The following is a 140,859-nucleotide window of genomic DNA, read 5'->3' on the forward strand; positions in this document are numbered from 1 at the left end:
TACGATCACACAGTACGATGCGCATGTAGTTCACAGTTCCCTACGTACAAAATCAAAGACCCAAAGCACAGTCCCCAAAATTCCGGGACTCGTCGGTCAATGTGAAAAGACGGAAAAAGATTCTCTCATGATATCTTTCGTTAAGATCATCGGATTAAGTAATTTGAATTTTTTAAATTTCATCTAATAAATCATCTATTTTGACCTCTTAAAAAGTATAATAATTTTTTATCCTTAAATGAAATTTAAAAAGCTCAAATGGGATCTTGATTATTCGGAGAGGCTCTTTTTCCTGAAAAGACCAATTTAGTGTTCAATTTGATTGGCTCATTTAATCATGCCCGCCGTAAAACACGGTCCGCGATCCACGTTGGCACAAACCAAGTCAAAATTTCGAACATGCCCTCGTTCTTGTGCATTCACCATGCAATGGTTTTTGTCGGATCCGGCTTCTCTGCCCTTCCAGTTCTTATACATTTCTCTCTCCTTTTATTTTGTGCGGTTGCGGTTCAACATTTTATATTAATTTCTTATAAAGATAATAAGACAAAAAATAATAGTAATATAAAATATTGATGTTGCTTAATCGTGATTGTACAAATAAAAGAAGATGAGAGTATATGAGAACTGGGAGGGCAGAGAAGCCAGGTCCATCATTGTCATTATCCCTTTCATTCTTTGTATGTCTTTTCTACTATTCATGATAGTTGAAACTTATACCGATAACTATAAAATTTCCATGCCATATAGGACTACTCAAACACACAATTTACTTACCATATTTAAGTTTGTTGAATGTGGAATGGTACGGATCCTCTCAATCGGATCTTTGCACTCTGCCTTCTTGCATCTCTCTCATTCTGCAATGTTGCAAGATAATCGGACACATGTATACTTTCTACCTCATCCTCTAGAGACCAACTTTGAAAAAAAATCAACTAAATAAAATATCGTTTAACTATTTAATTAACGTTGTCGAAATTTCAACATTTAACTGAAAAACATGGTTCATTTATTTATTGGATAACAATTAGATGACAAAACAAGTATGAATTACTTTGATTTTTGGCGAAGTTAGACTTTAAAAGGTGACACAGAAATAGATAATTCAGATTATTGTACAACATTAAGATAAGAAAAAAAAAAAAAGAAATTTCGATAACTGGCAACACCAGGCTTTACGGAGGTAGTGCCAATCTCCAACTGCAAGTGCAAGTCCAATAAGGGAGGATCATTTCGAAACTTGACATTAATAATCCCCTTTAGTGTTTTGCCATATTTCTTTCTTTGTTCGTCAAGAAAGGAAAGGAAAGAAATTTCGTTAAGTACAATAACAAACTCTTATTTGCAAGTTTCATATGCTACTCTGCTAAGAGCTACTGATGGATTATCTGAGGCTAATTTTTGATTGGTGCTGGAAGTTTTGGGGTTGTGTACAAGGGAGTTGTCGATGTTGATGATAGAGCTCAATTGGTTGCCGCCGTAAAGGTGTTTAACTTGTTACGCCATTGAGCAGCAAAGTGTTTTATATCTGGATGTGAGGTTTTGAGAAATATCAAGCATCGAAATCTCGTCAAGATTATAACTGTATATTCAAGTGTTGATTCTCTTGGTAATGATTTCAAGGCTTTGGTTTATGAGTACATGGAAAAGGAAGCTTAGAGAAGTGGCTGCATCCACCGACTGATATTGAAAGAAGCAAGAGAGGCACCCAAGAGTTTAAATCTTTTGCAAAGGCTCAGCATTGCCATTGATGTTGCTTGTGCTCTTGATTAGTCGATTATCTTCATAATCACTGTGAAACATCAATAGTTCATTGTGATCTGAAGCCAAGTACTGTTCTATTGGACAACATGTCGACTAGACATGTTTCTGACTTTGATTAGCAAGGTTTCTCTCACAACTGACCAGTATAAAAGCTTCAACAAATCAAACAAGTTCTGCTAGACTAACAGAACGCTTGGTTATGTGGTTTTAGGTAAATATTCACATCCTCTCCACAATATCCTTTTTTTTTTTTTAATATATATATATATATATAAATTTTGCATAATTCAACTATTTTGTTCTCAGTTTGCTAACAACATTTTCTGATGTTTGAATGGCAGAGTGTGGTATGGGGAGTGAGGTGCTTATAACTGGATATGTCTACAATTTTGAAATCCTCTTGCTAGAGATATTTACATAGAAGAGATCCATTAACAACGTGTTTAATGGGGACTTAAACCTTCATGTTACAACTTTCAATCAATGCTCTTGAGTCTTGAGCCCCCATGAAGTTTAAAAATTAAGAAGACTTGATCTCACTAGTAATAGTCATAATTTTTAGAACGGTTGCATCCACAACAAGCTTTCTTGCAATGATACTTTAGGGGAACTATGAGAAAATCATCAATCTCACCGTCCAACCCTCAGAAAACGTACAAACTTCAAAATTTCCATTCATAGGTAGGGTTGCCCTTCTACCATTGTGACGTATAATGTGACCTAAATATAGGGTTCCATGTATTTGTTTTTTCATTTTGGATGGTTGCCAAATGTTTCCAGTCAGCTTCTAGAATCAAGGTGCTTTAATGGTCTTGGTGCTTGGCGCACCGAAAGTGCTAGACAATAGGTCCCAATAGCGGAAGTAAGCTAGTGAAGTCGTCTAAAAAAAGCCAAAGTTATTATCATTTACTTGGACTTATTCCTTCACATATTTTAATTTCCAAGAATCAGAAACTACGATATAGGAAGTGAGGCGTTAATAATTGGATATATCTACGGTTTTGGAATTCTCTTGCTAGAGATGTTTACAGAGAAAAGACCCACTGACAACGTGTTTAATGGAGACTTAAACCTTCATGTTACAATTTTCAATCAATGCTCGAGTCTTGAGCCCCCATGAAGTTTAAAAATTAAGAAAACTTGATCTCACTAGTAATTGTTACAATTTTAAAAGGAAAACTAATGAAAATGATTTGAAAACTTTAAATGTTTACAAAAAATTATATAATAATTTTATTTAATGATTACGACAAAACTCAACATAAAACCAATCCAATCAAAATGGTCCAAACAATGAATTTTCAATTTTGCCCCTTACGGCATGCCCTTCTCCGTTTAATGTCTCTCTCTCTCTCTCCCTTTCTCGATCCTCCATCTTTTCTCTGATAGTGCTTTTATTTCCAATTCAATTTCACTTCCTCCATTTTTGCAATTCACGGTTTCTTTATTTTGTTATTGAATTTCTCCAATCGAATTAATGATGAAGGTGAAGACTCCGGCAGCCGGAAGCTGGAGCTGCTAGGCTTGGAGGGCAAATGACAAACGAGGAGGTCAAGAGCTTGAACAGACGGTCAGAGCTGTTTCTTCACGCTTTTGCTTTTCAATTTGTTTGGTGCTTCATTTGGAACCTCCTTTTTAATATGAGGGATGAGTTTTTATTATCTAATTATCTCTTAAAATCTCTTTTAATTACTTTTCCAGTACATATACATCTTAAATAGTGTATCGCAATCATCCAATTTCCATATGGTTTGACCTCTTTTCATTGTTAACAAATATGTTTATTCTTTTTAGTTCAAAGCTTTCAACCCCTTCAGACTTTGGTCTTGGATCAGCAGAAATTTGATCACAAATCTATTTGCCTTACGGTCACAGTGATAAGTTAGAAAAGTTATTTATCTTCTGGTTACTTGTTATCAGCTTTACATTGCCAACTTAGAATATATCTTTTCTTAGCACTACAATAATTTTGTGTCCTATAATATTTAGTGTTTTATTAAGAAATTTTTGTACATGCATTTTTTGAAATGTTTAAGACTCACAAAAATTGACAATAAAGTTATGGTATCTTATCTAGCATTTCAGGATTTTTAATTGTAATATATGTTAACAGGAAGTAAATTTAATTAGAACAAACAATTGTGCTTCATTGGGCCGAGCCACTAGACATAGCATCTTAGTTTCGTTACGTTCTTTATACTTTCAATTTTTATCACGTTCTTTATACTTTCAATTTTCGTCACTTTCTTTATACTAATGCTAGTTTAGCTCATAAAAGTTGGAAAACTTTGTTCAGTTTTAAAAATAGCGATAATAACATTGTTCAATTTAAGAAATAGTCAGTGTTCAGTTTAAAAAAGCAGATATTGGTATTTTCGTAACTTGTGTTACTAATGCTCCAAGAAGTGCATCTGACATTGTTCTCATTGAACCAAACTTGAAAAAACAGATATTGGTTTTGTCACAGCTTATGCTACTAATGCCCCCAAGAAGTGCTTCGGATATGTTCTCACTGAAACTACAGCAAAATAATCCACATTATTTCTGAAATTGAACCCAAATAACCCACACTATTTTTGAAACAGTTCCAAACTAACTCATACTATTTCTAGAACCACAACAAAATAACCCACACTATTTCTGGAAATGAACAAAATAAACAATGTTTTTGAAACATACTATTTCTGAAACTGAATCGAAATAACCCAATTTCTGAAATTACAGCAAGATGACACATACTATTTTTGAAAACTAAACCAAAATAACACACTATTTCTGGAAAGAAAAAAAACACTATTTTTAAACTACAACAAAATAACTTACACTATTTATGAAACTGAATGAAACAAACTCACACTATTTATGAAAATGAACAAAATAAACACTATTTCTAAAACTACAACAAAATAACGAACATTTTTCTTGAAACTAAACCAAGTAACTCATAATATTTCTAGAATTATAGCAAAATTACCCACACTATTTTTTGAAGTGAACAAAATAAACACTATTTCTGGAACTACAACAAAATAACCCACTATTTATGAAACTAAACCAAAAGAACTCACACTATTTCTAAAACTTCAGTAAAATTACACATTATTTCTGAAACTGAACCAAAATGACTCACTCTATTTCTGAAACGAAACCAAAATAATTCACACTATTTATGAAACTACACCAAAATAACCCACATTATTTATGAAACAGAACCAAAATAAGTCACTATTTCTGAAACTACAACAAAATTACACACTATTTCTGAAATTAAACAAAAGGGTCATTTTCCATAGAAGGTAACCAAATTCAAGGGAGTATTCCATCCGATATTGGCAAAAGTTTTCCTAATCTCGAAATCTTCAACTTCGGCATCAACCAACTTACTGGGTCCATACCTCCCTCAATATTCAATTTCACAAGTGTTTGGCTCTTTGACGTTGGGAGTAACAACCTAATCGGACAGGTACCGAATCTCCAAAAGCTTCACAACCTCCTGCGTTTCAACATTCAATATAATAATATTGGAAGCGGTAAAGATGGTGACTTAAGTTTTCTCTCGGACTTGACCAATGCCACCGAGTTACAATGGCTGATTATTGACGACAACAATTTTGGAGGGACATTGCCCATGTCAATATCCAATCTCTCAACCAAACTTGAAATGTTTTGGGTTGGCAGTAACCAAATATATGGAAGCATCCCATCTGGGATAGGGAATCTGGTGAGCTTGAAAACGTTGTATTTGGAGAATAATAGCTTCACAGGTAACATCCCTTCTGACATGGGTAAGCTTTCAAACCTTGGAATATTAGATATTTCCAATAACAAATTATCAGGAAATATTCCGTCTTCCCTAAGAAATTTAACCAAGTTATTCCATCTTGGGTTGGATATAAATCATCTTGAGGGCAGCATTCCTTCAAGCCTAGGGGAATGCCATGGGTTGCAATCGTTGTATCTTTCTTACAACCTTCTTAATGGCACAATACCCAAACAAGTTTTTAGACTCTCCTCCCTATCTATTTCTTTGGCCTTGTCTCATAACCTCTTCACAGGTTCCCTTCCCCCGGAGGTTGGGAATTTCCATAGTCTAAGTGAACTGGATCTTTCTGATAACATGTTATCTGGAGAACTCCCCAGTAGCCTTGGTGGTTGTGAGAGTTTAGAAGCCCTGCATTTGCAAGGGAACTTCTTCAATGGGTCCATTCCTTTGTCTATGAGTTCAGTGAGAGGGATTCAAGATCTAGACCTTTCTCGCAATACTTTTTCTGGTGAAATTCCACATTTTTTAGAAGGCTTTAGAATCCTGAATAATCTGAACTTATCGTTCAATCAATTTTGGGGAGTGGTACCAACTGGAGGTGTTTTCAAAAATACGAGTGCTATTTCAGTTGTTGGCAACACTAATCTGTGCAGCCCTGTTGCTAATTTAAAGCTTCCCAAGTGCAAGTCTAAAGAGACCAAGAAACAAAGATTGTCTCGTCGCTTGAAACTAATACTCCCTTTAGTGTTTGGCCTTACTCTTCTAGGAATATCCATGGTGTTCTCCTATTTCTTTCTTTGTTCGTCAGGGAAGAAAAGGAAAGAAATTTCATTGAGCACTTTGGGGAACACTATTTTGCAAGTGTCATATGCTACTCTACTCAAAGTCACGATAATGTGACTTATAGTTGTGTCACTCGCCTTTTAACTTATTGCCCTATCTTTTACGCACTCCGATTAATATCGTCCACTAATTGTTAGTATTTAATGAATCTCATCAAAAATTGTCACCCAAAATATTAATTATCAAAGCAAATAAACTTGATTGAGTTACAAATTTGTCATGGTTAGGAGAAAAAACAATTTTGTTCATAATTTTCATGTCTTCCAAGTGAACATGGGGCTATAAGTGAAGTTCCAAAGGATACGGTGGTGTAATTTGGTCCATGTATTGTCTCCTCCAATTTGCATGCATGCTGTAGGTGACTGACTACCAAATAATTCTCGTTACCAAGCAAATTAAATACCATTAAGAGCGTAAAAACCCTCTAATTATTACCTCTCTATTTTGCTTTTGCAATTAGGAAATTTTTCCCTTTTGCGTACAATATCATAGGAATATTCTTGTTCTCCACACTCAAATGATGGTGATGTTCATTACTTTATTTATCACCGTTATATGAGTTTAATACTTTAGATAAATACAAATCTCAAAATTTAAACTCACCCAATGGTAATAAATAAAATGGCAAACATTAACACTCTGTGGTGGTTGGTCTGTAGCAAGCTTTTTATAGAAAAGAAGAATCTGGGTACTTTGGCCGTTTTGCAGAAGAAAAAGAAAGAGGCATTTGATGTTCGGACAGACAGCGATGGTGCTAGCTCCACCTGCTTCTTGGTGTATTTTAGATGAAGAAAAGGAAAAAAAAGAAAAAAAAGAAAATGAAAAAGAAAAGAAAAAAAGAGAGGGCTAATTTGCACCCCTTGGATATTATGATGCCAATTTGCTTGATTGAGAAACTTGTGGCTTTTCTAATGGAGATTGCGTAAAGGTGCAAACAATTTGTTAGTGGTTGTGCAAAATAGGTTTCACTAGGAAGTGATGCCAACGCATTGCTGTGGGATGTGAACGTACATAGATATTAACAACTAAAAAATTATTAAAATAGATTGAGCATAATTTATACATATAAAACTTTGGAGCAACGTAACATTGTGTAACACAAACAAATGTATTGAGAAATAAAGAGTAAGTGAAATTGGAGACATACCTGGGGTTCAGAATTTGGATAATGTATTTTGATCGTCTTAGTTTGATCAATACCAGAAAAGCTAAGTTTGTTGTAATTTAATACAACAAAGATGGAAATTGGTGTCTCATCGAATAAAATGTATTTAGTGATAGCGTTATATAAGAGTGAGAAAAGTTATGCAAATCATATTATCGTGAAATAGCAGCGAATTTGCTAACAATATAATTTTAAGACGGATCAGATTTATCAAGATTGGTAATCTCAATTTTCATTATCGGAGAAAAAATCATCATTTCCGTCTTCGCTTCGGATGAATTAGTTGTTACCAATTTACACACTTTCTTCTTCTAATATATTCTGAATGCATGGCCAAGTATCTGTTTGTTCATTGATACGTTGAAGACAAATGTTCGAAAGTATAAATAGGCATGCTTTCACTAAAGATATACTCTCCGTATTTTCTATATCTGTGAAAAAATATATTAGATTAAAATATGTGAAGCGGGTATATCTCTAGTGGAAACGTCTAGTATTATACTCTTGGATGTTCGATCTAACCTTTCAGTGTGCAAGCAAATAATCTGTCATGTATTTAGATCATGTGAAAAGAAGATAGTTTGGATATATATTAGTGATAGCTAATTCCTTCGAAGAGAGAGCTTAGTAAAAATTGTAATTAAATGTAAAACATGAGTAAAATAAAGTTAATAAAGCGTTAATTAATTTTACATGCCTTTCAATGTTTGTACCTTCATTTCTTTAAAACGTATTTGTTGAAGGTGTAACTTTGGTGCTGAATTAGCTATTTTTGTTTCATTTCCTAAAATTGCAAAACAAAGAAGTAATGAAGATTATAAAAAAAAAATTCAGGAAAACTAATTTTGAAAGAAGTTGTAAAATTGCATAAAAATATAAGTATAGGATGGATTAAGTTGGGAATAGACATAAAATTGAGCGATATGTGAGGCAATCCATTCCAAGGACTCCATTTTATTGTGTTTGACAAACATATCCATTACCACGCATCATTATCTATTTGGCCAAACACAAAAGAGAAAGCATATTAGCATGAGTGAGCCTAGTCTTCTTGGTATGGGTACTATAAAGCCCAAACAAATGAAAAATTAAGATTAATAGCGGCTTGGATAAAAAGAATTGAGAATTAATAGGAATTGAACCCTATTTTTTCTTGCACTTTAGCACTATTTATTGTGCATGTAATGAAAAATTATTTTGTTGCCAACTTCGAATTTGAGCAATGATTGGTTTAATAAATTTCAGCCGATTGTTTCCCTACGGCATGCAAATCTTTCTTATGGAAAAAAATACAATTTAATCAAATCATAAATGTACAATGATTTATATTAGTGTTGTCAAGAGTATTATTTCTATACCTGCTAGTTAAGAGAATTGGTTTGGCGTTCATCTACGACAATAAAGATGTTGTATGCTAGCTTAGCACCGCAGCAATTTTCTCTGCAATAAGAAGACAATAGCATTGAGAATAGCATTAAGGAGGCTTGGATAATGGTTATATGACTGAATAATTATGTTTCCAACTGTCACTTTTTGCTTGTGCTATGGACACTGAGTGTAAACTGCAAAGATCAACGTCACCCACAATTTTCTTCTGAATGAAAGAATCTAACCAAGCTTGCGAGCTCCATATTTAAAAGCACTGCATATTCGATAGAAGTTACCTGTGGAAAACCCATCAATCATACAATGATAAAACTCCACAACAGCATGCGACCGAGAGAGAGAGAATGCATACTTCTGCTGACACTTCGCCCAAGGTTGTTGTCCTGCTTTAGTGGCTATTAAATTAAGATGCTTCAGGGAAAAAGCTCGCAAGTTTGTCTCATTCCCCTTTGCTGGAACAGAGAACATTTCCACACAATTTCTAATAAATTCTTCACTCAGCAGTAGATCATCTCTCTCGTTTTTGGGTGCCTTAGCTGCAGTTTAAGTGAGTGAGTCAGAGAGAGAGAGAGAGAGAGAGAGAGAGAGAGGCAAGAAAACACAAAAAAGCCATCCAACATCAAAAGCACACAATAATATCTCTTACCCACTATATCAGGCAAGGATGATTTGCATACTGGTCCGTTTAAACTTATACAATAGTTCTCCAAAAATCTATGAAGGACCTATAGAAATGAAAAGTAATTAAGTTCTTAAACTTATATATGAGCAATGATTGGTGTAATAAATTTCAGCCAATTGTTTCCCTACGGCATGCAAATCTTTCTTATGGAAAAAAATACAATTTAATCAAATCATAAACGAAATCAAACGAAAGAACCAGATGTAAAACACGAAGAAATAGAAAAAAACGCTGAGCAAAATAGGTGAAGAGCCGAACTTTACAACAATCAATTAAAAAAATTTCTTCCTAACCAAACAGAAAATAAAGCAACGCATGAACAAACACACCTGAAACAGAGCGATTCGTTCGTGGAAAACAGCGAGAAAAACATGCCAAACACCCTTCCACACAATCCGATTGGAATCAAAACCGAAAGACAAACGGAGAAATAGAGGGAAACGGAAAGACAGAGAGAAGAAAAGAAAGAGGAAAGTGAAAAATGAAAGATGCTGGAAGCATCTTCCCACACAAAACGCACGCACGGGAACAAAAATGAGAGAGGGGCAAAGTGGCCAATTCATCATACAAACCCACTAAAGCCTAAAACACATGAAGAGAATAAGGGGTAAAACCGGATGGGCACTGTTAATGAACACTACCCATCCGCTGAGTTTTAGTAGATGTAAATATTTAAGAAAAGGGAAAATTTTTGAAATGTCGAATAAATTTGTACATATTTTTCATTTTGTCATATAAATTAAAATTTTAAGCAATTTGCTATACCAACTTTTTGAAATCATTAATTTGTCATCTCATCCTAACTCCGTTAAGTTTTTCAGCCAAGGTAAGTCATGTGCGAGGCACATGACTTGTTTATAGGGTTATTTCTGTCATTTTAACACCCCACTTCCTTCTATTAAGTTGCATTCGATCAAAATAATTATAAGGTTTCTAAAGCCACAAAAAGGGACTGATATACGATACGTGATCTGAGAGTTTTCGTTCAAAAAGGAGAACAATGATGCTTGTGTGTGTTTCGAATTGAAGACGGCTCAATAATATAGTCACTGGGAGCCCTCCAATCTATGGTAAAGTTGGATGAAATTATTTATTATGGCTATCTATGACAATGAGAAATTTGATTCTTCTAGTTGTAGCTAGTCCCATTTTCTATGTTTGTTTGCTTTCTTATTTGATGGAATGGCGTTTCACTTTCAGATTGAATGGTTTTTAATTTGGTTCTTTGTTTAGTTTGAACTAGAAAAATTGCCCACGCGTCGCTTAAGGTTTTGAAACCGTAACACAGGACATACTATGAATATTTTCGACATAAAGACGCAAATTATTTAGATTTAGTTCACTTCACATCAACATACTGTGCATAATGAAGAGAGTGTATATTTGAAAGTTTGAATTAATGAAACATGCAACAACGAACTATACTGTTTTTATCCCCCAGTCCTATAAAACAGAAGCATAAATGGAAAGGATGGTTCCCAAACTTTGTTTCAATTTAAGTTTTATGTCTTTTCACTTCCGCTATACAATCTAATTTCAGCTGTCCTACTATGTCCTACATCACATAACAAAAAGAAGGTTACCTAAGCATTCATGCATTCATCTTCTAAACATGCAACAGAAAAGCATTCATGCACAAAAAAAGGGTACATTGGAAATAAATAGATCAACTTAAGTGCTAACAGCCAATCAACAAATTGAACATAATTTGAAGCTTTAGTAAAATGAGTTAAGAAAAAGGAAGCTTGGTTTCCGCATGAAAGAAAAGATCCGCTTGAAATGGTAGTCTTTCAAGATGTTTTCTGGTATTTATGCGAATTCTGAAATGATATAAATGTAAAAGTTACCTCGAGCTTTTTCAACGTTGGTTTCTGTAATCACTCCTACTGCAGCATTTGCAGCCAATATCATGAGAATAACCTGTGCCCCATTAATTTCAAACAATAAATCTTTATTAAGTGTCTAAGACCGAGTTGTATCCCACATGCTTAATCAACAACAAACATAGAAAACAGTTATCATATATCATAAAATTCCTAGTCTTAACTTGTAAAGTTTCAAGTGCTCAACAAATTTCGAACAATGTATGTTTCAATACTTAGAAAAAAGACATGCATCAAAGACTTTTAGGTGGAAAAAATATGCATTGGCTGAAATAGAGATAATTAGGATTTAAAATGTTAAAAATTTTCTTTTTGGCTCACTAATTAGATGCAAAAGTGAGATTGTATGAACAATTTTACACTTGGAAGCATGAACTACACAGAATCACAACTGATCTAACAATGAGAAAGTATATAAGACAAAACACTAACAGAAGGCTAAAACACTCTCTTAATTGACCTAACAATAGGCTAATAGGATTAACTAAACCATAAGAGACTGCAACAATGAGAAAATTTAAAGATCAAAGTTCTTGTTGAATATCCTCGAAAAACATTTTCAGTAAATCTGTTCAGGAAAATATAGAAACTTATGATGCTATGCAATTCCATCATCCGGGATAGCACATATTTACCTGGAATCCAACCTTAAGCCAACATTTTTCTATCTATAGCATCCATCATACCTAACATTTCTCAGTAGGGGCACATGAACAATCATAATTGAGATTTCATAAGTTTATTTTTTGTTAACTATAATGAAATCTACAAAACAATTTTAGCAAAACTCGAGTCTAGATACTTTTGTTCCATTTTAAAAAATATTGACTTGTGTTCTAAGCAACATAATGCATTCACATTTCGATTGTCAAAAGACATCACAATAATCCCCGACTGAAGATATTAAAAATCAGAACTTCTTCTCCAAGTTTTCATTCAGTTTATTTCACTTGTCCATCGGAATTTTATTCAAAGAATGATCAAATAAAGGCAATAGCATGCCAAAGATTAAAAACCCTCATTTCAAACTTTGCTAATGCATAGCTTTGTTTGGTTTTCTTCCCCAGATACCAAACTGAGAGAGGACTCAAGTTCTCTAGTGCACCATCAATCTCCCGTTCGAGAAACCATCACCACCTCACTCGCCACTCCCTCGAGGCACCACCTTGCCACCACCCTCATGTCTCACTCCCTCTTTACCACTCTCCCGATTTCCCTCACCTCTCTCTCTCTCTCTCTCTCTTGATACTGTGCTCGCTGCACAGAACGAGCAAGGCAACCACCATCGCCATTTTTGACGGAGAACTACGCCACCACGAAACCACCACCATTAATTTGTCTTGTTGTACTGCAATTGTATGCGCAATTGGCATGAGTTCGTAATGGTTTCGTACATCAAATAATATTTTTTCTGCCATCATTACTACTGCCGTCCTATTTTTTCTAAATTCTTTCTTTCCACTAAATTACTCAACCATCCACTATAGGACATTTTCCCATTAATTTCTTAGTTTAGAGATGTAAACTGCCATCAAATTAAAATTGCATAGCAGCAATATCCCATGAAATTATGATTTACATCAACGAATTAGTTGTCTTAGATTGCAGCTTTTCAAGTCGCCTTGTTACATACTAGCAACAACCTGAAAACAAATGAACCAAAAATGCATCAAAATCATACTAAAAATTTGATACTTCGCAATTCTTCAAGTAAAAAGAAAAATGAAGCGTTAATGAAAAAGGCTTGAACTAACATTAATTTAAATAAAAACCACCTTAAACAAGGCTTGACAACCACTTGAATTTGCTTAATTAGGTCCCTTCTGTTCTGCTTTCATCTCTTTTGTCATCACATTGAAATGCAATTTGTGTCAAAGATTCCAACATAGCTATTGCATCAACGGTTGTTCTACCACACCAAGCTCTTCATATCTAATTTATTCACATATAGATATTGTGGGAAAAATCAGAATAAACTTACTCAACAAAGAGTTAGCCTGATTAGGGTTGGCATGAATGCTTACACATTTCTACTTGTGGCTACACTGCCATGTGCCAAGCCAATGGCATGCTCTCACCCTATTATTTTTTCAAATCACATGAAATTAATTGATATATTATCGCACTAAATTAATTATATGAGCAACATAAAGTACAAACACATGTCTCTCTTTTTCTACTACAATCCACATAACTTGGGATTTCATGTTGAAGAAGATCAATTGCATAAAGAAATAAAAAAGAAATTATGTTACTTTTGTTTTTCGTCCATCAAGAAGAGGAGAGGAAATATTATTTTATTTTTTTTGATTATTTGAAGGAGAACTGATGTAGGAAGAAACGTTTTAACGAAAATGGCTTGAACCAAGAGTATTTTAATAAAAAAACCACCCTTACATTTACAAGGACATAAACCTGGTGTATAATTATAACAAATAGTAAACACAATCATGTATGAATTATAGTTTTCACCATTCACCATATCCTTTTTTCTGTCTTCTACTATAGATAATGAGGGAGGAGCTCGAGTTTCTAAGAGTAAATGTGAATGCTTTCAACTAATTGAGTTACAAGTCTTTGTTATTTTAGCCATATTTAAAAGGACGAATCAGTTAAATCCGGGATATATGCATACTACTAGGATGTCTAGATGCTTATGTTGTCAAATTGTCAAATGGTACCATTATTGATCGTATATATTTTTTTTTATCAGGGTATGTCATTCTAATCCTCCTTCTAATAAGGAGGCACTATTTATGAAATTGGACCAATAAGTAGACACTATTTATGAAACTAGACCCAAAAAGAGACATTATTTATGAAACTATACCAATTGCTTTACACTATTTATGAAACTGGACCAAGAACTAGCCACTATTTAAGAAACTGGATCAAGAACTAGCCACTATTTATGAAAGTGGACCAAAAACTAAGCACTATTTATGAACTGGACCAAGAACCAGGGCACTATTTATGAAAGTGAACCAAGAATTAGGCACTATTTATGAAACTGGACCAATAAGGAGGCACTATTTATGAAACCAAATCAAGGACGAGACACTATTTCTAAAACTAAACCAATAAGTGGAAACTCTTTATGAAACTAGACCAAGAAATAAACGTTATTTATGGAACTAGATCAAGAAAGAGACTATTTATGAAACTGTACCAATTATTATACACTATTTATGAAACTTGACAAAGAACTAGGCATTATTTATGAAACTGGACCAAGAACTAGGCCACTATTTATGAAAGTGGAACAAGAACTAGGCCACTATTTATGAAAGGGGACTAAGAACTAGGCTACTATTTTACAGTGTGGTTATTTTACAGTAGTTACAAAAATAGTGTAGATTATTTTGGTTCAGATTCATAAATAGTGTGGTTATTTTGTTGTAGTTCCAGAAACAATGTTTTTTTGTTCTATTCCAGAAATATTGTGAGTTATTTTGGTTCAGTTTTTTGAAATAGTGTGTAATTTTGTTGTAGTTTTAAAAATAGTGTGGGTTATTTTAGCTCAGTTTCACAATTTTGGTTCAATTTTCATATCAATGCCCCCTTGGTTGACATGATTTCGTGTACTAGATTAAAGATCCATTATGTGCATAAATGTACGCAGAAGCACAGGAAATTCAAGAATCAGAATAATTTCAATATTTATTTTATGTGGATGAAGAGAAAATACTTTTTGGTAGGTTACTACATGGGGGGTTTGTACTAGTGCCCATGTTTAGAATTAGAAAATAGACAACGGATTTTGTCTATTTCTTGATTCACCTTTGCAAACTAAACTAGGGGTCGCTCACAGGCTCAAAAATCAAGTACAAGAAAACTTCAGGAACTAGACATAAATTTCTCCAAAATTTTCCACCAATAACAAATTGACGCCATCGTAATTTTCAAGTAGAATGCACAATGGTTTAGTGAACCTTTCAAACACCTAACGATATAAGAACAAGCTCATCAATGTATCAATACACATGCTATATAGGAAAAAGGAAGATATAAGAGAGTTTCCATATTCAAGATGAAATATGAACAAAGACAAAGAACTTGACATTAAAAAAAAAAAAAAAAAAAAAAAAAAAAACTGATTAACTTTCAATGTCTACCGATATTTTGTTCCCTATTAATATGAGGCGGTGTAAAAGATCTTCAACCTAATCAAAATTTCATACCCACATGAATGGTTGGTGACTCTTTAGTCAACCAACATGTTCTACAAAAATGTATAAAACGGGGTTTCACATTTCGACTCCAAGAGATCGATTTCTCTCTTAAACCTAATGAATTGCCTAAATGGCTCAATGATATACACAACTGTGCACCTGAACATGAAACTCCACACGATGCAATTTGCAAACAAACAATGTCAACACGAAAACATTGAGAATTAAATTAACAATCGGCTTGACCACCAATAATCAATTTACTTACAGGCACACTCCGAAACGCTTCGTCAATCTCTTCTTTTGTGAGAGGCTTCTTCTCGAGAAAAGACCGTCTGTAAACAACAAGAGAGAGCCCCTAACTTTCGGGTGTGAAAGGAATTTCACAGCATTTTGCACTTGTTCCTCCCTCATTGGTTCGGAATTCACAAACACTGGCAGTGTACAACTTTCCTTAGCGGGCTCTGCCCGATCATCTTGCTGACCCACAATTATGAGTTGAGCAAGCCCTGCTGCTCAAGTTAACAACCACTATTATTATTTTCACATAAATTAGACTGCAGTTAATTTTGCAGAAATTGTGATTTCTTTGATAGGCCATCAATTCATTCAATCAATTCCACCAGTAACTAAATTTCCCTAAGCAAATTTTGAGTAAATTAACAAAAAGAAAACAATAATTTACATAACTAAAAGAATATTCAAATTGTTCATTAAATTTGCAATTGCATACTTCCTCGGCAACTATATGGACAATAAATAATAAAATTAAAATAAGAAATGAAGCAAAATTTAAGGAAATAAAAGAGAGAAAGAGAAACAGAGAGAGAGAGAGATGGCACCTGGGTTCTGCTCTTTGTCCTTCATGATGTTCCTATGTCCAACTGAATCACTCAGCAGAGAGAAAAAAATACAAGAAAAAGTGAAAAAAATGAAAAAATAATCAACAAAAATCGAATAAAAGCTTCTAATTTAAGGAAATTAGCCATCAGCAGGATCTCGGCCGGCCTCCTATTAATCTCAAATAAGAACACAGACCTTCATACAAATCTCGGTTAATTTGATTCTATAGCAAAATCCAGATAAGAGTTGCACATAAAAGAAAAAATTTATCGAATCCAAATCAGCAACGCACAAATCCAAGATCATAAAAAACTCAATTCTAAATAATATAAGAGATTTGATGGAAAAACCCCAGTTTTTTGTCCATCTTCTGGTACCTCTTGCAGTCGATCTTCAAGCCATCTCTAATGATGGTCAGAACCATCTGCAACTCTGGTTATCGGTGGAAGACTGGTCAGGATCGACCCGAGCTTTTCGAATTCTTCCTCGTCCTTCACTTCCTTGTGGTCACGAGGGTGGCGCCCTCGCCGTCGTTCACGATCATACCGGGCTTATAAAATGAGAAAATAGCAAAATAGAAAAGGATAATGGTCCAAGCAAACGGGAAACTCACTGCTTCGCCTAGTTTTATTGGGGCTGGTTTGGTTTCGATTTTGTTCTAATCATTAAATAAAGTTAGTAAATAATTTTTTTATTAAAATTTAAAGTTTTTAAATCCATTTTATTAATTTTCCTTTGCACAACGGCTTTTTGGAAAGCCCAAATCCAGGCCAATTGCTTGCTGCCACTGTATAGATGCCAACAATGATGGCATGTATCAAGTAGCACGTGCAATTGTTGAAATTGAAGATAGAAGAACTTGAACTTGGTTTCTCGAGCTGTGAAGCACCTTATTCCAACTGCTGAACACATAATCTAAGCGTGATATCTTGTTAAATAATCTATGTGAATCTTTTAATAGTGCAATATTGGGGTCAAGAGGTTGATTTAGCAATACACACATGTACATGTAGAAGGTGGGGTCTCACTGGAATTCCTTGTGCTCATGGAATTGCTGCAATCTATAGAAAGGAGGACGATCCATACAAGAATGTTCATTCTTGTTACAAGAAAGCAGCATACGTGAGAGCCTACAGTACTCCTTATATCCATGCCATGCCTAGTCAAGAATTTTGGCCACCTACAAATCACCAACCCGTTGCACCTCCAAAACGTATAGATGCAGTTTGTAGATGCATATGCGTTACTTGAACACAACTATCCACATGAATATTCTCTAACACAAAATTTAAGGATTTTACTAAAGAAAAGTAAAAACTTGTTAAAAGATCTTAAAATGACAGAAATAACCCTAAACACAAGCCATGTATCTGTCACGTTTTTATATTTAAGTTTAAATTATTCTCTCGTAAGTTATATAGCTTATAATATCGTCTTAACAAAACTAAATATACTTATTTTTAGTGGGATATATTTTGCTTAAGTATGCATGTTTGCAAGATTAAATGAAAACCTCCAAAACGTATGGGGTTAAATTGAATTCTAACCACCACCACCCTCATATAATTAGGGCAAAACGCGATTGATCATAAACATAACAAAAATTAGAACTAGAATAAAGATTTTACGAAACATATATAAATCGTTTTATTTAAAGCAATGGAAAAGATAATAACACTAGATCTAAAATATTAATGATAGAATAAAATATGGGAAATGTTATTGGCACTTCAAAAATCTCATTCTACATTTCTTATAAGTGTATTTTTCTTTCCAAATATAAAAAGTTTGAAGGTGTAGAATGAGATTTTTAGAATGCTAATAACAATACCCAATATAATAATAAAAAAAAAGAGAAAACAAATGATGAGAGGTGGAGGAGGATCGGGAAGAAACGAAAAGAAGGGAAAGGGGTAGAAGGGGGGAAAGAAACTTTTCTTCTTCTTCCTCCTTCACTCACGGGATCCCTTTGAAACTATTTTCATCATAATTTCCTCATACGATAACGAAATCACATGAGGTCGGAAGCTATAGTTTCGTAGCGAGGCCGTCTTCAATGTTACCATACCCACCCTTTGAAAACCATTGTATAAAGAAAACGAGGTCCAAACATATTGACGTGTTCCGGCGACTTTTCTCTGATTTCGGGCAATCCCGCTGGAATCTGGCTCGACCCAAGTGAAAATAATGATTCTCCCCTCGTGGGGTCTCCTCTAGCGTAAGTATTTTCCCAAGGTTTTAACTTTTAGTTTTGGGGTCAATTCATGGTTTCGAATTTTAATTCGATATTTTGTATGCATATTTGAGATGATGCTTGTTGTATTGTTTAGGAGTTGAATCGGAACCGGGTAGTCATGATTGGTTGCTATAGGGAAGAACATTGAAATCCTAACCTCAATTCTGTTCTCTTTAGAAATTTAAGGGTTGGGTTTGCGTTATAAACATTAATGTTATTCCATAATCGAGGCCAGATACGTTGGAATATTTTGTGTGCCATATTTGTCCTACCCTTTATGCACTGAAAAGAACATTGCTGAAATTGTATGTGTTGCAGCCTAGGTTTGTGCAGTTAATTAGAGTTCTAAAACTACTGAATGGTTCTATATTCTTCCCATGGCATTGCCAGATGCTGATGCAGAATATTTGATTGGACAATGCTATTATTAGAGTATTATATGACTCTTGTTTGGGCTGTGGATTTATTGGTGGTTCTTTATTTCATTATTTCAGCGGATGAAGAGCTTAAGACTGCTAGGAATTTACATTTTTATTTTCAGGCACTTGAATAAACAGTTTGGTTTTTCTATAATAATAGTTAAGGATCGTTGATATGGTTGGGCTAGTGTACTAGTTACGAATAATTATATGAATGTTATAGTTTAGGGATTTCATGTTATTCTATGGCCTGAGAACTAGTTCCTTGGTTAAGATTAATGGATTATCAAACATTATACATATTCTCTAATTGAATACATTACTATGTTTATGAGTTCAAGATCAATTTATTATGGCTGGTATAGATATCAATAGTTGACAGATCCAATTTGGTGTGGTTACTTTTCGATTAAGTATTTCACGTTTATACGTATCATGTTGTTTGCTTAAATTATACAATGGATGTCAGTGTAAATGTCTATATGCATGTCTATATATATATATATATATATATGTCTCATATGCCTAGACAAGCTATACAAAGAAAGTATACCGTTTCTATTAGTTATTCTGATTGCATGTATGTAGTAATGACTTGCAGTGGTGATAGGAGTTTATTGAAATGGTAAACTACGAATGGCTTGATCCCTTTACGGTACGTAGGCAGTCTAACGAGGAGGTTAGATGCAGCCATAAAGTATACTAAAATTACTACGCAATTCAAATCTTGATTTATGCTTTGTACATATCCCGAAGGCGGGGTATGTTAGATATACTTATACTTGGTGACGTCACGTGTTAATCCTGGACGTATGTCCGGATCGAGGTGTGACAACTCCTTTCAATCATTTTGTACCCCTGCATATTATTGTGATTCAATGAAGCTCCCCGTTAAATGAACTGCACCAAATAGGGGAGGACTTCGCCAAAAACCCCACCCACAACAAAAGTACAACTATAAGTAAAGCTTTATGAGGGGTCGCTCTAAAATTGATCTTAAAATTAACTAGTCCGTCGTTGGTTTGACAATGTTGCATTTCATATTATCTGACAATTAACATTATTTCGAATAAAACTTTTGTATAAATTATAAGTTCAAACAAAAGACACTATACAGCTTCTTGACTATTTTAGGTGTATATATACTCCATTGCTGAAAATTCTACTATGCTCATCATAATTCTTGCCAATCCACCAGGCAATTGGGTTAAATTGCCCTTGACCAAAAAAATGATGGTCCGTTGGTGCCAAATTGGGCAGGCAATTGGTGGGCTCCAAGAAGCTCGTTGAACTTCCTTTGTAGCCCGTTGGCAATAAGTAACGACGGGCCTGACGTCAAGTAACAGAAGGCTGACCTTAACCCCATGCACCAAAGTGAACCAAAATGCTCCAATTTGGGCGCCCCACAGCTGTTGGATTTGCAACAGTTTGTTGATCCGGACCATTACATTTCAAACGATAAAAGAAATTTAAAAGATGATGTTGTGCCACGTGGCATTTTGTGGCGTATTTGATATTAAAATTTTGAAAAATTCAACGGTCAGGATTAATCCCATGGTAAAAAATCCAAAAAAAATTTACAACAAAAAATATCTAAAAAACTTACAAAGTTCACACTTAAACAAAAATCTGAGCTGATATTACTAATAGATAATGACACGTGGTGTGATGAAAGTGGTTGAAAATGGAAAAGTATCCTCTCCGGCTCCCTTTCACTTAATTCACCAAGTTCAAAGATCCGGGTTGTTGAAATTTGATCCAACGACTACAACCAGGATCCACTATAAAAACTATAATAGATTGGATCAAATTTCAAGTGCCGGATCCGAACTTGTGAATTTGGTGGAAGGGATCCGGAGTCCTTTCCGTTGAAAATCTCATCGCCTCTCCTTTCAGCTCTTCAAGGAAAACCCACTTCTTGGGCCGTTTTCAACCACATAAAGCTTCACTCTTTTGTTAGTTTCTATGTTTAAAATTGTTGGGGTTTGCAGTTTTGGATTGAAATTTGTGTTTTGGGATTTGTTGGGTGCTCGCATGTGGAAATTTGGAAAATTTTAGTTGTGGATTGTGGGGAACTGACGCAGTGGCGGTCCCATTTCATGTAAGTTTCTTTTGTTTGTGTGTTTTTGGTGAAATAATGACGAGGAGGGTTGGATAGTTTGACTGGTTTTATTTTTTTTTTTGTGAAATTAGAGTGGGATCAATCAAGGTTGAGACTTTTTAGGTACGAGTAATTGTGAAAGTTATGTTTTTACAAATTTTTTGACAAATTTTGAGACTTGGTGGATTTGGAATTTTGGTTATATTAGATATGTGTAAAGAAAATAGTTGAACTGCATGAAGCTTGAGGGGTAATGAGGGTTTTAGGTATTTAGTGACATTCAGGCCATGCTTGATGTCTATTTGATGTCGGCGTATCAGAAATGCTTGAGCAAAGAAGAAAGGTTCTCGAAGAGGTGCAGTAGTTAACTACTTGGTTTGATTAAATTGCTATGTTAATAAAAATGTCCCCTGTAGTATGTTATAGGGTTAAAGTTTTACATTAGTGTTCTTTAGCGACTTGGTTTCAAAATTTTCGTTTTCGTTTGACTTTCCTTGGTCTGTGAGGCCAATGGTAGAATGATCATGGAAATTGTTTTGTCTTAATATCTCTGGTAAGAGGGGGTGTGCATTCTTAAAGGACTTGTTTGTCACTCTTTTAAGCTGTTTAATGTGCTCATTTCAGTATGCATCATCCAAAGTCTATAACTGCTAAAAGTAGCACTACAAGGGCGAGGGAGCTGTCATCTGTTTGGAAATAAGAGCTATAGACATGCCCCATAAGGGTCAATAGGTCTCAGTTGCATATCTAACTTGTTTCTCATGTGTTTTCATCCTGAAGGTTAGAAAAGGTGGGTTCTCTAGACGCGCAGAGAGTGGTTCATCAACACCAAGGATGGCGGCTGATCTCATGTATGTGGTTACATGCTGGAGTTTTCCATGTGCTTGCCAATATGCTGAGTCTTGTATTCATTGGAATTTGGCCTGAGCAAGAATTTGGATTTGGTATGCATCTGGATTTTTAGCTTCATGTATGTTATCATGCATGTATGGCTACATCCATAAATGTTTGTAGTAAAAGATAAAGCACACGATATAAGTTGTAGAATAATAAATTAGTTACCAAGTGCAAAACTTTTTTCATAAATCTAGAAGAGAAACACTTTCCGGATGGCTTTAGCTACCTTGCGATTAATCTACAGAGGATTTCTATGCATTTGTTTATTGAATTGTAATCCTAGTGGTCATGTAGTGCTGGTTGCATTATAACTTACACCAGTATGTTGTTTGGTTTGATGGAAACAAGAGGACATTTTATTCAGCGGTGAGCAAAGAAAAGAGTTTATACACTGAAAATGGGGGTTCAAACTTTAGTTTTAGACATAGTATTCCATTTTACAGAATAAAATTGCTTGAAATAGAAGCTGAGAGATTATTTCAGTTTCCATCACATCTGTGGGAACAACAGTTGTTTTAGATATCCTGTACATATAGACGTGGCGCCTCATTTTGAAATGTTTCAAGATGCCGTCTATTTGAAAAGATTGAAAAAATAATAGTTTGATGCGGATCTACATCATGTACAGTTGTTTTGATGAACTGTTTTAACTAATTGGTTTGAAATTCTAATGTTTTTCGAATTTGTTCTTCGGCAGTTTGAATTGGTTTCCTATATCTCATGTCTGGTTTTGGTGGGAGTTTGCTTTCAGCTCTTTTTATTCAATATGGTATTTCTGTTGGTGCTGCTGGTGCACTTTTTGGTTTACTAGGAAGCATGCTTTCAGAGCTCACATCAAATTGGACAATGTATGTAAATAAGGTAAATAAAATTCTGTATACTCAATGATGCACCTCTTTATAGTATGTGCACGACCCTTTGATCTTACAGTTTCAGATTTCGATCTGCAGTTAGCAGCATTGCTTACTCTCCTTTTCATCATCATAATAACTTAGCAGTGGGAATTCTACCACATGTGGACAACTTTGCTCATATTGGAGGATTTGTCTCCGGATTTCTTCTTGGATTTTTGTTTTTGATCCACCCCCAGTTTAAATGGCTTACCCAACACAATGCTCCCCCTGGACGTGTTACTACTCCAGTTGAATCTAAATGCAAGACGTATCAATATGTATTGTGGGTCCTCTGTTTGATACTATTGATTGTTGGGTAAGCTCCTCTTCGATGTCTGATTCAACTGTTTGACTTCATGAACCTAATTGACTCCCTGCATGAAAATCTGGTAGCCACAGTTGATGTGTGATGCTCTGTATCTGCTTGTTTCTCATCAGAATGGTTTGGAGAAGGCATTGTGTTATCGCTATTCTCTTTGTAATACTAATTGATCACTTTGTTGATAGCGGCTTCTACTTTGCTGTTTTGGATTGCATGTGTTGGCAATACTTTGTTGTTTTGTTATTGGAAATAAAGGTTCATTTTCCTCGTATTTGTGTAGTATCAGTATATGCAGGCATTTTCTGACAGAAGTCATGTTTTTGACAGGTATACTCTTGGCTTGGTAACTCTTTTTCGAGGGGTCAATCTAAACAACCACTGTTCCTAGTGTCATTACTTGAGCTGTGTCCCTACATCAAAATGGAATTGTAAGTCACAAAATATTTATTGTCTGATAATGTGCTGTACTTTTCTGCGCATATTAACTTCCACCTTAATATTTGATTGACAGAAGTGCTTGCTTATTAATATGATCATGGTTGCATTCAGTCGTTCTAGTTTGGCATGCTGTTTAGTCTAATGCCTTAAAGAAATGTAATTTAAGAAATGACTCGCGAAATTCTGTGTCAGGAAATTGCTTCTGCAACGTATTTTGTTAGTACTATAAATTGGTTTTGTACTGACATATTGTTCTTTATATGCATATATGCACCAATCTTGCAGTCGAGCCAGATAGGGAATCAGCTGAACTTAACGTGCGTAAGCAATGGTAGAAATGGAACATATTCATTGTCGGATCCCAGCCCCTCGTGGACTCAGCAGCTATATGCTGAGCTTTGCAGTTGACCATACATGTACAGATTTCAGATTTGATAGAATGTTGATTGATATGCTTCATTCTTGTAGTAAGTATTCTTTCTCTTTCTTTTGTTTTTTGATGGGTGAAATAGTCTTGTGCATTCACCAAGCAATGGTTCTCATTGTCATTATTCTTTTCATTCTTTTACTGCCTTTGTACCTCTTTTCTACTATTCATAACAGTTGAAACCCATATTACTTGCCATGTAAAACTACTCAAACACGCAATTTACTCACCATACCTAAGTTTGTTGAATGTGGGATGTTATGGATCCTCTCAATCGGACCTTTGTGCTCTACCTTTTCGGTTCTCTCTCATTCTGCGATGTTGCAAGATGATCGGACATGTATACTTTCTAGTTCATCCTCTGGAGACCAACTTTGAAAAAAAATCAACTAAATAAAAAATCGTTTAACCATTAAATTACCATTGTCAAAATTTCAGTATGTAACTGAAAAACATAGTTCATTTATTTATTGGATAACAAGTAGACGACAAAACAATTATGAATTACTTTGGTTTCTGGACTGTAAAGTGAGGCGTTAATAACTGGATATGTCTACAGTGGTGGAATTCTCTTGCTAGAGACTTGAGCCCCCATGAAGTTAAAAATTAAGAAAGCTTGATCTCACTAGTAAATGATACAATTTTTAGAAAGGTTGCATCCACAACAAGCTTTCTTGCAATGGTACCTTAGGGGAACTATGAGAAAATCAGCAATCTCACAGTCCAGCCCCTCAAAAAAAGTAGAGACTTCAAAATTTTCATTCATAGCTAGGGTCGTCTAGCAAGGTAACTTTCATATTAAGTGACACCAGCATGATGTTTGATGTGACCAAAATAGAGGGTTCCATGTATTTGTTTTTTCATTTTGGATGGTTGCCAAATGTTTCCAGTCAGCTTCTGGAATCAAGGTGCTTTAATGGTCTTCGTCCTTGGCGTACCGAAAGTGCCAGACAATAGGTGTTTGCCAAATGTTTCCAGTTAGCTTCTGCAATCACGGGGCTTTAATGGTCTTAGTCCTTGGCGTTCACCGAAAGTGCCAAACAACAGTTCCCAGTAGTGGAAGTAAGCTGTGGGGTAAAGTTCCCAGTAGTGAAGTCGTCTAAAAAAACAAGCCAAAGTGGTTGTCATTTACTTGGACTTATTCCTACTCATATTTGAATCTTCAAGAAGCAGAAACTGTGGTGTGAGTTCCTCCTATGATCCTATCCTTCTATAAATTTCCTTATCATGTAACAATTGGAACTCACCAAATTCGCAACTCAACACCCATCTCTCTATTTCTTTCTGCTTCTCTCTCTACTTATATAGTTAACCAGATCAGGAATGGGGGTTTTGGTTGTGAAATTGATCTTAATATACTTGCTTTTCAGTGCAGTGTTCGATTGCTGTTGGAGCTCCCTGCAATCAGGACTCGGAGGGAATGCGACGGATAGGCTGGCGCTGCTTGCCATCAAAGCTCAAATAAAGCAAGATCTCCATAATTACAACGTGATGAGCTCCTGGAACGATTCCACGCACTTTTGCATGTGGCATGGTGTGACGTGCAGTCGGCGACATCGCCAAAGGGTCACTAACCTGGACCTGCAATCTCAAAATCTGGTAGGCAAATTATCCCCAAACATTGGAAATCTAAGTTTTCTAAGGGAGCTGTGGCTGCGAAATAACAGCTTCAGTCATGAAATTCCTTCACAAATTGGGAATTTGCGTAGGTTGCAGGTATTGCGATTAGATGTTAACTCGTTTAGTGGCAGTATTCCACACAATATATCATATTGCTTCAACCTTATCTTTGTGAATTTCACTTACAACAAGTTGGTGGGTAAAATTCCTTCAGAAATTGGATTGCTCTCGAAACTGCAAAAATTTCCATTAGAATATAATAATGTAACGGGACATATCCCTCCTTCCTTAGGGAACCTTTCGTCTCTCCAGGTGCTAGGTCTTGCTGGTAATAACTTGATGGGAAACATCCCCAGTTCTCTTGGCCAATTGAAAAAATTAACCGTCTTGGTATTGGGGTTAAATCAGTTGTCTGGTAGCATCCCGTCCTCCATTTATAACCTCTCTTCTCTTGTTACATTTTTCATGGCACTTAACCAAATTCAAGGGAGTATTCCATCAGAAATTGGCAAAAATCTTCCTAATCTCAGATTCTTCAGCGTCGCCTCAAACCAACTTACTGGGTCCATACCTGCCTCAATATCCAATGTCACAAGTGTGTGGAAACTTGACGTTGGGAGTAACAACCTAATCGGACCGGTACCGAATCTCCAAAAGCTTCACAACCTCCGGCATCTCAACGTTCAATTTAATAATATTGGAAGCGGTAAAGATGGTGACTTAAGTTTTCTCTCGGACTTGACCAATGCCACCCAGTTACAAAGTTTGATCATTAACACCAACAATTTTGGAGGGACATTGCCCATGTCAATATCCAATCTCTCTGCCAAACTTGAGTTGTTTTGGGTTGACGATAACCATCTATATGGAAGCATCCCATCTGGGATAGGGAATCTGGTGAGCTTGGAATCGTTGCGTTGGGGGAATAATAGCTTCACAGGTAACATCCCCTCTGACATGGGTAAGCTTTCAAACCTTGGAATATTATATATTTCCAATAACAAATTATCAGGAAATATCCCGTTTTCCTTAAGAAATTTAACCAAGTTATTCCATCTTGCGTTGGATGGAAATTATCTTGAGGGCAACATTCCTTCAGGTCTGGGGGAATGCCATGGGTTGCAATCGTTAAATCTTTCTTATAACCTTCTTAATGGCACAATACCCAAACAAGTTTTTAGACTACCCTCCTTATCGATTTATTTGGACTTGTCTAATAACCTCTTCACAGGTTCCCTTCCCTCGGAGGTTGGGAATTTTTTCAGTCTAAGTGAACTGGACGTTTCTGATAACATGTTATCTGGAGAACTCCCCAGTAGCCTTGGTGGTTGTGAGAGTTTAGAAGTCCTGCATTTGCAAGGAAACTTCTTCAACGGGTCCATTCCTTTGTCTATGAGTTCAGTGAGAGGGATTCAAGATCTAGACCTTTCTCGCAATAATTTATCAGGTGAAATTCCAAAATTTTTAGAAGGCTTTAGAATCCTGAACAATCTGAACTTATCATTCAATCAATTTTGGGGAGTGGTACCAACTGGAGGTGTTTTCAAAAATGCGAGAGCTATCTCAGTTGTTGGCAACACTAATCTGTGCAGCCCTGTTGCTAATTTAAAGCTTCCCAAGTGCAAGTCTAAAGAGACCAAGAAACGAAGATTGTCTCGTAGCTTGAAACAAATACTCCCTTTAGTATTTGGACTTACTCTTCTAGGAATAGCCATGCTGTTCTCCTATTTCTTTCTTTGTTTGTCGAGGAAGAAAAGGAAAGAAATTTCATTGAGCACTTTGGGGAACACTATTTTGCAAGTGTCATATGCTACTCTACTCAAAGCTACTGACGGGTTCTCAGAGGCTAATTTAATTGGTGCTGGTAGTTTTGGGTCTGTGTACAAGGGAGTTCTTGATGATGATGATAAAGCTCAACTTGTTGCCGTGAAGGTGTTTAACTTGTTACGCCTTGGAGCTTCGAGGAGTTTCATAGCCGAATGTGAAGCTTTGAGAAATATGAGGCATCGAAATCTCGTCAAGATTATAACTGTGTGTTCAAGTGTTGATTTTCATGGTAATGATTTCAAGGCTCTAGTTTATGAGTTCATGGACAACGGGAGCTTAGAGGAGTGGCTGCATCCACCTACTGGATCTGAAGAGTTAAGAGATCATGTACCCAAGAATTTAAGTCTTCTTCAGAGGCTAGAAATTGCCATTGGTTTTTCTTGTGCACTGGATTATCTTCATAATCATTGTGAAACGCCAATAGTTCATTGTGATCTCAAGCCAAGCAACATTCTCTTGGACAATGAATTGACTGGCCATGTTTCTGACTTTGGATTAGCAAGGTTTCTCTCACAAGTAACGAGTAATGTTTCAACAATTCAAAGTCAGACAAGTTTCGTTGGAATAAGAGGAACGGTTGGTTATGTAGCTCCAGGTATATATATATGTTAGATATATACTTCATTACATTTCCTTTTTTATTTTGGAGTATTTAATTTACAAAATTCAAACTGAACTATTTATACACAAATTTGATGTTCGAATTGTAGAGTATGGCATGGGGGGTGAGGTGTCAACGAATGGTGATGTCTACAGCTTTGGCATTCTCTTGTTGGAGATGTTTACAGGGAAGAGACCCACAGACAACATGTTTGGTGATAGCTTGAACCTTCATAATTTTGTCAAGATGGCTCTCCCCGGGCGAGTTATTGAGATTGCAGACGCACCACTTCTTCAAGGAGGCACGAACGAGAATCCCAATCAATGCAGTGCGAGAATTCATAAAGTTGAGGTGTGCTTGAGTTCAATATTTAGAATTGGAATTGCTTGTTCTGCTGAATCCGCAACAGATCGACTAAAGAATATCAATGATGCTGCATCTGAACTTCATTCCATTAGGAATACTTTTCTTGGATAGAAACTCTTTTTTATGTGCTTTTGTGATAGAGAAATTTCGTGTACTGCCTGTGAAGTCTAGCTTTTATGTTACCACAGTAGATGTGGAAGTTTGCAATGTAAATAATCACCAATGAGGTTCATTGTGTGAAGAGTGTATTACTACTTCTTGTACTTGGTATTTTTGTGTAATATTCACATCGATTAAAATCTAGTTCGTGCCACGAAATTGTTGAATATTCACATTGATAGATTCCAAATTTTTAAAGATTCATAACCTCAAGACCTTCAACATTCAACAAAATCATCTTGGAAGCTGTAAAGATGGTGAGTTGAGTTTCCTATCAGACATGGCCTATGCATTTAATGGGGAGACGTCAACTTGTCTTTGGACCTGGTGCTGGGCTTCAGGCGAGTCCTCCTTTAGTTGGCATTTTTGGGCTTTCTTCACACTTGTAGCCCAATGTTCAAATATTAACCCAAACAAATGGTTCTTAGAGGAGGATGACGATCGCAAACTCTCCGTCAGCAAAGACGACCCGAGTGACGAGACCCAATCGCCTCTTTGGGTCAACTTGCTTCTGGCCTTGGCTTGCACTAGAATCTTGAAATAGGCTTTCCAAAATATGGGTTTTGGGGTCATGTCGTTTCTTGGATTTGGTCTTCTCGGGCACGAACCCGGGTAGAAAAGCTGTCACGGACTCCGAGAAGGAATCGTCGATGCTATGAATGGGGATAAGGGTTTCGGTAGATCATATGAGGTTAGATAGGGTTGACAATTAAAGGGAGAGAGCTTTTTTTTCATTAGTTTTAATTTTGTTCAGACCACAACAAAAATCCTTAATTTATTATTTAATTAATTTCTTAATTAATGTGGCAAATTTTGTGGAGCAACACTACATCGTCACTTAATTTAACTTTTGATAGAAAAATTAACAGAAGTATGAAAGTAAGAGAAAAATTAAAGTTAGGTACGAAAATGACACAAAATGTAAGTAAAGTCGGGATTTTGAAAAACTTAAGGATTGGGCGCATTCATATGCAATGCAATATGCAGCTAGTGGGGCTTGGATTGTATTTGCATAACCCCATGAAATCTTTTGTCTGGTCCCCTTAAAGAATGTCCTCGAATCACAGCCGCTGATCACGCCTCAACTTCATAATGACTCAAAGTAGCTCATCCATCGAGTCCAGATCTAAACAAACCCCTATTACTTTTCTTGTGAACCCAATTAAGGATTCAAAGGTTCTATTTTCCCCAAATTGCCCTTTGGCCCAATTATCCCCACGTCTTCATTTGTGATCTCACATTACCTCACAAATGAGGTATACTTGCTTACCAGTTACCACACCAATTTTTTTTTTTAACAAACAATATCATCTACGCTAAGGGGAGGAGGTAGGCTTAGCCTCACAATGAATTAGCAATAATTTGATTCAAACTTGTCTTTGGTGATAATTGAACCTCAGACATCTCAATGAAGAGAAATATCATTATATTGTAGCACTAAGTGACTCTTAAGTCTTTGTTACGTTAGATGATTCAAAGATGATAATCACCCACCATTGGGTAGCCTAGTGGCTATGGCGAACTTGTGCTTGTGTTCCCAAAGGTCGTAGGTTTGACTCCTCCTGATATGAAATCAAGTTTTTAACAGGGAGTCTGTTGCTGCCATAGTAAACGTCAAGCAGCAGTGTTCCTAGTAGAGTCGTATACGCAAAACTTTCTCATCAAACTGGGATCTGAAAAAATAAAAAAATGACAGCTTTCAAAGAAAGAATCAAACCGTGTTTATATGAGTATTTTCTATTTGGTGGTATATTTACTTCCTTTTGTGTTTAAATGAGTATTTTCTCATCAAACTGGGATCATGTGCACTGGTGAGAATGTGCCAAAGCAAAATGAGTTTTAGGTGTGGAAGAAAGAAAATCGAACAACCCTAAAAAAATTTCGGAAAAACAAAAGAGAAAATTTAAATTATAAATTAATGCTTTTTACATTCATTTTTATTTTTCACGCACTTTTTTAATTTTTGTTCGTCAATATAGAAAGAATTGAGTGTAATACTAAACCTCCCACCAATTAGGAAATGGGAGAATAATATAGGAAGGTTCCACACTTATCTGTGCAAACCAACCAGATTGGCGGGTGACATGCATGCGCTAAAGATTGAGAATGGGAACTGAATTGAATACTTAATTTTTAGTTCACACAGGAGGACAATTTTTCCATGGATAATGAGTTAATTAGCAAATTCCAAAATATGCCCCCTAATGACTTCTCAAATTGGATATGCACAAGGCTGATGATAGGGTTGAGTGGGATTTCTTATTGGCTGTGACGGAGAAAATGGGGTTCGATAGTAGGTGGAGAAGCTTGATCTTTGGTTGCATATCTTCAGTGAATTTTGCTATCCTCCTAAATGGACAACCTGGACCCAAATTTGCTCCTTCACGTGGGTTTAGGCAGAGAGACCCTTTATCCCCTTATCTTTTCCTTTTGGTTAGTGAAGTTCTGTCACTTCTTATTCAGAAGGAATGTGAGTGGAACTGGATCAAAGGAGTACAAATGAGCCCCTCGGACCCGACTATATCCCACATACTTTTTGCAGATGATACACTTAGCTTCCTAAAGGCAGAGAAGGAGAATTGCCGGCACTTAATTAAGGTGATTGATGACTATTGTTTGGCTTTGGGGCAACAAGTCAATAAGTCGAAGTCAAGTGTCTTCTTCAGTGCCAATGTGCCTGAGACATTATCTCAATAGTTGGCAGATATTCTCGGTATGGTAAGAGTCAGGGATCCGGGCTTATACTTGGGAGTACCTGCTATCTGGGGCCGATCGAAGAAATGTGGGCTTGCCTATGTTAAAGGAATGTTATTGGGAAAGCTTCAGGGTTGGAAGAAATCAACTCTCTCATAAGCGGGGCATGAGGTCCTCATAAAGGCAGTGGTGCAACCAATTCCTGCATACCCAATGAACCTTTTTAAGTTTCCCACGTCACTATGCAATGAATTGGATGCCATGATTTCGAAATTCTTGTGGGGACAGAAGGATGGGGAGCATCGAATTCATTGGGTATCACGAGAGAAATTGGGTCGGTCAAAGAAGGAAGAAGGCTAAGGATTAAGGAGCTTTGAGATGTTCAACGATGCCCTTCTGGCAAAGCAGTGTTGGCATATGATAATGGAGCCGAATTCCTTGTGGGCGTTGGTGCTTAATGCCTGGTACTTTCCTAATTGCTATTTCTTCGATGCAAAGAGGGGTGGGAGAGTTTCTTGGGCTTGGTCATGCCTTTTAGTTGGAAGAAATATTCTAAGTGGGGGTGCACACTGGTAGATTATGAATGGTAATAATGTGAGGGTCTAGATTGATAGATGGCTCTCAGCTATTCCCTTGGGCAAACCCTCCCCCTTGGGCACGGTGCAGGTTTCAAAGAACCTAATGGTTAGCTCGTTAATTTGCCTGTTGAACGGGGAATGGGATATTGATTTTTTGAAACCATTTATGGTGGAGGAGGAGTTCGATGCAATCTTGGAGACTCACATCGGAGAACCGACTTTAAGGGATATGCTAGTGTGGCCTTTTGAAAAGAAAGGGATGCTTTCGGTTAAATCTGGATATCATTGGGCTCATACATGAATCCAATCACAATGGAGCCTCAACCTTCACATGTCAGCTACCATTCCAGGAACACTGTGGAAGCGTGTTTGGCAGTTGGAGGTTCCACCAAAGCTCAGATGCTTCATGTGGAAGACCCTTCATATTACGCTTGCAACAATGGCTAATTTATACCAAAGACGTTCGTCCTTATCTCCTTTGTGCCCTATCTGTGAGTCTCAGAAAGAGTCAATCGAACACCTTTTCCTTGAATGCCCGTGGGTGGAAGCGGTTTGGTTTGGGGGAAGGTTAAATTTAAGGATGAATGGGATGGAGATTTCAAGCTGGGCAAACTGGCTGCTACAAATGCATGAGTCAGCCAATGGTTCGAATGAGGTGAGGAATAATATGCTTTCATATATTGCCTTTACATGCTTGCATATATGGAAATCAAGGTGTAATTTTCAGTTAAACCAACAACAAATATACCCAACACAGGTTATTGCTGCTATCTCCCATTTTGCTTTAACCTTCAAGGAGGCCAAATCATTTTCGCCCACTACACTTGTACCCAGTTATTAGGAAACAAATATTGGTGTTAGATGGTCTCCACCGAGTATGGGATTCATAAAGATAAATGTGGATGCTAACTGGGTTGCAAGGGATGGGTTGGGGTTTACGAGAGTGGTGGCACGGGATGATGAGGGCAAGTTCTTGGCAGCATGCGGGTATAGCGTGAAGGCAACTAGCGTTGGAATGGTAGGGGCGATGGCTATTATGCATGGATGTAAATTGGGGATTAGTAGGGGTTGGAATTCAATAATGGTTGAGTCTGACTCCTTGGAATCAATTTCTTGTCTAAAGGATTTGGCAAGGAAGGGCAGTTGGGAAGCTTTTCTTATTATTGTGAAATGCAACAATTTCGGGAGGGGGGTTTCAAGATTGCAGCTGGTTTTGGGTTCCAAGATCGACCAACTCGGCAGTAGACCTTTTGGCTTCGCGGTGTTGTAGAGAAGTATGTGATCATATTTGGGTCGATAGACCCCCATCTTCTCTTGTTCATGTTTTGTGTAATGATGGCCTTCCTTGCCCCCACGAATTGTATTTTGTAGTGTGAGGAGGGACGCTTTACCATTAGGTGCAGTGTCTTGGTCTCCTGTAACCTCCTTGCACTACCTTTTTCTAGTATATGTAGTTGGTTGTTTGCCTCTGTGTAGGCCTTCTTGTAAACTTTGGCATTTTTGCCCGGATAATGCTATATCCTGATCTCCAAAAAAAACTCCATAAGTAATCCACCACCCCTCCTTCTAACTCCTCACCCTATCAGTACGTCACTGACTGACACACACACACACACACACACACACACACACACACACACACACACACACACTCTCTCTCTCTCTCTCTCTCTCTCTCTCTCTATTTTCTGTTTGTTTCTGGGAAAATTTAGAAGAAGAAGAAAATGGGTGTGGTGAGCGTTTCTACTTGCATTGCTTCTCTAATCATCTCACTTATGTGGGTGGCTGAAGCAAGAATCCCAGGAGTTTACACTGGTGGTGCATGGCAAGGCGCTCATGCCACCTTCTACGGTGACTCCGACACCTTCGGAACCATAGGTACGTCATCAAAACCCTACATTTCCCCTTCAAACTCTTCACCATTTGCCCCAACTTTTCATTTTTCTTAATGTACACAATAATGCCACATTCCTTTAAAGCAGAGAAACTTTCATGCACTAAGAATGTCATTTTGTCAGTATCATAATCATGTGCTGCATGCATTATGATTTTTGCATGTAAGTTGCATGATTGGGTTGAGATACTGTAGCAAAATCCAACAAAACCCATCAAAGATCTAAAACCAAGAACTTAATTAAGCTTAATTATCAATTAATTAACTAAAACACTTGAATTTTTCAGGTGGGGCTTGTGGATACGGAAATCTATACAGCCAAGGGTACGAAGTTAACACGGCGGCACGGAGTTCAACAATGGCCCCAGCTGCGGAGCCTGCTTTGAGCTCAAGTGTACAGACGACCCCAGATGGTGCCACTATGGAAGTCGATCTATTTTCATCATTGCCACTAACTTTTGCCCTCCCAATTTTGCCCAACCAAGCGACAATGGCGGATGATGCAACCCTCCTAGGCCCCACTTCGACCTCGCCATGCCAATGTTCCTCAAGATTGCCGAGTGCAGAGCTGGGATCGTCCCTGTTTCCTACCGTAGGTTAGTAAAGGCCACATCTCTGTTTTTCTTGCTCTGTTTTTTTTCGCTGTTTTCCTTGCTCTATTTTTAGGTTGGGTTATTTAGTTTAACAATTTGAAAGTAATAATCTTGGATTTGGAAGTATTGGAACTTTTTTTTTTTTTTACAAAACGAGTTACTATTTTTTTGTATCTATGTAAAGTGAGATTCGACCGTGAGTTCAGAAAACTAACTGATCTAACTCACGTCAATTACCTGTTATTCTTAAAAAACAATAGTTATAACTTTTTAGCCCAATGAAATGTGGTTTCCAAAATTTCTACTTGGACAACTTATCTCTCCAATATAATTGTACTGGAATTTGGTTGTGTGAGTGTTTCTTTTTTCCTTTCTTTTTCCCTTCTGATTTAATTTCTTTTCATATGAAATAAGTTAGATTACTTTTCTTTTTTCTTTAAAGCTTTTTGTGACCTTTCTCAATCTTGCGAGTCACACCTGTGGTACAAGTGAGTTGGATTCTGGACTGAGTTTTAATTGCTTTCGCAGAATGTATATGGTTTCTATTAACCAAAATTCTGTGGTATTTCGGACTTCTTAAATATTAAAAGTTAAAAAATTTGAAGTATCACATGTTTGGTATAGAAAATCCAAACAATCTATTTACTGACAATGTGGAAAGAGCTCACTTAAAATTGACTTATTGCCCCAAATTCTTGATATTTTCTTATGGTAGTTAATGGGTTAGGTTAGTTAATGAAAGTGTATTTAAGTTTGGCTATTTCCTAGCAAATGTAAAGAGTCTGTAAGTTGATTATTCCTAGTCTTAGGATTTTTGTGTAACTTGCAAAGGTTGGAGTCTGCGTTAAATGAGGAGCCTGATTGACCAAGATTGCACGGCATAGCTTTTCTCTAGTAAGAATCATTTGCATTCATTTAGGATTTGTTTTCCCTATTAAAGATTGATTGGGTGTGGGACTCTAGGGTTCTATTCAAATCAGAAAAGAGTCTTAAATAAGGAAGAGGTTTAAATAGGGCCAATCTATTTGTTTATTAGGGTTAATTGTAACCTAGTATATAAAGGGTTGCGCTGGTGGAAAGGAAGACCTTTTTTGCACGCTAATCAAATTGGGAGATTGTTTTATAAGGTCAAGGGGGAGAAACTAAAGGTCGTTAGGTTCTTAGTTTTATCTAGGTGATAATCTGAGAGCATAACATATCATTCATTCATTCATCATGGAACTTTGTGTAAGCTTCACTTGTGAGGAAGATCATCAACCTACGTGAATCGGTGTTCATCCAAGAGAAGGTGAAGAGGACGTGTTCGACAAGACAAGAGTACTTGATCAAGCTTATGTTATGGTGTAAGAAAGTATCAATTGAGTCTTGTATAAGTCCTTGCGTTTTTCTTAGTGAAATTGGCTGTGTGCCTTGAGGTTTTTCTCTCCTGTGTGGAGGGTTTTTTTCCTCGTGCGAGATTTCGTACAAATACTCCGTCTTTGTTTATTTTCTCATTTTGGTGTGATTTAATTTTTTGGTGTGAAGAACCAGGATTGAATTATATTTCAATCCTGCATATTGCTGTTTAACATTGATCCATCTAGGTTTGCAATTACAATTGGCACCAGAGCAGTTCTCTAAAATTATTTAGAGTGATCCTAGGGACTACTGTGATGGATCGAGCAGCTGGATCAATCTCACATCCACCATACTTTGATGGTGAGAACTATGACGCTTGGAAAGCAAAGATGAAGGCGTTTCTTTGGTCACTAAATGCTTGTGTCTGGAACACGGTAGTTTTTGGTTACTCTCCTCCAACCAAAACTATAATACACAAATCAAAGAAAATCTCTGAAGAAGGTAAGGCAGATAGTGATGTTGTCGCTGAGGAAATTGTTCTTAAACCTCATGAAGAATGGACATTGGCTGATCAAACTCACTCCATGAATAATCAGAAGGGGTTAAATGCTCTATTTACTGCCCTATCTCCTGATCAGTTTTCTAATATTTCAAATTGTGAGACCTCCAAAGAGGCTTGGGATATCTTGCAGGTCACATATGAAGGAACAAATGCTGTTAAAGAGTCAAAGCTTCAAAGGTATGTCACTCAATTTGAGATTATTAGAATGGAAGAAGATGAAACCTTTTCTGATTTCTATGCTAAGTTAAATAGTATTGTCAATGCTTGTGCTAATCTTGGGGATAAAATTCCTGAATCTAGAGTTGTCAAAAAGGTTCTTAGATCACTACCTTCTAGGTTTCAACCCAAGAAAACTGCAATTGAAGAAGTTAGAGACTTAAACACAATGAAAATTGCAGAATTAGTTGGGTCCTTGAAAACCTATGAAATGGAGCTACCCACTGTGAAAAGGAGTAAAAACATTGCTCTAAAAGCTGTAAAAGAAGAATGTGAAGAAAGTGAGGAAATTGGTGATGAGGAATTTGCTCTAATCACTAGACAGTTTCAAAAATTTCTCAAGAGTAAAAGTTTTAAGGGAAAAGGAACAAGTTCAGGATCTAAACCCTTTAAGTCAAACAATTTTAATTTTGAAAAAGGTTCCAGACTTATTAAACAAATTGAGGGTCGAAAATGCTATGAATGTCAGGGTTTTGGACATGAAGCAAAAGAATGTGCTAACACCTTGAAGAAATTAAAATCTGAAAAAAAAAACAAAGCCATGAAGAGTACTTGGAGTGACAGTGAATCTGATTCAGATTCGGAAAGTGAGATAGTTGCATTTGTGGGATTTGCAAATATCGATGATCTCGAGGAATCTGATAGCCAGGAGCTTGATGCTGATGAAATACTTCAAAAATATAATGAACTTTATCATGTCTCTGTCAAAATTAGAAAGCATAGTTCTGATATGAAAGAAAAATTGAAAAATCTGGAAACTGAGAAAAATAGGATTGAAACTGTGTTTCAATCTCGGTTGGCTGAACTTGAGAAAGAAAACAAGTCATTGACTTCACAACTTGAGGCTTCTAAAGAAAAAATCATAAGGTTAACCATTGGTGCGGAAAAGATTGACAAAATGCTCAGTATTGGAAAATCCAGTGGAGATAAAACTGGGTTGGGTTTTGATGGTTCCACTGATAGTTCTTCGGGAACAAAATTTGTGAAAGCTTCAGGTATGTGTGCTACACCTAAGACTTGTGTTCTTACTTGTCATGCTTGCGGTGAGGTAGGTCATATTCGACCTTTTTGTGACAAAAAATACTTGAATCATTCTGATAAGTTTTCTGTTGGTGCAGCACGTACTCATCTCTCAAATCTCTTGAGAGAAGTGAATAGGTTGTCTAAACTCGTTCATATTCCAAATTCATATTTGCCTAAGATGAAACTTGTGTGGAGAGAAAAGAAAAGGACTAAATAAGTGAATGAATCACAGTGCTGCTTATTGGCTCATTCTTCAATTGAGTCTAATAATTTCAAATGTTTTGTTGCCTTTACTGCCTTGGATTCTTTCAATTCTAACAAGTGGTACTTTGACAGTGGTTGTTCGAGGCATATGACTGGTGATAAACGTTGGTTTCATTCATATTCAGATAAAAAGGTAAGAGGCACGGTGACCTTTGGTGATGGTAAGAAAGCCAAGGTCTCAGGTGAAGGTACAGTTAAAGCTCCTGGTTTACCTGCTTTGCATAATGTTTTACTTGTTGAAAACCTTACTGCAAACCTTATGAGTATTAGTCAACTATGTGATGATTTTGGTAAGGTTATATTTGATGAAATTGAATGCATAGTGAGTACAAAAACTGGTGAAAAAGTCATTTGTGGACCAAGGTCTGATGATAATTTCTATTGTGCTATGGCTAATGGTTTGAATGTTTGCTACAGGGTTGAAAACAATATCACTAATCTATGGCATCGAAGATTAGGACACATGAATTTTAGAGATCTAATCAAAATTTCGAAGAAAGAATATGTAAGGGGCCTGCCCACATTAAGTGGAAAACAGGAAGGAGTCTGTGGTGATTGTCAAATAGGAAAGCAGACCAAAAGCTCACACAGTCCCACCAACTTCTTATCCACATCAAAACCATTGGAACTTATGCATATGGACTTGGTTGGTCCAATGCAAACTCTAAGTTTGGGAGGTAAAAAGTATATACTAGTTCGTATGGATGATTTCACTCGCTTTACTTGGGTTACTTTCTTGCATGATAAATCTGAAGCATTTAAATCTTTCTCTGTTTTGTGCATGAAAATTCAGAATGAAAAACATGATAACATCATTAGACTAAGGACGGATCATGGGACAGAATTTGAGAATCACTTCTTTTCTGAATTTTGTGATGAACATGGCATTACACATGAATTTTCTGCTCCTATTACACCTCAACAAAATGGGGTGGTTGAAAGGAAAAATAGAGTCTTGCTTGACATGAGTAGAGTGATGCTTAATTCTGCAAATTTGGCAAATGATTTTTGGGCTGAGGCAATATGTTCTGCTTGCTATACTGCTAACAGAGTGTATTTAAGACCAAAGTCAAAAGCAACTCCTTATGAACTTTGGAAAGGGAAAAAGCCTAATGTGAGTCATTTGAGAGTCTTTGGGAGTACATGTTACATATACAAAGATAGGGAACATCTAGCTAAATTTGACTCACGGAGTGACATTGGTATTTTTCTTGGTTACTTTCTAACTAGCAAGGCTTATAGGGTCTATAACACTCGAACTAAGGCTGTAATGGAGTCCATAAATGTTGTGATTAATGATTCTAATTTGGAGCAGGTCAAGCAGATAAAGGATGATGATGATCTTACTGAAATGCAAACAGAAAGTAGAAGTGATCAAGCTACTGCAGTGAATGATGCTTCAAGTATCCCAAACTCAGAAGACATTCATGACACATCATCTCAAACACTTAAAATTGGAGCTAAGCAAGTAAAAAGAGATCACAAGCCTGAAAACATCATTGGGAAGCTCAATGATAAAATGAGAACTCGAAGTCAAGATGTTGAAGAAATAAGCTACTTGTGTTATGTCTCTCAAATTGAGCCAAAAAATCTCAAAGAAGCCATAGTTGACAATGATTGGATCTTAGCCATTCAAGAAGAGTTAAACCAGTTCGAAAGGAATGATGTTTGGTACTTGGTTCCACGGCCCAAGGATGCAAATGTTATCGGTACCAAGTGGATTTTTAGAAACAAGACAGATGAGAAAGGGAATGTAATTCGCAATAAAGCTAGATTGGTTGCTCAAGGATACACTCAAGTGGAAGGTCTTGACTTTGATGAAACTTTTGCTCCCGTAGCAAGATTGGAATCAGTAAGATTACTGCAAGCAATAGCATGCCATCTCAGGATCAAGTTGTACCAGATGGATGTCAAAAGTGCGTTTCTGAATGGGGTGTTGCAGGAAGAAGTTTATGTGGAACAGCCAGCTGGATTCAAAGATCATTTTCATCCTAATCATGTTTACCGACTGAAAAAAGCATTGTATGGTTTGAAACAGGCACCCCGGACTTGGTATGAGAGGTTGTCATCGTATCTGCTTCAAAATGGTTACACTAGAGGAACAATTGACAAAACTCTGTTTGTCAAACAGGTTAAAAGTGATTTAGTTGTTGCTCAAGTTTATGTGGATGATATTGTGTTTGGTTCTACCTCCAATTTTCTAGTTTCTGAATTTACTAATATTATGAGTAATGAATTTGAAATGAGTATGTGTGGAGAGTTGAATTACTTTCTTGGTTTGCAGGTCCAACAACTTAAAGATGGCATGTTTCTCTCCCAAACAAAATATGCAAAGGATCTTGTTGCTAAGTTTGGTTTGGAAAGTGCCAAACCAGTAAGAAATCCTATGAGCACCACAGAGAAGCTTCACAAAGATCCTACTGGAGAACCAATTGATCAAACGTTGTATAGAAGCATGACAGGGAGTCTACTATACCTTACTGCTAATAGTCCCAACATCTCCTTTAGTGTTGGTGTTTGTGCTCGATTTCAATCATGTCCTAAACAATCACATTTGACTGTTGTTAAAAGAATCATACGATATGTAAGTGGCACTTTAAGCTTTGGAATTCATTACTCATTTGACTCAAATGTGGAAATTGCAGGATTTTCGGATGCAGATTGGGCTGGTAATATAGATGATAGAAAAAGCACTTCCGGCAGTTGTTTTTATCTGGGAAACAACTTAGTCGCGTGGCATAGTAAGAAACAAAATTGTGTCTCACTCTCCACCGCCGAGGCTGAATACATAGCTGCTGGAAGCTGCTGCACACAACTGTTATGGATGAAGTAGATGTTGTGTGACTATGGTATAGTGCAAGGTAAGTTGATAATTTTTTGCGATAACCAAAGTGCCATTAATATCTCAAAGAATCCTGTTGAGCACTCTCGCACAAAACACATTGATATAAGGCATCATTTTATTCGTGATCTTGTAGAAGATGATCTTCTTGCATTGGGATATATTCCCACTGATAAACAACTTGCTGATATCTTCACAAAACCACTGGATAATAATCAATATGAACATCTCAGACAATCCATTGGTGTGTGCGCCATTGCCTAACTGTGTAGTTTTCAAATTGCCAGTAATGCATGTCTTTCGTCTGCATATGTGTCTTTCTATATATATATATATTTTTTTTAATCCCTCTGTGCTGCTACGATTCTTTTGATCTCAGATTGGATTACTATTATGGTTTCACTGCTCCATTAGATATAAGGTGGTATTTTGTCTATCGAGAACCTGACATTGCTCTTTCCTATTTTGTTTGTTTCAATTTCTCACTATCTCAAGTGTTTGTGGGGGTCCGAATTCATGTTCAATCATACCTTTCTGATTAGTGGGGCACTTACGCAAGTTTTTTTGTCCCCACTTTGGTTGACTATAAGCACTGGAAAAAAAAAAATGAAGTGAGTGCATGCAGTAGCAAGTTCAAAGTTGCCAGGCACACAACGAAGATATGTAAACGTCTCACCGTTGTGACAACCACTAGAAATAATGTGTCTCAAATAAATTATGCAAGGCACACAACGAAGATATGTAAACGTCTCACCGTTGTGACAACCGCTAGCAATAACGTGTCTCAAATAAACGATGCAAGGCACACAACGAGGATATGCAAACGTCTAAACGTTGTGACAACTGATAGCATCTGTGTCAATTCTTAGTTTGGTACTCTCATTTCATTGCTTAAAGAGAAATTTACAATATGCTTAGAGTTTGGACAAAACAGTTGGTTTGTATGGGCTCTTTTGGTTTGTAAGGGGTGTTGACTATGGTTCCTTAATCCCACACTCTTGAGACACACTTACACTTCCTCACACAAGTTGTTTTAAATTCCCATACTCTGTCCTTGGTTTTCTAGTTCTTAAATTTCATCTTATCTCCTATGGTTTTAGTTAAACTAAATGGATTATCCTGTATGCTGTGCCTAAGAGGAACTAGTACTGCACTTTGGGATTGGCATTCTATTTTTTTATCTCATGCATATCTCTCTCTTTATCTACTTACTGGCAATTTGAACTACTATTTCTTGGCATGGCATACCTTCGCTATGTGATTTCTGATCCGCTGCATTTGATCTCTCTTGCTTGGTTATTTTCGTCTATATTTGGATTTCCCTTGACAAAAAGGGGGAGTAGTTATTGGTTGTTAGATTCAGGGGGAGAATACTATCTTTTGTGCTTCTCCGGTAATTCATGCATGTGCAGATAAATGAAGTTCTCTGGCACGGTTGTTATTTTTTATTGGGGATTTTGTCTAGGAAATGCCAAAGGGGGAGATTGAAAGTGTATTTAAGTTTGGCTATTTCCTAGCAAATGTAAAGAGTCTGTAAGTTGATTATTCCTAGTCTTAGGATTTTTGTGTAACTTGCAAAGGTTGGAGTCTGCGTTAAATGAGGAGCCTGATTGACCAAGATTGCACGGCAAAGCTTTTCTGTAGTAAGAATCATTTGCATTCATTTAGGATTTGTTTTCCCTATTAAAGATTGATTAGGTGTGGGACTCTAGGTTCTATTCAAATCAGAAAAGAGTCTTAAATAAGGAAGAGGTTTAAATAGGGCCAATCTATTTGTTTATTAGGGTTAATTGTAACCTAGTATATAAAGGGTTGCGCTGGTGGAAAGGAAGACCTTTTTTGCACGCTAATCAAATTGGGAGATTGTTTTATAAGGTCAAGGGGGAGAAACTAAAGGTCGTTAGGTTCTTAGTTTTATCTAGGTGATAATCTGAGAGCATAACATATCATTCATTCATTCATCATGGAACTTTGTGTAAGCTTCACTTGTGAGGAAGATCATCAACCTGCGTGAATCAGTGTTCATCCAAGAGAAGGTGAAGAGGACGTGTTCGACAAGACAAGAGTACTTGATCAAGCTTATGTTATGGTGTAAGAAAGTATCAATTGAGTCTTGTATAAGTCCTTGCGTTTTTCTTAGTGAAATTGGCTGTGTGCCTTGAGGTTTTTCTCTCCTGTGTGGAGGGTTTTTTTCCTCGTGCGAGATTTCGTACAAATACTCTGTCTTTGTTTATTTTCTCATTTTGGTGTGATTTAATTTTTTGGTGTGAAGAACCAGGATTGAATCATATTTCAATCCTGCATATTGCTGTTTAACATTGATCCATCCAGGTTTGCAATTACAGTTACTTTCGGTTCTTTCAGAAGTTTGGATTTTGCCCAATTGGTCCAAAATGCTGAAAGCAAAATAAGGTCCAAAATGCTGAAAGCAAAATAAGAATGGGCGGTAGGGAATATTTAACTCCCCAAAAACCCTAGTTTTAACATATGCCACTTTGTCATCCTTTCGCCTTACTCTTGGCCTTTTGTTATCCACTAGATGACCATGCGCGTTCTAGGCGTGCAGTGCATCACTACATAAGGATAAAACTAAGTTCCAAATTTAGTGAACAAGTGTAAACTGTGATGCAAATGTCGGTTAGGTCTGTAAGTGTGTTTGACTCCTTATTCAAGCTTGGGTCGAGTTTGATCCTCTTTTCATAGACTCATAGCTTAGAATACCTTGTTAAAAGAACAAAAAAGAGGGAAAATGATGAGGAAACTCTCTTAAATTGCAACTTTAGGGTTAATTTTTATGCCAACCTGGACAATCTATTATTTTACAGTTTAACATTAATTTTCTTGTCAACATTATAAAATATTGTGAAAATAAATATGAAATAATAAAGAGTCCACGAAAAATTTCATTTTTGAGAAAATCTCCTCATCATTTCTTGAGAATGGAGTTGCTAAATTTGACTTATAGTTCACTAAACTTGCATTTAGCTACCAAACTTGGCTTTTTTCCTTGGATTTTGCCCTTTGGTCTACGGCAAGATCTGCACCGTACGTACTTTTTGACCGGTAAATCATACGATCACATAGTACGATGCGCATGTAGTTCACAGCTCCCTACGTACAAAATCAAAGACCATTCCAAAGCAATCCCCAAAATTCCGAGACTCGTTGATCAATGTGAAAAGACCAATTTAGTGTTCAATTTGATTGGCTCGTTTAATCGGAAAGGATTTTTTTTGGATTCCTTCCATCAAGTCCATTAAGTTCACAAATTTGGATAATTAAAATTTAATTTAACGATTAAAGTTATTATAACTTTTAAAGACATTTCATGTTTGTAACCGTTAAATCAAATTTCAATAATCTGAATGAATGAATTTGATGGAAGGGATTCGGAAATGATCTTTTTCCCATTTATTCATGCATGCTGTAAAACACGGTCGGCGATCCACGTTGGCACAAACCAAATCAAAATTCCGAACATGCCCTCATTCTTCTAGGGAGTATTCGGTCTCTTTCTTTTATTTTTTGTTGGGTAAAATAGTCTTGTTCACGAAGCAATGGTTCCCATTGTCATTGTCCTTTTCATTCTTTTACTGCCTTTGTACCTCTTTTCTACTATTCATAACAGTTGAAACCCATACCGATAACTATGAAATTTACTCGCATAGAACTACTCAAACACGCAATTTACCGACCATACCTAAGTTTGTTGAATGTGGAATGTTACAGATCCTCTCAATTGGACTTTTGCGCTCTACCTTGTCGGCTGTCTCTCATCATTTTGCAATGTTGCAAAATGATCGGACACAAGTATACCTTCTAGTTCATCCTCCAGAGACCAACTTTGAAAAAAAAAAAAAAATCAACTAAATAAAAAATCGTTTAACCATTTAATTAATGCTGTCAAAATTTCAGTATTTAACTTTAAAACATGATTAATTTATTTATTGGATAACAATTAGATGACAAAACAAGTATGAATTACTTTGGTTTTTGGCAAAGTTGGACTTTAAAGGGTGACACAAAAATAGACAATTCGGATTATTGTACAACATTAAGATAAGAAAAGGAAAGAAATTTTGATAACCGGCAACACCAGGCTTTACGGAGGTAGTGCCAATCTCCAACTGCAAGTGCAAGTCCAATAAGGGAGGATCATTTCGAAACTTGACAGTAAATAATCCCCTTTAGTGTTTTGTCATATTTCTTTCTTTGTTCGTCAAGAAAGGAAAGGAAAGAAATTTCGTTAAGTACAATAACAAACTCTTATTTGCAAGTTTCATATGCTACTCTGCTAAGAGCTACTGATGGGTTATATCTGAGGCTAATTTGATTGGTGCTGGAAGTTTTGGGGTTGTGTACAAGGGTGTTCTCGATTTTGATGATAGAGCTCAATTGGTTGCCGCCGTAAAGGTGTTTAACTTGTTACGCCATGAAGCAGCAAAGAGTTTTATATCTGAATGTGAGGCTTTGAGAAATATCAAGCATCGAAATGTCAAGATTATAATTGCATGTTCAAGTGTTGATTCTCTTGGTAATGATGTTGCAAAGGCTCAGCATTTCCATTGATGTTGCTTGTGGTCTTGATTAGTCGATTGTCTTTATAATCATTGTGAAACACCGAAAGTTTACTGTGATCTGAAGCCAAGCACTATTCTTTTGTACAACAAGTCGAGTACTGGACATGTTTCTGACTTTGATTAGCAATATTTCTCTCACAACTTACCAGTATAAAAGCTTCAACAAATTAAACAAGTTCCACCGGAATAACAGGAACGATTGGTTATGTGGTTTTAGGTAAATATTCACATCCTCTCCACAATATCTTTTTTTTTTCTTTTAAACTTTTGCATAATTCAACTATTTAGTTCTCGGTTTGCTAACAATATTTTCTGATGTTTGAATGGCAGAGTATGGTATGGGAAGTGAGACATTAATAACTGGATATGTCTACAGTTTTGAAATTCTCTTGCTAGAGATGTTTACAGGGAAGAGACCCACTGACAACATGTTTAATGGGAACTTAAACCTTCATGTTACATTTTTCAATCTATGCTCTTGAGTCTTGAGCCCCCATGAAGTTTAAAAATTAAGAAGACTTGATCTCACTAGTAATTGTCACAATTTTTTGAACGTTTGCATCCACAACAAGCTTTCTTGCAATGATAGCTTAGGGGAACTATGAGAAAATCAGCAATCTCATAGTCCGGCCCCTCGGACAACGTACAAACTTCAAAATTTTCATTCATAGGTAGGGTTGCTCTGTTACTAGCATGACATCTGATGTGATCTAAATATAGGGTTTCATGTATTTGTTTTTTCATTTTGGATGGTTGCCAAATGTTTCCAGTCGGCTTCTAGAATCAAGGTGCTTTAATGGTTAACCAAAAACTATATAATAATTTTATTTAATAGTTAGGACAAAGCTCAACACTAAATCAGTCTAATCAAAATGGCCGAAACAATAAAATTTCAATTTTGCCCCTTACGGCAAGCCGTTCCCCGTTTAATGTCTCTCTCTCGCCCTTTCTCGATCCTCATCTTTTCTCTGCTATTGCTTTTATTTCCAATTCAATTTCACTTCCTCCATTTTTGCAATCTCTCTCTCTCTCTCTCTCTACCCAATCTGTTTTTTCATCTTCAATTCGAATTCCACTGGTTCACAAATCAATTGAATCATCGAATCTGACAAGCCCGGGCAAGCGGCTCAGTATCGAGCCTCTGGAGCTCAGTTTCTCCTGTCACATGGTACGCTCTCTTCTCGTTTCGGTTTCTTGTTTAAAGATTTGCATATTTCTGATTTCGTTCCTAATTTCAATTCACGGTTTCTTTATTTTGTTATTGAATTTCTCCAATCGAATTAATGATGAAGGTGAAGACTCCGGCAGCCGGAAGCTGGAGCTGCTAGGCTTGGAGGGCAAATGACAAACGAGGAGGTCAAGAGCTTGAACAAACGGTCAGCGCTGTTTCTTCATGCTTTTGCTTTTCAATTTGTTTGGTGCTTCATTTGGAACCTCCTTTTTAATATGAGGGATGAGTTTTTATTATCTAATTATCTCTTAAAATTTTCTTTTAATTACTTTTCCAGTACATATACATCTTAAATAGTTTATCGCAATCATCCAATTTCCATATGGTTTGACCTCTTTTCATTGTTGACGTGGGATTCTATCTTTGTGAATGTTGATCTATCCCGAATGAGTTTTTAACTCGATTAAATTATAATACTATTTTTGATGTGTTCTGGATGGATTGAGTGGGTTGGGGCTTTTGGTTTTCAAATTTCAATCCATGAGTCGGAGGACGAGTAAATGGTTTTCGAATTTCATTACAGGAAGTTGTATTTGGGAATAGGATTGCATTGTTGTTATCAATTCTAATATTGATTCTGAACAAACGAGCAAACAAAATCGTCAAATGTTTTTACATTTTTAGGATTGTTGGCAAATTGCTTAGCTGAGCAGGTTGCACCAGCCTTTTCATGGGCGACTCGCATTGCCTCACCTACATTTAGGTGCCTGATCATAGTTTTCTGAGACATTGGTTGACGTGTAATTGTAGACCTTTGATACAGAGAGATTTTTCAATGTGACCAGTATACGGGGTGGTACACCACGTGTCACTATACAAATGGTGGGATATGTGTGCTAAAAAATGGTGGGATATGTGTGCTAAAATGTTAATAACTTAGAAAATAAAATTTCTCACCACTCCTATTAAAACACGTGATGTATCACTTGTGTTCTCGTCACAACTAAAATTTTCTCTTTGATACAAAGCTTTCCGTGTTTGAACGGTGTAACTAAGACCCTTCTTTTTCCGTTTTGTTGTGGTTTGGATTGGGGAATGGTGTTTGTCTAAGCATTTAAAAGGTAATTGACATCCGATGGTTGACATGATAAGTGAAATTATTTTGGAGCTCAAATGGTAAGCTTGTGGATGAATGGTTGATATAATGGACAATTTAAAAAGTTCGATCCTTATCCTACCTCAACAAATCTGTTCATTCTTTTTAGTTCAAACCAATCAACCCCTTCAGACTTTGGTCTTGGATCAGGAGGAATTTTGATCACAAATCTATTTGCCTTATGGTCACAGTGATTAAGTTAGAAAAGTTATTTATCTTCGGGTTACTTGTTATCAGCTTTACATTGCCAACTTAGTATAGCTTTTCTTAGCATTACAATAATTTTGCGTCCTATAATATTTAGAGTTTTATTAAGAAATTTTTGTGCATGCATTTTTTGAAATGTTTAAGACTCACAAAAATTGACAATAAAGTTATGGTATCTTATCTAGCATTTCAGGATTTTTAATTGTAATACATGTTAACAGGAAGTAAATTTAATTAGAACAAACAATTGTGCTTCATTAGGCCGAGCCACTAGACATAGCATCTTAGTTTCGTTATGTTCTTTATACTTTCAATTTTTATCACATTCTTTATACTTTCAATTTTCGTCACTTTCTTTATACTAATGCTAGTTTTAGCTCATAAAAGTTGGAAAACTTTGTTCAGTTTTAAAAATAGCGATAATAACATTGTTCAATTTAAGAAATAGTCAGTGTTCAGTTTAAAAAAGCAGATATTGGTATTTTCGTAACTTGTGTTACTAATGCTCCAAGAAGTGCATCTGACATTGTTCTCATTGAACCAAACTTGAAAAAACAGATATTGGTTTTGTCACAGCTTATGCTACTAATGCCCCAAGAAGTGCTTCGGATATGTTCTCACTGAAACTACAGCAAAATAATCCACATTATTTCTGAAATTGAACCCAAATAACCCACACTATTTTTGAAACAGTTCCAAACTAACTCATACTATTTCTAGAACCACAACAAAATAACCCACACTATTTCTGGAAATGAACAAAATAAACAATGTTTTTGAAACATACTATTTCTGAAACTAAACCGAAATAACCCAATTTCTGAAATTACAGCAAGATGACACATACTATTTTTGAAAACTAAACCAAAATAACACACTATTTATGAAACTGAATGAAACAAACTCACACTATTTATGAAAATGAACAAAATAAACACTATTTCTAAAACTACAACAAAATAACGAACATTTTTCTTGAAACTAAACCAAGTAACTCATAATATTTCTAGAATTATAGCAAAATTACCCACACTATTTTTGGAAGTGAACAAAATAAACACTATTTCTGGAACTACAACAAAATAACCCACTATTTATGAAACTAAACCAAAAGAACTCACACTATTTCTAGAACTACAGTAAAATTACACATTATTTCTGAAACTGAACCAAAATGACTCACTCTATTTCTCGTTAAATCTTTCTTATAACCTTCTTAATGGCACAATACCCAAACAAGTTTTTAGACTCTCCTCCTTATCTATTTCTTTGGCCTTGTCTCATAACCTCTTCACAGGTTCCCTTCCCCCGGAGGTTGGGAATTTCCATAGTCTAAGTGAACTGGATCTTTCTGATAACATGTTATCTGGAGAACTCCCCAGTAGCCTTGGTGGTTGTGAGAGTTTAGAAGTCCTGCATTTGCAAGGGAACTTCTTCAATGGGTCCATTCCTTTGTCTATGAGTTCAGTGAGAGGGATTCAAGATCTAGACCTTTCTCACAATAATTTTTCTAGTGAAATTCCACATTTTTTAGAAGGCTTTAGAATCCTGAATAATCTGAACTTATCGTTCAATCAATTTTGGGGAGTGGTACCAACTGGAGGTGTTTTCAAAAATGCGAGTGCTATTTCAGTTGTTGGCAACACTAATCTGTGCAACCCTGTTGCTAATTTAAAGCTTCCCAAGTGCAAGTCTAAAGAGACCAAGAAACAAAGATTGTCTCGTCGCTTGAAACTAATACTCCCTTTAGTGTTTGGACTCACTCTTCTAGGAATAGCCATGGTGTTCTCCTATTTCTTTCTTTGTTCGTCAGGGAAGAAAAGGAAAGAAATTTCATTGAGCACTTTGGGGAACACTATTTTGCAAGTGTCATATGCTACTCTACTCAAAGCTACTCTACTCAAAGTCACGATAATGTGACTTATAGTTGTGTCACTCGCCTTTTAAATTATTGCCCTATCTTTTACGCACTCCGATTAATATCGTCCACTAATTGTTAGTATTTAATGAATCTCATCAAAAATTGTCACCCAAAATATTAATTATCAAAGCAAATAAACTTGATTGAGTTATAAATTTGTCATGGTTAGGAGAAAAAACAATTTTGTTCATAATTTTCATGTCTTCCAAGTGAACATGGGGCTATAAGTGAAGTTCCAAAGGATACGGTGGTGTAATTTGGTCCATGAATTGTCTCCTCCAATTTGCATGCATGCTGTAGGTGACTGACTACCAAATAATTCTCGTTACCAAGCAAATTAAATACCATTAAGAGCGTAAAAACTCTCTAATTATTAACTCTCTATTTTGCTTTTGCAATTAGGAAATTTTCCCCTTTTGCGTACAATATCATAGGAATATTCTTGTTCTCCACACTCAAATGATGGTGATGTTCATTACTTTATTTATCACCGTTATATGAGTTTAATACTTTAGATAGATACAAATCTCAAAATTTAAACTCACCCAATGGTAATAAATAAAATGGCAAACATTAACACTCTGGTGGTTGGTCTGTAGCAAGCTTTTTATAGAAAAGAAGAATCTGGGTACTTTGGCCGTTTTGCAGAAGAAAACGAAAGAGGCATTTGATGTTCGGACAGACAGCGATGGTGCTAGCTCCACCTGCTTCTTGGTGTATTTTAGAAGAAGAAAAGGACAAAAAAGAAAAAAAGGAAAAAAAAAAAGAAAAAAAGAGAGGGCTAATTTGCACCCCTTGGATATTATGATGCCAATTTGCTTGATTGAGAAACTTGTGGCTTTTCTAATGGAGATTGCGTAAAGGTGCAAACAATTTGTTAGTGGTTGTGCAAAATAGGTTTCACTAGGAAGTGATGCCAACGCATTGCTGTGGGATGTGAACGTACATAGATATTAACAACTAAAAAATTATTAAAATAGATTGAGCATAATTTATACATATAAAACTTTGGAGCAACGTAACATTGTGTAACACAAACAAATGTATTGAGAAATAAAGAGTAAGTGAAATTGGAGACATACCTGGGGTTCAGAATTTGGATAATGTATTTTGATCGTCTTAGTTTGATCAATACCAGAAAAGCTAAGTTTGTTGTAATTTAATACAACAAAGATGGAAATTGGTGTCTCATCGAATAAAATGTATTTAGTGATAGCGTTATATAAGAGTGAGAAAAGTTATGCAAATCATATTATCGTGAAATAGCAGCGAATTTGCTAACAATATAATTTTAAGACGGATCAGATTTATCAAGATTGGTAATCTCAATTTTCATTATCGGAGAAAAAATCATCATTTCCGTCTTCGCTTCGGATGAATTAGTTGTTACCAATTTACACACTTTCTTCTTCTAATATATTCTGAATGCATGGCCAAGTATCTGTTTGTTCATTGATACGTTGAAGACAAATGTTCGAAAGTATAAATAGGCATGCTTTCACTAAAGATATACTCTCCGTATTTTCTATATCTGTGAAAAAATATATTAGATTAAAATATGTGAAGCGGGTATATCTCTAGTGGAAACGTCTAGTATTATACTCTTGGATGTTCGATCTAACCTTTCAGTGTGCAAGCAAATAATCTGTCATGTATTTAGATCATGTGAAAAGAAGATAGTTTGGATATATATTAGTGATAGCTAATTCCTTCGAAGAGAGAGCTTAGTAAAAATTGTAATTAAATGTAAAACATGAGTAAAATAAAGTTAATAAAGCGTTAATTAATTTTACATGCCTTTCAATGTTTGTACCTTCATTTCTTTAAAACGTATTTGTTGAAGGTGTAACTTTGGTGCTGAATTAGCTATTTTTGTTTCATTTCCTAAAATTGCAAAACAAAGAAGTAATGAAGATTATAAAAAAAAAATTCAGGAAAACTAATTTTGAAAGAAGTTGTAAAATTGCATAAAAATATAAGTATAGGATGGATTAAGTTGGGAATAGACATAAAATTGAGCGATATGTGAGGCAATCCATTCCAAGGACTCCATTTTATTGTGTTTGACAAACATATCCATTACCACGCATCATTATCTATTTGGCCAAACACAAAAGAGAAAGCATATTAGCATGAGTGAGCCTAGTCTTCTTGGTATGGGTACTATAAAGCCCAAACAAATGAAAAATTAAGATTAATAGCGGCTTGGATAAAAAGAATTGAGAATTAATAGGAATTGAACCCTATTTTTTCTTGCACTTTAGCACTATTTATTGTGCATGTAATGAAAAATTATTTTGTTGCCAACTTCGAATTTGAGCAATGATTGGTTTAATAAATTTCAGCCGATTGTTTCCCTACGGCATGCAAATCTTTCTTATGGAAAAAAATACAATTTAATCAAATCATAAATGTACAATGATTTATATTAGTGTTGTCAAGAGTATTATTTCTATACCTGCTAGTTAAGAGAATTGGTTTGGCGTTCATCTACGACAATAAAGATGTTGTATGCTAGCTTAGCACCGCAGCAATTTTCTCTGCAATAAGAAGACAATAGCATTGAGAATAGCATTAAGGAGGCTTGGATAATGGTTATATGACTGAATAATTATGTTTCCAACTGTCACTTTTTGCTTGTGCTATGGACACTGAGTGTAAACTGCAAAGATCAACGTCACCCACAATTTTCTTCTGAATGAAAGAATCTAACCAAGCTTGCGAGCTCCATATTTAAAAGCACTGCATATTCGATAGAAGTTACCTGTGGAAAACCCATCAATCATACAATGATAAAACTCCACAACAGCATGCGACCGAGAGAGAGAGAATGCATACTTCTGCTGACACTTCGCCCAAGGTTGTTGTCCTGCTTTAGTGGCTATTAAATTAAGATGCTTCAGGGAAAAAGCTCGCAAGTTTGTCTCATTCCCCTTTGCTGGAACAGAGAACATTTCCACACAATTTCTAATAAATTCTTCACTCAGCAGTAGATCATCTCTCTCGTTTTTGGGTGCCTTAGCTGCAGTTTAAGTGAGTGAGTCAGAGAGAGAGAGAGAGAGAGAGAGAGAGAGAGGCAAGAAAACACAAAAAAGCCATCCAACATCAAAAGCACACAATAATATCTCTTACCCACTATATCAGGCAAGGATGATTTGCATACTGGTCCGTTTAAACTTATACAATAGTTCTCCAAAAATCTATGAAGGACCTATAGAAATGAAAAGTAATTAAGTTCTTAAACTTATATATGAGCAATGATTGGTGTAATAAATTTCAGCCAATTGTTTCCCTACGGCATGCAAATCTTTCTTATGGAAAAAAATACAATTTAATCAAATCATAAACGAAATCAAACGAAAGAACCAGATGTAAAACACGAAGAAATAGAAAAAAACGCTGAGCAAAATAGGTGAAGAGCCGAACTTTACAACAATCAATTAAAAAAATTTCTTCCTAACCAAACAGAAAATAAAGCAACGCATGAACAAACACACCTGAAACAGAGCGATTCGTTCGTGGAAAACAGCGAGAAAAACATGCCAAACACCCTTCCACACAATCCGATTGGAATCAAAACCGAAAGACAAACGGAGAAATAGAGGGAAACGGAAAGACAGAGAGAAGAAAAGAAAGAGGAAAGTGAAAAATGAAAGATGCTGGAAGCATCTTCCCACACAAAACGCACGCACGGGAACAAAAATGAGAGAGGGGCAAAGTGGCCAATTCATCATACAAACCCACTAAAGCCTAAAACACATGAAGAGAATAAGGGGTAAAACCGGATGGGCACTGTTAATGAACACTACCCATCCGCTGAGTTTTAGTAGATGTAAATATTTAAGAAAAGGGAAAATTTTTGAAATGTCGAATAAATTTGTACATATTTTTCATTTTGTCATATAAATTAAAATTTTAAGCAATTTGCTATACCAACTTTTTGAAATCATTAATTTGTCATCTCATCCTAACTCCGTTAAGTTTTTCAGCCAAGGTAAGTCATGTGCGAGGCACATGACTTGTTTATAGGGTTATTTCTGTCATTTTAACACCCCACTTCCTTCTATTAAGTTGCATTCGATCAAAATAATTATAAGGTTTCTAAAGCCACAAAAAGGGACTGATATACGATACGTGATCTGAGAGTTTTCGTTCAAAAAGGAGAACAATGATGCTTGTGTGTGTTTCGAATTGAAGACGGCTCAATAATATAGTCACTGGGAGCCCTCCAATCTATGGTAAAGTTGGATGAAATTATTTATTATGGCTATCTATGACAATGAGAAATTTGATTCTTCTAGTTGTAGCTAGTCCCATTTTCTATGTTTGTTTGCTTTCTTATTTGATGGAATGGCGTTTCACTTTCAGATTGAATGGTTTTTAATTTGGTTCTTTGTTTAGTTTGAACTAGAAAAATTGCCCACGCGTCGCTTAAGGTTTTGAAACCGTAACACAGGACATACTATGAATATTTTCGACATAAAGACGCAAATTATTTAGATTTAGTTCACTTCACATCAACATACTGTGCATAATGAAGAGAGTGTATATTTGAAAGTTTGAATTAATGAAACATGCAACAACGAACTATACTGTTTTTATCCCCCAGTCCTATAAAACAGAAGCATAAATGGAAAGGATGGTTCCCAAACTTTGTTTCAATTTAAGTTTTATGTCTTTTCACTTCCGCTATACAATCTAATTTCAGCTGTCCTACTATGTCCTACATCACATAACAAAAAGAAGGTTACCTAAGCATTCATGCATTCATCTTCTAAACATGCAACAGAAAAGCATTCATGCACAAAAAAAGGGTACATTGGAAATAAATAGATCAACTTAAGTGCTAACAGCCAATCAACAAATTGAACATAATTTGAAGCTTTAGTAAAATGAGTTAAGAAAAAGGAAGCTTGGTTTCCGCATGAAAGAAAAGATCCGCTTGAAATGGTAGTCTTTCAAGATGTTTTCTGGTATTTATGCGAATTCTGAAATGATATAAATGTAAAAGTTACCTCGAGCTTTTTCAACGTTGGTTTCTGTAATCACTCCTACTGCAGCATTTGCAGCCAATATCATGAGAATAACCTGTGCCCCATTAATTTCAAACAATAAATCTTTATTAAGTGTCTAAGACCGAGTTGTATCCCACATGCTTAATCAACAACAAACATAGAAAACAGTTATCATATATCATAAAATTCCTAGTCTTAACTTGTAAAGTTTCAAGTGCTCAACAAATTTCGAACAATGTATGTTTCAATACTTAGAAAAAAGACATGCATCAAAGACTTTTAGGTGGAAAAAATATGCATTGGCTGAAATAGAGATAATTAGGATTTAAAATGTTAAAAATTTTCTTTTTGGCCCACTAATTAGATGCAAAAGTGAGATTGTATGAACAATTTTATACCCGGAAACATGAACTACACAGAATCACAAGTAATCTAACAATGAGAAAGTATATAAGACAAAACACTAACAGAAGGCTAAAACACTCTTTTAATTGATCTAACAATAGGTTAATAGGATTAACTAAACCATTTGAGACTGCAACAATGAGAAAGTCTAGAGATTAAAGTTCTTGTTGAATATCCTTGAAAAACATTTTCAGTAAATATGTTCAGGAAAATATAGAAACTTATGATGCTATCCAATTCCATCATCCGGGATAGCACATATTTACCTGGAATCCAACCTTAAGCCAACATTTTTCTATCTATAGCATCCATCATACCTAACATTTCTCAGTAGGGGCACATGAACAATCATAATTGAGATTTCATAAGTTTATTTTTTTGTTAACTATAATGAAATCTACAAAACAATTTTAGCAAACCTCGAGTCTAGATACTTTTGTTCCATTTTAAAAAATATTGACTTGTGTTCTAAGCAACATAATGCATTCACATTTCGATTGTCAAAAGGCATCACAATAATCCCCGACTGAAGATATTAAAAATCAGAACTTCTTCTCCAAGTTTTCATTCAGTTTATTTCACTTGTCCATCGGAATTTTATTCAAAGAATGATCAAATAAAGACAATAGCATGCCAAAGATTAAAACCCCTCATTTCAAACTTTGCTAATGCATAGCTTTGTTTGGTTTTCTTCCCCAGATACCAAACTGAGAGAGGACTCAAGTTCTCTAGTGCACCATCAATCTCCCGTTCGAGAAACCATCACCACCTCACTCGCCACTCCCTCGAGGCACCACCTTGCCACCACCCTCATGTCTCACTCCCTCTTTACCACTCTCCCGATTTCCCTCACCTCTCTCTCTCTCTCTCTCTCTCTCTCTCTCTCTCGATACTGCGCTCGCTGCACAGAACGAGCAAGGCAACCACCATCGCCATTTTTGACGGAGAACTACGCCACCACGAAACCACCACCATTAATTTGTCTTGTTGTACTGCAATTGTATGCGCAATTGGCATGAGTTCGTAATGGTTTCGTACATCAAATAATATTTTTTCTGCCATCATTACTACTGCCGTCCTACTTTTTCTAAATTCTTTCTTTCCACTAAATTACTTAACCATCCACTATAGGACATTTTCCCATTAATTTCTTAGTTTAGAGATGTAAACTGCCATCAAATTAAAATTGCATGGCAGCAATATCCCATCAAATTATGATTTAAATCAACGAATTAGTTGTCTTAGATTGCAGCTTTTCAAGTCGCCTTGTTACATACTAGCAACAACCTGAAAACAAATGAACCAAAAATGCATCAAAATCATACTAAAAATTTGATACTTCGCAATTCTTCAAGTAAAAAGAAAAATGAAGCGTTAATGAAAAAGGCTTGAACTAACATTAATTTAAATAAAAACCACCTTAAACAAGGCTTGACAACCACTTGAATTTGCTTAATTAGGTCCCTTCTGTTCTGCTTTCATCTCTTTTGTCATCACATTGAAATGCAATTTGTGTCAAAGATTCCAACATAGCTATTGCATCAACGGTTGTTCTACCACACCAAGCTCTTCATATCTAATTTATTCACATATAGATATTGTGGGAAAAATCAGAATAAACTTACTCAACAAAGAGTTAGCCCGATTAGGGTTGGCATGAATGCTTACACATTTCTACTTGTGGCTACACTGCCATGTGCCACGCCAATGGCATGCTCTCACCCTATTATTTTTTCAAATCACATGAAATTAATTGATGTATTATCGCACTAAATTAATTATATGAGCAACATAAAGTACAAACACATGTCTCTCTTTTCTACTACAATCCACATAACTTGGGATTTCAAAGATTAATTGCATAAAGAAATAAAAAAGAAATTATGTTACTTTTGTTTTTCGTCCATCAAGAAGAGGAGAGGAAATATTATTTTATTTTTTTTGATTATTTGAAGGAGAACTGATGTAGGAAGAAACGTTTTAACGAAAATGGCTTGAACCAAGAGTATTTTAATAAAAAAACCACCCTTACATTTACAAGGACATAAACCTGGTGTATAATTATAACAAATAGTAAACACAATCATGTATGAATTATAGTTTTCACCATTCACCATATCCTTTTTTCTGTCTTCTACTATAGATAATGAGGGAGGAGCTCGAGTTTCTAAGAGTAAATGTGAATGCTTTCAACTAATTGAGTTACAAGTCTTTGTTATTTTAGCCATATTTAAAAGGACGAATTAGTTAAATCCGGGATATATGCATACTACTAGGATGTCTAGATGCTTTCAACTAATAGTGCTTAGTTTTTGGTCCACTTTCATAAATAGTGGCTAGTTCTTGATCCAGTTTCTTAAATAGTGTCTAGTTCTTGGTCCAGTTTCATAAATAGTGTCTCTTTTTGGGTCTAGTTTCATAAATAGTGTCTACTTATTGTCCCAAAAAGAGACACTATTTATGAAACTGGACCAAGAACTAGACACTATTTAAGAAACTGGATCAAGAACTAGCCACTATTTATGAAAGTGGACCAAAAACTAAGCACTATTTATGAACTGGACCAAGAACCAGGGCACTATTTATGAAAGTGAACCAAGAATTAGGCACTATTTATGAAACTGGACCAATAAGGAGGCACTATTTATGAAACCAAATCAAGGACGAGACACTATTTCTAAAACTAAACCAATAAGTGGAAACTCTTTATGAAACTAGACCAAGAAATAAACGTTATTTATGGAACTAGACCAAGAAAGAGACTATTTATGAAACTGTACCAATTATTATACACTATTTATGAAACTTGACAAAGAACTAGGCATTATTTATGAAACTGGACCAAGAACTAGGCCACTATTCATGAAAGTGGAACAAGAACTAGGCCACTATTTATGAAAGTGGACTAAGAACTAGGCTACTATTTTACAGTGTGGTTATTTTACAGTAGTTACAAAAATAGTGTAGATTATTTTGGTTCAGATTCATAAATAGTGTGGTTATTTTGTTGTAGTTCCAGAAACAATGTTTTTTTGTTCTATTCCAGAAATATTGTGAGTTATTTTGGTTCAGTTTTTTGAAATAGTGTGTAATTTTGTTGTAGTTCTAAAAATAGTGTGGGTTATTTTAGCTCAGTTTCACAATTTTGGTTCAATTTTCATATCAATGCCCCCTTGGTTGACATGATTTCGTGTACTAGATTAAAGATCCATTATGTGCATAAATGTACGCAGAAGCACAGGAAATTCAAGAATCAGAATAATTTCAATATTTATTTTATGTGGATGAAGAGAAAATACTTTTTGGTAGGTTACTACATGGGGGGTTTGTACTAGTGCCCATGTTTAGAATTAGAAAATAGACAACGGATTTTGTCTATTTCTTGATTCACCTTTGCAAACTAAACTAGGGGTCGCTCACAGGCTCAAAAATCAAGTACAAGAAAACTTCAGGAACTAGACATAAATTTCTCCAAAATTTTCCACCAATAACAAATTTACGCCATCGTAATTTTCAAGTAGAATGCACAATGGTTTAGTGAACCTTTCAAACACCTAACGATATAAGAACAAGCTCATCAATGTATCAATACACATGCTATATAGGAAAAAGGAAGATATAAGAGAGTTTGCATATTCAAGATGAAATATGAACAAAGACAAAGAACTTGACATTAAAAAAAAAAAACTGATTAACTTTCAATGTCTACCGATATTTTGTTCCCTATTAATATGAGGCGGTGTAAAAGATCTTCAACCTAATCAAAATTTCATACCCACATGAATGGTTGGTGACTCTTTAGTCAACCAACATGTTCTACAAAAATGTATAAAATGGGTTTTCACATTTCGACTCCAAGAGATCGATTTCTCTCTTAAACCTAATGAATTGCCTAAATGGCTCAATGATATACACAACTGTGCACCTGAACATGAAACTCCACACGATGCAATTTGCAAACAAACAATGTCAACACGAAAACATTGACAATTAAATTAACAATCGGCTTGACCACCAATAATCAATTTACTTACAGGCACACTCTGAAACGCTTCATCAATCTCTTCTTTTGTGAGAGGCTTCTTCTCGAGAAAAGACCGTCTGTAAACAACAAGAGAGAGCCCCTAACTTTCGGTTCGGAATTCACAAACACCGGCAGTGTAGAACTTTCCTTAGCGGGCTCTGCCCGATCACCTTGCTGACCCACAATTATGAGTTGAGCAAGCCCTGCTGCTCAAGTTAACAACCACTATTATTATTTTCACATAAATTAGACTGCAGTTAATTTATTTCTTTCATAGGCCATCAATTCATTCAATCAATTCCACCAGCAACTAAATTTCCCTAAGCAAATTTTCAGTAAATTAACAAAAAGAAAACAATAATTTACATAACTAAAAGAATATTCAAATTGTTCATTAAATTTGCAATTGCATACTTCCTCGGCAACTATATGGACAATAAATAATAAATTTAAAGTAAAAAATGAAACAAAATTTAAGGAAATAAAAGAGAGAAAGAGAAACAGAGAGAGAGAGAGATGGCACCTGGGTTCTGCTCTTTGTCCTTCATGATGTTCCTATGTCCAACTGAATCACTCAGCAGAGAGAAAAAAATACAAGAAAAAGTGAAAAAAATGAAAAAATAATCAACAAAAATCGAATAAAAGCTTTTAATTTAAGGAAATTAGCCATCAGCAGCATCTCGGCCGGCCTCCTATTAATCTCAAATAAGAACACAGTCCTTCATACAAATCTCGGTTAATGTGATTCTATAAAGCAAAATCCAGATAAGAGTTGCACATAAAAGAAAAAAATTCATCGTATCCAAATTAGCAACGCACAAATCCAAGATCATAAAAAACTCAATTCTAAATAATATAAGAGATTTGATGGAAAAATCCCAGTTTTTTGTCTATCTTCTGGTACCTCTTGCAGTCGATCTTCAAGCCATCTCTAATGATGGTCAGAACCATCTGCAACTCTGGTTATCGGTGGAAGACCGGTCAGGATCGACCCGAGCTTTTCGAACTCTTCCTCGTCCTTCACTTCCTTGTGGTCACGAGGGTGGCGCCCTCGCCGTCGTTCACGATCATACCGGGCTTATAAAATGAGAAAATAGCAAAATAGAAAAGGTTAATGGACCAAGCAAACCGGAAACTCACTGCTTGGCCCAGTTTTATTGGGCTGGTTTGATTTCGGATTTGTTCTAATCATTAAATAAAGTTAGTAGATAATTTTTTTTATTAAAATTCAAAGTTTTAAAACTCATTTTATTAATTTTTCTTTGCAAAACGGCTTTTTAGAAAGTTCAAATCCACGCCAATTGCTTGCTGCCACTGTATAGATGCCAACAATGGCATGTATCCAGTAGCATGTGCAATTGTTGAAATTGAAGATAGAAGAACTTGGACTTGGTTTCTCGAGCTGTGAAGCACCTTATTCCAACTGCTGAACACATACATTGTGTTCGACACTTATATAACAATTTCAAGAAAACACACGTTGGCATTGCATTGAAACAAATTCTTTGGCCAGCAGCTAGAGCAACCACCATTCCATGATTTAAAGCAGTGATAACTAAGATGGAAGTTGAAGATGGATTGGCTATAAGTTGGTTTGTTGACAAACCAGCATGTCGCTGAGCATATCTTATTTTAGGACATCATCTAAGCGTGATATCTTGTTGAATAATCTATGTGAGCCTTTTAATAGTGCAATATTGGGGTCAAGAGGTTGATTTAGCAAAACACACATGTACATGTAGAAGGTGGGATCTCACTGGAATTCCTTGTGCTCATGGAATTGCTGCAATCTATAGAAAGGAGGACGATCCATACAAGTATGTTCATTCTTGTTACAAGAAAGCAGCATACTTGAGAGCCTACAGTACTTCTTATACCCATGCCATGTCTAGTCAAGAATTTTGGCCACCTACAAATCACCAGCCCGTTGCACCTCCAAAGTATCATAAGCAAGCTGGTAGGCCAAAGAAGGTCTCGCAAGAGAGCAATAAAAGAGTTGTGATGCATATAGATGCAGTTTGTAGATGCATATGCGTTACTTGAACACAACTATCCACATGAATACTCTCTAACACAAAATTTAAGGGTTTTACTAAAGAAAAGTAAAAACTTGTTAAAAGATCTTAAAATGACAGAAATAACCCTAAACACAAGTCATGTATTTGTCACGTTTTTATATTTAAGTTTAAATTCTTCTCTCGTAAGTTATAGCTTATAATATTGTCTTAACAAAACTAAATATACTTATTTTTAGTGGGATATATTTTGCTTAAGTATGCATGTTTGCAAGATTAAATGAAAACCTCCAAAACGTATGGGGTTAAATTGAATTCTAACCACCACCACCCTCATATAATTAGGGCAAAACGCGATTGATCATAAACGTAAAGAAAATTAGAACTAGAATAAAGATTTTATGAAACATGTATAAATCGTTTTATTTAAAGTAATGGAAAAGATAATAACACTAGATTTAAAAATATTAATGATAGAATAAAATAAGGGAAGTATTATTGGCACTCCAAAAATCTCATTCTACACTATTCATAAGTGTATTTTTCTTTCCAAATATAGAAGGTTTGGAGGTGTAGAATGATATTTTTAGAATTCTAATAACAATACCCAATATAATAATAAAAAAAAAAGAGAAAACAAAAGATGAGAGGTGGAGGAGGATCGGGAAGAAACGAAAAGAAGGGAAAGGAGTAGAAGGGGGGGAAAGAAACTTCTCCTTCTTCCTCCTTCACTCACGGGATCCCTTTGAAACTATTTTCATCATAATTTCCTCATACGATAATGAAATCACATGAGGTCGGAAGCTATAGTTTCGTAGCGAGGCCGTCTTCAATGTTACCATACCCACCCTTTGAAAACCATTGTATAAAGAAAACGAGGTCCAAACATATTGACGTGTTCCGGCGACTTTTCTCTGTTTTCGGGCAATCCCGCTGGAATCTGGCTCGACCCAAGTGAAAATAATGATTCTCCCCTCGTGGGGTCTCCTCTAGCGTAAGTATTTTCCCAAGGTTTTAACTTTTAGTTTTGGGGTCAATTCATGGTTTCGAATTCTAATTCGATATTTTGTATGCATATTTGAGATGATGCTTGTTGTATTGTTTAGGAGTTGAATCGGAACCGGGTAGTCATGATTGGTTGCATATATAGGGAAGAACATTGAAATCCTAACCTCAATTCTGTTCTCTTTAGGAATTTAAGGGTTGGGTTTGTGTTATAAACATTAATGTTATTCCATAATCGAGGCCAGATACGTTGGAATATTTTGTGTGCCATATTTGTCCTACCCTTTACGCACTGAAAAGAACATTGCTGAAATGGCATTGCCAGATGCTGATGCTGAATATTTGATTGGACAATGCTATTATTAGAGTATTATATGACTCTTGTTTGGGCTGTGGATTTATTGGTGATTCTTTATTTCATTATTTCAGCGGATGAAGAGCTTAAGACTGCTAGGAATTTACATTTTTATATTCAGTCACTTGAATAAACAGTTTGGTTTTTCTATAATAATAGTTAAGGATCGTTGATATGGTTGGGCTAGTGTACTAGTTACGAATAATTATATGAATGTTATAGTTTAGGGATTTCATGTTATTCTATGGATTATCAAACATTATACATATTCTCTTATTGAATACATTACTATGTTTATGAGTTCAAGATCAATTTATTATGGCTGGTATAGATATCAATAGTTGACAGATCCAATTTGGTGTGGTTACTTTTCGATTAAGTATTTCACGTTTATACGTATTATGTTGTTTGCTTAAATTATACAATGGATGTCCTATTAAGTGTAAATGTCTATATGCATGCCTATACTGAAACCAAAATCAAGTTGATGATTCATGTCTTGAATATATATATATATATATATATATATATGTATGTATGTATGTATATGTCTCATATGCCTAGACAAGCTATACAAAGAAAGTATACCGCTTCTATTAGTTATTCTGATTGCATGTATTTAGTAATGACTTGCAGTGGTGATAGGAGTTTATTGAAATGGTGAACTACGAATGGCTTGATCCCTTTACGGTACGTAAGCAGTCTAACGAAGAGGTTAGATGCAACCATAAAGTATACTAAAATTACTACGCAATTCGAATCTTGATTTATGCTTTGTACATATCCTGGAGGCGGGGTATGTTAGATATACTTATACTTGGTGACGTCACGTGTTAATCTTGAACGTATGTTGGGATCGAGGTGTGACAACTCCTTTCAATCATTTTGTATCCCTGCATATTATTGTGATTCAATGAAGCTCCCCGTTAAATGAACTGCACCAAATAGGGGAGGACTTCGCCAAAAACCCCACCCACAACAAAAGTACAACTATAAGTAAAGCTTTATGAGGGGTCGCTCTAAAATTGATCTTAAAATTAACTAGTCCGTCGTTGGTTTGACAATGTTGCATTTGAAGTTATCTGACAATTAACATTATTTCGAATAAAACTTCTGTATAAATTATAAGTTCAAACAAAAGACACTATACAGCTTCTTGACTGTTTTAGGTATATATATACTCCATTGCTGAAAATTCTACTATGCTCATCATAATTCTTGCCAATTCACCAGGAAATTGGGTTAAATTGCCCTTGACCAAAAAAATGATGGTCCGTTGGTGCCAAATTGGGCAGGCAATTGGTGGGCTCCAAGAAGCTCGTTGAACTTCCTTTGTAGCCTGTTGGCAATAAGTAACGACGGGCCTGACGTCAAGTAACTGACCTTAACCCCGTGCACCAAAGTGAACCAAACGGCTCCAATTTGGGCGCCCCACAGCTGTTGGATTCGCTACAGTTTGTTGATCTGGACCATTACATTTCAAACGATAAAAGAAATTTAAAAGATGATGTTGTGCCATGTGGCATTTTGTGGCGTACTTGATATTAAAATTTTGAAAAATTCAACGGTCAGGATTAATCCCATGGTAAAAAATCCAAAAAAAATTTACAACATAAAATATCTAAAAAACTTACAAAGTTCACGCTTAAACAAAAATCTAAGCTGATATTACTAATAGATAATGACACGTGGTGTGATGAAAGTGGTTGAAAATGGAAAAGTATCCTCTTCGGCTCCCTTCCACCTAATTCACCAAGTTCAAAGATCCGGGTCGTTGAAATTTGATCCAACAACTACAACTAGGATCCACTATAAAAACTATAATAGATTGGATCAAATTTCAAGGCCCGGATCCGAACTTGTGAATTTGGTGGAAGGGATCCGGAGTCCTTTCCGTTGAAAATCTCATCGCCTCTCCTTTCAGCTCTTCAAGGAAAACCCACTTCTTGGGCCGTTTTCAACCACATAAAGCTTCACTCTTTTGTTAGTTTCTATGTTTAAAATTGTTGGGGTTTGCAGTTTTGGATTGAAATTTGTGTTTTTGGGATTTGTTGGGTGCTCGCATGTGGAAATTTGGAAAATTTTAGTTGTGGATTGTGGGGAACTGACGCAGTGGCGGTCCCACTTCATGTAAGTTTCTTTTGTTTGTGTGTTTTTGGTGAAATAATGACGAGGAGGGTTGGATAGTTTGACTGGTTTTTTTTTTTTTTTTTGTGAAATTAGAGTGGGATCAATCAAGGTTGAGACTTTTTAGGCAAGAGTAATTGTGAAAGTTATGTTTTTACAAATTTTGTGACTTGGTGGATTTGGAATTTTGGTTATATTAGATATGTGTAAAGAAAATAGTTGAACTGCATGAAGCTTGAGGGGTAACGAGGGTTTTAGGTATTTAGTGACATTCAGGCCATGCTTGATGTCTATTTGATGTCGGCGTATCAGAAATGCTTGAACAAAGAAGAAAGGTGCTCGAAGAGGTGCAGTAGTTAGTTCTTGGTTTGATTAAATTGCTATGTTAATAAAAATGTCCCCTGTAGTATGTTATAGGGTTAAAGTTTTACATTAGTGTTCTTTAGCGACTTGGTTTCAAAATTTTCGTTTTCGTTTGACTTTCCTTGGTCTGTGATGCCAATGGTAGAATGATCATGGAAATTGTTTTGTCTTAATATCTCTGGTAAGAGCGGGTGTGCATTCTTAAAGGACTTGTTTGTCACTCTTTTAAGCTGTTTAATGTGCTCATTTCAGTATGCATCATCCAAAGTCTATAACTGCTAAAAGTAGCACTACAAGGGAGACGGAGCTATCATCTGTTTGGAAATAAGAGCTATAGACATGCCCCATAAGGGTCAATAGGTCTCAGTTGCATATCTAACTTGTTTCCCATGTGTTTTCATCCTGAAGGTTAGAAAAGGTGGGTTCTCTAGACGCGCAGAGAGTGGTTCATCAACACCAAGGATGGCGGCTGATCTCAGATCTCATGTATGTGGTTACATGCTGGAGTTTTCCATGTGCTTGCCAATGTGCTGAGTCTTGTATTCATTGGAATTCGGCTTGAGCAAGAATTTGGATTTGGTATGCATCTGGATTTTTAGCTTCATGTATGTTATCATGCATGTATGGCTACATCCATAAGTGTTTGTAGTAAAAGATAAAGCACACGATATAAGTTGTAGAATAATAAATTAGTTACCAAGTGCAAAACTTTTTTCATAAATCTAGAAGATGGCTTTAGCTACCTTGCGATTAATCTACAGAGGATTTCTATGCATTTGTTTATTGAATTGTAATCCTAGAGTAGTGGTCATGTAGTGCTGGTTGCATTATAACTTACACCAGTATGTTGTTTGGTTTGATGGAAACAAGAGGACGTTTTATTCAGCGGTGAGCAAAGAAAAGAGTTTATACACTGAAAATGGGGTTCAAACTTTAGTTTTAGACATAGTATTCCATTTTACAGAATAAAATTGCTTGAAACAGAAGCTGAGAGATTATTTCAGTTTCCATCACATCTGTGGGAACAACGATTGTTTTAGATATCCTGTACATGTAGACGTGGCGCCTCATTTTGAAATGTTTCAAGATGCCGTCTATTTGAAAAGATTGAAAAAATAATAGTTTGATGCGGATCTACATCATGTACAGTTGTTTTGATGAACTGTTTTAACTAATTGGTTTGAAATTCTAATGTTTTTCGAATTTGTTCTTCGGCAGTTTGAATTGGTTTCCAATATCTCATGTCTGGTTTTGGTGGGAGTTTGCTTTCAGCTCTTTTTATTCAATATGGTATTTCTGTTGGTGCTTCTGGTGCACTTTTTGGTTTACTAGGAAGCATGCTTTCAGAGCTCACATCAAATTGGACAATGTATGTAAATAAGGTAAATAAAATTCTGTATACTCAATGATGCACCTCCTTATAGTATGTGCACTACCCTTTGATCTTACAGTTTCAGATTTCGATCTGCAGTTAGCAGCATTGCTTACTCTCCTTTTCATCATCATAATAACTTAGCAGTGGGAATTCTACCACATGTGGACAACTTTGCTCATATTGGAGGATTTGTCTCCGGATTTCTTCTTGGATTTTTGTTTTTGATCCACCCCCAGTTTAAATGGCTTACCCAACAGAATGCTCCCCCTGGACGTGTTACTACTCCAGTTAAATCTAAACACAAGACGTATCAATATGTATTGTGGGTCCTCTGTTTGATACTATTGATTGTTGGGTAAGCTCCTCCTCGATGTCTGATTCAACTCTTTGACTTCATGAACCTAATCGACTCCCTGCATGAAAGTCTGGTAGCCACAGTTGATGTGTGATGCTCTGTATATGCTTGTTTTTCATCAGAATGGTTTGGAGAAGGCATTGTGTTATCACTATTCTCTTTGTAATACTAATTGATCACTTTGTTGATAGCGGCTTCTACTTTGCTGTTTTGGATTGCATGTGTTGGCAATACTTTGTTGTTTTGTTATTGGAAATAAAGGTTCATTTTCCTCGTATTTGTGTAGTATCAGTATATGCAGGCATTTTCTGACAGAAGTCATGTTTTTGACAGGTATACTCTTGGCTTGGTAACTCTTTTTCGAGGGGTTAATCTAAACAACCACTGTTCCTAGTGTCATTACTTGAGCTGTGTCCCTACATCAAAATGGAATTGTAAGTCACAAAATATTTATTATCTGATAATGTGCTGTACTTTTCTGCGCATATCAACTTCCACCTTAATATTTGATTGACAGAAGTGCTTGCTTATTAATATGATCATGGTTGCATTCAGTCGTTCTAGTTTGGCATGCTGTTTAGTCTAATGCCTTAAAGAAATTAATTTAAGAAATGACTCGCGAAATTCTGTGTCAGGAAATTGCTTCTGCAACGTATTTTGTTAGTACTATAAATTGGTTTTGTACTGACATATTGTTCTTTTTATGCATATATGCACCAATCTTGCAGTCGAGCCAGATAGGGAATCAGCTGAACTTAACGTGCGTAAGCAATGGTAGAAATGGAACATATTCATTGTCGGATCCCAGCCCCTCGTGGACTCAGCAGCTATATGCTGAGCTTTGCAGTTGACCATACATGTACAGATTTCAGATTTGATAGAATGTTGATTGATATGCTTCATTCTTGTAGTAAGTATTCTTTCTCTTTCTTTTGTTTTTTGATGGGTAAAATAGTCTTGTGCATTCACCAAGCAATGGTTCTCATTGTCATTATTCTTTTCATTCTTTTACTGCCTTTGTACCTCTTTTACTGTCTCTCTCATTCTGCGATGTTGCAAGATGATCGGACATGTATACTTTCTAGTTCATCCTCTGGAGACCAACTTTGAAAAAAAATCAACTAAATAAAAAATCGTTTAACCATTAAATTACCATTATCAAAATTTCAGTATGTAACTGAAAAATATAGTTCATTTATTTATTGGATAACAATTAGACGACAAAACAAGTATGAATTACTTTGGTTTTTGGCGAAGTTGGACTGTAAAGTGAGGCGTTAATAACTGGATATGTCTACACTGGTGGAATTCTCTTGCCAGAGACTATGTATCCTAGATTTCTCTATTAAATACAACAGAACATGTTCATAAACTATGAGCAGGTCTAATTTCTTGTTCTTTAACTTTTTATGTACATGATGTGAGGGTTTGTTATTAATATATATAGAACTATGTATCCTAGAAGCCCAAGGGGCATGAGAAACAGACTTAAACAACAAAAACCCTTGATAAAAGGCCATTTCCTCTTGCCCTTGCCCCATAGTTGTTAATATAGTTGGAAAGGAAGAAAAGTGAAAAGGGCATTTCCACTTTGAGGGGGAACCCCTAAATTTCAGCAAGGCTCCCTAATTATGTCACAGACACAGTGGGTTAGTGTCGTATCAAAATAAGGTGTCTTAAGAATGACGTGGTTAGACAATTTATTTGTGGTTTTTCTCCTCTTGAGAGTTGCTAGGGAAAGAACTAGAGCTATTGTGCACCTTCAACTCAGTCAGTTACACTAAAGAAACTTTTCTGTCCCGGTGTCTCTGCGTAGAGAGAAAAAAGAGGACTCCAATTGGTGATTAGCTTAACATTTGGGTATATTTCATTTGACCAAAATGCCCTCTTGTTTTCTTGGATGATTGGCTCCCTCACGGGGCCTCACCTAACATGCAATGCATATCGATCCCTTACGCAAACAAAGACTTCCAAGTTCCAAGTCAATGGATAGGACAGCACAACTACCATTCAATTTACTTTACTTGACTGACCAAAAATAAAAAATTGATTGGCTTGGCAATTGGAATCGTCATATAAGCTGGATAGAAGAGAGGCAATGCCACAAAACATCTTGCATTTTTTGTTCATCATATCTTTTTCCACTGTCAACCAATTTCTGAAGAGAGGTTTAAAAAATGGTAGACGGGATCATTTTCATGCTACTGGGTCGGCTGGCTTCAATAGCTTATGAATATGTGGACGGAGAGGTGAAACATGTTTTGGATGCCAAGAAAGATATTGAAGAATTTGCTGACAATCTCAAAGCTATTCAAGCTGTTCTCGAAGATGCGGAGCAAAGGCAAGTGAAGGAGGCCAGCGTGAGGATCTGGTTAGATCAGCTCAAAGACATATCCTTTGAGATGGTGGACGTGCTGGACAAGTGGAACACTGACATGCTGAGACAACAGGTTGAGAAGCAAGAACGAGAAAGTGAAGATGCTCTTGTTCCAAACAACAACAAGAAGAAGGTAACTCTCTCTGTTTCCCCTAGCTGCTTTTGTTTTGGCAAAGTCAGACGGGTAATTTTCCGTCGTGACATTGCGCGTAAGATAAAAGATTTGAATGGTAGGCTAAGTGCGATTGATGAGCAAAGAAAAAGGCATGAGTTTCAACACATAGAAAGAGGCATTCAACAATTACCTGAACGGCAGAAGACTTCGTCCTTCGTTGTCATGTCAGAGGTATTTGGTCGAGAAAAAGAAAAAGACATTTTGATAACAAAGTTGTTGAGTGATGGTGGAAAAGATCGAAGGGGGCTCCTTATCATCCCTATTCTAGGAATGGGCGGAATGGGGAAGACAACTCTAGCCCAACTAGTTTATAACGATAGCAAGGTTAAATCCCACTTTGAAAAGAGAGTGTGGGTTTGTGTCTCGGACCCTTTTGATGAGATTAAGATTGCCAAATCCATAAGTGGTGATGGTGCCCCAAGTTCAAATGAGTTGGACTATGTCTTGCAGTGCATGTCAAGATCTATCGAGGGCAAAAGGTTTCTCCTTGTCCTAGATGATGTGTGGAGCCACGATAGTGAAAAGTGGGAACAATTAAGGGCACCACTAATACAAAGTGGTGCTCATGGCAGTAGAATATTGGTGACCACAAGAAAGCATGAGGTTGTTGATATGATGAGAGCAACAAGTGACATGATTAGTTTGGGAGGGTTGAGCGAAGGATATTGTTTATCAATCTTCAATCACATGGCGTTTGCTGATAGAGAAGTTGGTGAGTCTAAAGCGTTTGAAGATATTAGTAAGAAAATTGTGGAAAAATGTAAGGGTTTGCCTCTTGCCTCAAAAGCTTTAGGCAGTCTCATGCACAATAAGAGAACAAGGCGGGAATGGCTAGATGTTTTGAATAGCAAGATATGGGATCGAGAAGAGGTGGAGCAAAAAGTTTTCCTACCATTATTACTAAGTTATTATGATTTGGCCCCATCAATCAAATGTTGCCTTTTGTATTGTGCTAGTTTTCCTAAAGATTTTGAGTTTGAGAGAGAATATTTGATTAATCTTTGGATGGCACAAGATTATCTTAATTCAAAAGGGAATAAAGATAAGGGAGAAATTGGTGAAGCATTTTTTGATAACTTAGTTGCACGATCTTTTTTCCAAGATTTGGTGAAAGATAGTGTTAGTGGTAAAGTTATAGGTTGCAAAATGCATGATATTGTTCATGACTTTGTGCAATCTCTCAACAAGAACGAATGTTTGATCATGGATGTTGAGGGTGTTGGCAATGAAGTAAAGGTTTTGGGTGAAAAGGTTCGTCATTTGACCTTAAGGTTGAAACGTGGTGAGCCACTCCCACCTTCTATTGCATATTACAATTGCAAAAATTTACGTACACTCACAAGAATCTCGAACTCGAGGTATGGTTCAACTATTTCTACGATAGACTCAAATTTCATTTTGCAACTAAAATGTCTTAGGACATTAAATTTGCGTAAAAATGGCATAATTGAAGTCCCAAAGGAAATTGGTGAATTGGTACATTTGAGGCATATTGATTTGTCATGGAATGATGGTTTGAAGATATTGCCAGACAGTATATGTGAGTTGTACAATTTGTATACCTTGCGCCTAAATTATTGCAGGTCACTTGAAAAACTACCAGATAACATGGGGAAGTTGATTAGCTTAAAGCACCTTTATGTTTTTGGCTGTGATATGCTGGAGTACTTGCCAAAAGGGATTCGGAGACTACAAAAATTGAGAACAATTGAAGCGTGTGTTGTGGTTTGTGATGAAGATGAGGACAAAGAAGCATTACAAGTGGGAGATCTGAGAGACATGAACCTTGAGGGCCGTCTCAGCATAATATTAAAGGGGAATGTGAAAGATGAGAGAGAGCTTGAGAAAGCACAATTGTGGCACATGAAGCAACTCTTTCATCTCGGAATTAATTCTTACTATGTCCAATACAAGCAGACATCAAGCACCGTTGAAATACTGAATCTTTTACGACCGCACGAAAATCTGGAATCTTTAAGCATTCGTGTGCATTCAGGCGCCAAATGCCCCAATTGGATGATGTCTTTGAACAACTTAAAAATCATCTTTCTATCTGGATGGAGTGAATGCAAGTTTTTGCCTCCCCTTGGGAAATTGCCATACCTTGCAAAACTGACTATAGTGCTAATGATGAAGGTGAAAAAGGTTGGTGGTGAATTTTTGGGAGTAGACCAAGATGAAACGTCAGTGAAATCATCATCATACTCATTTTTCCCAAAGTTGAAAGAACTCGAAATTGCCTACATGGAAGCGTTGGAAGAGTGGGAAGTAGGTGTGGAAGGTTGGAACAAAGAGGATTCTGAAATTTCAATCATGCCATGCCTTTCCTCCTTAGAAGTTCGTGAGTGCCATCACATAAAAACGCTGCCAGACTTCCTTTGCAACACTCCACTGCAGGATCTTACCATTTACAAATGTTCGACGCTTTCTAAGCGTTGTGAACAAGGCAGTGGAGAAGAGTGGCCCAAGATTTCTCACATCCCAAACATCAAAATCAACATTTGACTTCTCATGTAATTGAGCTCTATCTTATTTACTCATTTATCTACGTATCAATTACAAATGCTATCATCAGACTTAATTTGCTTATTTTTCTTCTTCAGAATTCATATGATCTTCAAAGGACATGAGCAATGCGGATCAAGTGGTGACTCGCGAGGTAGGCATATATATTAACCTCTTTGGAAAGGTGATTTTCTTCTTTTATATATATCAAATTAGTAATGATTATTTAACTTCTCATGCACATGTTACTGATTTATGATGCGCTTTAGGAAATTATTCATCTGCACGTACCGAATTCGATATCAAGTTTGCACGGCACACGGATTTGCTTATCTCAGTTGCTCAAGTTTTCGCAGAGCGGATGGGAGCCAAATTAAGGAGTCTCGTGCCTCGGATGGGTGGGGATCATGTAAGTTATGTCCTCTATATCGTGAAGTTTATAATATACCGGTTAAGATTAGTGATCTGATCACTCACGTAGCTTTGAACCCGTGATGTTAATGTTGGGATTTTGTTCTCCCTTTGATCAGGGTGATAAAGCTCGCGTGATTCAGACGATTCTGTTTATGTCAGCAATAAAATGATTCAAACATTCCTCGGAACAAGGCTTCAAACGGTGATGACTGCGTCATTTGCTTTTACCCTGCAGGTGTTGTCAATCATCAATGATTACTCTGATCGGCATTTTAGAAGTGAACATGAGGTATGTATTGAAACAAGTTATTCAAAGAGTATAGATCACATGAATTTACTTCTTGAATTGCTCTAAGAAATTTCAGTTATAAACTTTGGAGACGAAAAATACATGGATGAGGAATGTGTATGATTGCAGAGATTTTGAGGTCACAATGAGAACGATCCAGGGATCTCTTGTTGTATCTTCCTTCCTCAACAGCTTCATTCGGTTTAGCTTGAATGGTCATTTTCTGCTGTCCTCACCGAGGCTGGTGCTTATAACACTGCTAAACAGCAAACTATTTAAACAAAGTTGCCGTACAGAACGCTCTTTCCTTATGTCATCCGCTCCTTGGTATGTAGTATGTACAAATATCGAGGCTCTCTTCTTACGTATTAAAGTTAATCCTTCAGAAGACTTATCCTTTTCATTACACATTGTTATTGTTGTTTCAATAAAGGATTCCCATACCCGTTTCAGTGGGGTGCATGTCTTTGGGATGATGGGAGCAGCAATTGTTAAATCTGCAGAGGTCTAAAATCTATCCTATAAACATTGCTTATGCTTTTTTTGACAATTTCATAACTGATATAGTATCTCAGATCTTTAATTTGGTTCAATGCGTAGTTTTGATTCAGTAAATAATATTTTTTGTTGCAATCAACTGGATCACGTTTTGCAGCAGCACGGCTTTCAGGTGCTACACCTCCTCCAGCAAGTGTAGTGAGCCAGACTACTGACCTGCAGGTGCAAATTGTCATGCCGCTCCTTTCTCCTTCTCTCCCTTGTCCTTTCCATATCTCTGTGAATGCTTTAAAAGAATGGGAAGCAATCACGTATTTTAAAAAGTTAAATAACATGTAGTTGTATATGTTCAAATACAGGTTGTTGGCATGCTGCTTGAAGGAATTTTTGGTGATGCTGTCGGTACCACTGCATCTGTGTAAGAAAGCCTTTTTGCTTGACATATATGTTGATGTTCCCTTTAGATAATTCGTTGAACGTCTTGCTAGTTATCAAAGAATATTGGATATCAATGGAAGAAAGTTTGCTAATAAAGAATAGGAACTCACTCATTTTCCGAAATGTGTTGCAGTGAAAATATTGGCTTGCTTGGATTGACACACATAGGGTAGGGAGCAGGAGTGTGATGCAGATTTCAACTGGTTTCATGTTCTTCTCTATATTTGGTTCGTTCTTTCCTTCTGTTTGACATGTCACACTGTGGGGTTACCGCATTGTGTTTTGACAGTGTTAATTTTACGTTTTTGAGGGAAGTTTGGCGCACTCTTTGCATCGATTCCTTTGCTGATATTTGCTGCCATGTACTGTGTTTTATTTGGAATTGTCGGTGAGTGATTCTATTACCATTTCTAATCTCCTTAGGGTCATTTAATCACCAAAAGGGGCTCACATTTGTTTCCTCTTATCTGCAGCTGCTGTTGGGATCACATTCATTCAGTTTGCCAATAATAATTCCTTGAGAAACATCTATGTTTTGGGTCTTTCCCTGTTTCTTGGGATTTCAATACCTCAATATTTTGTCTCAAACACCAGCCCGAATGGTGTCGGGCCAGTTAAAACAGACAGTGGATGGGTAAGTTACACATAGACTAATTATTACATACGGTGTTTGGATTTGTTTACATGTTTTATTGATGGTTTCGTTTATCTGAAATGCTACATCATTTTGATGGCTGCAGTTTGATGACATATTGAACACCATCTTCTCATTGAGCCTGACAGTGGCGATAATAGTGGGGACGCTGCTGGATAACACGCTTGACGCGAAGTATGCGGTTGACGACAGAGGACTTGCATGGTGGAGACCCTTCCAGAGCAGGAAAGGAGATGTTAGAAATGAGGAATTTTATAGTCTACCTGTTAGGATACGGGAGTACATCCCTACCAGATTTTTTATTAAATACAACAGAACATGTTCATAAACTATGAGCAGGTTTAATTTCTTGTTCTTTAACTGTTTATGTACATGATGTGAGGGTTTGTTATTAAGTTATATAGAACTATGTATCCTAGAAGCCCAAAGGTCATGGAAAACAGACTCAACAACAAAAACCCTTGTTAAAAGGCCATTGCCTCTGCCCTTTGCCCCATAATTGTTAATATAGTTGGAAAGGAAGAAAAATGAAAGGGACATTTCCACTTTGAGGGGGAACTCCTAAACTTCAAAAAGGTTTCCTAATTACGTCACAAACTTAGTGGGATAGTGTCATATTAAACTGAGGTATCTTATGAATGACGTGGTTAAATAACTCTTTTGTGGTTTTTCTCTTCTCCTTTCTCTCAATACCCTTTTAGCTAATTTTGGAGATTATAAAACCCTAAATATATAAATAAATAAATAATAAGCTACATGTCATTTGCTATTATAGTCATTTATGCGCTACTTGAAAGAAAAACTTGTGTAGAACGGTAGAATCACATGTATTTCGATGGTCCTATTTGACCCACTAAACTAACTCATTGTATGAGCTGCTTTGATGTGCATCACTCTGATTCCTGTTAAGACTTACAATTTTGGTTATTAAAAGAATCTTTAATTCTGTATATAGTCATCTTTGCATTTCCATAGTGAGTGACACTAAAGAAACTTTTGTGTACCGGTGTCCCTGCATAGAGAAAAAAAGAGGACGATGACACCGGAGCAAGGAGATACCTATTTTTACAAACGTCCTCTTGTTTGCTTGGTTGATTGATTCCCTCAACTAATATGCAAATATGCAATGTATATCGATCCCTTATGCAAAACAATGACTTCCAAGTCAATGAATAGGACAGCACAATTACCATTCAATTTACTTGACTTGACTGACCAAAAAAAAAATTTGATTGGCTTGGAAATTGAAATCATCATATAAGCTGAACAGAAGATCGGCAATTCCACATACCATCCTGCATTTCTTGTTCATCATTTCTTTTTCGACTGTTAACAATTTCTGAGGCTAAAAAAAGGGCTGACGGGGTCATTTTCATGCTACTAGATCGGCTAGCTTCAATAGCTTATGAATATGTGGAAGGAGAGGTTAAACATGTTTTGGACGCCAAGAAAGATATTGCAGAATTTGCTGGCAATCTCAAAGCTATTCAAGCCGTTCTCGAAGATGCGTAGCAAGGGCAAGTGAAGGAGGCCAGCGTGAGGATCTGGCTGGATCAGCTCAAAGACATATCAGTTGAATATAGAGTACGCAACGAATAAACTAATTGAATATAAAATTCTATTATGATGAAATTGCCAAGAAGACTACATGAATCAAAGACGATACATTTTGACTGAGTTGTTTTTCAAACTAAATTACAAACTATATTTATAGAGATATAAACCTAAGAAACCCTAATGCGTAAATGCCAAAAATACCCTAATGCGAAATCAAATCAAATCTTAATCAATTTCCTATATAAACCTAATAAATTCCAACAATACCAACAATATCCATATCCATGTCCTTCGAGATGGTGGACATGTTGGACAAGTGGAACACATACATTCTAAGACAACATGTAGAGAAGCAAGAACGAGAAGGTGAAAATGCTCTTGTTCCTAAAACAAGAAGCTCTGTTTCCCCTAGCTGTTTTTGTTTTGACAAAGTCAGACGGGTAATTCTCCGTCGTGACATTGCGCTTAAGATAAAAGATCTGAATGGTAAGCTAAGTGCCATTGATGAGCAAAGAAAAATGTATGAGTTTCAAACGATATTTGCTGCCATGTACTGTATTTTATTCGGAATTGTCGGTGAGTGAGTTTATTACCATTTCTAATCAGCTCAGGATCATTCTGTCACCGGAAAGTGTTCGCCTTTGTTTCCTCTTATCTGCAGCTGCTGTTGGGATCATATCCATTCAGTTTGCAAATAATAGTTCCTTGAGAAACATCCATGTTTTGGGTCTTTCGCTGTTTCTTGGGATTTCAATATCTCAATATTTTGTCTCGACCACCAGCCCGAATGGTGTCGGGCCAGTTAAAATATTGAAGCAAGGAGGGAAGTGTCTATATCTGGTACTGGTAGGAAAAACCTACAGTTTGAAAACGGAAGTTTGAATTCCTTCACTGTGAAAGTTTGAACAAATATTTGATACATTAATTACATATCAACAATTTGATAATTCAGACTTTGAAAAGCTCTTCTAACAACCTTCATCACGTCCTTCTGTTTCTGTACAGATACACAACTTAAAATTTTAATTTTTAAATGCATGCGCTCACAGGCTTTTCTAGGATCCGTTCTATGCCGAGGTCTTAAATTTGAAGGAGTACCCCAAGCTTGCTCCCATATATCCTCTCTGATTTTGGAAAACCCACAAGTTCCTGCCACAGAGAGGGCGCATGTTAATGAATATAAAAAAAGAGATGAGTTTACTGCAAGATGTTATTATCAGAAGAGAAATTATAATATGCTTTCTTTGTGAAATGTGAGTGTATTTGGTAGAAATGGGTGAAGCTGCAGACTTACGCTTTGAAGGTTACGTAACAGAGATTATGGAGAACACAGTCTGTACGAGAGTAAGTATGAGGAGAACAACAGCTGCAATGACAGAAATAGAGGCCCAAGGTGTGTTGAAATAATTTTGTTTCAAATTTGCCTTCCATTTGTGCCACGGCTTGCTGCAGTACTTGTTCAGGTCCTCACAAATAGTATCATAATAGAAGTTATAAGCGTTTGGATTAACCCCAGTGGAAATGGAGTTTAATGGAGCAGACCCCTCACTTGTGTCACTTACTAGCCACTTCGCAACTTTTGCGATTTGGTACTCAACAAGCAACTCTACATCCTTTGTGGTTTTCACCAAACCTCCCATGAAGAATGCGTAAGAACTCATGTATAAAGTATCATTAGCATTGTTGGAGAAATGGCATTGTTCAAAGGCAAGGACGTTTCTGATTATTTCAGTTTCAAGCCCTAATGCAATTCTTGGGATTGTCAGAGTCCCATTGGAAGTACTGAATTCTATGCCAAATATATTTTCTGCTGGCCTCGCCTTAAACCTGACTCCGACCTGGTGTAGCTCCGTCAAGCTGGGTATGTTAAGAGATTTGAGTTTCCCTCCGGCTTTTCGTTCCGACGGAAGAAGGATTTCAAAAACTCTTTTGAAAAGATCAACAAAATGTGCCACTGATTTATAAGTCTCCATGTTGTCATCTAATTTCTTCACCGGCAGTAGATGTTTGAAGAACTCGAAAGAAAGACTAATTATTGAAGTAATGTTGTGAGAACTAGAAGGGAGTGAAGTTTTGCATGCTTCAAAAAGATCCTCAAGAATGAACAATGGCAGCTGATTTTCAATCAACCACATATCTTTCCATATGTCCTGTAACATCCTTGGCTTGTTAAATATGCGATCATTTTCGTCGACGAATTCATGGTATCTGTCCTTCAATAGGACCTCGATGGTGAATGCGGCATCCACTAGAATGATTCTTACAAATTCATCGCTACTATACTTAATAGGTTCTGCATAACAACATCTCAACCTCTCTTCTTGGTCCTTTATTGTCTTTATATGGTCCTCCAGGCTTACTTTGGTCCGATCCATAAAATCTTTCAGGTATCTCTGTTTGTGCTCGTCCAGTATGGGGTTTAAGCCTTTCCTGCCATGGTGAAGCGGGGCTATCGAGACAGCCTGAGGCGTGTATAGCTTTTCATTCACACACCGTATACGCTCAGGAACTCTGTAGATACAACATGAAGAGGACATGGGAGACAGGGTGGTGAACTCTTTTCTCATCGAATTTGCTAATGGGGTGTACTGGTTTTCTATGTCGTTGGGAGCAGTTTCATTGCTTGTTTCCATTTCCCAGCTCCTGATAATGATATGCCGTTGTGATTGTAATACAAGAGAATGATGATTATTACATATTACTGAGTTACCATCATAACAATCAACAAATCTTCATCATTTTACTATCATATTACTGATCAGGATAACTATAGTACTATTCTAGCAAATATAAAAGGATAATGTTAGGGTGGACAAATTTTTAAACCAAATTTGTAAATCAAATGACGTGTCACCAATAGAAAACAAACACATTAATCAAAGTAATAATTCAATTATCAACATCCACATTATTATCATTTGGTTTACAAAATTTGATTTAAAAATTTAGTATTTCTACCATTACCCATAAATATAGATGAGTTATGGAGGTAGTTGATTCCTTCCAATCCAATTAGTTCTTGCTTAATTTTTAAGAATAAAAAAAAGTCAATTTTTGGTTCCAATCCCTAGTTGACCAAAATCTTAGACTGAAACTTTACTAATTTGAACTTTGATTGAAGAACAAATTATTAAATTTACAGATGCTAACATGTAAATATTTTATTAATGAAATAATAACATGGATAAAAAACAAAGTGCCTTGATCAAAAATTGAAAAGGAATAAGGTTACAATTAATGGAATAGAAAAATGATGGATCATAACCTAATTTCTCCATAAAAAAACTAATGACTAATCCACTGGCTAAGCGAGGATTTCATGTGGGGAGAGATCTCTTACAAATGTTTAAAAAAAATATATATATATATATATATATATATATATAAACGGATAGTTTCCACAAAACTACTAACAAAAACATAATCTATACTCTTATTAAGAGAACCCTCCTTGTCACTTTTTGTCACTTTTTTCCTATTTTGCCCTCACTTTTGATACACAATACTTACATAAGGAGGGTAAAATAGTAATTTTGTATCTTTTGAGAAAATGACAATTTTATCCCTATTGTTCCTATTTTACCCTCGCTTTTGATACACAATATTTACATAAGGAACACAAACAGTAGTTATGTAATTATGCACTTATTAAGAGAAATTGTTCCACCATCATTATTTCATACTCTTTTTAAAATTTTAAAAATTAATCACACTCCTTAATAAAAAAAAAAAACTGAAAAATAAAATGAAATTGTTCACACACACAAAGTGTACTATTAACCCAAAATAACATATGCATCGATAATATTACCGATTCACAATAATCATAATTAAAAGAAAATTGACAACCAATTAAAACTTTTGCAATATATCAATTTAACAAAATCAAATCAAAATTTACAAATTACAAACCCCAACACTCAAGTAAGTAAGTAAGAAGCTTACCAGAAATTCAAGACTTCCTCTGTTGGTAGAATGTGAGGGTTGCAAGTTATAAGTTTTTGTAAAAAAGAAAATAAATGATATTATCATATAGTGACACATGAACTCTTATATAATGGGGAGAAAGTTAATAATATTCTTAAACCATTTTTTATTGCATAGAGGGGCTAGAGCATCGAATAGCGTTACTAATTTGCCTTGGGTGTCGTGTGGCTCCAGATCTCTCGTACCAAAGCCATCCAATTAATTAATCCGGACATTTGAAATTCGATCTAACAGTTAAAATTATTATCTTTTAAATAGACCTTATGTTTGTAGCTATTGAATCAAATTTCAAATATCTAGATTAATGAATTGGGTGAATTTGGTGGGAGAGATCCGAAGAGAATCTCTTCCCTTGGGTGTGGAGGTGTTGTACAATATGAGCAAGAAATCTCTGCATATTCTTAAACCATTTTGTATTCTATAGAGGGGCCGGGAGCATCGAATAGCGTTACTAATTTGCCTTTGGGTGTGGAGGCGCTGTACAATTTGAGCAAGAAATCTCCGCATATTCTTAAACCATTTTTGAAGCATTTAAATTTGAATGAGTATCATTAAAGCTGAAAAGAGGATGTACCCTTAAGTAGGAGTGGGCATAAAAACCGCCAAACCATGAATCGAACGTTTAAAAAAAAGGATTAAAAAATTGTGTTGATTGAAAAACTCAAACCGGTCAAGAAACCAAACCGGTTTAGCCGGATTTCGGTTCCGTTTTTTACTTCTCAAAAATTAATTGAAACCAAACCGTACCAACTTAAATATAAATTAATTTATGATATAATTTTTACATAACTATCAGACTTGACATGCATTTACAGAACTATCAGCCCAACAATCCAATTTATTTTTACAACCTCATCGCATAATAACTGATAAAGTGATATCTTTGTTTGCAACCGTCGAAGAATTTCGTCAAGCAACCGCATGTCACACCAGACAGGTAACATCCAGGATATGGGGTCATTTTCATCCGGTGATGCAATGCGATGGAACCTCAATAAAATCTCGATGATGAAGACATAATCGACGAGCTAACAGAATCCAGAACGAAATGAATGACATATGTACATCTCCAGAATCAAGTTTCTGCTCCATCTGTTTTGTCTCCTTGAAGATACTTTTTCTAACTAACTTTAAGCCACCACCATTGGCGCTCAATTCCCCGTCATGACATTGCACTTAAGATAAACGATCTGAATGGTACGCCAAGTGCCATTAATGAGCAAAGAAAAAAAGTATGAGTTTCCACACATAGAACGAGGCATTCAACAATTACTTGAACGACACACAAAAGACTTCGTCTTTGTTGTCATGTCAGAGGTATTTGATCGAGAAAAGAAAAAAGACATTCTGATAACAAAGTTGTTGAGTGATCGGAGGGGGCTCCTTTGTTTGAATTTATGGTTAGCCACATGCATAGATTACAACCTAATACAGGGGACGAAGAGCACGCAAATCTGATGAAGCTATTACTGAATGATCGAGGAAGAGTCTTCTACTCGATGGGGACCTTATGTTCTCACTAGAATAGGGCTAGTTACTAAAAGAACGTGTTCCTCTTGAGCAAGGACTAAACCATTTTATAGACGTGTAACCACAACCGTTTCCATCACAGAAACTGCTTGACAAAATTGCATGCCCATGTTTAACCTTATTGTTCTACTTTAAAGGAAAAAAACTTATTCAAATATTAATTCTAACTGATTCCAGTTTCAGCCAAACTCAAAATCCTAATGAGAGAAGTATAGATTCCAATAGGTTCCAACATCCTTAGCATCCCTATTCAAGGGATGGGAGGAATGGCAACTCTAACCCAACTAGTTTATAATGATGGCAAGGTTAAAGCTTATTTTGATAAGAGAGTGTGGGCCCTTTTGATGAGATTAAGATTGCCAAATCCATAAGCGGTGCTGGCGCCCCAATTTCAAATGAGTTGGACTATGTCTTGCAATGCATGTTAAGATCTACCTAGGGCAAAAGGTTTCTCCTTATCCTATATAATGTGTGGAGCTACGACAATGAAAAGTGGGAACGATTAAGGGCATCACTAATTCAAAGTGGTGCTCATGGTAGTAGAATATTGGTTACCACAAGCATGAGGTTGTTGAGATGATAAGAGCAACAAGTGATATGATTAATTTGGAAGAGTTGAGTGAAGGAGATTGTTTATCAATCTTCAATCACATGGCGTTTGCTGATAGAGAAGTAGATGAGTCTAAGGCGTTTGAAAATATTAGTAAAAAAATGTAAGGGTTTGCCTCTTGTTGCAAAAGCTTTAGGCAGTCTCATGCACAATAAGAGAACAAAGAGGGAATGGTTAGGAGTATTGAACAGTAAGATATGGGATTGAGAAGAGATTGAGCAAAAAGTTTTCCAACCATTATTACTAAGTTATTATTATTTGGCCCCACTAGTCAAATGTTGACTTTTGTATTGTGCTGGTTTTCCGCAAGATTATAAGTTTAAGAGAAAGTATTTGATTAATCTTTGGATGACACAAGATGATCTTAATTCAAAAGGGAATAAGGATAACGGAGAAATTGGTGAAGCATTTTTTGATAAATTAGTAGCACGATCTGTTTTTCAAGATTTGAAGAAAGATAGTGTGAGTGATAAAATTATAGGTTGCAAAATGCATGATGTTGTTCATAATTTTGTGCAATCTCTCACCAAGAACGAATATTTGATTATCGAGAGGCTGAGGGTCTTGGCAATGAAATAGAGGTTTTGGATGAAAAGGTTCGCCTCTTGACCTTAAGGTTGAAACTTTATGAGCCACTCCTACCTTCTAAGGCATATTACAATTGCAAAAATCTACATACGGTCACAACTCTTAATTCATCCATTGATACGATAAACTCAAATTTCATTTTGCAACTGAAGTGTCTTAGGACAATAAATTTGAATGGCAATTTCATCCATGGAATACCAAAAAAAATTGGTAAATTGGCACATTTGAGGCATCTTGATTTGTCACGCAGTTATCATTTGAGGATATGTGAGTTGTACATTTTGTATACCTTGCGCCTTTATAAATGTCATTCACTTGAAAAAACTACCTGATAACATGGGAAAGTTGATTAGCTTAAAGCACCTTTATGTTGATCATTGTATTGTTCTGGAGTAGTTGCCAAAAGGATTCGGAGGTTAAAAAACTTGAAAACAATACATGAGTGTGTTGTGGTTTGTGGTGAGGATGAGGACAGAGCAGTATTACAATTGGGAGATTTGTTTCATTTGCTTATTTTTCTTCTTCATAATAATGTGGACAGGACAGTGTGGTGACTCCCGAGCTAGGCATATATATTAATGGTAATTTAACTTCATGTGCACATCTTACTAATTTTTGTCTCACTTTTAGGTAATTTTTGACTCACTTTGAGAATGATTGTATACTTTTTTATTTAATTTTGGTGTGTGGTGCTTTTCTCTTTTGACTGGATTGAAATTTCCGGTAAAATTTTTACAAGGGCCCGTTCCAATGTGCGGTGCACCCTATTCTTTCTTGTATGCATTCTTCCATAATATGCTAATGAGTACATTCAGTAAACTGGAGAAAAGATTAAAACACAACATTCGAAGCAAATCAGGAAACTGGAGATGCTTCTACAATAGGCACCATCTGATTAACTAAAGCACCTACTGCACAATCGAATTGTATCCGAATATCGTAAACTCAAATATTCGCTCCATCTTTGGTAGAAGCATGTCGTAAGGCCCCAATACAACAATCTGTTACTTCAAGGCCTGCACCTACTCATCGTACTGCCACTCTGACACACAGGAACGTTGTTCACCGTGTCTTTGTTTTGGCATTCTCTCATCAAGCAACTGGAGTTGTTTTTCAATCCACGGAGGATCATTTCGCGACAGCCAGAGGGCTTCGCCCGTATCCTTGTGCTTGAAATCTGGTTGTCTCGGATTCTTCTTACCTTCCCTGTTATCCCACCATTCATATGGATTGCTAAAAAACACTTGCCACAAGTGAAGGCGATCCTTATACTTGTCCAAATCACCTCCACCTAAAGTTTGGAGGATTAAACATGACGAAAGCATATAAAAAGCTCGGCAACATCAAATCCAACCACATTGCAAGATAGCAAGCAACAGTTCACGAGACATTGTAACATGCAGTACCTTCAATGCATTGTGGTTCCTTGTGATTTTTGGAGCTCAATCTGTGTCCATGTTGTGATACGTAATTCAACTCCTTCACGTCTAACTATGACGAAAATCCAATGATCATTGTTCAAATTTGTGAAACAGGAATAAAAAAAACGTTGAAAAGAACTAGAGGCAATGTTCTACCTTATAACGCATACTCAAATTCCCATTCTGGTCAACCTTCGTGTAAGAACCCAAACGGCCAGAGACATAAATAAAATCATTCGGTTTCAAATGTTTGACGGACAATTCTGCCATCTCCTCCCACATCTTCAGCAATATCCTGTTCAGAAATTCTGCATGAGATTGCTAGGTTTCAAAACATCCCATCAAGAACTTCAACACAAAAGCATGTATCACGAACAAAGATCAACATTTGGGGACCAACTCCTCCATGTTTCCAATACAACTGAATGTACTATCAAACTTCTAAAATTGGAATCAAACACCGTAAAACGTAAACCTAAATAAAAGTATTGGCCACAACTATAACAAAGATGAAACCTTTCATCACAAATTGTACAATTAAGTTCATCCCTAAGACAGTATTTTCAAATAGGGGAGCCACATAAATTACTAGTCTTGCACTAATGGTAAATGGGTCACCCAGTTACTAGTGCCTTTTAATCCTCCATGCCTCCACTAAAAGCGCGTATGAGCATAAATGCTTCCAAAATGGACCGTTAGTGTAATATGCACAAATACAACCGATTACAAACTTTTAATCAAAAACCGAACTAGATGAACGCTAAACAGACATTGAGCCGTATATCAACCACGATCTAGTGCCATTTACTGTCCGTTTCGCGCCTCAATTATTTGTTAAAAGTTTGTAACCGGTTCGAGTTGCCCATATGTTCCAAGAAATAGTACTTTGAATTGCAATTCCAACAGAGATATTTTGATTTCATCGAAGCCAGCAAGAAAAGAAACTGATGGTTTAACTGACCAAAAACTGCTCTCAGATTTCGGGGAGTTTCTGACGCGAAGGCCGGTGTGAACTCCAAAGGGGCCGCCGTTGTTGTTCACGACCCGAAGGGGGTGAGTCACGGTACCGATAAAGCTACCAGAGTTCCCCAAATTCAAATTCTCCTCCCAACGGCGCCGCGTGATTGCTCTCGGACGCTGGAACTTGAGTTTGTTTCGGTAAATGCCGCTGCCTTCTTCTTCGTCGCCGTCGTCGGAGGATGAGAAGGAATTCGAAAAACTAGGGTTAGTGGCTGAAGAGAAAAGGGAGAGCCTTTGGGAGAACAACAGTGAGGGAATTGGCTTGCTGATGGAGAGTAGACGACGAAGCGCCTTCATAAGCGTACGATGATCGCGGTCATGCGGTTGAATTTTGGTGGGTTTTCTCAGAGTTTCTGACAGTCTGGTTATATGCGATTTCGGCGGGGTTAATGTTTTCTGGATCATTAACAATAGGCCTGCTTCATATGCCACTGATCTTGAGAAGAATTCGGGAGTATTTCGGAATAATTATTTTAATTATTTTTTTTTAAATTAAACATAAATAGTAATTGATAAAAATTAATAAACAAACATGATTCATAAATCTTCAAAATCCTTATCAAAAGATCCGTATAGAATCTGTTGGATAATTAGCATCCGGATTTCACCTGGAGAATGAGAACATACTCAAAATGAATATTAAATATTTTTAATATTTTATGGTGCAAATGAGAAAGATAAGGGAAGAAGAAAACATTTGGAGAGGCTTATTTTCGTCTTTTCACTGTGTTAAGTACAGTGAAGCTGCCGAACCGGGTTTGGGCCTTTGAAAAAATTTCTTCCAAGCAAAAATATGGTTCCCTCCGGGACATAGTGAGTTTGGGCCTCAATTGTGAATATTCGGACCTTAAAATCTATTATTAATCCAACTGAAAATTAGACCTGATAGTCTTTTCTTAATTAAAAATTTGAGTAAATTGCCATAACCGTTGTTTTTATAATCACATGCTATGTCTCTTGGAATTCAATTTGGTTTGGTGCAGTTTTATTATTAATTGTGGTCCCAAGTCTCAACCATTGAATGGGATTGCACACATTCGGTTCGATGTTTAGTCTCAATAATTGAATTAGGAATTTAATTCATTGTATATATTTATTTCGTGTTATGTTATTAGTCGCAAGAACAATTAATAACAAAATCTCATCAAACCAAAAGCTCCTCACCTTCACAACCTTTAGCTCCTTCAATAGAACAACATCTTCCTCTGTTTTCATCTAAAGCTTAGTCAATCCGCACTATTAAACCTATTAGTTGAATAATGGAAATTAGAAAAACAATGCAGTCAATTGATTATTGATTTAAGCCTTGTTGTTTAATTTACTTGACCATATCCAAATAGGTGTTTGCCAAATGTTTCCAGTTAGCTTCTGCAATCACGGTGCTTTAATGGTCTTAGTCCTTGGCGTTCACCGAAAGTGCCAAACAACAGTTCCCAGTAGTGGAAGTAAGCTGTGGGGTAAAGTTCCCAGTAGTGAAGTCGTCTAAAAAAACAAGCCAAAGTGGTTGTCATTTACTTGGACTTATTCCTACTCACATTTGAATCTTCAAGAACCAGAAACTGTGGTGTGAGTTCCTCCTATGATCCTATCCTTCTATAAATTTCCTTATCATGTAACAATTGGAACTCACCAAATTCGCAACTCAACACCCATCTCTCTATTTCTTTCTGCTTCTCTCTCTACTTATATAGTTAACCAGATCAGGAATGGGGGTTTTGGTTGTGAAATTGATCTTAATATACTTGCTTTTCAGTGCAGTGTTCGATTGCTGTTGGAGCTCCCTGCAATCAGGACTCGGAGGGAATGCGACGGATAGGCTGGCGCTGCTTGCCATCAAAGCTCAAATAAAGCAAGATCTCCATAATTACAACGTGATGAGCTCCTGGAACGATTCCACGCACTTTTGCATGTGGCATGGTGTGACGTGCAGTCGGCGACATCGCCAAAGGGTCACTAACCTGGACCTGCAATCTCAAAATCTGATAGGCAAATTATCCCCAAACATTGGAAATCTAAGTTTTCTAAGGGAGCTGTCGCTGCAAAACAACAGCTTCAGTCATGAAATTCCTCCACAAATTGGGAATTTGCGTAGGTTGCAGGTATTACGATTAGACGTTAACTCGTTTAGTGGCAGTATTCCACACAATATATCATATTGCTTCAACCTTATCCATGTGAATTTCTCTCTCAACAAGTTGGTGGGTAAAATTCCTTCAGAAATTGGATTGCTGTCGAAACTGCAAAAATTTTCATTTCAGTTAAATAATGTAACGGGACAGGTCCCTCCTTCCTTAGGGAACCTTTCGTCTCTCCAGGGACTAGATCTGTCTGATAATAACTTGATGGGAAACATCCCCGGTTCTCTTGGCCAATTGAAAAAATTAACCTTCTTGGGATTGGCCTTCAATCAGTTGTCTGGTAGCATCCCTTCCTCCATTTATAACCTCTCTTCTCTTGTTACATTTTTCATGGCATTTAACCAAATTCAAGGGAGTATTCCATCAGATATTGGCAAAAGTCTTCCTAATCTCGAATTCTTCAGCGTCTTCTCAAACCAACTTACTGGGTCCATACCTCCCTCAATATCCAATATCACAAGTGTGTGGTTATTTGAGGTTGGGAAAAACAACCTAATCGGACGGGTACCGAATCTCCAAAAGCTTCACAACCTCCAGTGGTTCAGCGTTCAATATAATAATATTGGAAGCAGGAAAGATGGTGACTTAAGTTTTCTCTCGGACTTGACCAATGCCACCCAGTTACAATGGTTGATTATTAACACCAACAATTTTGGAGGGACATTGCCCATGTCAATATCCAATCTCTCAACCAAACTTGAAATGTTTTGGGTTTCCAATAACCAATTATATGGAAGCATCCCATCCGGGATAGGGAACCTGGTGAGCTTGGAATTGTTGTTTTTGGGGAATAATAGCTTCACAGGTAACATCCCCTCTGACATGGGTAAGCTTTCAAACCTTGGAATATTATATATTTCCAATAACAAATTATCAGGAAATATCCCGTTTTCCTTAAGAAATTTAACCGAGTTATTCCGTCTTGAGTTGGATGGAAATTATCTTGAGGGCAGCATTCCTTCAGGTCTGGGGGAATGCCATGGGTTGCAATCGTTAAATCTTTCTTATAACCTTCTTAATGGCACAATACCCAAACAAGTTTTTAGACTCCCCTCCTTATCGATTTATTTGGACTTGTCTAATAACCTCTTCACAGGTTCCCTTCCCTCGGAGGTTGGGAATTTTTTCAGTCTAAGTGAACTGGACGTTTCTGATAACATGTTATCTGGAGAACTCCCCAGTAGCCTTGGTGGTTGTGAGAGTTTAGAAGTCCTGCATTTGCAAGGAAACTTCTTCAACGGGTCCATTCCTTTGTCTATGAGTTCAGTGAGAGGGATTCAAGATCTAGACCTTTCTCGCAATAATTTATCAGGTGAAATTCCAAAATTTTTAGAAGGCTTTAGAATCCTAAACAATCTGAACTTATCATTCAATCAATTTTGGGGAGTGGTACCAACTGGAGGTGTTTTCAAAAATGCGAGTGCTATCTCAGTTGTTGGCAACACTAATCTGTGCAGCCCTGTTGCTAATTTAAAGCTTCCCAAGTGCAAGTCTAAAGAGACCAAGAAACGAAGATTGTCTCGTAGCTTGAAACAAATACTCCCTTTAGTATTTGGACTTACTCTTCTAGGAATAGCCATGGTGTTCTCCTATTTCTTTCTTTGTTTGTCGAGGAAGAAAAGGAAAGAAATTTCATTGAGCACTTTGGGGAACACTATTTTGCAAGTGTCATATGCTACTCTACTCAAAGCTACTGACGGGTTCTCAGAGGCTAATTTAATTGGTGCTGGTAGTTTTGGGTATGTGTACAAGGGAGTTCTTGATGATGATGATAAAGCTCAACTTGTTGCCGTGAAGGTGTTTAACTTGTTACGCCTTGGAGCTTCGAGGAGTTTCATAGCCGAATGTGAAGCTTTGAGAAATATGAGGCATCGAAATCTCGTCAAGATTATAACTGTGTGTTCAAGTGTTGATTTTCATGGTAATGATTTCAAGGCTCTAGTTTATGAGTTCATGGACAACGGGAGCTTAGAGGAGTGGCTGCATCCACCTACTGGATCTGAAGAGTTAAGAGATCATGTACCCAAGAATTTAAGTCTTCTTCAAAGGCTAGAAATTGCCATTGGTGTTTCTTGTGCACTGGATTATCTTCATAATCATTGTGAAACGCCAATAGTTCATTGTGATCTCAAGCCAAGCAACGTTCTCTTGGACAACGAATTGACTGGCCATGTTTCTGACTTTGGATTAGCAAGGTTTCTCTCACAAGTAACGAGTAATGTTTCAACAATTTAAAGTCAGACAAGTTCCGTTGGAATAAGAGGAACGGTTGGTTATGCAGCACCAGGTATATATATATATATATATATATATATATATATATATGTTAGATATATACTTCATTACATTTCCTTTTTTATTTTGGAGTATTTAATTTACAAAATTCAAACTGAACTATTTATACACAAATGTGATGTTCGAATTGTAGAGTATGGCATGGGGGGTGAGGTGTCAACGAATGGTGATGTCTATAGCTTTGGCATTCTCTTGTTGGAGATGTTTACAGGGAAGAGACCTACTGACAACATGTTTGGTGATAGCTTCAACCTTCATAATTTTGTCAAGATGGCTCTCCCCGGGCGAGTTACTGAGATTGCAGACGCACCACTTCTTCAAGGAGGCACGAACGAGAATCCCAATCAATGCAGTGCGAGAATTCATAAAGTTGAGGTGTGCTTGAGTTCAATATTTAGAATTGGAATTGCTTGTTCTATAGAATTCGCAACAGATCGACTAAAGAATGTCAATGATGCTGCATCTGAACTTCATTCCATTAGGAATACTTTTCTTGGATAGAAACTCTTTTTTTATGTGCTTTTGTGATAGAGAAATTTCATGTACTGCCTGTGAAATCTAGTTTCTATGATACCACAGTAGATGTGGAAGTTTGCAATGTGAATAATCACCAATGACGTTCATTGTGTGAAAAGTGTATTACTACTTCTTGTACTTGGTATTTTTGTGTAATAATCACATCGATTAAAGTCTAGTTTGTGCCACGGAATTGTTGAATATTCACATTGACAAATTGCAAATTTTTGAAAGATTCGTAACCTCAAAACCCTCAACATTCAATAAAATCATCTTGGAAGCTGTAAGATGGTGATTTGAGTTTCCTATCAGACTTGACCACTATTAGTGTCAAGTGTTTTCGAAAATCAAAGTGCAATTTCAATTGTTGACAACACTAGATTCTTGAAGGGCATTCCTAATCTCAAGCTACCCAATTGACTAGTACAAAAATGCTCAATCCACCACAAACACTGTGCCGGTTAGTAATCCGGATGTGATAAAAAGTCTTAATTTCTACCACGGATTGTGCCTATTGTCAAACGTAATATAAACACGAAATGTGCCTGTAGTAGATTGTGATCTAACACCACATTCATTATGGCCTTTGTGGATTACAAATTCAACCACAGCTAATCCCCGTGATAAAAAATATTTCCAAAAATAAAAAAAATAAAAAAATAATTTAATATGTATAAAATTTATTACAATATGATAATTACATAAAAAAATCGCAGATTCAAATATTACAATAATTTAGACGCCACCAACCACCAGGTCTCCCCAATTCGCATATGTCGACGATTTCTCCGATCCCAAACTACTCATTTCTATCTCCGACCCCAAACTACTCATTTCTATCTCCAAAATCTCACTCCCTGTACATTTTTCTTTGACTTGTTTGCATAAACCATGTGAACCCTAATTTTTCTATTTCTTAGCGCATCTCAGGTACTCCCAATACTGGATCTTCGTCTTTCTCTCCAACTAGAGAGCATGAGATCTCGCCGGCGTATGTCTCGGTGGATGAGATTTCAGAGGCGTTGGCGGCTTTGGCACAATCGCCGTTGTCAGTCGAAATGGGAATCGATCTCCAAGATTGACTGAATTCTCGGCAGCGAATGTCCACCATTGATGGCGGAAAGATGATTCATCTAGCCTAGCTTCTCTTGGATAACATTGTGAGCTCACCATCTCAGAACACACTCTAAGCTCTTCTCGATTTATAAGGTAAAAGTTATTTTTCTTAATTTTTTTAGTTTATCCTCTTGTTTGATATTTTCCTAATTATCGTATTGATTTATTCATAATGTTTCTATTCTAGAAATTGGTCGGTGATTTTATGAATTGCTATAAAGAACAACACTTAGTTGTGTATGATGATTAAAATTCTGGGTTTTTTTTTTCCTGCAGGTTCAGTAGTAATTACTAGTTGTTTTGTTTGTTTTACAACCCTTTTTTACTGTTTCATTAGCTAGGAAGAATCAAATGGGTTCCAGTTAATTGACTGATCAATCTACCAAGAGAAATTTCAACTGGGACTTTAATCTAACTGTTGGTGGATGGAAATCCATGCCAAATAGGGTGTGTATGTCTGCATGATTGTGTTCGGCCAAGCTCAATGGTTTTGTGATGAGATGTTTCAATTCTCTACATTGTTTCAAGTACTAAATCCCCATAGGATATCTCTGGATTCAATGCTGGACATGTCGATTTTTCTTTCAGGAAACACCCTGAGATGAAATGCTGATGTTTGAGAATTTTAATATAAATTTTGAGTGATGTTTCTTTCTTAAACTTTGCAGTTTCCAGTTTATTTGTGCAAAGGACTTGCAGACAGGGTACACATTTGATATTAATTTTTGGGCTAATGATTGATTTGTTTTTTCGCATTGGTTTGGTTGTAGTGGCTCTATTTAGTAGGGTCATATTCTAATCATATGTTTATCTTTTCTAAAAGTGCTCTCCGTATTATAATTTGTCAAGAGTTCAATTGCAAAGGAATACAAAGGTTCAGAGGCAGAAGCTGTACATAAAACGCTAGTTTTAGAGGTATTGCGGTTGAGAAGAATATCTAGAAACTTGATTATTGTACGTAAGTTCTTGGCTGCATTTGCTCCATTCTCTGCATATGCAATGCTAATTTTGCACTACATGCTCTTGTTGGAGTTAATTTTGTATATCTGTGCAAGTCTTTACTGGTTAATTTTTGGCTTCATGTGTGAACTGTTGGAGACTACATGCAGATGCTTACATCTAGGCAGATAGAGAGACAACAATTGTTGAGGCTTAAGCATAAGGTGCAGTATTTCACTCTCGAAGTCCTTTCTTTGGAGGTGTTCAAAGAAATGTAAAGTCTTTAGACTAAAGTAATAACTAGCAAAAATGCCCGCGTTCTACTGCGGGTCTTGAAACCGTTGAAGATGATACTATTGTTTATTAGCTTTTATCTCTTTGAAATTTGAACAGTGGACACTTGAATTTCAATTGGGTTTTTTCTATTTGGGTTTTGTAATGTGTTTCTTTGTCGGATTATACTTTGGGTTATTAATTTTGCTTTATCCAACCTCTAGAGTCCAGATGATATTTGATGATTCGTTATTCAGAAGCTCTCATTCCACATATCTCTGCTATATTTATAATAAAATCAACAACATCAAAAACAAAAAAGAAAAGAAAAGAAAATGCTCCACCAAACAAAAAATGAGAGACTTCTACGACTTAAAAAGGCGGATTTCTAAGTGAAATAGTGGAAAACAAACACTAATTTTCATAGCTTCAAATAATACAAATTAGAAACACTTCAATTCACTTGTTTTCATTATTCAATTTATGTCCTAAGAATAATTACTAATAGTTCAAATATTAAACATTCCACAACCAAAAGCTTTAAACACCTCAAAAAGTTATGGAAACTTTGATTTCACTAACAAACCCAGAACACCAAATTCAATATACATGCTGCCCTCATACTTTATGAGCATCCAAACAGAACCCATAATACCAAATTTAAAAACCCTAAAATTAGAAAAACGGCCCCAAAAAAGCCCCTAATACACATACCCTTTTTTTTTCTTTTTTTTTTTTTCTTTTAATCTAGAGTAAGATAAATTGCTTATCTACTTGTGGTGCGGCGCGATTAACGCATGCCCTGCATTGCAATATATCCTCCACCACAAAATCTCAAAAGGGCTTTTTGACGTTGGAAGCATCCGAAAAAGATGAAGAAGCCTCTTTGCTTTTCTTTTGTTTCTTCTTCTTTGATTTTTGATTGTTGGTTGAAGCTACACTGGCTTTCGTTTTCAGCTCAGGCCCTCCACAGGGAAAATTTTTAGGTGTACCCTCACTCATTAGAATTTTTTTGGTGTACAAAAAGTGAGGGTGCACCAAATTTTTTTGGTGTACCCTCACCATTATGAGTGAGGGTACACCAAATTTTTTTGGTGTACCGGGTACACCGAAAAATTGCTCCCTCCACAGGTTCATCAACATTTTCTGATTCATCCTACTGCAACCACCCAAGACCCCACAAAAAATGGAAAATCAGAAAACACATCCTGACAACTAAAGTTCTATACAAAAACTCTTCAAGAGCTCAATTGAAAAAAAGAAAAAAGAAAAAGACCCATATCTATCTACTTGTCATGCTCTAATTAATTCATACTCTCCCATTTCCAATTAAATTGGGTTTTATCTAAGGTTTCGAGTTGAAGTGCTTGCTCTAAAGTGTAAAGGCTTACGCTGCCAAAAAAAAAAAAAAAAAAAAGTCAAAGTAAAACCCTTTTACAGAATCTAATCAACAAATGTTCGCCTTTTAAAATGAGAATTTGTTTCATTTTCTTAAATCCAAAAAAGCAAAAATTAAAATTAAATTAAAAAGGTGAACCTGGTGGTCATCGTTGTCTCCGCTGCCATTGTTGAGGAGGGATTGATTTTAGCTTTTACGTTGAGCTATTGCCTTTCTTCCTCCTCCTGATTTAGATTCTATCACGTGCCAGTCTTCTTCTTCTTGTTCCGTCAAAACTTTCTTAATTCTCAATTTTTTCTAATCAAATCAGCTTCAGTCTTAAGTGATTCACCTTCCAGCAAATAAAACCCAAATTATTTTAACCCTTGCATGCCCAAAAGAATATCCCCAGAAGATAAGTTTTTTTTTTTTTTCTCAATAAGAATTGAAATCAAGTGCGTTCTAGAAAAAGGTACCTTCTCGAAAATGAGATAAAATTTAGTGATCGGCAATCCAATCTTTCGTAAAAAAAGTAATGAACTTTTGCGAAATGTGATTAAGACTTTGAAAGGAGTTGGAGTAAATCTTTGTTGGCTAGATGATTGACCAGAATGGATTTCCCCTATTCCAACTTAAGATGTATACTTCAATGGAAAAATAAGAGGCATTTGCAATGTAATGGCCTTTGAACTGAAGTTAAAAATTAGGATTTAGAGAAGAAAAGGGACCCATTACTCTAAAGCTGAAAAAGTAAGTAAAAAGATTGTGGTTCTTTGCTTTAGGGATGTGATATCCACACACCCTATTTTACTTTTCACATTTTTTTTAATTTTCGACCGTTTGATTGGATGAATTGAAGAAGATCAATGGACATAAATTATCAAGAGGTGTGTGAGAAGTAAAATGAGATGTGTGGATAGCACACCCCTTGTTTACTATACTCTTGCAATGGATTTTTTTATTTTTATTTTTTCAAATTAAAGCCAGTTTAATATGTATTTTTTGGGACAGTGAACTGAACATTCTTAAGCAAAATAGTTGAATAATCCTTTGCTTAGACTTTTGATTATGGTGGACTCGTTAAGCATAATTCTGTTGCAGCTGCAGTTAGTTTAGTTAGTTTTTATGAACCAGGTGACAAACCGAAACTGAAAAAGAGATGAGTATAATCTGTACTTACCACAATTGTAATGATTGCAATCCAGAAATAAAGATTAGACTCTGTCATAGTTCGCAGAAAACAATCACATTTTAAAGTTTTCAAAACCGATAATAGTATTATGAATTTATGATAGTCCAACTGGCAGCTAGAAGAGTATCAGGGTAATGAAATACGCATGCTACTTGTTGGAGTAAATATGTTTTTATTTAAATGTTTAAATAATATATATATATATTTATGTTTTGCTTAATTACCAATATTATATGCATACCAGTCAATTTATTTTGACCTTATCAATTAGATAAGGAGTTATCTCCTCTTAAATATGAAACGTGTGATTTCTTTTCTATGTAGAGAAGAAGATCAGGTCATTAAACATATTCAAACCGTTTTGGCTTTTCCATTTTGAAATTGCTTTTATGTTTTGATTAATTTTTATGTTAATAACCTGTAAAGCAGTCCCTATACATAGAAAAGTATAATCATCTGATATACTTTATATATATTCAAACCGTTTTGCTTTTTTCTGTGCGATTACTTTACGTTTTGTTTTTTTTTTCCGTTTTGTCCTGCTTTTAAGCTCTCATTAATCTCTCAAACCATCAACGTCTCTTTCTTATATAGTATATATAGTAGTCCCTGAATCACTGAAAGAATACGAAAAAATGTATATTTTTTCTGATATATAGTTTTGATAAGCAACATATTGAGAGGGTCTGAGTTCGAGGGTTCTTGCATTGTGCAAGGAAGAACTTTATCAGAAGAATAACGTTCTGGGCTGTTTTATCCTAGGGACGACGTGGTGTTTGTGAACTACTTGCACACTTTGGGCAGAGCCGCGAAACGTCTTAAAGAGAGTGACTTAGTCTACGACTCATCCCAAGAATCATTCACCATTCAAGGTTTCTACATTTTTCGGATAACTTCGTTTCCTTCAATTTTAGTTTTCAACACTACTAATATTACTGAAGGTGACTACATATAAATCCTCTCAAGTTCTGTACATACGTTTCACATTAAACAGTATGAAAACAACAAATCCCCATAGTGTGCCAAGATATTTAAGAAAATGCATTCAGCTAGTCGTTCTCTGTGGAATTCAACTAATTTACCACTCGATCATAATAGGGGAAAACAATTAAACTGTAAAATTAAAAACAATTAAACCTAGTAAATTTTCTGTAATTCAAAAAACAAAACAGTTGGCAACAAAGATTTAGAGTTAATTTATACCATGGAGTGCCAACTGATGGACATATAAAGGATGCAGAGCGAAATTAGAAAACAACAAAACCCAGATCAAATATTTCACAAAAATTAACAACTCCAGAAGTTACCTTCCGGAAGTTACCCAGATCAAATAATTCGTCAGTAACCCCCCTCTTGCTCATACATGAATGTCGTCTTTCGGAGGTCATAGTTGCAACAAAATAACAGTACAATTTTCATTTCCCACTACCAACTGTGCGGCAGATTTATTTCTGTGTAGATGCAAGCTCGTGATCTGGGGGAATGATTCCTCCAGTTACAAAACTCAACCAAACATAGAGATCCACAACCTTTAATTTTGGCACAAACAGAGAATTATCAGAAGCTCACCTCATAGAAAACTTATATCTTTCGGTTTCGAGTCTTACTAATGAACAAATAGTACCCACTTCTTGGGCCGTCTTCAACCACGTAAAGCTTCACTCTCTTATTAGTTTCTGTGTTTAGGGATTTGTTGGGTGCTCGCATGTGGAAATTTGGAAAGCTTTAGTTGTGGATTGTGGGGTACTGACGCAGTGGCGGTCCCATTTCATGTAAGTTGCTTTTGTTTGTGTGTTTTTGGTGAAATAATGATGAGGAGGGTTGGATAGTTGGACTGGTTTTATATTTTTTTGTGAAATGAGTAGGATCAATCAAGGTTGAGACTTTTTTAGGTAAGAGTAATTGTGAAAGTTATGTTTCTACAAATTTTTTGGCAAATTTTGTGACTTGGTGGATTTGGAATTTTGGTTATATTAGATATATGAGTAAAGAAAATAGTTGAACTGCATGAAGCTTGATGTAATTCCGGTTTTAATCAATGTTGGACTTGGGAAACCTAGTGAATATACAAGCGAATCTACGATTAGTTGAGAAACTTAAAGGAGCTTGAGGGGTAATGATGGTTTTAGGTATTTAGTGACATTCAGGCCATGCTTGATGTCTATTTGATGTCGGCGTATCGGAAATGCTTGAACAAAGAAGAAAGGTGCTCGAAGAGCTGCAGTAGTTAACTACTTGGATTGATTAGATTGCTATGTTAATCAAAATGTCCCCTGTAGTATGTTATAGGGTTAAAGTTTTACATTAGTGTTCTTTAGCGACTTGGTTTCAAAATTTTCGTTTTCATTTGACTTTCCTTGGTCTGTGAGGCCAATGCTAGAATGATCATGGAAATTGTTTTGTCTTAATATCACTGGTATGAGCTGGTGTGCATTCTTAAAGGACTTGTTTGTCATTCTTTAAGCTGTTTAATGTGCTCATTTCAGTGTGCATCATCCGAAGTCTATAACTGCTAAAAGTAGCACTACAAGGGCGAGGGAGCTGTCATCTGTTTGGAAATAAGAGCTATAGACATGCCCCATAAGGGTCAATAGGTCTCAGTTGCATATCTAACTTGTTTCTCATGTGTTTTCATCCTGAAGATTAGAAAAGATGGGTGCTCTAGACGCGCAAGGAGTGGTTCATCAACACCAGGGATGGCGGCTGATCTCATGTATGTGGTTACATGCTGGAGTTTTCCATGTGCTTGCCAATATGCTGAGTCTTGTATTCATTGGAATTTGGCTTGAGCAATAATTTGGATTTGGTGTGCATCTGGATTTTTAACTTCATGTATGTTATCATGCATGTGTGGCCACATCCATAAGTGTTTGTAGTAAAAGATAAAGCACACGACATAAGTTGTAGAATAATAAATTAGTTACCAAGTGCAAAACTTCTTTCATAAATCTAGAAACACTTTCCGGATGGCTTTAGTTACCTTACGATTAATCTACAGAGGATTTCCTATGCATTTGTTTATTGAATTGTAATCCTAGAGTAGCGGTCATAAAGTGCTGGTTGCGTTATAACTTACACTGGTCTGTTGTTTGGTTTGATGGAAACAAGAGGACGTTTTATTCAGCGGTGAGCAAAGAAAAGAGTTTATACACCGAAGATGGGGTTCAAACTTTAGTTTTAGACATAGTATTCCATTTTACAGAATAAAATTGATTGAAACAGAAGCTGAGAGATTATTTCAGTTTTCCATCACATCTATGGGAACAAAGATTGTTTTGGATATCCTGTACATGTAGACGTGGAGCCTCATTTTGAAATGTTTCAAGATGCCGTCTAATTGAAAAGATTGAAAAAATAATAGTTTGATGCTGATCGACATCATGTACGGTTGTTTTTATGAGCTGTTTTAACTATGTACAGTTGTTTTTATGAACTGTTTTAACTAATTGGTTTGAAATTCTAATGTTTTTCTGATTTGTTCTTTGGCAGTTTTGGGGTTGTGTACAAGGGAGTTCTCGATGTTTGATGATAGAGCTCAAATGGTTGCTTCCGTAAAGGTGTTTAACTTGTTACGCTGTGGAGCAGCAAAGTGTTTTATATCTGGATGTGAGGCTTTGAGAAATATCAAGCATCAAAATCTCGTCAAGATTATAACTCCATGTTCAAGTGTTGATTCTCTTGGTAATGATTTCAGGTCTTTGGTTTATGAGTACATGGAAAAAGCAAGCTTAGAGAAGTGACTGCATCCACCGACTGATATTGAAGAAGCAAGAGAGGCACCCAAGAGTTGAAATCTTTTGCAAGGGCTTAGCGTTACCATTGATGTTGCTTGTGCTCTTGATTAGTCGATTATCTTCATAATCAATGCGAAACACCGATAGTTTATTGTGATCCGAAGCTGTTAGACAAATAAGGAATATGGTTGGAATCCTTGTGTAATTGTATATAATATTAGTATTGGAAGAATAAGCCGTCCTACAGCCGTCAAGCCGTCCTAGCTTGTCTCCTAGCCGTCCTAGCTTGTCTCCTAGCCGTCCTAGCTTGTCACTAGCCGTCCTAGCTTGTCTCCTAGCCGTCCTAGCTTGTCTACTAGCCGTCCTACCTTGTCCTACCTACACATTTGTATCATGTATATATATCCTTGTAATCTTGTAGAGAAAGATAATGAAAAAATAAGCATTCTCTTCCATTTGCATTCTCTTCCATAAGCATTCTCTTCCATAAGCATTCTCTTCCATTTGCATTCTCTTCCATTTTTCCACATTCATGTATCAATAACAAATATAATTTTTAACCTACATACCTTTTTCTACATGGTATACAGAGCAGGTTTATAACCTTAGCCCTAATTTTTTTTTCGGCAGCTTTCTCTGTCGTTCCCATGGCTGTTCGTGGCCCGTCTCGTCCCTCCTCTGCTCGTCCTCCCCTCCACTGCACCTACTGCAATTTTGATTATCATACCCGAGACACCTGCCATAAACTTCATGGCTATCCCGTTGGCCATCCCCTCCATGGCCAACCGTGGCGACCACCGCGCCGTGCCACTGCTTCCAGTTCTTCCCGCAGCCATGCACCTTCCAGTCCTCCCCAGCAGCCACGGTTTTCTGCTTCCCGGCCCCATAATTTCACCCAGGCCCATCACGTGCAAGGCACCCAGGCCCCCGCCTCCTCTTCTACTCCAGCGACCCACCAAGTGCACGGGACCCAGCCCACTTTGCATGACTTGCAGCTTGCCATGCCTGACCTCTCTGCCGAGCAGCACTCCCGTGTTCTAGCTGCTCTACGTGACACCACCACCCCTCATCAGGCCAATGCCGTGCTCACTACTGATTTTGCCCAAGGTTTGTTACCTGTCACCTCTCGTCATGGTCAATGGATTCTTGACAGTGGTGCTACGGATCATATTACTTCTTCCGCTTCATGTTTGGTTAATCGTTCTCCTTCACATTTGCCGCCTGTTTCTTTGCCTAGTGGTGCTTCCGCTCCCATTACTTTTACCGGCACTCTTCCTTTAAATTCCTCAGTTACTTTGAAGGATGTTTTATGTGTCCCTAATTTCCGAGTGGACCTTTTATCGGTTGGTAAACTTACAGATGGATTATCCTGTTCCATAACCTTCTTTCCTTCTTGGTGTGTTTTGCAGGACTTGGTTTCGAAGGCGATGATTGGTGTGGGTAAGCGACGTGGCGATCTGTATTACCTTGTAGCCCTTACCTCTTCTCTCCCCACCCATCAACCTCTCTGCAACATCATTACCATCCCCTCCTCCCTCTGGCATAGGCATCTTGGTCACCCCTCCTCCACTCGTTTGCAAGCTTTAGCATCTAGCTCTCTTAATTGCACTTTTGATTCTAGTCATATTTGTGATGTTTGTCCGTTGGCAAAACAAACTCGTCAACCTTTTCCTTTGAGTTCAATTTCATCAACTTTCCCTTTTGCTTTAATTCATTGTGATATTTGGGGCCCGAATCGTCAATCTTCTCTTTCTGGTGCTAATTATTTCTTATCCATTGTGGATGATTTTTCCCGCTTTACGTGGGTCTTCCTCATGAAACATAAATCCGACACTCAACAATTAATTAAGGATTTTTTTGCTTATGTCACTACCCAATTCCGCACTACCATCCAATGCATTCGTACTGACAATGGTGGTGAATTTTTATCTCTTCGTAGTTTTTTCTCTGATCATGGGGTGCTTTTACAAACTTCTTGTGTTTATACCCCCCAACAAAATGGCGTTGTTGAAAGAAAACATCGTCATCTTCTTGAAACCGCTCGCGCCCTTCGTTTTCAATCTCATCTTCCTATCAAGTTTTGGGGGGAATGTGTTCTTACCGCTACTTATCTCATCAATCGTCTCCCTACCCGTCTTCTCCATCATAAATCCCCATTTGAGGTTCTCTTTTCGAAAACCCCATCTTATGACCACTTCCGCGTCTTTGGTTGTCTGGCATATGCCACCTCTGTCACTCCCACCACCAAATTTTCCCCTCGGGCTCATCGTTGCATTTTTCTCGGTGGACAAAAGGCCTATACCCTTTACGATCTCGACAATCACCGCATTTTCACTAGTCGAGACGTCATCTTTCACGAAAGTACTTTCCTTTATGCCGTTTCTCACCCTCCTATCCCATCCTCTTCGCCTACCCTACCCATCCCACCCCCTCTGGACTTTACATATAACTCACCCCTCTTCCTGCCCCGACGCCTCACCCTCCTCCACCTTCCTCCCCTTCCACGCCTCCCACAGATTCCCTTGTTGCCCCATTACCCGTTCCTCCCCATGCCCCTGCCCTCTCGGCATCCCCTCCTTCCCCCCCCCCCCCCCGCGCTACTTCCTTACCTTTCACCCTTTTACCCACGGACATCCCTACCCCCCCACTACCTACCAATCCTCCCCTTCCCCGCACCTCTTCCCGTGCCCATAAACCTCCATCCTATTTAAAAGACTACGTTTGCTCACAGGTGATTTTGCCATCCCACCCATCTTCGACTTCGCAACCCGGTTCTACACAAGGTACGCGATATCCACTTTGTAATTTTCTCTCTTATCACCGTTACTCTCCCCGGCATTTTTCTTACATTAACTCTGTCAGTCGGACTGTGGAGCCTTCCTCCTTTGCCGAGGCTGCCACTGACCCCAATTGGCAACGTGCTATGACTAAGGAGCTTCAAGCTTTACATGCTAATGGTACTTGGACTTTAACTTCCTTACCCCCTGGCAAAATTCCCATTGGTTGTAAGTGGGTGTACAAACTCAAGCACAATTCCGACGGCTCTATTGACCGCTACAAAGCTCGTTTGGTTGCTAAAGGCTTCACTCAGGCTGAAGGTATTGATTATCATGACACTTTTTCTCCTACTGCTAAGATGATTACGGTGCGTTGTCTTCTTGCTCTTGCTGCTAGTCAGTCTTGGTCTCTTCATCAGCTTGATGTTAATAATGCTTTCTTACATGGTGACTTACATGAAGAAATCTATATGTCTCCTCCTCCTGGTCTTCGGCGACAGGGGGAGAATCTTGTGTGTCACCTTCACAAGTCACTTTATGGTCTTAAGCAGGCTTTTCGCCAATGGTTTGCCAAATTCACTAGTGCCATCATTTCTGCCGGTTTTCAACAATCCAAAGCTGACTATTCATTGTTCACTAAAAAGTCTGGTATTTCTTTCACAGCTTTGCTCATTTATGTGGATGATATTGTGATTACAGGCAATGATGCTAGTGCCATTAATTCTCTGAAGTCTTTTCTCCGTGATCATTTTCGGATAAAAGACCTTGGTGATTTAAAATATTTTTTGGGTATTGAGGTTTCTCGTTCCAAACAAGGGATTTATATTTCTTAACGCAAGTATGCATTAAAGATTCTCAAGGACTATGGTTTTTTGGGAGCACAACCCATTGCTTTTCCTATGGATGACACAAAATTATCTGATAAAGGCGAACTTCTCAAGGATCCTGAAAAGTATCGACGATTAGTAGGTCGGTTAATATATCTCACTATCACTCGGCCGGATATCACCTATTCTGTGCATGTTCTAAGCCGTTTTATGCACGAGCCAATGATATCTCATATGGATGTTGCGCTTCGTATTGTTCGTTATTTGAAGGCTACTCCAGGTCAAGGTTTATTATTTCGTTCTGACAACCAGACCAAGTTAACTGCGTTTTGTGATTCTGATTGGGCAGGTTGCCCTATCACTCGCCGTTCGACTACTGGGTATTGTGTATTCTTGGGCGGTTCTTTGATTTCTTGGCGGACGAAACGATAGAAAACCGTTTCGCTCTCTTCAGCAGAGGTGGAATATAGGGCCATGGCAAGTGCTTGTTGCGAGATAGTTTGGCTTCGTTTTTTGTTGAAGGATTTGAACATTCCTTTGGATGGTCCTTCCATTTTATTTTGTGATAATCAAGCAGCGTTACATATAGCTGCCAATCCTGTTTTTCATGAACGAACTCGTCACATTGAGATGGATTGTCACTTTATACGAGATAAGATTGTAGATGGCACAATAGAGACCAAGCATGTGGGTACGGCACAACAGTTGGCAGACTTGTTTACCAAACCTCTTGGGAAAGAAAAGTTTTCGGGTATGTTACGCAAGTTGGGAGTTCTTGACATCCACTCTCCAACTTGAGGGGGAGTGTTAGACAAATAAGGAATATGGTTGGAATCCTTGTGTAATTGTATATAATATTAGTATTGGAAGAATAAGTCGTCCTACAGCCGTCAAGCCGTCCTAGCTTGTCTCCTAGCCGTCCTAGCTTGTCTCCTAGCCGTCCTAGCTTGTCACTAGCCGTCCTAGCTTGTCTCCTAGCCGTCCTAGCTTGTCTATTAGCCGTCCTACCTACACATTTGTATCATGTATATATATCCTTGTAATCTTGTAGAGAAAGATAATGAAAAAATAAGCATTCTCTTCCATTTGCATTCTCTTCCATAAGCATTCTCTTCCATTTGCATTCTCTTCCATTTTTCCACATTCATGTATCAATAACAAATATAATTTTTAGCCTACATACCTTTTTCTACAGAAGCCAAGTACTCTTCTTTTGTACAACAAGTTGACTACTAGACATGTTTCTGACTTTGATTAGCAAGGCTTCTCTCACAACTGAACAACATAACAGCTTCAACAAATCAGACAATTTCCGCTGGAATAACAGGAATGATTGGTTATGTGGTTTTAGGTAAATATTCACATCCTCTCCAAAATATCTTCTTTTTTATTCTTTTAAACTTTTGCATAATTCAACTATTTTGTTCTCAATTTGTTAACAATATTTGGGAAGCGAGGCATTAATAACTGGTAACGTCTACAGTTTTGGAATTCTCTTGCTAGAGACTTGAGCCCCAATGAAGTTTAAAAATTAAGAAAACTTGATCTCACTAGTAATTGTTACCATTTTTAAAAAGGTTGCATCCACAACAAGCTTTCTTGCAATGATACTTTAGGGGAACTATGAGAAAATCAGCAATTTCACAATCCAGCCCCTCAGAAAACGAACAGTCCTCAAAATTTCCATTCATAGCTAGGGTCGCCTTGCTAGGGTAACTTTCATATTAGGTGACACAAGAGTGACGTCTGATGTGAGAATGTATTGGGTTCCATGTATTTGTTTTTCCATTTTGGATGATTGCCAAAATGAATTATGGATGATAGTGTTATTATGTATGGTTGCCAAAATGTTTCCAGTCAGCTTCTGGACTCTAGGTGCCTTAATGGTCTTGGTCCTTGGCGTTCACCGAAAGTGCCAAACAACAGTTCCCAGTAGTGGAAGTAAGCTGTGGGGTAAAGTTCCCAGTAGTGAAGTCGTCTAAAAAAACAAGCCAAAGTGGTTATCATTTACTTGGACTTACTCCTTCCCATATTTGAATTTTCAAGAATTGGAAACTGTGGTGTAAGTTCCTCCTATGATCCTAGGGTAACTTTTATATTAGATGACACCAACGTGACGTCTGATGTGAGAAAACATTGGGTTCCACGTGTTTGTTTTTCCATTTTTGATGATTGCCAAAATGAATTATGGATGATAATGCTATTATGTATGGTTGCCAAAATGTTTCCAGTCAGCTTCTGGACTCGAGGTGCTTTAATGGTCTTGGTCCTTGGGCGTTCACCGAAAGTGCCAAACAACAGTTCCCAGTAGTGGAAGTAACCAAAGTGGTTATCATTTACTTGGACTTATTCCTTCTCATATTTGAATTTTCAAGAACCAGAAACTGTGGTGTAAGTTCCTCCTATGATCCTATCCTTCTATAAATTTCCTTGTCACTGTGGTGTAAGTTCCTCCTATCTCTCTATTTCTTTCTGCTTCTCTCTCTAGTTATATACTTGCTTTTCAGTGCAGTGTTCCCTGCAATCGGGAATGGGGTTTTTGGTTGTGAAATTGATCTTACTATACTTGCTTTTCAGTGCAGTGTTCGTTTGCTGTTGGAGTTCCCTGCAATCGGGACTCAGAGGGAATGCGACGGATAGGCTGGCGCTACTTGCCATCAAAGCTCAAATAAAGCAATATCTCCATAATTACAACGTGATGAGCTCCTGGAACGATTCCACGCACTTTTGCATGTGGCATGGTGTGACATGCAGTCGACGACATCGCCAAAGGGTCACTAACATGGACCTGCAATCTCAAAATCTGGTAGGGAAATTATCCCCAAACGGAGGAAATCTGAGTTTTCTAAGGGAGCTGTGGCTGAAAAACAACATCTTCAGTCATGAAATTCCTTCACAAATTGGGAATTTGCGTAGATTGCAGGTATTGCGATTAGACGTTAATGCAATTAGTGGCAGTATTCCACGCAATATAACATATTGCTTCAACTTTTTTCATTAAATTATAATAATGTGACGGGACAGAGTCCCTCCTTCCTTAGGTAACCTTTCGTCTCTCCAGGGACTAGGTCTTGCTCTTAATAACTTGATGGGAAACATCCCCAGTTCTCTTGGCCAATTGAAAATTTTAACCTTCCTCCGTTTATAACCTCTCTTCTCTTGTTACATGTGACATGTCATCTAACCAAATTCAAGGGAGTATTCCATCAGATATTGGCAAAAATCTTCCTAATCTCGAATTCTTCAGCGTCCACTCAAACCAACTCACTGGGTCCTTTCCTCCGTCAATATTCAACGTCATAAGTGTTTTGTATTTTGATATTGGGGCTATCAACTTAATCGGACGGGTACCCAATCTCCAAAAGCTTCACAACCTCGTGTATTTCAATATTCAATTGAATAATATTGGAAGCGGTAAAGACGGTGACTTAAGTTTTCTCTCGGACTTGACCAACGCCACACTCAATTGTATAATCTTGACGAAATTTCGGTGACTAATATTTCTCGAGGCTTCACATTCGGCTATGAAACTCCTCGAAGCTCCATGGCGTAACAAGTCAAACACCTTCGCGGAAACAAGTTGAGCTTTATCATCATCATCAAGAACTCCTTTGTACACAGACCCAAAACTACCAGCACCAATTAAATTAGCCTCTAAGAACCCGTCAATAGCTTTGAGTAGAGTAGCATATGACACTTGCAAAATAGTGTTCCCCAAAGTGCTCAAGGAAGAAAAGGAAAGAAATTTCATTGAGCACTTTGGGGAACACTATTTTGCAAGTGTCATATGATGCTCTACTCAAAGCTACTGACAGGTTCTCAGAGGCTAATTTAATTGGTGCTGGTAGTTTTGGGTCTGTGTACAAAGGAGTTCTTGATGAGGATGATAAAGCTCAACTTGTTGTCGTGAAGGTGTTTAACTTGTTACGCCATGGAGCTTCGAGGAGTTTCATAGCCGAATGTGAAGCTTTGAGAAATATTAGGCACCGAAATCTTGTCAAGATTATAATCGTGTGTTCAAGTGTTGATTTTCATGGTAATGATTTCAAGGCTCTAGTTTATGAGTTCATGGACAACGGGAGCTTAAAGGAGTGGCTGCATGCACCTACTGGAACTGAAGAGTTAAGAGATCATGTACCCAAGAAGTTAAGTCTTGCTCAAAGGCTAGAAATTGCCATTGGTGTTGCTTGTGCACTGGATTATCTTCATAATCATTGTGAAATGCCAGTAATTCATTGTGATCTCAAGCCAAGCAACGTTCTCTTGGACAACGAACTGACTAGCCATGTTTCTGACTTTGGATTAGCAAGGTTTCTCTCACAAGTAACGAGTAATGTTTCAGCAATTCAGAATCAGACAAGTTCCGTTGGAATAAGAGGAACGGTTGGTTATGCAACTCCAGGTATATATATATGTTAGATATAAACTTCATTATGAACTATTTATACACAAATGTATGTTTGAATTGTAGAGTATGGCATGGGGAGTGAGGTGTCAAGGAATGGTGATGTCTACAACTTTGGCATTCTCTTGTTGGAGATGTTTACAGGGAACAGACCCACTGACAACATGTTTGGTGATAGCTTCAACCTTCATAATTTTGTAAAGATGGCTCTCCCTGGGCGAGTTACTGAAATTGCAGATGCACCACTTCTTCAAGGAGGCACGAACGAGAATCCCAATCAATGCAGTGCAAGAATTCATAAATTAAGTTGAGGTGTGCTTGAGTTCAATATTTAGAATTGGAATCGCTTGTTCTGCTGAATCCGCAACAGATCGACTAAAGAATATCAATGATACTGCATCTGAACTTCATTCCATTAGGAATAGTTTTCTTGGATAGAAACTCTTTTTTATGTGCTTTTGTGATAGAGAAATTTCGTGTACTGCCTATAAAGTCTAGCTTTTATGTTACCACATTAGATGTGGAAGTTTGCAATGTAAATAATCACCAATGAGGTTCATTGTATGAAAAGTGTATTACTACTTCTTGTACTTGGTATTTTTGTGTAATATTCACATCGATTAAAGTCTAGCTCGTGCCACAAAATTGTTAAATATTCACATTGACAGATTCCAAATTTTTGAAAGATTCGAAACCTCAAGACCCTCAACATTCAATAAAATCATCTTAGAGGTTGTAAAGATGGTGAGTTGAGTTTCCTATCAGACTTGACCACCATCAGTGTAAGGTGTTTTCAAAATTAATAATCCTTTTAGTATTCGGACTTGATCTACTTGCAAATGTCATTTGCTACTTTCTCAAAAGCCACTGATCGGTTTTCTTCAGTTAATTTGACTGGTGTTGGCAGTTTCGAGTTTGTATACAAAAGGGTTCTTTATACTGACAATAGAGCTCAGCTTATACTTGTAGCTATGAAGGTGTTTAGCATGTTACGTCACGGAGCATCAAAGAGTTTCATAGCCGAATACGAGGCTTTGAGAAATATCAAGTATCAAAATCGCATCAAGGTCATGTCTACATGTTTTCTCGATGATGATTTCAAGGCTCTAGTTTATGCGTTGATGCACCAAAGGAGTTTAGAGGAGTGGTTGCATGATTTGCATCCACCTCCTGTAATTGAAGAGGTAAGAGATCAATACACCCAAGAATTAATATCTTCTTCAAAGGCTAGATTTTGTTATTGGTGTTGCTATTGTGCACTGGATTATTTTCATAACCATAGCGAAACACCGATAATTTATTGTGATCTAAAACCAAGCAATGTTCTTTTAAACACCAAGGTGACTGGACATGTTTATTGAATGTGGACTAATCTCATACTGTTACTTATTTAAACTCCTCCATATAAGTGAAGGGGATTAGGTTCAAGTTGGTTGTATGGTTACTAGGTTTGCAAATGGCCATTTTTTGCAGAATTTTAGCCCCATTTTTAAAGTCCATGGCCTATGACAAATCGAAGTTGTCTAGCATTGTTGCTATCAATATTCGCCATGGGCACTCTGAATTCAAATCCAATAGTTTTAGCAATCGTTCTACCAATCTTGACAATAAAAGAGTTTCTATTAAACCCACAAAAATGAAAATTCTTAGCTATTCATTAATAGATCTGAATTCAGATTTATTACAATCGATAGAGATTTTTTTTTGGGCAGTCAATAGGATACTACCAAATATGTTTGTAAAACAAAAATAGGTCACGATAATGGGACTTATAGTCGCGTAACAAACCTTTTAAATTATTGACCTATCTTTAACGTACTCCAATTATTATTGTCCTCCAATTGATAGTATTTAATGAATTACATCATAAATTGTTCTCAAAATATTAATTACCAAAGCAAATAAGCTTGATTGAGTTATAAATTTATTGTGAGCCGGTTGGTACGGTTAGGAGAAAAATCAATTTGGTTCATAATTTTCATGTCTTCCAAAGGATACGGTGGTGTAATTTGGTCCACGAATTGTTTCGTCCAATTAGCTTGCATGCATGCGGTGGTGACTGACTCCCAAATAATTCTCATTACCAAGCAAATTAAATACCATCAATTAAGAGCTTAAAAACTCTTCAATTATTACCTCCCTATTTTGCTTTTGCAATTAGGAAGCTTTCTCCTTTTGTGTACAATATTATAGGAATATTTGTGTTCTCCACACTCAAATGATGGTGATGTTTACTGCCTTATTTATCCTCATTATGAGTTTAATATTTTGAATAGATACAAATCTCAAAATTTAAACTCATCAAACGGTAATAAATAAAATGGTAAGCATTACCACTAATTGAGAGTGATGACTAAAAATCATCCCAATAATATAAGTAGTTAAGTTAGTTGGTGTGGTAGTTGGTCTTTAACAAGCTTCTTACAGAAAAGAAGAATCTGGGTACTTCGGCCGTTTTGCAGAAGAAAAAGAAAGAAAGGGGCATTTGATATTTGGATAGACATAGTGATGGTGCTAGCTGCACTTGCTTCTTGGTGTTTTTTAAAAGGAAAAGGCTAATTTGCACCCTTTGGATATTATGATGCCAATTTGCTTGGTTGAGAAACTTGTGGCTTTTCTAATGGAGATTGCGTAAAGGTGCAAGTGGTGATTTTTAAAAGAAAAAAAAAAAAAAAAAGAAAAGGCTAATATGCACCCTTTGGAAGATATTATGATGCCAATTTTCTTGGTTGAGAAACTTGTGGCTTTTCTAATAGAGATTGCATAAAGTGCAAACAATTTGTTAGTGGTTGTGCAAAATAGGTTTCATATTCATACTATTAAAACTTTTCTCTCCGTGTGAGAGTTCTTCTTAGGAGTCTTTTCCACCATCTGTGTGTGAGTGATTTCCTCACTGTCTAACATTGTTGCCAACGGCCCTCGCTGTGGCGGGGGTCGACGGAAAGCTTTCCATTTCACTGTCTGTTTCTTAGTTTTTCAGTTTTTCTCCCCAGTTATTCCTGATTCAATCCATATGTCTCTACCCAAAGCTTGTATTCCCCACTACTTTCAATTCGATCTGTAGTCAGATTTCAACACAAATTTTTGCGGTCTTTTGAGAGGGTGCGTAGAGCTCCAGTGGACTCCTCGGCTGAGGTGTTTACAACGCCACCTCCCTCTCTTTGTCTGCCTTCAATGGCATTGTCGTTTGAGGTGTTCCCTCAGACTTCTTCCACTTTCTGGCTGAGATAGGGGCAATCGAGACGGCTTTCGTGGCTGGGTTCTATGAAGTTGCTCGATTGGATTTGGCATTGGCTGGCAGATTGGTTCTGGGTTGATCGAAAAAACTTTGAAGGCGGTGGATGCTAGGGTTAAGAAACGTCTTTTGTTTTGTCTCTAGTGTTGGGCTCTTTTGTTGAGCTTTGTGGGGCTTGTTGGGAGGTCCATTGTGTGTCTGGTACTTTTTGTTTGTGGGCCTCTCTTTGTAATCTAGTGTTTGAAATAAAATTGTCTGTTTTCTTCGAAAAGGTTTTCCAAAAAAAAAGTTTCATGTTCGGGAAAATTATGGTCCCTATGTTCAACCAAATAATAAGGTTTTTTTGTGAGATAATGCATGCCAACTTGAGAATTATAGTGTTCATGATTTTTTTTTTTTTTTTTTTGTCGAAAGGTAGAAATTATTGAATTCGAATAGAAACATTAACATCTGATGTCAAAGTGTTAAACAACCACTCTCGCTCGAGAGAGTCCCAAGTATGGGAGCCCCCCATACGAGATACAAACAAAAGCCACATGATTTTGTTTGCGTCTATACTTATATTTACTCCGTAAAAATAGATTAGGTCGGTTGATAAAGACATTGTATCTGTCGCGTTCTTACATTCAAGTTTAAATTCTTCTCTTATAAATTATAGCTTACAATATCGTCTTACCAAACCTAAAAATACTTATTTTTAGTGGGATATATTTTGCTTAAATATGTATGTTTGCAAGATTAAATGAAAACATCCTAAACGTATGGGGTTTAATTGAATTCTAACCACCACACCACCCTCATATAATTAGGGCAAGAAGCAAATTTAGGAGGGCTCCCTTCAATGATTTTGTACCCCTGCATTTTATTGTGAATCAATGAAGCTCCCAGTAAATCAACTGCATGGGCATGTAGGTAGCCCCAAAAATATCCTTAAGTACAACCATAACAAAAGCTTTATGACGGATCGCTCTAAAATTGAAACCTCAATCTTAAAATTAACCAGTCCATCGTTCCTAAAATTGTTTGGACAATACTACATTTATTCGAGTGTATTTTACAGACTTTGTTCTAAAAATCTCAGCTTAGCACTGCCTAGGCGCTAGGCGGCTGGTCACCGTCTCGATTAATGCCTAGACGTTTGAAAATTAAGAAAAGGCGCCTATACCTGCTGAGGCACCCATCTAGACTGCCTAGGCACCCGTCTAGCCCGCCCACAGCCGCCTAGGCACCCACCTAGATTGCGACTCACTTAGAAAAAAATAGATAACTTTTATTTTGCATTTTATTTTTTTTCAATGAATTGTAAGAGACTTGTTGGATACTTAAATAAATACACATTATCTGCTTGTTCCTCATGTTTTCATAATGTTTCAATACTTCATATTTTGTAGTTTTTGATTAAATTACATATATTTTAAGTATAAATTGAAACTTATTTACATGAAATTTATGCCCCAACTCGCCGCCCGACTAACGCCTAACATCTTTTAGAACCTTACTTGAACGAGATTTGTTGCTAGAATTTAGTAGCTCAAAATTGTATGACAATATAACATTATTTCAGACAAAACTTAAATGGTATAAATGATAAGTTTTTTTTTCTCTAAAAAAAAGAGGGACAACTGGTAGCAAGTCATGGTTATTCACCCCTTCTAGGGACTAGGAAAACTCACAAATTTCACTCTCGGCCTGGCCACAAGTCTGCTTCCACACCAGCAGCGAGTTTTGAACCGAGACCTTCAGCTTCTAGTTTTAAGGAAATCTCATAATCCGTCATTTACCATTGGACCACCAGCTCGTGGTTATATAAATTTAAAGTTTGAAATAAAGACACTATGCAACAATTGTCGGGCCTTGAGCTTGTTGGCAATTGGTGGTGTCGGGCCTGACTTCAAGTAATAGAAGACTGGGCCCACCACATGCATCGAAGTGAGCCAAACAACTCCAATTTGGGCACGCCACGACCGTTGGATTTCCAATGGTTTGTTGATCTGAACCGTTAGATTTTCAATGGTAAAAGAAAATTGGAAAAACGATGATGATGTGCCACATAGAGCTTTGTGGCACATCTGATTTCACAAAATTGAAAATTTCAGCGGCCAGAATTAATTTAGTGGTAAAAAAAAAATCTAAAAATCTTATAAAGTTCACACTTGAACAAAAATCAGAGCGAATATTACGAACAGATAATGATATGTGGCGTGATAAAAGTAGCTGAAAATCTCATCAAAAATCTAAACTGATAATGACATGGGAAAGATAAGGCCAAGAAAATATTGAAAAAATAAAAATATATTTATGAAGAGTAATTGCACTTAGCCTTGCCATTTCTTTTCAAACGGATAAACTTGAACATATACAATTACTGTCTTACCCTTGCCCTCCTCAAAGCTAAAACGAGTGAACTTGCTCAGGCACACTAGAGCATAATAGCAAATCTACCATTGCATCCATCTCTTTCCTTTTTCACACTTTCTATGTATCATGTTGATTTCTGAAAAAGCAGCCCTGCTTCACTGGCAGCCTTGTCTACCTCCTCTTCCTCTAGTCAAACTGCCTTACAGTTCCATGTTCCTCAGTCCCCGTCCACTTATTCCAAAGCGCAAGACTTTGTTCCACAAAAAAATCAGTCAATTATTCTAGTAAGCTTTTGCGACTCCACTGTTGTTTTTCTGGAAAAGATATCATATTTGGATTTCTTTCTCATAATTCATTAAGTATGAGATTATTAAAATTTGATCTAATGATTAAAGTTATTATAATTTTTAAAACGAATTTCTGTTTGTAACCTTTGAATCAAATTTTAATGGTCCGAATTCTTAAACTTGATGGATTAAAAGGAAGGAAACCGAAGAGAACTGCTTCCTTTTTCTGCATCAATGTGAACCCTCACGTCAGTACACATGCAAATTAACCCTACTCCACATATATATCCAAATAATAATAATAATAATATCGGAAGGAAATTTGATTATTTACAATATAAATGGTTATATATATTTTCTTCATTTATTTTTGATGTCACATTCACGGGCCACAAAAGCCTCAAAATTCGACAAACAAGGCGATGTACGAAGGATTTATTTTAGAATAAGATCACATAGAAGAAGATCGCAGATAAGGATAGGAGATGTATATGCGTGCAAAACTATATATTTTGTGGGGGGCATATTTTACTTGTTCCCTTTGCCAAGTTTCTTTTCTGATCTGCTTGTCCTCCTACCCACATGAATATATGGGTATATATGTTTATCTTTCTTGTTATCTTCTCCACATGGAGTGCTACTCTGTATTCATATGGGACGTTACATGTGATAGTGTTCCTTTGCAGCTCCTTTCAAACAAGTTGAAGATATTCAACAAAAAATTAAACCACATCCCATTCCCATTTGGTTATGACAATTTGGATTTTTTAAGTGAATTTTTTTATTATATAATAAGGATTTCGATATACTATAACAAAAATAAAATAATAGTAAAAACAAAATAAGTTATCGTTGTTTATCTCTTACTTGATATTTAGGCCCGCAAGTTTTAGGTAATACATTATATGAGCGATATATGGTGATAACCTATCTCATTTTTACTAGTTCAACCCAATTCCCTTTATGAAGCTCCTATATATCATGAGGTCAATCTTGATGTAATTCTCCTTCAATGTAGGCCATGCAATTGCATTAATTTGTCTAAACAAATAGCAGTTTTCAAGTATGACTGGATTTCTTCACTTCCAATTTAGCACACAATCAAAGCTAAACTGGAGACGGAATTGTCCATATCACCAAGCCAGTTCCACCATAATTGCCTATCCAAACCATGTGGGACAGCACCATCAGCTTAAAATTGTGTTGGAACGAGGAGAATAACTTATTACATGGCAAGGATATGCGGTCACATGACTTTCCATATTAAGAAAATAAGGATATATAGACACAAATTTACACATGTTTTTATTTCATTAGCATGGGATGTAATCGTTGTAACAACATGTTCCCAATTTTACGGTTTTTATAATTTTAATAAGTGAATTTACGAAAATGCCCTTCAAGGCAAATGCGTTGACTTTGTTTGACCACCTTGTCATGTTAAGTAAAGTTTATATTTTCTTGGCGTATCCTCGTAATATTCGTCGCTATGAACGTGTAGGCGCAAACAGAATGTGATTTGGAATTATAATGAAGATTTTATGAGGTTTTGAACGTTGATGATATTTTGGTAAACTAATAATAAATTGAACATGTGATGTTTTTGTCTAACCATTGGATGAGTGCCACGTGGGCACCAAAAAATTCTGGAACTCTCTCTTTCCTCCCTTTTCTCTCCCATTCTCTCTTTGTCTCGAGAGTTCTCTCACTCTCTCTCGACTCTCCCTTTCTTCCCATGAAACAAACCACCACCACCACCAAAATTTTGGCTTGTTGAACATCAAAACCACCATTATTTGCATGTCCTCACCACCATAAACTCCGTTGTGATTTTTGTTTCATTGAAAACGAACCCGAAACACGAGTTCGAAGAACAAGGTTTTGGGCCGAGATTTCTAGACGTGATTCAAACAATTTTCAGCCATCTTTTGAACTTAAAACAAGTATAAATCGATTCATGTCTTCAATTAGATAAATTTTCATGTTTGGATCGTGTGATTTGGTGGAAAAATGAGAAAGTTATAACGATCGTTAGTGACGCCTCGATATTTGTGCTAGAGAGTTGTAGCGTGGACTTCAGGGTGGTTTCCAGAACATTTTTTAAAAATGATTTATGCTTTAAATGCCATGTCAAAAATGAGTTGTATTTTAAGTATTGCATTATTATAAATCGTGAATTATATCGTTTGATGCTGCGGAGGCTCAGGTAAGCTTCAGGTTAGTATATTGTGATGGTATTGGTTGCATTGTACATTGTTATGCATTGATGCATTTAGAGCTCATCATTGCTGCACCTCGGTGTTAGTGCTCTCACCCGAGGTCAGGGCACAGTCCTTCACGTGATGTTCATCTCCCGCACCACATGCTCACCTTGGATCCAAGTTTGGTGCCAGCCTTGTCGTACAGACCACAATAGGTGGTTTCGACTCGTAGGTGACACATGATTATTCGCACAGCCTTCACATGATTGTAGCACTTGAGCGTATATATGTTTACATTCAGCCCTGTCATTCAGACCACAAGCTAGCATATATTGATGAGCTATAGGTCCAATCGTACAGGTCACGTTAGGTGACTCCGACTGGCATGTTATTTTATATTGATTTCACACCTGGCTTACATCTTTTAGTGCTGAAACATTATGACATGGCATACTTCAGTCTCACTAGCCTTGTGCATAATTGGTTTTCCATACATATGTAGTATTATTTTCTGGAAACTATACGGGTTTTACAGCGAAAGGTTATAACGTTTTCAAAAGGTTTTTATTAAAACTTCATTTTTAGGCCAACTAACCCTTATTTTTCGCCCTTCCAGGTTTAGTATCAGTGATTGCGTATCGACGAGGATTATTGGCAAAACTTGGTGTAGACGATTACCATCGATGACATAATTCTCACCCTATTTTACTGTACTGTACTTATGCTCTGTTATCACGTGTGAATTGGGTTCATTCCCCCTCACAACGCACTCTTGTATTTAGACACTTTTAGGTTTACATTTATTCACATTTTCCACATCACTACACTTTATGGTTTTGTCACCTTCCAGATGTCGACCAACACAGCTGGATTCAGAATCCTAGTGAATATTCTGAGTCGGAGTGTGTCAATCGTAACAGTGTATCAAAGGCTTCAAAATTAAGGACTAAAACAATATGTACCAATGAATTAGATCTGTAATATGTGCAAACGGATTGGAATATTGAGTTGCAACAAGGAGGACATGATAGAATACTATTTTTCTTTGGCCAAATTATATTTATACCCTTGTGGTTCTTCAGATGTTTCGCTTAAGAGGGATAACTAGTTTCAGTATTTGCAATTGAAACCGTGTAATTTGCGGAAGCTTTCAATTAAGGACAATTCATTATATCATGGAATGAGATTTGATGTTGTAATCACAAGATAAAATAACATATGGAATGGCCAATTGACCATTAATTAATTTGGAGCGTGGTAATTAGTACATAAATACTACTTTGGAAGGGCATAACAGACTATTCATAGTTGAAATCGTAAACCTACTATAAGTCTACAAGGCCTCAAGTGCCAAAGTAAACACTACGGTCTTGTTTGGTAACTCGAACTATATTGACTATTTCAATCAGATAGGATAAATAATCATCAGATAGTACAGACTAAATTAGTCGAACGTTTGATGCAATATCGAACTAATGATCATATAATTTATACTGTGTTTGGTTTAACATCGGATAAAACAATTGATGATTCAAGAAAATAGGGGAAAAAAAAACAAATTTTTACTAGTATAGTGAATTTCATCCTTGGATCTACTCTCCAGACTTTCCTGCAGCCACCTAGCACACGAACCCAGTATGCATGATATTATGAATTCACCAAAAAGCCAAGAAGTTGGAAAAATCTCCTAACCCATTTCTTCAACTTGGTTTGAATTTGCAACATACCCAACTAAGGGCGCACAAGCAAAAAAATAACGTACAGATCAATTTTTATTTTATTTTTAGATCTGAAAACTGAAAACCCTAAAATTTTAATTAAAACACAAATTTGCAATCAATTGAAAAAAAAAAAATTGGAAGAAAAATTGCAGGAGGGCGGAACAGAGAAGGAGGAAGAGGAGAAGAACCTGGGAAAAATTGCAAGAAATATTGCAGGAAGGTGTAACAAAGAAGAGGAGGAGGAGAAGTTGCAAGAGGGCGAAACAGAGAAGGAGGAGGAAGTAGGAGAATCTGGGAGATATTGCAGGAAAAATTGAAAGAAATATTGTAGGAGAGCGGAACAGAGGAGGAGGAGAAGCTGCAAGCGATGCGAGATGGAGAGAGCAAAAGATTTGGGACGAAAGCGATGAGGACGGAGAGAGCGAGAGAGGCATGCTTTCTACCTGACTAAATAATACCGTCGTTTTGAGCGGTATTACCAAGTGGGTATCAACTGGATATAAGGGGTGGGCCCGGATTATTTAATCCGGTGACTATTTAGTACATAGGAGCACCAAACACAACTTTGTACTATTAATCCTATCCAATGTGTTACACGGTGTACCAAACAAGGCCTACAAATCCTTAAGTTAAAGAGATGTGAAACTACAAGGACTACAATTTAATTCGGCCCTTTTCTTTTCTCATTTTTGAATTTAAAGGTTACTATTTTTATTTTATTTATTTTTATCAAATGTTACTATTTTTATGGGGTTATAATAAAATATATATTTCGTTTTATAAAAAATGATGATGGAATTTTTTTTTCCATAAGTGAAACTTTAAAAATAAATTAGAAATGATTTCATAACAATTTAATGTTTTGTTTTGAAAAATAGTACATGTGTTTAATATTTTAGGGTTGGTTTTGAAAGTGCTTTTGAAATAGGTAAAAGTTTTTAGTAAATATAATTTTGAAACTAATTCTTAGTAAAAATACAAAAATATCCTACAAAAGTACTTCCAAAAACATTTCTCCTAAATCACTTTTAATCATTTTAAAAACGTTTCCAAACCGGCTCTTAGCTTCATTGTCTAACAGTATTATATATACTAACTGAACTACCTAACAAGAGAACTTTTGAGAATTTTTTTTAACAAACCATTTTATTTACGATTTGTAGGACCCAAATTCAAAATATAAACGATGGCAATTTAAGCAAGCAAATGAATAAATTAATCAAGTATGACAGCCTCAGTTAAAGAACAAAAGGAACTGCTCGGTTGTTATGCTTGGTCTATTATAAAGCCAAATCGAAACGTTCCACCAGTATAGGTCAAACTCCTTTAATTTGTTTAGTTTTTAGAATTTAGCTGCAATACTTATATATTTGGTATAATTATTATTTTGACAATTAGATGCGTTGACACTTATTGAGCGACACTTTACATTCTCGCAAACTTTATTAAATACGGCACACTCATTGAGTAACGTGAAACATGTGCGACTATTGAGTCATCATGTTTCTTTAAAATATTATTTATGATATTAAGAATAACTATATAGTTTCAGAGATACGCACATGTATATGTATAGATTAATAATCGTACGGTAGTCCAAAATTTTAGTTTTGTGTTGAACATCCATAAAGAAAAAACTATTTCAAACTAATTTATGCTTCCCAATCTTTTTAATTTTCTTCCCACCAAACAAACAAGTTAAACAAGATGAGAAGAGATTAATTAACTAGAAATCCAAATTTCTAAACCCATTAAAAACCCTCGAGTCAAACAACAACGAACTTTCTTTCACTAAATATGGTCGATTGTATAAATCTTAGACTGCCACTGCATGGGTTTTGTGTAAAGTTTTTCCTTAACTTCAAGTACTTTTTGTCATTTTTAAAAGTCTTTTTCCAAGTCTTCATAGGTCTTTCTCTACCCATTTGCCATGAACATCTGTCTCATAATGGTATTTTTTAATCGGAACATCTGTAGCTATAGATCTTCATTTCACATGTCCAACCACCTTAACCGATTTTATCTCATCTTATTTTCAATTGCAGCCACTCGTACTTTATCTAGAATATCCTTGTTCTTAAGTCTGTCATTTTTTCATGTGCCCACATATTCAACAAAGCATTTTCATCTTCACTACACTCATTTTCTTCACGTGTTAATGCTTGACAGCCCAACATTCCTTGTCGTAAAGCATTGCTGACCTTATTGCAGTCTTATAAAATTTTCCCTTGAGCTTTAGTAGCATACGAAGGTCGCACAACACACCCGATGCACTCTTCTACTTCATCCATCGAGCTTGTGAACTATAATTGAGATCTCCATCTAATTCTCCTTTCTTTTGCAAGATAGATTAAAAATAACTAAAGCGTTACTTTCTAATCTTCAATCATTATCCTATCTCATTTGAAACCCCATTTTCATTGAATTTGCATTTCGTATACTCTCTATTGAACTACTTAAATAAGTAAAGACCTTTAAATTCCCACTAAAAACTCTTGAAACAAATGCAAAATTCCAGATTGACGTTCACATGGACGGTTGACATGGGCTATATTGTTTACTTGGTGAGCTATAAATGAAGCAATAATGATGAAGGCTCACATGGCTGCGAGTGCACCGCACGCTCTAATCACAGATCATCATGAATCCAATGTCAGGCTGGTCCCGCACACATCAAATCTCTGACCCCCACCACGTACGTGGGAAAGAGTTATTGGTCCACGTGTAAGGTCTTGTGACTCTTTGTCCAAAATAGAATCAAGAGTGAGGTGGGAAGCACATGGGGCGCTAAATTCGTGGACGCGACCCATGACCTGGCGGTTCAAGGAATTTTTTTTATATCCTTTTACATTATTTTACAAAAAATGAATTTTAATTCAAACGTCCTAATGATTAAGGAAGTTTGTCTCCACAATTTTGTTAGTGGACAAGTGAGAATGTATCAATTAAAAAGGTAAAATCTCGATCACAAAATTCACAATAAAACATTTGGCTTTTGCTAGAAATTAAGCGACATGTTATTTCTAATTTGTTTCATTAAGACTATAATTTTATATGCTTCATAGCTAAGTTCTAAAATGATAATTTGGAGTTCTATAATGGTTTACGAGATTAACATAATTCTTCATTTTGATTTATGAAATTTAAAATCAATAAAAATGGTTATGAGTTTATCAATCATTAATCATTTTGACTATTCTGTAAAAAAATATCTGTTAAATAAGGACAAAAATGATAAAAATATTTTCAATTTAATAAATAATGGGCTAGAATGATTTGACAAAATTGAGGGTATTTTTTTCTTCATTTTATCCTTATTTAAGGACGTTTTCATAGAATGACCAAAAAGATTGATAATAGACAGACTCAAAGTTCAGTCTCGAACCAAGTGAAGAGTTATATCAATCTCAAAAACTATTTGGATTAAAAAACCTTTAATTAGTTAAGAATATTTACTGTAAACTTCAAATCTTATGTTCACCTTCATTTTGTAAAGAATTGAATCTGTGTAGCATTTATACATTGAGTTTTTTTTTTTTTTTTGGGGAAATTAGAATCCTTGCACTTTTCCAATACTCTTTAGATTAAACATTGGTTCTATTTTAAAATTTGATCAGGATGCTTAAACAATGGCCATGTCAGCATTTTTATATTTATTACATGTAATTATTGTGTTTGTTTTTTTAATTTAAAATGTTAATTATTAAATTCCATATATATCCATATATCCTTTTAGGTTGATATATTTTTGTAGGTGGCTTTTTTTTAGGAAACCAATTTCTTCTCCCACGTTTGAGCCGTATGGTTTCTTCTCCCACGTTAGAATTCTATGATCCTCATTTTTGACTTTTGAATGGACTTATTCATTTCAATTAGTGGCTGTTTTCACTATTTTATATTGATACCATGTAAGATTATTAGACATATTCTTTATTTTCGGAGGCTTGAGGCTGGTACGTTTAGATAATATATTTAAACATACCAAATACGTATCAAGAAGATATATAAAGTAACATACCAAATATGTTTTTTTTTTTAAATAAATATAAACGTACCAAAATAATATATAAATGTACCAAATACATACAAAAAAAAAATATGAACGTACCAAATACGTACCAAGAAGATATATAAAGTAACGTACCATATATGTACCAAGGAGAAATATATGTTTAATCAAGAGGAAATATATGTACCAAATATGCTTTTTTTAAATAAATATAAACGTACCAAATACATACAAAAAAGAAAAGAAACATAATGTACCAAGAAGATATATCAAGTCACGTATCAAATATGTACCAAGAAGAAATCTACGTTTCATGTGTAATTTGAAAGACTTTTTATTATAATTGAATACTACAATATTTATCTACAAGATTTTAGGAGTTTTGAGATATTATCTAAGAAAATTAAAAGGTATATTAAACATAATGGCAAGTCGCATTCATGGGTATTTTGAAAGACTTTTTATTGGAATTAAATTCTATAATATTTATCTACAAGATTTTAGGAGTTTTGATGTATTATCTAGGAATTAAAAAGGTATATTTATATAATGGCAAGTTGGGTAATTTAAATTATAAAAAAAGCTACTTCTAATCCACGTGGCACCAAAATTGTAGGAAAATGTTTAATCAAAACTCTAAAAAACATAAATGTTTAATTTTACAATTTTAAAACCTAGACATCTGTATCAAAACTCCTCTTGTTTTTATTGGTAAACATTTATACGTTGAGATTTAAACGATAATAAATAGTGCAGACTCAACACTACTATAACAAATCACAACTCATTATAAGAACTACTACTACTCTAAAACCTGTTCTGGTGTGATTGATGTCCAAGAGCAATCAATAAGCATGCTTACACCTTTCACCTCTCCCTAATATCGCGTCTATGGGAAAAACCATCATTTTTTGCTTTAGCTAATATAAGGGGTGGATTCGTGATATTAATTTTTTACGATGGATTCGTGATATTATTTTTTACATTTGACATATGTTTTTTATGTGGCCTACTTTGTAATGTATTTTAACGATCTGACTCATCTATCTTTTAGAACATTATTCAGTGCCCTCCTATGCCCTTCTGTTTGTGTGGTCACGGTTAAGCTATGTCAACATCTTATATTACTATTTATTTTTGTCTTATTATCTCTATAAAAAAACAATATAAAATATTGACGTAACTTAACCGTGACCACACAAAACAGAAAGGTACTGGAAGTGGACGGGCAAACAATCCTTGTCCGAGTTTCCTTTGTACCTTTCAGTGCTTTCACTGATGGAGTCTCCTTTTTCTGAATGGCCATGTTAAAAGCTAAAACACACTGCAGCTGCATTGTTGGATCACTGTAAATGTAAGGGAGTCCACATGTAAGCTTCCCACCAAAATTTGGCCCCCAACGGATTCGAATTTTCTTGCAAAGTCCCCCATAAAATCCACCCTTCCCCTTCTTTTGATGTCAATAGTTCGAAGGTTCCTATTTTTTTCATGATTTATAAAGCAAAGGAGGGAAAATGATAAAGGGTAAGGTTAATCATAATCATTATCAACATTCACCGTCCTTGTTTCTAATATATATAGCATGGGTATCCAATGTAGTATTAATTTGCATAGTATGTAGCACTGTGAGAAAAATGACACGTACTACAACAACAAGAAGAACACAAGAAGTACTAAGTTTTATTCCACTACTTGAGTTGGCTGTATAAATTATAAAATGTCACTAGGCCGGTTTTGTGACAAGTTTTTCGTTAGCCTCATGTACTCTATATCTATTCTTACAATTTCTTTCCAAGTGTTCCTACGTTTTCCTCTACCCCTTTTGAACTAAATTTGCGGCTTATAATCACATCTTTTAACTGGAACATTTGTAGGTACAATCACCTGCAAACTATGTAATAAGTTGAAGTATTCTCTATTTGTGAGGTTTCGGAACCTAAAGTGTTGATTATGGATACATATAATTACTGACAAACCGTATATATCAAGTAAATTGAGATGCTTGTAATTTTTTTGTGTTTATGAGATTTCAAACCCTATACGTTGAATTATAGATACATATAATCACATGCAAACCACATATGTCAAAGTAATTTAAGATGCTCGTAAGCATTCGAACCTAATACATCTTAACTTGTCACAAATAATCCCGCAGTGGGCCATAAGCGTAGCTAGGTTGCATGCAACTAAAGAAACTAATAAACTAAAGTGGGACAAAAGGTGACAGGGAAAATACATGCATGCATGTAATTATGTAAAATAATATGTTGGCCAAAGCAAAAGTAATGGAGTTTGGTCTACGACTCTACGAAAATAGGACCCCTGTCTGTTATACAACCGCTTGCTTGCTGGGGCTGTGGCTCGAGAATGAGAGGCCTAATTATGTTATTTTATAATTCCCATTTTGATATGTGCTGCATGCCATTGTGTTTGTGATTGTGATTGTGATTGTGCTTCTGCCCCCACTCACAGACTCACAGTGAAACCCAGCCGCGCTATAATGGACCGAAAATTACGGGATTAAGTGGGTCCTACAGCCCACGCTGTTGCCCTCTCAGTCACAATCTCCATTCTAAGTTATTTTCTGTGCATTCCAAATATGAATGACTTATGCCGAACAAGTTCATCGTTGTTTTGAAACTGAATTTTTTTCGGATTTAAAGGAATTGAGTCCAAGGATCAAATGATCCGAGTTATTGAAATTTGATCCAATTGCTACAATTATTATAACTTATAGAGAGCTCCTTGTTTATAGTTGTTTGTTCAAATTTTAATAGTCCGGATCATTTGATGAGTAAGCTCAGTTCTTTTGGATTAGAAGGGGGATCCGGTTCCCTCTATTTTAACAATTTTCAATTTGTGATACAATATTATATGTTTTTTTATTGTTGCAAATGGAGTGGTCTCCAATATAATGTAATAGAAATAAAATGTCTAGAAGTGAAACATATCAGCTTTTTTGTCTACTCATATTATAATACGTAAGATTGGTAAGATTATGTGACATTATCCAATAATACAGTTTAGAAGTGAGACATACCAACTTTGTAATCTATTCATATTATAATAGATGAATTGTTAACAATGTAACAATCCAAGGTACACGTAAAAATTTTTACTCTCAAACTCTCATCAGTGTCTACTTTAGTTGGCTTTGCCTCGTTTTAGTTAAGGTAATTTTCATTTTAGTACTCTTAAATTTTTCAAATTTCGCACTTTACAACATTTTTTTTTTTTTGTTTCACTCTCATGCCTAAAAAATAAATTTTCTCCCATTTTCATACTTCTATTAGTTCTGTCAAGTACGACGTGAACTGGCCCCTCAAATTTGCCACCTAGACTGGCAAATTAAATTATTTGAAAATTAGAAAACATTCTCCCTCTCCCTTCTCCTTCCCTTTCTCTCTTCGAATCCCAGGATCGACTTGGGCTATCGCCGCACTGCCGTTTAATCATGTTCTTGGTCTTCATCATTTCTCTAAGAATTCTTCTTATCTCTATTTAAAATTAAGAAATTTAAGAAAAATTACCAAACAAAATTTTGATTTTGATTTTGTGCCATGTGCAATCGAAAAGAAACAGAAGTGGGAATATAGGGTAGTGGTTCGATAACAAGATCTCAGAGATACATGTTGACATCGATGCGGTATCGATCCGTAGAAAGCGACCCATTCGAGAACGGGATCTGAGATCTCGAACTTCGACTCACAACGAGCTGGTTCTGGATCCTATAATGGTTCTTAGAGGAGGATGACGATCGCAAACTCTCCGTCAGCAAAGACGACCCGGTCGACTATTTGGATCAGCTTGCTTCTGGCCTTGGCTGGCACTAGAATCTTGAAACAGGCTTTCCAGAATAGGGGTTTCCGGGTCATGTCGTTTCTCAGACTTGGGTCTTCTACCCTGGTGGAAGAGCCGTCACGAATTCGGAGAAGGAATCCTCGACGATCTGAATGGGGATAAGGGTTTCGGTGGCACATATGAAGTTGGATAGGGTTTAGATAATATTCGAGAGACTAAATTTTGAAATTAAATTTACAAATTAAATGATGTGTCATTTATAAGAAATAAGCACGTTAATTAATGTTTAAATAATAATCCAATCATCAACAATTATATTATTTGATTTGCAAAATTTGATCTCTCTAATATTATCTTTAATTTTAATTGTGTTGAGGCCACAACAGAATTCCTTAATTTATTATTTAATTAATTTCTTAATTCATGTACCTAATTTTGTGGGCCAGAGCAATGATACAGCATCACTTAATTTAACTTTTGATAAAAAAAAAAACTAACAGATCGATGAAAATGAAAGTAAAATTAAACTTAAGTTTGAAATTGACAAGAAATATAGTGAAGTAAAGTGGGGATTTTGAAAAACTTAAGGGATTGGGCACACTCATATGCAATGGAATATGTAGCTAGTGGGGCTTGGATTGTATTTGCATAATTTTGCATCCCTCTCATGCCCCATGAAATCTTTTGTTTGGTCCCCTAAAAGAATGTCCTCGAATCACAGCCGCTGATCACGCCTCAACTTCAGAATGACTCAAAGTTGCTCATCCATTGAGTCCATATCTAAAGACCTCTCAAGTCTGAAGCCAACCTCCATAAGTAGTCCACCACCCCTCCTTTAACTCCTCACCCTATCAGTACCTCACTGATTCTCTCTCTCTCTTTTCTGTTTGTTTCTAGGGAAAATTTAGAAGAAAAAGAATATGGGTGTGGTGAGTGTTTCTACTTGCATTGCTTCTCTAATCATCTCACTAATGTGGGTGGCTGAAGCAAGAATCCCAGGAGTTTACACTGGTGGTGCATGGCAAGGCGCTCATGCCACCTTCTACGGTGGCTCCGACGCCTCCGGAACCATGGGTACGTCACCAAAACCCTACATTTCCCCTTCAAACTCTTCACCATTTGCCTCAACTTTTCATTTTTCTGAATGTACACAATAATGCCACATTCCTTTTAAAGCGGAGAAACTTACATGCACCAGGAATGTCATTGTGTCAATATCCTAATCATGCGCTGCATGCATTATGATTTTTACACGTAAAGTTGTACGATTGAGTTGAGATACTGTAGCAAAATCCAACAAAACCCATCAAAGATCTAAAACCAAGAACTTAATCAAGCTTAATTATCAATTAATTAACTAAAACACTTGAATTTTTCAGGTGGGGCTTGTGGATACGGAAATTTATACAGCCAAGGGTACGGAGTTAACACGGCGGCACTGAGCACAGCGCTGTTCAACAATGGCCTCAGCTGCGGAGCCTGCTTTGAGCTCAAGTGTGCAGACGACCCCAGCTGGTGCCACGCCGGAGGTCCATCTATTTTCATCACTGCCACTAACTTTTGCCCTCCCAATTTTGCCCAACCAAGCGACAACGGCGGATGGTGCAACCCTCCTAGGCCCCACTTCGACCTCGCCATGCCCATGTTCCTCAAGATTGCCGAGTACAGAGCTGGGATCGTCCCTGTTTCCTACCGCAGGTTAGTAAAGCCCACATCTCTGTTTTCCTTGCTCTATTTTTAGGTTTGGTTATTTAGTTTAACAATTTGAAAGGAATAATCTTGGATTTGGAAGTATTGGAACATTTTTTTTAACAAAATGAGTTACTATTTTTTTACGTCTACGTAAAATGAGATTCGATCGTGAGTTCAGAAAACTAATTGACCTAACTCACGTCGATTACCTGTTACTCTTGAAAAACAATAGTTGTAACTTTTTAGCCAAACGAAATGTGGTTTCCAAAATTTCTACTTGGACCACTTTTCTCTCCAATATAATTGTACTGGAATTGGTTGTGCGAGTGTTTCCTTTTTCCTTTTTTTTTTTATTCTGATTTAATTTCTTTTCATATGAAAATAAATTAGACTACTTTACTTTTTTCTTTAAAGCTTTTTGTGACCTTTCTCAATCTTGCGGGTCACACCTGTGGTACAAGTGAGTTGGATTCTGGTCTGAGTTTTAATTACTTTCGCAGAATGTATATGGTTTCTATCGACCAAAATTATGTGGTATTTCAGAGTATACAATATTTCGGACTTCTTAAATATCAAAAGTTTAAAAATTTGAAGTATGTAGCATCATAGAAAATCCAAACAATCTATTTACTGACCGTGTGGAAAGAGCTCACTTGAAATTGACTAATTGCCCCAAATTCTTGATATTTCTTATGGTAGTTAATGGGTTAGTTAATTTCGGTTCTTTCAAAAGTTTGGATTTTGCCCAATTGGTCCCAAATGCTGAAAGCAAAATAAGAATGGGGAGTGGGGAATATTTAACTCCCCAAAAACCTTAGTTTTAACATATGCCATTATGTCATCCTTTGGCCTCAGTTTTGGCCTTTTGTTATCCACTAGATGATCATTCGCGTTCTACATAAGGATAAAACTAGGTGTCCAAATTTAGTGAAGTGTAAACTGTGATGCAAATGTCGGTTAGGTCCGTAAGTCAGTGTTGTGTGTCTGACTCCTTATTCAAGTTTGGGTCGAGTTTGATCCTCTATTCCTGGACTTATAGCTTAGGATACTTATAAAATTAACAAAAGAGAGCGGGCATGTTAAGGAAACTCTCTCAAAATGCAACTCTAGGGTTAATTCTTATGTCAACATAAACAATCTACCATCTTACAGTTTAATATTAATTTTCATGTCAATATTATAGAATATTATGAAAAAAAAAAAATGAGATAACAAGAAGTCATCGAAAAGTTTTACTTTTAAAAGAGCTTCTTCTGCATCTCTCGATAATAGAGTTGCTAAATTTGACTTATAGTTCACTAAACTTGCATTTAGCTACCAAACTTCGGCTTTTTTGTTGGATTATGCTCTTTGGTCTATGGCAAGATCTGCACTGTACGTACTTTTTGACCAGTAAATCATACGGTCACACAGTACGAAGCGCATGTAGTTCACAGTTCCCTACGTACAAAATCAAAGACCATTCCAAAGCACAGTCCCCAAAATTCCGAGACTCGTCGATCAATATGAAAAGACCAATTTAGTATTCAATTTGATTGGCTCATTTAATCATGCCCGCCGTAAAACACGGTCCGCGATCCACGTTGGAGTTAAAATTCCGAACATGCCCTCACGATTTTTGACTTTTTTCCGCAGGGTGCCATGCCGGAAGCGCGGAGGGATCAGGTTCACAATCAACGGCTTCCGTTACTTCAACCTGGTTCTGATCAGCAACGTGGCGGGCGCAGGGGATATCGTGCGGGTGAGCGTGAAAGGCGCCAGGACCGACTGGATGAGCATGAGCCGCAACTGGGGTCAAAACTGGCAGTCGAACTCCGTTCTGGTTGGTCAGTCACTTTCCTTCAGGGTCACCGGCAGTGACCGGCGCACTTCCACCTCGTGGAACATCGTCCCCGCACACTGGCAGTTCGGTCAAACATTTACCGGAAAGAACTTCAGAGTCTGACGGACGACCATCCAAAAGTCAACATATTTATGATTTTCCCGCCATATTTATGTATTTCCAATTGTACCCTTTCTTGGCGCCATTTTAGTTGCTTTTACAAGATGCTGTTTTTGATGGGCCGTTGGAGAACGTGAAAGTGTTTCAGGTGCAAGTTTTGACTTATTGATTGGTGGAATTTGCTGTGACTTATGTGAGGGGGTATGATGAGTAGTGGGTGGGTATAACAATGTAACAAGTGTAAGGGTAATTTGGGAATTAAATTAAAAAGCCCTATGTGGGCAAATTGTAGGAGAGGTTGAGGCGGCCGCAGAGAATTGTAGCCCGCACCGTATTAATACTTTGCTAAAAGTAAAGTTGTAGTGTATATTCTTCATATGATCATATATATATATATATGCATGAGAAGTGTATTTGTATTGACTTATTTTGTTAATTTTCTTTTTCAGTTGGAATTTTGCCTAATTCAACAATCTTTACGTGATTGCGTTGATGATGGATAACCAAAAGCACTTGCAAGTTTTCGGGGTTAGCTCCAACGTCGAGGCGACTGAAAAAATGGATCAGAATTAGGATAGGCTAACGATTCATTTTCTTTAGTGTAATTGAAAAGGAAGAATTTAGGGAGTTTTAACGAAAAGTCTATGGTATTATTCATTTTAACGAAAAATCATATTTTTACAATTTATTTTATCTTTATCATTAAAACTCAAAGTTTTCAATTTTTTTTTTATTAATTTTCCTAAGAACTTAAACAGGAAGTTTTCGGTCCATTTTGAAGAGTTCGCATAAATATTTAAAAGTGCAGACAGCTAAAGGGTGAGCGCGGCTGAATTACAAAACATAGAGTGAAGGAAAAGCTTCAATCAGTGAACCCATAAGTCCAAATGGGTCAAATCAAAACCAAACCTGCACGTGGGTGGGGTTGGGGTTATTGTGGGTATCTGGGCTTTGTTGCTTGGTGAATTTATTATCCATCTTCTTCTGTCCTTTAGAGGACAAACATCTTTGGATTCCAACTACCATAAAAGTAAAAGCACAATGCAGTAAGCTTTGGATACCTTATGCAAAAAGCCAATCACTTCCTTGGTTGAGCTTCCACCTCAAGGTTTGGCCTTTTGTTTAGCGGTCTGTTTGATAACTATTTCGTTTTAGTTTTTCGTTTCCATTATTTGTGGTAGAGGAAGACGGGAAGTATATGGGAGAAATGAGGACTAGGGAAGAAGAATATGTGAAATCCAAAACCTTGAAAGTGAAAACAACTGCTTAGCTTTTAGTTTTCGTTTGAGTATCATTCCGTCCTTCCATCATCCCTTCTTTATCCTTTTTTCGCGTACTTTTCCTCTATTTATAACACAAAATGAAAGCTTAAAACGAAAACCGAAATGATTACCAAATGGGTCTAAGGTTTGAAATTTAGAATCTTTTAGGCAATTAGTTACGAAAGTGAGAACAAAATAATTTTTGTATAAGAACAGTAACGACATTATTCAGGTTAAATCTCACTTCAGAGTTCGATATCTATATAGAAGCTTACACAGCCTCACTGCAGTTCTACAAGAGTTATGAATTCTAACCGTGATATCTCCACTGCGACTGCCAATGGCCATTTGTTCCACTTGTTCCAGCACCATGTCTCCTCGCTGCGGCAACAGCTTCAACGTGCCTTTGTCCGGCACGATGATTGTTGAAATCCATCTCGCTCAGACACACCACATTACATAACGCGCAAGTCCTTAAAGCGTCGGGTGCTGCCCCACTTTCAAGAACCTTCCTTTTCTTAGTTTCTAAATCCTCTGGAGGTTGATCAGCTGCTCTCTTCTTACTGTTTTCTCCAGGAATCTTTTTGCCTTTCAACTTATCCAAATTCATCTTGTGCTTTTTCCCCTGTTTATGCTTATTGAGTACATCCTTGGTGTCGCAATAAATATTGCATACCTCACAATGAAGTTTCGGAGCACCATTTCCAGAAGGCCGAGGAATAGCATTTCCAGCCGGCTGAGCACTAGCGTTACTCCACGAGGCAGCATTCGGATTTGCAGAAGCATAGTGATCTGTCCCATTTGATGGAATTGAGAAACCCTGAAAGAAGGTGATTAACTTTGACACGAACAACCATACATTGAATACAACACCAACATGAAATGCATCCACTGATTGACGTAAAACTCAATCCATATTAAATATTCTTCCATCGGTTGCTAACAGCTACATCTTCGGACTCTTCTACCATGCAGGGATAAAAGTGTCTATGGAAAGATACCCTCAAAGGTTGCGGTTTTGAAATACGTAATTGTTGTCTACCATTTGAGATTAATTTTGAAATTAACTAGTATACAACACAGATATGCAAGCATGCGGTGATCAATATAATCTGAGTTGGTGTTTTCAAAAGTGCAGTTGGACACAAAGCATATGCCTTGAACCATAAAAATCAACCCCATACCAAATAGCTTTTCAGCAGAACAAAATACCAGCACATCAAAATAATAGCAATGCAAACACCATAGACCTGCTAAATAGACTAGAAAAGAAAAGCTCCAAATAATCGCAACAAAACAGACCAAATAACACTAGTAGAATGAAGAAGAAATGTGAAAAGAGAAACGCAAAAACAATAAAGCTTCCTCTAAGCTAGTGGGGTGATACTGAAACCTCCTCTAAGCTAGTGTGTTGTCACCAAAATACTCCAAGGCACTGTTTTCCTTGAGAAATATCATGGTTTGCAGCGAAGAGCTTTCCAAATTCCCATACATGAAAAGACTTAAAAGGAATTTTTCTTCCAATGTTTTCAGACGATCTATCAGGGGAAGAAAGGGGTTTTCCTCCGACTTCTTTTGGTTATATTTACATTTGGAAGTTGCATACCTCATGCTGTTTAGACCTGGAACATGGCAAAAATATAACAGTAAAGTAATTGCATGAGTGATTTACACCCTTTCTCAAAAAATAGGAGATGAGGTGTACACGACAACCAAAAGAACTTACACCTTTGGGGCATTTTGGTGACTAAATGAATGACTTAGTCATTTTCCAACCGGACTATCCATGAAATTATTCTCAAAACTCATTTGTCCCCTAAACAACTACAAGTCATGTTTTAAATTACCCCTTCCCGTTTTTTGTTAGCCAAGCTGATGAGGAGTCAAATGGCAAAATTTTGATGTTCATTTTGGTCCTTCAACACCTGTCTCACCTCTCATCTCTTCTCCGTTTCTCCCTTCTCTCTATTCTTTCACATGTTTTTGCCATATTCCCTTCTCTGTCTTCCAGGGATGGAGACTATTTTTTTCCCTTCCGAAACGAAAAAACGTATGTACATACATAAAAATGTGTTTACTAAACTAGGACTTGTTAATTAAGGCTACTTATCAATGTAATACATGATACAAACCTTAAATGTCCAAGGCCCACAAGGAAGACAGCTAGACAACACGATCAAGGGAAGACTACTCGATGATACAGTTGAGAAAATAAAGGACTAGTATAGAACCTAACAGCTAATGGATAGACAGACCATTCACAATCCTTGATGTCGATCTATCAGTACTACACAAGGGGAGAAAAGAACACTAGAACGGAGCGGTAGTGGAGTAGGCTGTGTTAAATAGCTAAAATATACACCTAGAAATGATTTTTATTTTTTATTCCTGATATGACCTGGGCTGCGCATTGTTCCATTCCTGCTCTCTTATGTGTCTGATTTTCCAAATAAATAGGTACATAGTTATTCTCTTACTTTTTTTGGGGTTTCAACCATTTCAAGCAGCCACATTAACTTTTTCTGCTCCTCCAATTATTTTCCAACAAAGTGGAGAAGGAGAATTTGTCACTGTATAAGATAAACTTTGAAGCTTGCTAAACAGATATGGGTCTTCAAACATGAAATTGAATATTTGAAAAACTGATGCTGACAAAAGTGTTATATTCACATGCTTTAGGTAAGTACATTCAACACCATGAAATACCACAAAGCAGCACAATAAGGAAATAAAATAAAAGATAACAAAATGTCCATAAATTTTACCCACGTAAGTGCCGCGTCAACTTGGTTAACAGAAGACACAACAGACTTGATGGAATGCGGTTTTTGAAAACGAGGGCATAGTATTTTGGGGGGGAGGGAGGGATTGGACGCCTATTATATATCAATGGATAGAATTGTAACAAAGCCTAATATGGTATTAGATCCTTGATATTCAGTTATGCCTTGTAAACGGAAAACGTTCAGATAAAATTTGCATTGAAAGGGTGTGTGATCTATAAATTTCTGCAAAAAAATCTCAGAACAATAATCATTTATTTCTTTTGTGTTTGGAAAGTCCTTAAAATTCAGTTCAAACATGGCTTTCAATTGGAAGGACTACGCAGAACCAAGCGGGAGAGGAGTATCCGAAAGATCCCTTTTGTTTTCGTTGAACATCACATAAGTACTGGAACAACTAGAAGCCTAGAACAAATGTGAGGATTGAAGAACCCCAACGGCAATGCACTAACTTGAAATTCAGATCACATCAAACCAACACGAAAATGCACCGTATGCAAAACCAAAGTTAACTTGAATTATGTTGAGAGAACAATAATTAGATACCATTTGTTGCAGGTGAACCTGCCGCTGCTCGTTTTCTCTGCTAAGATCTTTCTTAAGATCTTTCCACTGAGCTTCAAATTTCAACAGGGCCCTGCCCTGCTCTAAGAAGGACTTCTCAAGGTGGTACCTCAATTCCTGAAAGTTTTGATGCAATTTTGCTATTTAACAGCATAAAAAATGAACAAAAATAAATCTAGTAAGCTACTACAGGCCAATCAAATTGTAACAAAAAGAAGTGAAATTTAAAACATGCAGCCGTTATCAAAGGCAAATGGAATCATGGGTATTTGATTAAAAAAACTCAAAACTCACCGATTGCATTATCCAATTCCTCTGAGCAGTTGGCCATTTCAGAGCTCCAGCACAAAAACCCACCCGGGTTTTGTGCCTTTATGGCAGATTAAGCTTGTGGGGGGATCTCTGAAACTGCAATTTTCGGGGAATTAGAAGATCCCACATGCAAAAAAAAGTGCTTTGGACAATTGGGTAGAAAGCAAAAGCAGATTGAAGGAAGAGGAAGCAAATTTACAGTCAACTATGGTGACTGTAATGGAAATTGAGGACTGTAAGGTCAAGGGGGCTTCGATTCCTCCGCCCACCAATTAGCTCTGTTGCATGAATTCATGAGGAGAGCTGGGCTTTTATATTATTTATTGTTTTATTTTATTTTTTTTCCATTTTTGGGGTGAGAAGAGAGCTGGGTTTTGTGAGAGGAAAATCAAAGAGCAGTTCGTAAGACCAAAGTGGACTGTGATGAACAGAAGACTAGGAATTCTTGGGAGGATTTCTTAACGAGAGGAGGAAGAAGGTTGACTGCTTCTCGGCTCAGGCCCACCAGCAAGTCTATTGGTGGGCCGATCCAACTTTCTATTTCACTGTAATAAATATAGGGTAATACTATTCAAATACTTCTTTTTACTTGTTACATATTTTTATTAATTTTGATCCATTGGTTTTTTTTCGTTCATTTGAACCGACGGTTGAAAATTAAAAGGAGTGTGAGAGGTAAAAATGAATGTGTTAATAGCACCACCCTAAATATAATTTGAATAGAGTTTTAACATATAGACCCTAACACGTGATATCGAAGTATAGACCCTAAACCCCTTGCCACGGCAGTCTACCTTTCCGATTGCCAAGAAGATTGACAAAGGCATCACCGATGCTCTGCGGGCGATCCATAGGGGATTCAGAAGGATATGTGATTCAGATTATAAATATTGAGCTGAAACAGACTTCAATCTTCTCAACTCTCGCACTGTATTGATCGGGAGTTTCTTCAATGCCTCCTTGTAAGAGCAGTGAATCTGCAACCTCCATTACTCGGTTGGGGAACGCCAACTTCACAAAAGTATGAAGGTTCAAGTCGCCGGAAAACCTGTCGTCAGTCAGCCTTTTCCCTATGAACATCTTTAACAGAGAATGCCAAAGTTGCAGACGTATCCATTTGTGGACACCTCACCTCCCATACCATACTCTACAACTCATACGAAACAAAACAGTCACCGCCATTGTAAACAAAATCTAGGATGAGGATATATACCTGGAGCAGCATAACCAACCATTCCCCGTATGCCCATGGAGCTTGTCTGATTTGCAGAAACAGTGGTTCGTAGTGAGAGAAATTTTACTAGTCCGAAGACATAAACATTTCCAGCCAACTCGTTGTCCAAAAGAACATTGCTCGGTTTGAGATCACAATGAAGTGGTGTTTCACAATGGTTATGGAGATAATATAGTGCCCATGCAACATCAATATGATGTCTAACCTCTGAAGAACAATTAAACTCTTGGTTGGGGGATTTATTACTTCTTCATCTCCAGTAGTTGGATGGAGCCACTCTTGTAAGCTCCCATTCTCGATGAACTCATAAACTAGAGCCTTGAAACCATTACCACGAAAATCAACACTTGAACAAGCAGTTATAATCTGACGAGATTTTGATGCCTAATATTTCTCGAAGCCTCACACTTGGCTGTGAAACTCTTTGGTGCTCCACGGTGTAACAAGTCAGACACCTTAACAGCAACATATTGAGCTCTATCATCATCATCATCATCAAGAACTCCTTTGCGACGTAGGAAAAGGAAGGAGTCTCGAGGAGAATGGGGATAGATAACTTGGGATTCGCTTAATTAGGGGCAACAAAACTTTGCTTAATGTTGCTAATTGTGGATTCACTCAACACAACCAAGTCATTGCTTGTTTTTGAAGGAGAAAATCATTCTCTTCTTAGATTAATTTTTAATTCACTAATCAACTACTTTAAAAATACATATGGAACCCTTTAAATAGAGGGATTATAAAGCATTGGTAGGATAAATATCATATCTAGTACTAGGATAGTTACTATGGAACTCAATTAAAATACTGTAGACACTTCCATTTGTGAGGTTTTTCTAAACTCCGTGTAGTTACACCCTTTGATCAAGAGGCACCACTTCAGAAAAGACGTCCACTCATTTGAATCCATTCTCAAACTTCTAGAACACGTTTCAGGAGTGATTTTGATACTATATACGAAGTATCAAACCTCTGAACCGAACAGACACAACTCTGCCTCCGAAGAGGTTTGAATTCTGGATATCAGGAAGACCGGTAGCCCGATAGAGCCTACCTGTCGTAGGTTTGCAGAGAGCAATAATCTTTGCTTCTGACCCCATCGACTGGTAGCCCAGAACTGTCTTCCTTTCCAAAACTTCACTTTTATTTTTGAAAATATCTAACAGCTCGAACGTAACCTGTTTACAATGCCTAAAAGCCAAATAGCCCTATTCGTGTATCTTAAGAAATTACTCTCCAACGTGAACAACTAGCCATAAATTATCTGCATTATGTTTAGGTCTCATACATTGAAGCATATAATTTCTATCTCAATATGGTCTTTAACAATAGCATTATAACAGATAGTTTACGTGACTTCTCTGTTTAATTAGAACCAAGTTGCCTCGTACAACTTACCTAGTCAGAGACCTTAACTGATTGTTTTGGATCTGAGAGCTTCGACGTGTTCTTATATTTGGTTTCCAAAGGTTCATCAAATACGAGACTCCTTCTGCTACCGTTGCCTTCCTTTTTTCCTTGAAGTTCCAAAGCTCTGGCACCGGAAACCTGCCACTGGGATTGTACTCATTCAACTCTGCCAAGGCAGTTTTCACAGCATGAAAAACTTGCTCACCAAACTCCTCCTTTAAGCCCTTCAACTTTTCATCTTGTTCATCAATGAATTCCTGTCCACCAACATCCAGTATTAAATCAGTTAGCAAGGCAGATGGAAAGTACGCGGTGCCTTAAACAAATTACAGCTTCGAAGTACAAGAAGAATGGGCCAGAAAATTGGACAAAACATAAATGACTTGTGGAAGTAGTAAGCACTGAATACCGTTGGCTTTTGTTGCTCATTCATTATAATCCTGAATGGTTGCCAATTTGGATCTCTCAGATGCTGCTCCCATAGAGAACATAGCTTCTTGGCCTTATCATCTAGACCGGCACCTCTTTTTGAAGGACAGGGCCTTTTGAGCGCACTACGGAATGGTTTATTGTCAAGCTCTCCCATTCTCTTCACACCGATACAAGTTTGGCTCGTTGAGTCACTTAGTCCCTGCAAGGGTTAAAAATTAGACATTACAAGGAACCAATAAGAACATTATCACACGAAAAAGAAACCAGCTTCCTTCAGCAAGTTCACACCTACTTTTTACTCTACAAAACGTTAGCCAAAAGGTCTGTAGACATGAACTTATGAAGACAAAAAAGGTTGCCATATATACCTCAATTCCATCCAAAGAGGGATATTAATAGACAGAAATCAATAGGAAATTAAACTGCAGGTGAACATTCAAACCCAAGAATAGCAAATATACATACAATGATGAGCGCTTTGCGAGCCTCCTGCAGCTCAACATTCTTTTCATGCTCGTTGACAATAAGTACTCCGTTAAGGGTTTTGTTATTGCCCAATTCCTCTTCCAGTTCCTTAAACTTCCCTTCAATTTCATGGATCTTAACTTCCAGCTCATCCACATGTTTGAGGTTGGTGTCACGCTGCTTTTCCAATATGCTGATTTTGTCGTGAAGTTTAACCTCTTGATCCCGCCATTGCTAATCAACCATAGAACAACATTTCAACGGATCACACTCATATGATCTTCATTAATCTGAATCTCTACCTAAATATAGTCAATGGGAAAGCCAACCTTTCGTTCTTCCTTCAGCCATTCCACTGTTTCATCAGCATTATGTTGCAGCTCATTCTGAAACAAAAAGGAATATATACAAGTGGAAGTTCATGGCAGCGTCAAACTCTATACATAAAACCAAAGTTAATGGAATTTAAGTTGAGAGAATACCGATTCTTGCAGTTCTACCTCTTTCTGATAAAGATCTTTCTCGAGCACTTTGTTTTCTGCTTCCCTTTGCTGAAGATCGTTCCTAAGCTCTTTCTTTTGAGCTTCACTCTCCTGAAGATTTTTCCTAAGCTCTATCTTCTCAGCTTCAATATTCTGAAGATTTTCATTTAACCCGTTAATTTGTGCTTCACTCTGCTCAAGTTGTTTCTTGACCTCCTTGTTTTTAGCTTCACGCTGAAAAAGTTGTTTCTTAAGCTCATTCTTTTGAGCTTCACTGAGCTCAAGTTCTTTCTTAAGTTCTCTCATTCGAGCCTCACTGAACTCGAGTTCTTTCTTTAGCCCTCTATCCCCATGATAGTTTTTAAGCTCTTTGTTTTGAGCTTCACTCCCTCCAAGATCTTCCTTATTCTTTTGAGCTTCAGTCTGCTCAAGTACTTTCCTAAGTTCTTGGCACCGAGCTTCACTCCGCTCAAGCTCCTTGGTAAGATCCTTCTTCCGAGCTTCAGATTTTATCAAGGCTGTGTACTGGTCCAACACTACTTTTTCAAGGTGGTCGCGTAGTTTAATTACATTTAGATGCAGTTTTCCTACTCAACAACATAAAATGCAAAAATAAGTAAGCAATTACAGAAATGAAAGAGAAGGAGAAAAGTTCAGTCGTACACTCAGTCTATAAGAAAAACACACGAAAAATGAAGCAAATGCCATTTCAGTTAGTAAACTTTCCACCCTTTCCAAACCCTCGAAACCGACATCAACATATTAAAGTCGAATCAGAAAGTTTAACTTCAATGAAGAAAAAAATTCAGACTGACCAATGTCTGGTTCTTCTGAAGACATTGTAAAACCTGCGATACAGAACAAAATACCGAAGATTCAGAAATCAATCTTGTCCCTGCAGAGCAACTACAAGGAAATAAGGTATAAAATATAAACATAAATGAATGAGTTTTTTCTGAAACAAGTAACGGAGTTCTCTGTTGTTAGTGTGTAGCTAAGCCAAATGGTGAAGGCAATACTACACCGAATTTCAACGGCAGGTTCTGAAAGACGAGAAATGCAAGCTAGTCTCAGAACACTAACATTATATTTCATCATCCTATTTCTCCGATTTTGCTTAGCAACCAAACACAATGCAAACCAGAAAAAGGTCAGAAAAACAGGAAAGTGGATGAATGGCAGAGTCATAAGTCCTGAAGTTTCAATGTTGACTATCGGTAACATTACTATTAATTGATTTTCCATTTTGTTCTTAATTTTTCTTAGCAACCAAACACAATGGATGTTATTTTCTAAAATAAAAAGCAGCAGATGCCAAAAATAAATCAACGTGTAAACCAAAACAAGTGGTCTTTTGTGTTTGGTTCCTATGAAAATTTCAGATTGACCGGAATTTTTGATGAATGGCAGTGTTCTGAGTCTTAAATTTTCAACTCTTCACTTTCAGAACACAACCACATGAACTGATTTCCCACTTCTTTCAAGACCTTTTCTCGGCAACCAAACACAACTCATGCTATTATTAAAATACAAAACAGAATAGAGCCAAAATAATCAAGATGTAAGCCCGAAAAAGTGGTATTTTGTTGTTTGGTTGCTAAGAAAAAAGTTGGCTTGCTACGAAAATCAATGGATGATAGGGTTCCTGACTCTTAAAGTTTCACTCTCACTTTCAGAACACTGCCATGAACTGATTTCCCCTTCTTTCTGATATTTTCTTGACAACCAAACAAAATGTATATCATTTCAAAAACACACCATGCACAAAATCATCCAGAAAATTCTCACCTTGAAACAGAACGCCCAAGAAAAATTTCAACCTTTTGAAATATTTCAAAAAGAAGTGAAGTTTTGGAGTGAAGTGGTTGAAGGGTTTTGAAAAACTCAGAGTTGCATAAGAAAAGAAAAACATCTAAAACCCAAAGAAGCTACTGATCCTTACCCAGAACAATAACAGAGACTCTCTCTCTCTCTCTCTCTCTCTCTCTCTCTCACTCTCTCTCTGTGATACAGTGGACCGTTGAGACACGTGTAACGAAGAGAATGGGTAACAGACATATGCCTATTGGCAGAGTTCAGCTTTGACCATCAAGGACTCAAGATAGCAAATGGCAAATGGTACTTTGTTTAAAAGTGGATAGAACTCCTCAGTCCTCAGTCACAGGACATGGAAATATTGAGCATTAAGGTTATCTGAAAAAAATCTTGTCCATTAATGCAGCCTTGATGGAAATCCGAAGTACAAGATGCAAAATAGCAGGAAGGAAGAAGTTAATGGACCAAAACCACATCTAAACCCCTTTATCTTCCTATTAGGCCTTATGAATCTTACTCAACCAATAGTTAAGAGGGAATAAAAAGGTTTTTATTTTTGTTTTACACGAGGAACTTCAAAGGTACAAGAAGAGAGCAACTTACATGGAACAGATTCATCACCACGTGGAGTCTCGATTCAATAATACATTGTCATGTGAAGAAAAACTTGCACGTAGAAATAGATTATTAAATAAGGAGCGTCACGTAATGATGAAATAGTTTTATGTAAGTCCTTTTCGTACAAAAGGGAGCTTTATTCATGATTTGAGAAAAAGAAAACAGGGTTAGGGGGACTAAAACCAGTTGACATGATATCACAAATAAGGACATGCATACTTACCAGTCCAATAATGGAAGCATATCATAAACAAATCATGAAGGAGTACAACTGACCTGTTTACATTTTTTTCAACAAAAAAAAAAAAAAATTTAATACTAAAATAACATTTACATTTTGATCGAAAATAATTAGCATAGTCTTGGAATTGGTGAAGGCCAACATGGGAGCGAAAGGGGAAAAACGTACGTCCAAGGATGAAACTCAGCAGACTCAGCACCATCTGACCTGTTTCTAGCTCTCTTGAACGAAGTTCTTGTCCGAAAGTTACACGCTACAATATCTCCATCGAAATCTAGGTACAAAATATCCTCATCGTTTGGGTCAATGGCCACCGCCCTACTCCTTAGCCACCTGATTCTGTCTCGCCATTCAGCAATTCCTGGATTTTCCACAAGCATTTGGTTCAAGGAAACCCTTTTTAGCAAGCACCATTTTTTCAATTTGCCTGCCATTCCATCGACCTGCTGATCATCTTCTGCTTCTTTCAACTCCCAAACACACAAAATGTCAGTGTCGCTTTCGCTGTGTGGCTTCCCATCCAAATCAAAAAGGCACATCCTTAAACGCCCTTGACACACACCTAGGCGTGGAAAACATTGAATTTCATAACTCAGGCTTTTGAAATTCAATGAAACAACATAATTCGTTATCATCAACAATTTCACCGCTATTGGCAGTAGTATTGACAGTGGTATTAAAGTTGTTGAACGGATCTACCCCAATAAGAACGCCACAATAATCCAACCAGTACACCATTCCACTGTGTGCAAAGCGTGGAGAAAGAGTGAAAGTAGTAAAGCTAAAACCTAGGGAGTGTGATATAACTGTCTCTCTCCATTCATTAGTCTCAGAAGAGTAGATTTCCACTGTGCACTCGGTAACATTAATTTCAGTTTGAGGCATTCGCACAACAATGCACCTGTAATCCGCATTAAGCTCGACTTTAGAACTTGCTTTGTCACCGTTGAGTTCTTCGCAGTTACAGGAGGGATGGTCACCTGTGAATCCCGTTTGTACTGATCCTTATGAACTTTTTGGAAGACTATGCGATATGGTTCTTACCCCAAGAAGCCCCAGTATTTGAGGATTGTAATGTTTGATCATCAATAAATCACTTTCATTTTTTGACTCTTGAAAAATATTTGAAACGCAAGAAGGGATGCGGAAGCTATGGATTGCAATGCTTCTCGAGTTGAAACTTGGAAATCAAGGACAAGTTTCCTTCATCTACAATCACATGAATCAACAGTGGCAATGGCAGTGGTTTTCAAAGTTCATGACAATTGTTTTGCCCGCGATTTGGTTCAAGATGTGATCAATTGAAGAAAATTGAATTAGAGACGGAAGAAGAAAATTGAAGATGTGATCAATCATCTACATCAACTTATGGACAACTTAAGCTTAGACATGTTGATTTCATTAGTTCAACTTAATGGGAATTCCCATTCATAAAGAACAGAATAATTGTTCC

General features: G+C 36.6%; 12 protein-coding genes, 2 long non-coding RNA genes and 5 pseudogenes across 69 annotated transcripts; 11 read left to right on the plus strand and 8 right to left on the minus strand.

Moving 5' to 3' along the window:
- The first annotated feature begins 1,407 nt into the window (after positions 1-1,407).
- On the plus strand, positions 1,408-1,978 carry LOC125468526 (annotated as a pseudogene).
- A 4,352-nt stretch (positions 1,979-6,330) lies between these two features.
- LOC103940856 lies at positions 6,331-17,159 on the minus strand. 8 transcript variants are annotated; one of them, XR_007251002.1, is made up of 11 exons: positions 16,882-17,159; positions 16,504-16,545; positions 15,930-16,170; positions 13,514-13,568; positions 13,265-13,421; positions 11,454-13,132; positions 9,571-9,649; positions 9,277-9,460; positions 9,063-9,202; positions 8,897-8,978; positions 6,331-8,322 (listed from the first exon to the last, which is right to left on the minus strand). XR_007251002.1 is itself a non-coding variant. In XM_048564625.1 (4 exons), the coding sequence occupies exons 1-4, from the start codon at positions 10,170-10,172 to the stop codon at positions 8,900-8,902; spliced, it is 579 nt and encodes a 192-aa protein (XP_048420582.1). In that variant the 5' UTR covers positions 10,173-11,445; the 3' UTR covers positions 8,753-8,899. The 8 variants fall into 8 exon arrangements, 4 of the variants coding, with proteins under 4 accessions (XP_048420582.1, XP_048420580.1, XP_048420579.1 ...); XR_666377.3 differs by having other exon boundaries at positions 15,930-16,173; positions 16,882-17,158; XR_007251001.1 differs by lacking the exon at positions 13,514-13,568 and having other exon boundaries at positions 15,930-16,173; positions 16,882-17,158.
- Positions 17,160-18,371: 1,212 nt separating this feature from the next.
- On the plus strand, positions 18,372-24,182 carry LOC103940860 (RHOMBOID-like protein 2). Of its 2 annotated transcripts, XM_048564627.1 has the most exons (6): positions 18,372-18,722; positions 20,358-21,260; positions 22,041-22,204; positions 22,909-23,018; positions 23,700-23,800; positions 24,096-24,182. In XM_048564627.1, coding segments are annotated over exons 2-6 (390 nt in total). In that variant the 5' UTR covers positions 18,372-18,722; positions 20,358-21,258; the 3' UTR covers positions 24,109-24,182. The 2 variants fall into 2 exon arrangements, with proteins under 2 accessions (XP_048420584.1, XP_048420585.1); XM_048564628.1 differs by lacking the exon at positions 20,358-21,260.
- Positions 24,183-25,560: 1,378 nt separating this feature from the next.
- Positions 25,561-28,964, plus strand: LOC103941985 (probable LRR receptor-like serine/threonine-protein kinase At3g47570). The gene is made up of 2 exons (XM_048564353.1): positions 25,561-28,279; positions 28,395-28,964. The coding sequence occupies exons 1-2, from the start codon at positions 25,561-25,563 to the stop codon at positions 28,760-28,762; spliced, it is 3,087 nt and encodes a 1,028-aa protein (XP_048420310.1). The 3' UTR covers positions 28,763-28,964.
- A 4,775-nt stretch (positions 28,965-33,739) lies between these two features.
- Positions 33,740-35,074, plus strand: LOC103941991 (annotated as a pseudogene).
- Positions 35,075-46,276: 11,202 nt separating this feature from the next.
- Positions 46,277-51,040, plus strand: LOC103941990. Of its 2 annotated transcripts, none has more exons than XR_007251006.1 (3): positions 46,277-46,562; positions 46,687-46,770; positions 47,250-49,620. It is a non-coding gene; the product is annotated as an uncharacterized LOC103941990 (long non-coding RNA). The 2 variants fall into 2 exon arrangements; XR_007251005.1 differs by lacking the exon at positions 47,250-49,620 and adding an exon at positions 50,449-51,040 and having other exon boundaries at positions 46,278-46,562.
- LOC125468608 lies at positions 50,803-54,856 on the minus strand. Of its 5 annotated transcripts, XM_048564621.1 has the most exons (6): positions 53,347-54,856; positions 52,982-53,060; positions 52,688-52,871; positions 52,563-52,591; positions 52,308-52,389; positions 50,803-51,733 (listed from the first exon to the last, which is right to left on the minus strand). In XM_048564621.1, exons 1-5 carry the CDS (start codon positions 53,581-53,583, stop codon positions 52,364-52,366), a joined length of 555 nt encoding a protein of 184 aa, XP_048420578.1. In that variant the 5' UTR covers positions 53,584-54,856; the 3' UTR covers positions 50,803-51,733; positions 52,308-52,363. The 5 variants fall into 5 exon arrangements, 4 of the variants coding, with proteins under 4 accessions (XP_048420578.1, XP_048420577.1, XP_048420576.1 ...); XR_007251000.1 differs by lacking the exon at positions 52,982-53,060 and having other exon boundaries at positions 52,474-52,613; positions 53,347-54,583; XM_048564620.1 differs by lacking the exons at positions 50,803-51,733; positions 52,563-52,591 and having other exon boundaries at positions 52,164-52,389.
- A 929-nt stretch (positions 54,857-55,785) lies between these two features.
- On the minus strand, positions 55,786-60,416 carry LOC103941989. Of its 2 annotated transcripts, XM_048564629.1 has the most exons (5): positions 60,198-60,416; positions 59,817-59,848; positions 59,304-59,499; positions 56,689-56,845; positions 55,786-56,556 (listed from the first exon to the last, which is right to left on the minus strand). In XM_048564629.1, exons 1-4 carry the CDS (start codon positions 60,242-60,244, stop codon positions 56,803-56,805), a joined length of 318 nt encoding a protein of 105 aa, XP_048420586.1. In that variant the 5' UTR covers positions 60,245-60,416; the 3' UTR covers positions 55,786-56,556; positions 56,689-56,802. The 2 variants fall into 2 exon arrangements, 1 of the variants encoding a protein (XP_048420586.1); XR_007251004.1 differs by lacking the exons at positions 55,786-56,556; positions 56,689-56,845 and having other exon boundaries at positions 57,289-59,499; positions 59,817-59,858; positions 60,198-60,409.
- A 1,531-nt stretch (positions 60,417-61,947) lies between these two features.
- Positions 61,948-74,198, plus strand: LOC103941986 (putative disease resistance protein RGA3). 36 transcript variants are annotated; one of them, XM_048564464.1, is made up of 16 exons: positions 61,948-62,302; positions 63,902-64,798; positions 65,567-66,540; positions 66,630-66,888; positions 67,222-67,322; positions 67,617-67,798; positions 69,073-71,953; positions 72,044-72,099; positions 72,215-72,354; positions 72,476-72,648; positions 72,778-72,975; positions 73,082-73,153; positions 73,304-73,368; positions 73,506-73,564; positions 73,718-73,811; positions 74,058-74,198. In XM_048564464.1, the coding sequence occupies exons 6-7, from the start codon at positions 67,660-67,662 to the stop codon at positions 71,943-71,945; spliced, it is 3,012 nt and encodes a 1,003-aa protein (XP_048420421.1). In that variant the 5' UTR covers positions 61,948-62,302; positions 63,902-64,798; positions 65,567-66,540; positions 66,630-66,888; positions 67,222-67,322; positions 67,617-67,659; the 3' UTR covers positions 71,946-71,953; positions 72,044-72,099; positions 72,215-72,354; positions 72,476-72,648; positions 72,778-72,975; positions 73,082-73,153; positions 73,304-73,368; positions 73,506-73,564; positions 73,718-73,811; positions 74,058-74,198. The 36 variants fall into 36 exon arrangements, with proteins under 36 accessions (XP_048420421.1, XP_048420422.1, XP_048420412.1 ...); XM_048564465.1 differs by lacking the exon at positions 74,058-74,198 and adding an exon at positions 73,895-73,925; XM_048564455.1 differs by lacking the exon at positions 74,058-74,198 and adding an exon at positions 73,900-73,925.
- A 2,501-nt stretch (positions 74,199-76,699) lies between these two features.
- Positions 76,700-79,867, minus strand: LOC103941987 (UPF0481 protein At3g47200-like). Its single transcript, XM_009352186.2, has 3 exons — positions 79,742-79,867; positions 77,091-78,439; positions 76,700-76,945 (listed from the first exon to the last, which is right to left on the minus strand). Exon 2 carries the CDS (start codon positions 78,427-78,429, stop codon positions 77,101-77,103), a length of 1,329 nt encoding a protein of 442 aa, XP_009350461.1. The 5' UTR covers positions 78,430-78,439; positions 79,742-79,867; the 3' UTR covers positions 76,700-76,945; positions 77,091-77,100.
- Positions 79,868-81,579: 1,712 nt separating this feature from the next.
- On the plus strand, positions 81,580-82,205 carry LOC125468527 (annotated as a pseudogene).
- A 1,057-nt stretch (positions 82,206-83,262) lies between these two features.
- LOC103941988 (protein OSB1, mitochondrial) lies at positions 83,263-85,486 on the minus strand. The gene is made up of 4 exons (XM_009352187.3): positions 84,894-85,486; positions 84,089-84,227; positions 83,918-84,002; positions 83,263-83,802 (listed from the first exon to the last, which is right to left on the minus strand). Exons 1-4 carry the CDS (start codon positions 85,355-85,357, stop codon positions 83,534-83,536), a joined length of 957 nt encoding a protein of 318 aa, XP_009350462.2. The 5' UTR covers positions 85,358-85,486; the 3' UTR covers positions 83,263-83,533.
- Positions 85,487-86,524: 1,038 nt separating this feature from the next.
- On the plus strand, positions 86,525-90,983 carry LOC103944902 (annotated as a pseudogene).
- Positions 90,984-94,996: 4,013 nt separating this feature from the next.
- On the plus strand, positions 94,997-98,824 carry LOC125468542. 5 transcript variants are annotated; one of them, XR_007250943.1, is made up of 3 exons: positions 94,997-96,571; positions 97,442-97,605; positions 98,289-98,824. It is a non-coding gene; the product is annotated as an uncharacterized LOC125468542 (long non-coding RNA). The 5 variants fall into 5 exon arrangements; XR_007250940.1 differs by having other exon boundaries at positions 95,591-96,571; positions 97,442-97,512; XR_007250942.1 differs by having other exon boundaries at positions 95,594-96,571; positions 97,286-97,605.
- Positions 98,825-104,919: 6,095 nt separating this feature from the next.
- LOC103941412 (putative receptor-like protein kinase At3g47110) lies at positions 104,920-107,172 on the plus strand. The gene is made up of 3 exons (XM_048564354.1): positions 104,920-105,060; positions 105,846-106,539; positions 106,609-107,172. The coding sequence occupies exons 1-3, from the start codon at positions 104,920-104,922 to the stop codon at positions 106,851-106,853; spliced, it is 1,080 nt and encodes a 359-aa protein (XP_048420311.1). The 3' UTR covers positions 106,854-107,172.
- Positions 107,173-124,997: 17,825 nt separating this feature from the next.
- LOC103944903 (expansin-A6-like) lies at positions 124,998-128,082 on the plus strand. Its single transcript, XM_009355372.3, has 3 exons — positions 124,998-125,228; positions 125,534-125,852; positions 127,482-128,082. Exons 1-3 carry the CDS (start codon positions 125,075-125,077, stop codon positions 127,789-127,791), a joined length of 783 nt encoding a protein of 260 aa, XP_009353647.2. The 5' UTR covers positions 124,998-125,074; the 3' UTR covers positions 127,792-128,082.
- A 1,153-nt stretch (positions 128,083-129,235) lies between these two features.
- Positions 129,236-133,196, minus strand: LOC103940852. Of its 2 annotated transcripts, none has more exons than XM_009351036.3 (3): positions 132,692-133,196; positions 132,380-132,537; positions 129,236-129,870 (listed from the first exon to the last, which is right to left on the minus strand). In XM_009351036.3, the coding sequence occupies exons 1-3, from the start codon at positions 132,726-132,728 to the stop codon at positions 129,361-129,363; spliced, it is 705 nt and encodes a 234-aa protein (XP_009349311.1). In that variant the 5' UTR covers positions 132,729-133,196; the 3' UTR covers positions 129,236-129,360. The 2 variants fall into 2 exon arrangements, with proteins under 2 accessions (XP_009349311.1, XP_009349312.1); XM_009351037.3 differs by having other exon boundaries at positions 132,380-132,514; positions 132,692-133,191.
- Positions 133,197-133,585: 389 nt separating this feature from the next.
- On the minus strand, positions 133,586-135,043 carry LOC103941413 (annotated as a pseudogene).
- A 142-nt stretch (positions 135,044-135,185) lies between these two features.
- On the minus strand, positions 135,186-138,680 carry LOC125468634 (factor of DNA methylation 1-like). 2 transcript variants are annotated; one of them, XM_048564783.1, is made up of 7 exons: positions 138,521-138,680; positions 137,548-137,580; positions 136,751-137,319; positions 136,580-136,636; positions 136,251-136,484; positions 135,763-135,984; positions 135,186-135,610 (listed from the first exon to the last, which is right to left on the minus strand). In XM_048564783.1, the coding sequence occupies exons 1-7, from the start codon at positions 138,642-138,644 to the stop codon at positions 135,338-135,340; spliced, it is 1,512 nt and encodes a 503-aa protein (XP_048420740.1). In that variant the 5' UTR covers positions 138,645-138,680; the 3' UTR covers positions 135,186-135,337. The 2 variants fall into 2 exon arrangements, with proteins under 2 accessions (XP_048420740.1, XP_048420738.1); XM_048564781.1 differs by having other exon boundaries at positions 136,733-137,319; positions 138,521-138,679.
- Between the last annotated feature and the right edge of the window lie 2,179 nt (positions 138,681-140,859).

The sequence above is a fragment of a genome, unplaced genomic scaffold (genome assembly GCF_019419815.1).
Source record: "Pyrus x bretschneideri cultivar Hongxiangsu unplaced genomic scaffold, Pyrus_bretschneideri_v1 Contig39, whole genome shotgun sequence".
Classification (NCBI taxonomy): Eukaryota; Viridiplantae; Streptophyta; class Magnoliopsida; order Rosales; family Rosaceae; genus Pyrus; species Pyrus x bretschneideri.

Excerpts from the sequence above, each read along its gene's own strand:
- LOC125468608 (XM_048564618.1), bottom strand. The coding sequence starts at position 53,583 with ATGATGAATTGGCCACTTTGCCCCTCTCTCATTTTTGTTCCCGTGCGT. Across the intron at positions 52,872-52,981 it reads ATCCTTGCCTGATATAGTGG|CTAAGGCACCCAAAAACGAG; the intron begins GTAAGAGATATT and ends CTTAAACTGCAG. Across the intron at positions 52,390-52,562 it reads ATATGGAGCTCGCAAGCTTG|AGAAAATTGCTGCGGTGCTA; the intron begins GTTAGATTCTTT and ends TTCTTATTGCAG.
- LOC103941987 (XM_009352186.2), bottom strand. The coding sequence starts at position 78,429 with ATGGAAACAAGCAATGAAACTGCTCCCAACGACATAGAAAACCAGTAC.
- LOC103940860 (XM_048564627.1), top strand. Across the intron at positions 22,205-22,908 it reads TGAGCAAGAATTTGGATTTG|CTCTTTTTATTCAATATGGT; the intron begins GTATGCATCTGG and ends GTTTGCTTTCAG. Across the intron at positions 23,019-23,699 it reads GGACAATGTATGTAAATAAG|GTATACTCTTGGCTTGGTAA; the intron begins GTAAATAAAATT and ends TGTTTTTGACAG.
- LOC103941989 (XM_048564629.1), bottom strand. The coding sequence starts at position 60,244 with ATGGTTCTGACCATCATTAGAGATGGCTTGAAGATCGACTGCAAGAG. Across the intron at positions 59,849-60,197 it reads TTGAAGATCGACTGCAAGAG|GAACATCATGAAGGACAAAG; the intron begins GTACCAGAAGAT and ends AGTTGGACATAG. Across the intron at positions 56,846-59,303 it reads AAGCGTTTCAGAGTGTGCCT|ATATGAAGAGCTTGGTGTGG; the intron begins GTAAGTAAATTG and ends TGAATAAATTAG.
- LOC103940852 (XM_009351036.3), bottom strand. The coding sequence starts at position 132,728 with ATGGCCAACTGCTCAGAGGAATTGGATAATGCAATCG. Across the intron at positions 132,538-132,691 it reads GGAATTGGATAATGCAATCG|CAAAATTGCATCAAAACTTT; the intron begins GTGAGTTTTGAG and ends GCTGTTAAATAG. Across the intron at positions 129,871-132,379 it reads AGGTTCACCTGCAACAAATG|GGTTTCTCAATTCCATCAAA; the intron begins GTATCTAATTAT and ends ACCTTCTTTCAG.
- LOC103944903 (XM_009355372.3), top strand. The coding sequence starts at position 125,075 with ATGGGTGTGGTGAGTGTTTCTACTTGCATTGCTTCTCTAATCATCTCA. Across the intron at positions 125,229-125,533 it reads CGACGCCTCCGGAACCATGG|GTGGGGCTTGTGGATACGGA; the intron begins GTACGTCACCAA and ends TGAATTTTTCAG. Across the intron at positions 125,853-127,481 it reads GTCCCTGTTTCCTACCGCAG|GGTGCCATGCCGGAAGCGCG; the intron begins GTTAGTAAAGCC and ends TTTTTTCCGCAG.
- LOC103941988 (XM_009352187.3), bottom strand. The coding sequence starts at position 85,357 with ATGATCCAGAAAACATTAACCCCGCCGAAATCGCATATAACCAGACTG. Across the intron at positions 84,003-84,088 it reads ATTTGAGTATGCGTTATAAG|TTAGACGTGAAGGAGTTGAA; the intron begins GTAGAACATTGC and ends TTTTCGTCATAG. Across the intron at positions 83,803-83,917 it reads GGAACCACAATGCATTGAAG|GTGGAGGTGATTTGGACAAG; the intron begins GTACTGCATGTT and ends TCCAAACTTTAG.
- LOC103941986 (XM_048564464.1), top strand. The coding sequence starts at position 67,660 with ATGGTAGAAATGGAACATATTCATTGTCGGATCCCAGCCCCTCGTGGA. Across the intron at positions 67,799-69,072 it reads TGATATGCTTCATTCTTGTA|ACGGGATCATTTTCATGCTA; the intron begins GTAAGTATTCTT and ends AAAAAATGGTAG.
- LOC103941985 (XM_048564353.1), top strand. The coding sequence starts at position 25,561 with ATGGGGGTTTTGGTTGTGAAATTGATCTTAATATACTTGCTTTTCAGT. Across the intron at positions 28,280-28,394 it reads GGTTGGTTATGTAGCTCCAG|AGTATGGCATGGGGGGTGAG; the intron begins GTATATATATAT and ends TTCGAATTGTAG.
- LOC103940856 (XM_048564622.1), bottom strand. The coding sequence starts at position 10,172 with ATGATGAATTGGCCACTTTGCCCCTCTCTCATTTTTGTTCCCGTGCGT. Across the intron at positions 9,650-9,935 it reads AACGAATCGCTCTGTTTCAG|GTCCTTCATAGATTTTTGGA; the intron begins GTGTGTTTGTTC and ends TCATTTCTATAG. Across the intron at positions 9,461-9,570 it reads ATCCTTGCCTGATATAGTGG|CTAAGGCACCCAAAAACGAG; the intron begins GTAAGAGATATT and ends CTTAAACTGCAG.
- LOC103941412 (XM_048564354.1), top strand. The coding sequence starts at position 104,920 with ATGGACCTGCAATCTCAAAATCTGGTAGGGAAATTATCCCCAAACGGA. Across the intron at positions 105,061-105,845 it reads GGAATTTGCGTAGATTGCAG|TGTTCCCCAAAGTGCTCAAG; the intron begins GTATTGCGATTA and ends CTTGCAAAATAG. Across the intron at positions 106,540-106,608 it reads GGTTGGTTATGCAACTCCAG|AGTATGGCATGGGGAGTGAG; the intron begins GTATATATATAT and ends TTTGAATTGTAG.
- LOC125468634 (XM_048564781.1), bottom strand. The coding sequence starts at position 138,644 with ATGTTTTTCTTTTCTTATGCAACTCTGAGTTTTTCAAAACCCTTCAAC. Across the intron at positions 136,637-136,732 it reads AGGTAGAACTGCAAGAATCG|AATGAGCTGCAACATAATGC; the intron begins GTATTCTCTCAA and ends TTTTTGTTTCAG. Across the intron at positions 135,611-135,762 it reads ATGAGCAACAAAAGCCAACG|GAATTCATTGATGAACAAGA; the intron begins GTATTCAGTGCT and ends GTTGGTGGACAG.